General features: G+C 31.4%; 8 protein-coding genes and 4 pseudogenes across 8 annotated transcripts; 6 read left to right on the plus strand and 6 right to left on the minus strand.

Moving 5' to 3' along the window:
• Positions 1 to 8,384: 8,384 nt before the first annotated feature.
• On the plus strand, positions 8,385 to 18,440 carry LOC120132422 (annotated as a pseudogene).
• Positions 18,441 to 19,800: 1,360 nt separating this feature from the next.
• Positions 19,801 to 22,165, plus strand: LOC120132423 (pentatricopeptide repeat-containing protein At4g39620, chloroplastic-like). Its single transcript, XM_039149183.1, has 3 exons — positions 19,801 to 20,158; positions 20,436 to 21,679; positions 22,003 to 22,165. The coding sequence occupies exons 1-2, from the start codon at positions 19,811 to 19,813 to the stop codon at positions 21,561 to 21,563; spliced, it is 1,476 nt and encodes a 491-aa protein (XP_039005114.1). The 5' UTR covers positions 19,801 to 19,810; the 3' UTR covers positions 21,564 to 21,679; positions 22,003 to 22,165.
• A 3,483-nt stretch (positions 22,166 to 25,648) lies between these two features.
• On the minus strand, positions 25,649 to 28,954 carry LOC120132415 (transcription factor TGA1-like). The gene is made up of 7 exons (XM_039149178.1): positions 28,862 to 28,954; positions 27,950 to 28,009; positions 27,780 to 27,857; positions 27,611 to 27,674; positions 27,093 to 27,364; positions 26,118 to 26,345; positions 25,649 to 25,997 (listed from the first exon to the last, which is right to left on the minus strand). Exons 1-7 carry the CDS (start codon positions 28,913 to 28,915, stop codon positions 25,839 to 25,841), a joined length of 915 nt encoding a protein of 304 aa, XP_039005109.1. The 5' UTR covers positions 28,916 to 28,954; the 3' UTR covers positions 25,649 to 25,838.
• Positions 28,955 to 35,730: 6,776 nt separating this feature from the next.
• On the plus strand, positions 35,731 to 39,119 carry LOC120132382 (nucleolin-like). Its single transcript, XM_039149155.1, has 3 exons — positions 35,731 to 35,970; positions 36,404 to 36,558; positions 38,456 to 39,119. The coding sequence occupies exons 2-3, from the start codon at positions 36,460 to 36,462 to the stop codon at positions 38,888 to 38,890; spliced, it is 534 nt and encodes a 177-aa protein (XP_039005086.1). The 5' UTR covers positions 35,731 to 35,970; positions 36,404 to 36,459; the 3' UTR covers positions 38,891 to 39,119.
• Positions 39,120 to 40,640: 1,521 nt separating this feature from the next.
• On the minus strand, positions 40,641 to 41,488 carry LOC120132404. The gene has a single exon (XM_039149169.1). It carries the CDS (start codon positions 41,484 to 41,486, stop codon positions 40,641 to 40,643), a length of 846 nt encoding a protein of 281 aa, XP_039005100.1. The 5' UTR covers positions 41,487 to 41,488.
• Positions 41,489 to 47,331: 5,843 nt separating this feature from the next.
• LOC120132363 lies at positions 47,332 to 50,491 on the minus strand (annotated as a pseudogene).
• Positions 50,492 to 51,708: 1,217 nt separating this feature from the next.
• On the minus strand, positions 51,709 to 55,254 carry LOC120132405 (annotated as a pseudogene).
• A 1,603-nt stretch (positions 55,255 to 56,857) lies between these two features.
• Positions 56,858 to 59,617, minus strand: LOC120132413 (inactive TPR repeat-containing thioredoxin TTL3-like). Its single transcript, XM_039149176.1, has 5 exons — positions 58,597 to 59,617; positions 58,322 to 58,517; positions 58,056 to 58,228; positions 57,162 to 57,495; positions 56,858 to 57,061 (listed from the first exon to the last, which is right to left on the minus strand). Exons 1-5 carry the CDS (start codon positions 59,451 to 59,453, stop codon positions 56,930 to 56,932), a joined length of 1,692 nt encoding a protein of 563 aa, XP_039005107.1. The 5' UTR covers positions 59,454 to 59,617; the 3' UTR covers positions 56,858 to 56,929.
• Positions 59,618 to 68,708: 9,091 nt separating this feature from the next.
• Positions 68,709 to 70,276, plus strand: LOC120132412. Its single transcript, XM_039149175.1, has 2 exons — positions 68,709 to 70,114; positions 70,151 to 70,276. The coding sequence occupies exon 1, from the start codon at positions 68,800 to 68,802 to the stop codon at positions 70,054 to 70,056; it is 1,257 nt and encodes a 418-aa protein (XP_039005106.1). The 5' UTR covers positions 68,709 to 68,799; the 3' UTR covers positions 70,057 to 70,114; positions 70,151 to 70,276.
• Positions 70,277 to 92,602: 22,326 nt separating this feature from the next.
• On the plus strand, positions 92,603 to 95,387 carry LOC120132369 (annotated as a pseudogene).
• Positions 95,388 to 97,412: 2,025 nt separating this feature from the next.
• On the plus strand, positions 97,413 to 98,018 carry LOC120132406. Its single transcript, XM_039149170.1, has one exon. It carries the CDS (start codon positions 97,413 to 97,415, stop codon positions 98,016 to 98,018), a length of 606 nt encoding a protein of 201 aa, XP_039005101.1.
• A 2,378-nt stretch (positions 98,019 to 100,396) lies between these two features.
• Positions 100,397 to 104,315, minus strand: LOC120132428. Its single transcript, XM_039149188.1, has 7 exons — positions 104,195 to 104,315; positions 103,293 to 103,404; positions 103,131 to 103,201; positions 102,558 to 102,845; positions 102,310 to 102,352; positions 101,259 to 101,364; positions 100,397 to 100,616 (listed from the first exon to the last, which is right to left on the minus strand). Exons 1-7 carry the CDS (start codon positions 104,216 to 104,218, stop codon positions 100,556 to 100,558), a joined length of 705 nt encoding a protein of 234 aa, XP_039005119.1. The 5' UTR covers positions 104,219 to 104,315; the 3' UTR covers positions 100,397 to 100,555.
• Positions 104,316 to 107,841: the final 3,526 nt, after the last annotated feature.

Here is a 107,841-nt window from a genome sequence, read left to right on the forward strand (position 1 = left end):
CCGATTTTTTTTTTCATTTTCAAATTATTAATTTAAAAAATATACACAAATTTAAATGTTCGAAACTTCGAATTACATACTCCAACATCCGAACATAAAATTTAAAAGTTCAAAATACAAAATCTAATAATCCATAATATAAATAATCCATTATATTATATTATATATATATATATAAATAAAAAACTAACTGGGTACTCGAGTAACTAGCTACCCAGAAAAGCTCAATTTTGTGACCCGGAAAATGTCAGGCCGTGTACCCGACCCGGTCGGACAATTTTTTTAAAAAAATTACCCTTTTTTTAAGTTTGGGTCGGTGGATCGAATCAACCGGGTCGGGTATTTTTGCGCACTCCTATCCCTAATAATGTCTCCACCCATCTTCCATCATCGTTGCTCTTCTAGAAAATACACACACCATCTTTCGTCGCTCTCATCAATTTTCTCTCTACTTGTTCGTCGCTCTCACAGTCGTTTGATTTTCGCCGGTCATAACTTCCATTCATTTATCTAAAACCTGCTTCTCAAAATCAACACAATAACTTAAGAGGGGGTGCAACTAAGTCTAACAGTTGTAAGGCCTGAACAGCGTTATAAGGGTTTGACAAGGCCTGAATAACGAGCGGTGATGACGATCGGGTTTTGGGAGGGGGATTTTGAAATTTGTGTTGGACCAAATTGAAGGATTTTTAATTATTGGTAATTTTCTTTTTGAACTATTTCAAATTAAGATCAGATCGATAGAATATGTAAAATTTGAGGATTACAACTATTATTATACCATGTCGTATCACTAGTCAAAGGTTAAATTTATCGGAGTGACAAAAACAAAAACGAAACATAATTTTAATTTAAACATAAAAAAACAATTAAATGATCAAAATAGAAACATGATAATATGTGGGTAACTAAATAAGTAGATTACTCTAAATGTTGAAAAAAATGGGTGTATGTTCGGGTCGCAATGAGCTAGCCCATTCTGTGTTTTTTATAAATTAACTATAGTATTTAATAGGTTGATAAATTAGTTTAGATCAAATTTTACATATCTTATTATGAGGAGATTTTTCAACTCAATATGTTTAATTTGTAATTGTTATGATTCAAATTCCTAAATTTACTTAAAGAATTTAGTATTTCATCTTATTATATCAATTAATTATTGGTTAAAGATCCGAGCTTGAATCGATTCACTCATGGACAAGATAAATAAAAAACGGGTCAAGTTCAATAGATGGAACGCTGAATCGGGTTGGTTTAATTTTTTTAGGATAAATTATTTATTTGGTTATTTATCTATTCTTATGTCTTTGTTTTGGTCATTCAATTATTTTTTTCAAAATCATAAATAATATTATGTTTTGTTTATGTTTTGGTCACCCATACTTAAGTTTGACTTAACAAAAATGATGATTTGATATGGTATAATAACAATTTTAATCATCAAAACTTATACATTATATCATATTAATCACAAAAATAATCCAATAAATCCTCAATATTTTAAATTCTATCAATTTGGTCAAATGAGTTCCTTCAATGTAGAAGTTTCATGAGGCAAAAAACTTACTTTAAGATCACGTTTATAATCTTAGATTATATAATTTAATAAGTGATTTCAATGACCAAAATAATATTATTTTCTTCAAAGAATTGAATTCAAATAATTATATCTATAAAATATATATACATTATCAATTGATTAATGTTTTAGATAGATACTATTTCATAATTACCTCAGAAATAATAATTACATACGTGTATCAGAAGATAATTGTCTTTTGGTGTGATAATAACTGGTCACGTGCAATCCATGTCAACCTTTAAACGTGTAAAATCTCATCCAAATCATATGATTTTGCGTCCGCATATTTCTTCCAATGCACATGTTCAATTAGCAAAAAAACCTTTTTTTTTAAATATAAAATTAACAAATAAAAAAAAAACAAAGTTGATGGCGAGTCGGTGAGAAACAACTTAAGCTTAAAAATTTAACTAAAAACTTGAAAAAAATATAAATACAAATAAATCTTATCGTATCGATAAATAAATAATAAATGAGAATAAATTATCAAAAGACCACGGATAAAACACAAATTAAAGTCGAGCGACGTGAGAAAACTATTTATGAATACATATCAATATCCAAATTCAATCTAAAGGTCCAAAACAAGAAATACTAGCATAATAACAAATAAGTACTATCAATCGAGACAATGTTAAACTCAACCTTAAGAGAAAAAGACAAACAAAAATAATGACTAAACTATTGATAATATTAAGGTTTTTGGGCGAGAGAGAGCGTAGATGTTTTAGTTCGGGGTTTTTCATTTTGGGAATAATATTTAGCTTGGTTAACTTTTAAAGACGTTGACATAACAATCTTAGACAATAGCATGTACTTCATTGATAATGTGATACAATATCACGTTACAAATAATATATAATATAATATAATATAGGCATAGACCGAATGATTTCGACGGTTAAAAAATTGTTATTATTCTTTAAGGTTCTATGTTAGAACACCATGTATGTCAGGGGTACGCATATTAAATGTCAAATAGTTGAGTCTTTGAACATATGTTATCTTATATTCATCCCAATTTAATAAAAAAAAAAAAGATAGGATAAATTACATCATTTTATAAATTAAGATTATCGAGGATTGTTTTATCATTTTGAAATTATATTATCGTATTTGGATGAAAATGTTACTATAAAATATCATATATATAAAATATAAATAATCTCAATATTATATCCTCCTTAAATAATCTTAGATTAACTTGATAATATGAGGTTTTTGATCATTTTAATCTCATTTTTACGGCTTTGGTTCGTTTTACTTAAATCAAAATATACTGATAGAAAATAATAAACCAAATATTTTGGTTATAGGATTTATTCTCAAATAACATTTCAATTATATAATAAAAATATATGAAATTAACAAATAATTTAATAGATAATTCTTTCAAAAAAATATTATGATAATTTAATAAATAATGATTTTAAACAATATTATATTTCATCAAATAATTTTTTAACACGTCATATTGATTAATTAGTAAAATCAAATAAATAACACAAAAATGTAACTAGTGTTTTTTTATATAAATATAAGCAATTAGTTTGATTAAAAAAAGGAAATATACAATATTACAATGAATATATAATTAGAAAGCATTCATATAATTATTAATATAGATACAAAAAAGAAATTAGTCATTTGAGATTATACTAGAACCAAATAAGGAAAATGTTAAAAATTCATCCAAAAAACTCGAACAAAAGATAGATACGAACAGATCTGTATGCATCGACAAACGATCCACAAAATGAGATTAAACTATTGAAAGGCCACCAATAATTACAAATTAGAGTCGAACATTGTGAGCAAATTAACTCAAAACGTAAAACAAGTATTCAAATTCAATCTGAGAGTCCAAAGTAGATAAGATCAGTCGTGACGACGTTAAATCCAACATTAATAAAATTAAATGAAAAAAAGCAAACGACTAATAAAAATGTAATAAAGTTAAAAAAATGTGTCATGAAGACAAATGTATTAAAAATAAAAAATAAAGAAATAACATATATGTGATATAACAAAATAAAAAAAATAAAGAATATATATAGTTAGCGATTAACACTAAAAATAATGTCGTTGACTATGAAATAAATAAAAAACGAGCAGAGAAAATGTAAGAGTGTTTAGGGTTTATTTTTGCTTTTAATGTATGTAATTAGTGTGTTAAATCATCTTTTATTTTAATAAGTTATTATAAATAATAATATAATATGTTTTATGAATTAAACATATTCTCAATCTAAAGAGAGAAAGTGTACACACAACAAAAACAAAAAAGTAGGCTCACAAACAGTTTAGTAGTGGAAGGCTACGGTGTCGAATTTGTCGCTATGAACGGCATACAATCAACCCGCCTTTTTTCCTTCGAGTCTTTTATAAGTGCGCATCTTTCGTACTTCAAGTAGCAATATATTCTACTTTTACTAATATCTACAAGGGCAAATCACATAAAGAGTCGCCTCGCCTCAATGTGAGACGTTATTTTGTTAATTTTTAATTATTAAAATTTATAAAATGATGTTTTAATTATATGATATTATTTTTTTAAATAATCTGACTATTAAAAATTATAAAATGATCGTTTGACTAATTATATATAGACTAAGCTTAACGTTGGGCACCCTATTTTTTTAGTTTTCATGTTAATTCGATAATAGTTTGATTTAAATTGTTATCATTATCATTATTATTCATTAATACGAGATAATTGCAATATAATATTTGTTTAAAGATAACTCTTAATCATTTGACAATGAACGGTCACACCCCTAACATTTATAGTACTTGAACCTAAAACCTAAAGAATAACAATAATTCCTTTGTGACTGAGTTTGTTTGATTAAACATTATAAACTCAAATATATTTAAATATAATTACTTTAATGTTGATATCATAGGTGATTAAACATTATACTTTACAAAATAAAGTTTTAATTATAGTAATAAAGTTAAATTATTATCATATACGTATTTTATTATTAACTTTTTATTTTTTACACAAATCACTAACCATGAACTTTCTAATTCCCAAATCAATTTGTTACACAATTTTCACAAGTATTTTTACTGTGTCAGTAAGTTAATCTAATAGGATGAAATATTATATTTTTTTAAGTAATATCAAGGGTTCAAACTCTAACATATGCGAATAGAGGAAATTGGATTGAGAAAATCATTCCCATGATAAAACTCTATAAAACTTTATCTAAATTAAACGATCAATAGATCAGATACAATAGTTAATTAAATATATATTTTACTATTCGAATTTGCTGAAAATAATTCGGTATTCAAATTCGATTTTGCCTACTCTCGAAATTAATCATATGAATCAATAGAATGATTGACAAGGACAACCGATAACAATAATAGAAGAAATCAGATCAAATAATTTATATATTATTTATTAATATGTTTTTATTAGGGTTCAAACTCTAACATATGCGAATAGAGGAAATTGGATTGAGAAAATCATTCCCATGATAAAACTCTATAAAACTTGATCTAAATTAAACGATCAATAGATCAGATACAACTATTTAATTAAAATATATATTTTTTTACTATTCGAATTTGCTGAAAATAATTCGGTATTCAAATTCGATTTTGCCTACTCTCGAAATTAATCATATGATATCATATAGAATGATTGACAAGGACAACCGATAACAATAATAGAAGAAATCAGATCAAATAATTTATATATTTATTTATTAATATGTTTTTATTATTTTACCATATTATTACATATACGAGAAAATATTCCTTGCAACAAATATAAAAACATTTTTTAGTTCATATTCTATATACTTGATTAGTGATATGCATTATTATTCAAATGTTATTAAATTATTTTTAATATAGAATTATATGTTGTTAACAAATATTATAGTGAATAACAAATTCACATCGCAATTCAAAAATACAAGTAGTAGAAGTGATAGTTAATATTTTAAAGAATTTAATCGTATATAATATATAATTTTTTAATAATAAATTTGACCATAATTGAAGACTGATTCAATGGGCTTAATTATGAATGAAAATTAAACTTTTACAAATCAAAAGTATAAAATCAAACTTTAAAATTAATAATAATCATTAATTTTATTGAATAAAAAATACAACACAATTATAAGAAAGTCTATAAAAGTAGAATTGATTAATTATATTAATTGGAATTTTCTCTTACAATTATCAAATTGCACAAATTAATAACTAAATAATAAAATAAAAGCATACAAGAAAATAGTTAAAAACTTAAGATAGATACAAACAAACATCAATATTAACATGGAGAATAAACATCATTAACACTAGTATAAAGATACATATAACAAGGATAACACAATGAAGAACTGACTTTCTCATAACTTAATCGTGCCTTATTTTTTGTGACTGTAAGTGTAATATCCCAAATTTTGGACCGGTGATTGAAAAGTAAATTTCAAAAGTATGAGGATCAAAGTGTAAGTTTGTAAAAGTTTAGGGATTAAAAAAATAAATTTCAAAAAGTTATATTTTGGGTCTGTAATTGAGTAATTCAGCACAAGAATATAATTTTAGTGGGTTTTACACTATAAAAGTTTATTAAGCGATAGAATTCAAAAAAATATTCGGAGAATCGGATCGAATCGGAAACTTACAAAATTTGAAGGATGGAAGTTTGAGGTTAGAAAATTATATTGATATTTTTAATTAGTATAATTTGATATGAATTAGTGGAATTTGGAGGAATTTCAATATTATAGTGGAATAGTGAAATTTAGTGACTAAACTGAATTTTTAGAAAATTGAAAGGGTGAAGATGAAAATTGATAAATGAGATTTTTATATTTACTTAATGATAATAAAATAGAGATAAAATGATTGTAATTTTGACTTTTGGGTTAAAATTAATTTTTAAAGATAAATTAAGAGATATTTACATGGAAAACTCAAGAATTCTCCTCCCATCTTCTCCGTTATGCCGTGACTTCGTAGCCAAGATTACGATCGAAAGCAAGCTCAAAATGAATTAAAATAAAAGGATTAAACCCGAGACTAAATCGGTAGTAATATTAAAGCTAGTGAGGCAACATGTAAAGGGAAGTCTAACAGGGGAGTAAAGAGCTAGGCCAAACATCCCATATTTTGAAATTCCGTTTAGACAATCAAATCAACATGACATCTTTTTGATATTTTTGATATTTCTTGGTGGCATGTACATATTTATATTTTTGATGATATGTTTGAACTGATTTTTGATTTAAACTATATATGCTAGTTTATTAAATGAATATTATTATATATGAATAGTATTTTATTAAGTCATATTTTTATTTTAGTTTAAATGAATATTAAATTGATTATTTATTTTTATTATTTTTATTATATTAGTTGACTTTTAAAAGAAATGCTTTTTTTTTTCAATTTTTGAACAATATTTATTTTGTATGACTGATGTGGCATCTTTGACTCTTATACGAGTATGTATATGAATTAAGAGTATTACAGTAACTACCTATTAAAATAAGAGAATTAACTCGATGGTCTAAAACAACTATAAACCAACAAGATAATCAAATATATATCAATTAAAAATACAACATTAAATCCAACTTTTTTAAAAAGAAAAAAACAACATGCTACAAGAATATAAAAAACATATTATGAGAGCAGATAAAATGTGCTACAAGAGTGAAAAACATCAATTTTTTTATTAGAAGAAGGAAAAATTTATTAAAATAAAATAAAATAAATAAAAAAGGGAAAATGAAAAATAAAATAACAAGAGCTATGATAAAAACTAGATGGCAATTGCTTAATCAGAGACCGACGTCGTCATTATCCTAAACAACTAAAAGAAATTAAAATAAAAGAAACATAAAAGATTCCTAAAAATGTGTGGCATCTAAAAACCATCAAATTTGAGTACAATTAATTAGACATGATAATATAAATTTTTGATAAATAATAAAACTTTTATTTTATCTCGTGTATACAATGTGAACATAAAACTGTGCTGATATTTGGTTAAAGTATTACTTTATTATATGATATATACAATATAATTATTTAGGATTATTAAAATTTTGATAAACAATAAGGTAGGCCATTGTTTGTGAAATAAATATGAACTAAAACACGTGTTTATATTTGGTGCAAAATAATACATTATTATATATATATATACACGACGTGATGACAACGTATTGATATATACTTTTATAATTTGAGCACAAATCAGTTACTTTAGTGTCAAAAGAAATATTGTTATTCTTTTGAAATTTTGGATTTGAGTACCAGTAATACCAAGAGTACAAACGATCAATGTCAAATAATTGAAAATTATTATACTTACCCCAGATTAATCATTTTTTTAATAATTTGAGTAAGATATATATGAGGTAAATATAACTATTTTTAAAGCAGGTAATTAATTTAAAGATTTAAGGATAAATTATGATTAATTAAATAATAATTAAAGATTTAAGTAATGCAAAGAAATAAAATAAAGTAGTGATTCTAGGGTTTGTGGAGGAGTAAGCATAGGCAAGTTTGTCTCCAATCCGTTGACCCAAATACAGAGAGCCGGAAATGAAGTGAAAGAGGAGGGGCGGACAATAGCAGCAGCAGCCACGTCATGCAGCGCTAAGAATAATAAAAATTGTCGGCCAACCGAACCATGGGTAGGGTCGAGTCAGCTTTTGATGGCCCGCCTTGCGCAGCCCCTGGTTCGACCCGGTTCACTTCCCTCCGAATTCTTTGGGTAATAAGTAACCAAAAATTGTGATGGCCAAGGGAAAATAAAACGAAAAGTCCACACTCTCCGTTTCTTCTTCATTCCCTCTCATTGGAATACTATAAAATTAAATTAAATTAAAGGAACACAAAAACCGCTGTTTGATTTCCACTCTTCTCTCTCTCTCCCCCCTCTAATTATCAGATTATTATATTCCTCTCTGTTTTTTTTTACAATCTCTAAACGGCATGAAAAACCCTAGCTCCTGACAGACACCTCTGCAATTTCTAGTTGTGATTGAAACTTAATACGCGCGCATGTAAGTTCCTTTTGTTTTTAATTTTTGTTTTCATATTCCAATACATGGGGATGTTATTCTGTTCGGTTTCCAGCTAAAGGACATAGGGGAAATGAGGATTTTAGGAATTGAGAATTTATGTTTTTTTTAGGATGGGGGTGAGCTTAATTTAGTTTCGATTTCATTTTTTGTTCGTGTTGATTTTGTTAATTTGTTAATTTTCTCTTATTTTTCTTATTCGGGGTTTGTAGTGCGTTTATATTGGAATTTTGAGTTGCAAAATACGAAGCTCCTGGGTGGGAAATTATTGCAAGGCTCATGATATTTATGTGCGTTTGGAGTATATACTTGAATATTGGCTGGACAAGGACTTGGATGTTGAATTAAATTTGTGGCATATATTGTTTCTTGTTATTGGGAATGGCAGAAGATAGCCTCCGGATGGTTGGGCTTTCTTCTGGTTTGGCTGTTATCTTGAATAGTGGGGATGGGAAGAAAAATCCGTCGAAACCCCGCCTTGTATCATATTCTGATGAATTTGGTCAGCAATCTGTGGAGCGAGCTCTTGAATATGCGTTTGGTCTTCCGAATAAATCACTTGGTCCATTGAGTGGTCCTGTTGACAGCAGTCTAGTTCGTTCTATCATAAAGAACCACTTGTATTCAGGTTCTGTTTCTTCTGTTAGTAACAGGGATGGGATTTGTGTTTTAGATAATGGCTCTGGACCCGATGTTGTTGGTCTTGAAGAATTCAGTGTTTGTGGTGAAATTAGAATCCTTAAGCCACCGTTGCTTTTAGAAAGCTTAGCAGTGTTCAGTAGCGCCAGGGCTAATGCCTGTGTTTGGAAAGGGAAATGGATGTATGAAGTAATTTTGGAGACTTCTGGTATACAACAGCTTGGATGGGCTACTATTTCTTGTCCATTTACTGACCATAAGGGTGTAGGTGATGCTGATGATTCGTATGCATTTGATGGCAGAAGAGTTAGCAAATGGAACAAGGAAGCTGAGCCATACGGCCAGCCATGGGTGGCAGGTGATGTCATTGGATGCTGCATAGACTTGGCTCATGATGAGATTTCATTTTATAGGAATGGAGTTTCTCTTGGTCTAGCATTCTCTGGCATTCGGAAAATGGAACCAGGATTTGGATATTACCCTGCAGTTTCTCTTTCTCAGGGTGAACGGTGTGAATTGAATTTTGGTTCCCGCCCCTTTAAATACCCTATTGATGATTACTTTCCACTTCAAGCAACTCCTCCTTCTAGCCCTTTTGCGAAGAAATTGCTGGACTGCTTATCCAGGCTGTTGGATATGCAATCTGTGGAGCATGCTGAGCGTTCTTCAGTTGAAAAATTGAGTAGACTGAAGAGGTTTGTATCAATGGAAGAACTATTTTATCCCGTTTGTCGTGGGATATACGAAGAGTTCTTCTCTGTAGTCGAAGCGGATTGTCGAGGTGCTGAGTACATTGGTTGGGGTTCTCTTTTGTTGTTCTTTATGGGGATATTTGGAGTACGGGCACCACATGATTGGTTGAGTTTGGATAGAGTACTTGATGTGTTTCTAGAATTCCAAGGATCACATATTATGTTCAAGCACCTTATAAATGCTCTTTCATGTGCCTGCAAGACAGCGTCATTGGTTCTGACAGAATGCCCATATTCAGGATCATATTCTTTATCTTTCATTGGTATGCCATTTATTAAGAAGGGAACAATTGATGGTGTTGTGGTGGAAATCATCAGATTTTGATTTCTTAATTGAAGGATTTCTATCACGGAAGAGCCCAAATAGGCAGGACCTTCAGTGCATGATTCCTTCTGTTTGGTGGCCTGGTTCTTCTGAGGATGTGTCCACTGAAAGTAGCATGCTGTTGACAACCACAGCTCTATCAGACACAGTTAGTAAGGTTTTCCTCTCACTTAGAACTTTAACATACATGAATATTGGTTCTTCACCCCCTTTTACACATTTTTGTTGGGCATATTTATAAATCCATAAATGCCTTCATCTTAATTTAATGATTGTCTTTTTTTTTATTTTGTTCCCTCTTCCAGATCGAGGAAAAGCATAGGGACCTCTGTCTCTTAGTCGTACGGTTCATACCTCCTTTATCACCTCCCCAGTTTCGTGGTTCTGTATTTAGGACATTTGTGCAGAACCTTTATTGAAGAACCGAGGAGCTGATCCAGTATGCCACCTCCTGGGTTTTAAGCAATTCTGTTCTAGTTCTTTGTACACTGTTTCTCCATTTTCTATCAGAAGGCTTTGGAATGGGAATATTTGTGGTGGTTGAAGAGCTGTGATTCTAGTGGTCATGATATTGGTTTTCTTCATAGAGGTGGCAGCCAAAGTTTCCCAATAGGTTTGTTTCTTAAGAATGATCCACATCGAGCTGAAATTTCTAGGCTTGGTGGATCATTCTCTCACCTGCTGAAATCACATCCTATGTATGATCAGGAAGCAGAAGTTATTCGGTGGGAGGAAGGCTGTATTGATGACGAAGAAACAAAAGTAACCCATTTAACCAAACAGAAACCATGTTGCTGCTCATGCTATGACATGGAGTTCACAAAGTGCTCAAAGTATCCAATAAGAACTACAACCAAAAATTCCGGTCACCACTGCAGTGCTATTCCTGAAAGGTCTGCTCAGGTTGCTGCAGAATGTAGTACAGGAAGTTTGAATGATGAGATAGCGGATAAACCTAGCTCCAGTGATCGGTCGGAATCTGAGTTTGGTTATCGCCCTGTCCGGCACATGACTGTACCCAGAGATAGTGATCTGTCTTCATCCACTCTAAGAGAGGAAGAACTTTTGGATTCTTTGTTATTACTTTATCACATAGGCCTTGCACCAAACTTTAGGCAGGTGAGAGTTTATTATATCAGAGGTACATCAAAATAGTGCATGTAATTTTTTTCTTCATTATTTCATACCTTGTTAATATTTCAACTTCACATATTATAATTATCTGGACAGTAATCTTTAAAATGTCTAAGTGTTGGATATCACCAATAGCCTTCTCTTTGGGTCGGTAACATTAGGCTGGAGATCATGCCTCAAAATGTTTTCAGTTAATACCTGTGGGCTTTGGCAAACATGAAACTGTCTTGGCCAGACTCGAGGTTTTGTTGTGCAACTTCAGTGTTTGTTTAGTTATTTGTTTTTGTGTGCCTAAGACCCGATGGCTATGGCAGTTTACTGGTTTAACGTTGTAATTGTTTTAACTTTCTGAGTTAGTGTGACCAAATATTTAAACTTTAACTTAGAAATTCATGTTCTTCATGTCTTGTAATATAGAAAGGTTCCAAGTCCTAGCGGTATTCATTTTTCGAGTGTATTTGAAGGTCCTGTTGAATGACAATGCATTGATCTTAACATGGTGATGTATTCAAAAGGATTCTTTTGTTTTGGATGATTTTCCCCTTAATTATTTTGATGGAAATAAAATTGTTTTTATGCAATGAGGAATTGAGTATTTTTGTTTCCTTTAAATAGTGATTTTATGTTTGGAGCTTTATGGTTCTACCTATGAAATTGTTGTAGCAACTTTCCCCCCTTTACTGATGTGAAAAACTGAGAAATTTTTTCCTCTTATAGGCATCATATTACATGTCTCATCAGTCACAGTCAATATCCATCCTGGAAGAAACTGATAAACAAATACGGGAACGAGCTTGCAAGGAGCAATTAAAGCGTTTGAAGGAGACTCGAAATAACTATCGTGAAGAAGTTATTGATTGTGTCAGACATTGTGCATGGTAAGATGACTGAATAGCTTGTTTTCACATGGATCATCTGATAACGGCCTCATCTCTTCTCACTGATTTAATTTGTCCGTAGGTGTTCAATTTATTCATTGTATTTCACTTATGATGTTAAACGAAGTACTAGTATTCTTATAAAGTGTCGGAATCTTAGATTTAAGGGAACTTTTCTTTAGTTATTGCAGCCTTGCAGATTTTATATTTGCAATTATAATGACTGTGACTATGTGGCATCATAAATCTTGATTCTTATTACCATTTCAACCAACAAGTGGATGCTTCAATTGCTATGTTTTTACATATGGGCTTTTTTAGGTTCCATTTCTTGCTAGACTTGTTACTTTTATGTTTACCAAACCTGATTCATTCCTTGGAGTTTGACTTTTTTCCTTAAAGCATTGACCGAGAAATAAGTTGTTTTTTTTTCAAATGTTTGAACCACAATTATTTTGCGGACATTGGGAAATGCTATTTTATCTAATTGTGTCTGTCAAATTTGGTCTGTTAAGATTAATTAAAAGAATGGATGTCCCTATACTTTATGGATAACTTGTTAGCTTTAGGCAGAATAAACATCAACTGGACATGTTAGCTCTTTTTTTGTGTTCGTAAAGTTTGTGCTCTTTTCAGTCCTTTTGGTATTTCATTTCTGTCACTGTAATATTTATAAAGGATATATATATATATATCAGAACTAGAAGATACCTTATTCTTGTATTTGTTTGGATGAAAGTTCAAATTCTAAATTTTAAGAGGTGAAATTAGTTTTTAATTGAGTCCCTGTATCATTGTTGGCTCTTTTGTTTTGCTGTACAGGTACCGTGTGTCCTTTTTCTCTCGATGGAAGCAGAGAGGAATGTATGCCACGTGTATGTGGGTTGTGCAACTGCTATTGGTTCTTAGTAAACTGGATTCAGTGTTTATTTACATCCCTGAATTTTACCTTGAAGCTCTGGTAAGCTGGTCTTTCTTTAACTATGTTATATTTGTCGTTTTCAACTTAAATCAAGATAAGATCATAATCATCTCATTTAATCTAGGTAGACCTGCTACAAATTGTGTTTGTTGCATTGCACAAAAAAGTTGTTCTTCTTTCTTTGACCTTTGGAAATATATATTACTAACAAGTAATCACAGTTTACAAGTGAATCCCAACAATAAATAATTTATTTTCTTATGTATTTGGCAAGCTCCTTGAAGCTACAAAATGGAACTCAACTGAAGAGTTTTCTTCCTTTTTTAGAAATCAATGCGTGTGCATGCCAGCAACATATATGCTTCCACAATATATCTAATACTGCAATCTAAATATCTAATTGAGTTGGTGTCAAGTCATGCGATACCAACTAGGTGAAAGTACAAAAAAGCATCAAAATAAAATAACTAAATAGGGATATTTTTTTACAAAGAATTACTTATTTGCTTCTAAAAGCCTACTATTTTTTTAAAATTCCCACTTAAAGAACTACCCATTTTTTTAAAAAATTCTTATATATTTGAAACACCTTTTTTAAGTTGTTTTTCTCACATGGTGTGTGTAATGCTCTAGTGTTCTATAATATTCTAATGGAGGACATTTTGGTATGTTTGAATTGGAGTGTAGTCCTTACAAATTATTATTTGGTTCGTTTTACGTCTATTTTCCATTTTTATTACTTGATTGGTAGTAATTTTTCTGGTTATTGTTTCAGGTTGACTGTTTTCACGTCTTGCGTAAGAGTGATCCTCCATTTGTCCCACCTGCAATATTTATCAAGCAAGGACTTAATACATTTGTATGTTCTGCCAATTGATCTATATCGTTGTTTGCCATAAGTTTTGGAGTTCTGAAATTTGTTCTTCACCTCGTTATCAACTATTTATTCTTATGAGAGTTCGTTTTGATCAGTCTTTTGTTGGATCTTACCGTTTGGTATAAGTTGAATCATTCTTATACTCCTAATTATATCATTTTATAATAGAAAAAATAGTTTATGTTGATGAAAGTGTCATAAACATCGGAAAATAAGTGTCATCTTTTGAATCTTTGTCTGCTCTTATTTCATCTATCCATGTGCTGCACAAAGGAATAGCTCATGAAGTGTAATATATATGTTTTGCTTGTTTTGGACTTTCTTTTTGGCTAGTCTGTAATAATTTACTGACTTGAGTTTTTGTCTGTTTAAATATTCCCTGGATAAAGATCAGTAATATTGCATAAGCTATTAACCCCGTTAAAGATTCACTTTCTGCTAATTTCCGTTTCTTCATTTCAGTAATTGACACTTATCTTGTAACATAAACATGGATATTTCTGTACTGCCAGTTGGCATTGGCACTTGTGGAAATGTACCTTATTTCTCATATATGGTTGTGTTTGAAGTTGGATTACTTAAAATTTTTAGTCATTATCAACTCCATTTTCCCAGTATGAACATTGTTGATTAAACATTTAGAACATGTGGTGTAATATGCGTATTGAACTGTAATAATCTGTGCCTATTCTATTTGTTGTTTGTGGTTATTATGAAACTGACTTGTTCTGTTCAATCGCTTTGTTATCTCAGAGTTCCCTAAAGCACACAGCCCTATTGTTTCTGAAATCTGTAGCATATATTTTTTTTTTGATAGAAGTTGGAGGTCTCATTAAAAACTCCCTTCGTATTCGTTCACATACTAAAGGTATGTTAACGAACATTGGAAGGAAGAAAAGAGTACCTCAAATATTATTGATAAAATACCCGATACAAAAGATACCACGGAATATCTGTAGCATAAGCTCAAAGAAATGACTTTTTGGATTTTTCTCCTTAGTTCATTCTGAGATGTGATTTGAGTTTTCTTTTTCTTCTGTATTTATCAGGTGACATTTGTAGTTACCCATTTCAATGATCCGAGGATATCAAGTGCAGATTTAAAGGATCTTCTTCTCCAGTCAATATCAGTCTTGGTGCAGTACAGAGAGTATTTGGCAGCTTTTGAGAACAATAAAGTCGCAAAACATATAATGCCAAAGGCATTGTTGTCAGCATTTGACAACCGATCTTGGATTCCGGTTACAAACATTCTTCTACGCCTCTGCAAGGGTTTTGGGTTTGGGTCTTCAAAGCATGGAGAATCTTCATCATCCTCGGTTATTTTCCAGGTGAATAGTGTGAACCTTTACTAGTGCGTTTCGTCCATCTTCTTTTCATCTGAAATCTCCTCTTTCTAACTTTTTCCCCGCGGGGGCCTATATTTTTATAGAGACTGCTGCGTGAAGCTTGCATCTCTGATGAAGAGTTGTTCTCAGCTTTTTTGAATCGTCTATTTAACACTCTCAGCTGGACAATGACTGAATTCTCAGTTTCCATTAGGGAAATGCAAGAAAAATACCAGGTATGAATATGCTTTCATTCAAACAAATGTCTTCTTTTGTTAGCTCTTTTGGAGGTTGTGCATTCATGCTTCTCATATATATACTATTTTTATCACCAACTTGGAACCTAATTTAGTGGACTTGCATCTTTCCAGACTTGTAAATGCATTGTCGACCATTTTTCTACCACATTCAGAAAGTAGACAAGAAGGATAAAATAGAAAAAACAAAAATGGTTACACGAATGTTCCTGAAAAAAGGCTGGCAATGCATAGTTCCTAACCATGAAACTGAATTTCTGTTATAAATGCTACAACCTTTTCCAGATTGGATCCATAGACTGTAATACTTGTCATATTTTCTTGTTGCCTGAGTACGCTATGGTCTCTCAAACCCAAATGCTTAAACGGTTGAATTTATAAACATGCCTTCTTCTTCCTCTAATTTTATAAAGCAATCCTTTTCCAGATTGGATCCATAGACTGTAATACTTGTCATCTTTTCTTGTTGCCTTAGTACGCCATGGTCTCTCAAACCCAAATACTTAAACGGTTGAATTTATAAACATGTTTTCTTCTTCCTCTAATTTTATAAAGCAATCTAACATAGGGTCAGTGGTAGTTTAGTTCTACTTGAAAACATAGCTTGGATGTTTTTTTCTTTGTATTTTATGGATGGATTGAGATGTACGATATACAGATGAATGTGGAGAGAATGTACGATGATATTAAAGTACATTTTAGATAAAAGGTCTGAGACGACAATGACTGGGGCAGTCAAGGAACTTTATTTTAGGTGAATCATCTGGAAAATATTTCAAATAGATCTTTTTTCTTGAATTACTAGAAACACTGGTTATCATGAATTCTGGTTGTTCAAAGATGGCCGAATAGTATTAAGGTATAAAGGTTATCACACTGTTTCAAATCTTTGAACTTAAACATAGCCTATATTTTTGCTATCCAACATCTGCAAGATTGTAAGTGACTTGCATTACTTTGTCATAGAATTGAAGTTATACTGCTTTCATCACAGGAAAAATGACTTTATTCATATCCTGTATGAGTTAATGGATATATTATTTTGTCAGTTTGCAATATAACTGCCACATGTGGGGACCCCAACTTTTTCATTTGATTCGAACCCATCTTCCTCGGGATCTGTATTTGATGCCATAGACCTTTTGCAGGTATTGGAGTTTCAACAGAGGAAATGCTGTGTCATATTCGATCTCTCGTGTAATCTCGCAAGGGTATTGGAGTTTTGTACCCACGAGATCCCTCAAGCATTCCTCTCAGGGCCTGATACAAACCTTCGAAGACTGACTGAGTTGATTGTCTTCATTCTGAACTACGTAACTTCAGCAGCAGATGCCGAGTTTTTTGACTTGTAAGTCGTTACCTGGCTGATCTAAATTTTATGACTATCATTTTTCTTTTTATAAATTATAATGTCTAGTGTCCCGATTACTTTCCACATTAATGCTGTAATCCGTCATATAAGGAGAGGCAATGTGTTACTTGATTGCCTTTTACAAAGTTGCATGCTAGACATATGATGAACTTGATTTTTAGATTTTGTACCTCAATTTTCTTTTGTGATAAGTTACTTGGTCATATTCCTATACCCATATTCAAAAATATGTCGGACACAAGTGTTGGATATGGGTTCTTCTAGAAAATTAGTCGCAGAGCAACATGGGTTTTATAGTTGCCCTCTTTTTTCTTCCACTTAAATATTTTTGTGGACACGTTGAAGAGTTTCAAATTTCAGATTTTTCCCCCCAGCTGTTTGAACTGACTAGTCTTACAACTTGGCCTTGTTAATTAGTATATGAAAAACATGGTACTTCTAAATACTTGCTTTTGTTCTTTTTACTCACTCTATCAGCATTTTTTATTAACAGGTCACTTAGACGGCACGGTCAATCTTTAGAGAAAGTAAACAGAGGCATGATACTAGCCCCTTTAGTAGGGATCATTGTGAATTTGTTGGATGCTAGCACGGACTCCGAATTCAAAGATCAGAATGATGTTGTGGATGTGTTTGCAAACATGGATTGCCCCGAAACTATGCATTATGGTTTGCAGTACATGTTAGAGTATAATTGGGTTAGTAGTGTTAGCTCTAATATCTCCAACAGTTTATCATCTTTCTTTTTGCTCCACCGATATTTTTTCCTTTCTTCTCATTTCAAGGTTTCTATTCAGTCTTGATTCTTTTTACACCTTCATTTTGCAGGGTACATCTTTTAGAGGAGAAGCCTACGTGCCAAAACTTTGTTCACTAGAGAATTTCTTGGCCGTCCTGATCAGCCATAGTGATTCAAAGAAGATTGAGGGACTTGAATGTGGAGAAAGCGATGCCGATGATGGCATGTGTTGCATTTGTTATGCCTCGAAAGCCGATGCAGAGTTTGTACCGTGTTCCCACAGGTCTTGCTATGTGTGCATAAGTAGACATCTTTTAAATTGTCAAAGATGTTTCTTTTGCAATGCCACTGTGTTGGAAGTAGTCAGAACCATAGAAAATAGTAAAATACAGTTGAAAGATAAGTAAGAATCGTAAATTGTTAAAAGGAAAATGGGGAAGAAAGGAAGAGAAGTGAAAAAAAATAGGGTTTTGGGTTTTTTTTTGTTGTTCATATGCTTTTGTTGTTATTAACTGTATTGTTATTGTAAGGTGGGATGCAGCAAGTCCGGGGGGTTTGAATTTCAGCATTGCGCAATCAATGAATCGCTTTCATAAACCTCAGGCTGCAGTTTCATTACGAATTTTGTAGGTTGAGGCCAATTATTCTGTAAATATGAGACATGTAAATGGCAAGGAAATTTACATAAAGAAATGAGTGCTATTTTTGTCCGACTACAATCCCAAATAGCATAAGACCTCTGTTGGAAGTTCATTAACATTTGGTTCATGTATGGGCTCCTATCCTTTGTTCAAAAGTAACCTCGGATTCGTCCTTATCTCATTTTGATTATGGCCTTTTCCATCTTATCTCACAAACTTTTATTCTTCTTTCAACTTCATCTGTTTTAGCCTTCGAACTTTGGATTTTTCTAAAAGATTAATATTATATATATTTGGGGTGTAGAAAAAATAAAATAGTTGATGTAAGTATATTATTTAAGGTGATTATAAGATAATATTTATTTATTTCAATTATTGATAACATATTTATCTCGCTGATAGTATTGTTTGAATTTAAGATTATTAGAAAGAATAGTATTTAACTATTAAAATTATTTGATGGGTTCATTGATGTGAGTATCGAAATGAAAGAAAAAATAATAATTGATGCCATCTTTGTAATTATTGTTATATTCCGATCAACATTTAAAAGAAAATTAAAAGATTCAAAGACAAAAATAAGAGATATGATAATTGATGTCGTCTTTATAATTATTGTCATATTCCGATCAATATTTAAAAGAAAATATTCAGATCAATAATTAAAAGTTTCAAAAGACAAAGAAAAGACATATGATTAAATATATGATTAAAATTTAAGGATTAAAATAATTATAAAAGCTTCAAAAAAATATTTAAATTAGTAAATACTTAAAAACAAGGATAAAACATAAAACAATATATGATTATAGAATGTTATTTTGATGAGTCTCTAACTATTAAAATTTATAAAATGTCATTCAATTATTCATATGTATTAAACTCATTTTTTTTCTATTAAAAATTTGGCGGTCTTCTGAGTTAGACATTAATCTATTGATTGAGATATGATAAAATCGGATCATAAAATTGTTTGAACTATATTTTTTGGATTGAGTATATATTTACATGATTTTGTCGTGTTAGTACCTAAAATATTATACCATCAAACTAGTGCTTGAAAGCAACAACAATGTTAGTAGACATCATTAAAATATGATTTTATCATATTCTAATTAATAAATTAACGTTCAATATTGATAACCACTAATTTTTTAATAAAAAAATATAAATTTAAAATATATAAATAATTAAATGATTATTTTATAATTTTTATTAATTAATGGATAACACCTATATGTTTGGAAAGATCCCCTATTTCCAAACGAACGGAACGCAGAAAGAAGAAAAGATGGCCCTGATTTTATCGCCTCTTTCTCCTCAACTCTCCACATTTCCTTCTCCATTTAAACAAAATTCCTCACTAACTTACACACCCACCCTGACCCAACCGTGTAATCTTCTAACCCGACCCACTACACGAATTTCTTGCGCCACCCGACCCAGGAGGAAAACTGGTTCTTCAAGAGCTGAGGACAACGAAGCCAAGGAACTGGTTCGGGTGTTAATGCGAAGTATCAGCGATAAAGAGCCCTTGGTTAAGACATTGAGCAGATACGTTAGAGTTGTGAGATGCGAGCACTGTTTTCTTCTGTTTGAAGAGCTCGGCAAAACTGATAAATGGCTTCAATGCCTCGAGGTTCGCTCGTTCGTTTGGTTTTGGTCCATTTTAGGGTTTAGGTATTCCGAATTGTGGTTTTGGGGTCTTCTCTTGATATGGGTTTTGTTCAAAACATTGATTTTCGAAAAACTTAAAACTAAAATTCGAGTCTTTCGTATTCATATGTTTAGTGGAACTTAATGACGAAAGTGTTTGATATTCGCCTGAATTATGGCAAGTTCAAATTAGATACAGGACCGTTGCTGATGGATGAAATAAATTTGTTTTTGTTACTTATATATACTCTACCTTTCAGGTTTTCAGATGGATGCAGAAACAACGGTGGTACATTGCCGATAACGGGGTTTATTCGAAATTGATTACGGTTATGGGAAAGAAAGGCCAGACTAGAATGGCGATGTGGCTCTTCTCCGAGATGCGTAACAGTGGTTGTCGGCCTGATGCTTCGGTTTATAACGCCCTTATCACGGCCCACCTCCATTCCCGTGATAAGTCGAAAGCTTTGGACAAAGCTCTGGGGTACTTCAACAAGATGAAGGGAATGGAACGGTGTAAACCCAATGTTGTCACTTACAACATTCTTTTGAGAGCCTTTGCTCAAGCTCGGAATGTGGATCAAGTTAATACTTTGTTTAAGGATCTTGCTGAGAGCAGTATTGCACCTGATATATATACGTTTAATGGCGTGATGGATGCATATGGGAAGAACGGGATGATCAGAGAGATGGAGTCTGCTCTTTCTCGGATGAAAAGTAGTCAGTGTAAGCCGGATATTATTACGTTTAATGTGCTTATCGATTCTTATGGCAAGAAGCAAGAATTTGATAAGATGGAACAAGTGTTTAAGAGCTTGTTGCGGTCTAAGGAAAGCCCTACCCTCCCTACATTTAATTCAATGATCATAAACTATGGCAAGGCTCGGCTTAAAGAGAGAGCAGAAAGTGTTTTCAAAAAGATGACTGATATGAAATACACACCAAGCTTCATCACGTACGAGAGTCTTATAATGATGTATGGTTTCTGCGACTGTGTTTCTCGGGCGAGGGAAATATTTGATGGGATTGTCAACTCCGGAAAGGAAATAAAAGTTTCAACCCTCAATGCCATGCTTGAAGTTTACTGCATAAATGGGCTACCTATGGAAGCCAATAGGCTATTTGATAATGCAAATAACATTGGGGTGGTTCCCGACTCATCGACATACAAACTTTTATATAAGGCCTACACGAAGTCCAACATGAAAGACCTTGTGCAGAAGTTGGTGAAAGATATGGAAAGAGATGGAATAGTCCCTAATAAGAGGTTCTTCCTAGAGGCTCTTGAAACTTTTGGATCTTTACCAGCTAATCCAGGTTCTGTTCAAGCCACAAGGCGTGGCAGGCCTGAGTCTAATGCAAAAACTGCGGTTAAATTAATTAATTGATTGGTTTGTTTATTCTCCGGGTCTCCTTCCAACTAAGCCTGATGAGAGCAACAGATGGTTTTCGGTTTTGATTATATTGCAGCACCGATAGACTGTTCCCCCCCCCACAAAATGCGGTATATGTCTCCGATTTTTCCCGTATTTTCCATGCTTGTATTGTCAATCTGTGCTTGATTTTCCGTTTAGAATGTTCAATTCCATTCTGCAACTTGTCAATAAAGATAGCAGATTTAAGTATATATCATGCGTTGGATCTGCATCTCATTGCATCAGAAGTTAACAAGACATTTAGCATCCTTTCGATATAAGATCCATTGGGAATCTTGTATGCCTGTAAAATCGTGTTTCTTTCAATCAGTGTTGTGTGGTTCGTTGCGAAAATTTTTTTTGGGGACATTTTTTATGGAAATTAACCGGATTAGTTTGTTTCTTATTTTAGGGTAACAAACCAATTCTCCCTTCTGGTTTAATCCTAATTCAGTCCGTGTTCGAATGCAAGGCATTAAGGCGATAAATGTACAGCATTGCTCATATTGGAGGCTTCATCCATACCTCAGTTGTAGTAACCAAGAGTTCGGGCATTCTATTTTGAATTATAAAGCAGGTAATTATCAACTTTGTTATTTCGATTCTTCATTTTTCTTTAAGTATATTGTATCTGACACTCATATTTGGATTATGGATACGGGTGTTTGATTTTTCAAAATATATGATTTTTTTAAAAATACGAATACAATGTGTTTTAACTTATTAAAAGTTTTTCTAAATATAAAATAACTTCAATAATATTATAACGTGAAAAAATGTAATTATGATGTGAATATGCGAACTGTATGTAGTAAATCTGATGTTTTAGATAAAAATATTTGCGAAAAAGGGGAGATAGAGCAAATGCGACTATTTATGTCTAAATTGCTACATTTGTATTTACTTATAATTTCATAATTTTTAAGTGATTAAAAGAAAAAAAATTCTATTTTGGAGGCTTATATGTATAAATTGTAATTTTATAATTTTTAAATGGTGTGCTTTGTAACATTCTAAAATATGGGTTAGTGATCAAATTGTAAAATTTCAGAATATGGTGATTAAAGTAGAATAGTTGAATAGTTCAATGATTTATTTGAAAATAAATCATAAAAGTTGTTAGTAATTATTAAAGGAATTAAAGGGCAAAATGATCATTTGACTTAAAAATGAATAAAATAATGATATATATGGGGATAAAGTTGAGAGATTTCTCCAGAAATCTCTTCACTCTTCATTTTTCATTCTTCTTCTCCAACGTGAGACACTCAAAGCAAATGTGAGTTTTCTGATTTCTTGATTGTTTGTTGATTTTAAGAATAGGTTTTGATCATTAGATGATAATTAAGTTTAAGGAAAATTTAAGTTATCTTAAAATCAAAAGATAAAGGAGTTATGACAGATTAAAGAAAGTGAGGTTTTAAGTGAAATTTTGGATAAGAAGGTTTAAATGAATTTGGAGGATGAATTTGACTTTTCATCTATGAGAATAAAGAGTTAGAAGTGTTAGAATTAAGTTTGGATAACATAGAAAATTTAGGATAATTTTTAACCTTAAGAATTTGGATGGAATATGGGAGATTATAAAGTGTTGAAATGATAGGAATTGGTTAAAGTTGTTATAGATGAATTTATAGCATAATAAGGGTTTTATACATGAAAATTTGGATGAAGTGTTGATGATTTTCGAATGAAATAGCTAATTCTGGGCAGGTGCATCGATGCACTAAGACAAAATTTGAAGATGCATTAAGGGGTGCATCGATGCATGGTAATTTCAAACCTAATTTGGGTACCGATGCACCCATAGTGCATCGGTACACTCCTAAAGGAAATTAGGAATATGAGTTTATTAAATTCGTTTAAGTTAATAACATCGAAGTATAAGGTTTAGGCTCCTGATAATCATCTTGAAAATTATATTTATGTATATACAGAGCCTAAACGAATTATTCTGATTAAGATTTATTCAAAGCAAGCAAGGATAAGGTGAGTGTAAATTTTAATTGTACTTATGGTATTGAACGAACTTTGGCTTGCGATGAGCCAGTGATGGAGTTACTATAGTAAGAAGTGACTCCTAAAATGTTATTTGATTTGTGATTTTTATATGTGCATGAATACATGAAATGGGTATAGGTTATTATATATATGTTACATGATCTGCATAAACATAAGAGCATAAAACATAAGATATATGATATGGTATATATGATTATATGCATATGTGATATATGCTATGAGACATGATCAATGTGAAATGAGATAAAATATGTGACTATGTGAAAATGTTACATGAACTACATGCTTACATGAATATGTAATACGTATTATATGTTATATGAAATAACATAGATGTTTATACATACATGTGGTATGTGACAGAAGAAAAGGTGTATGTGATCACAAGAGAAATGACATGAATACATGAACATATGAAACACAAGAATAATGCCCATGATATATGATAAGAGAGCTATAGGTATAATTGGCATGTCAAGAGTTGAGGGTTTACCTATGCCTTTCGGGACATATTGACAGGATTACCTATGTTCTAAGGAACATATGGACAGTTTACCTAGATTCTTCGGGACCTATAGACAGTTGCCGATGTTTTTTATGACATCTGGATAGGTCTTTCGATACATTTATACGAGTTGTGGTGACAGCATAGTGGTGCACAATCTCAATGTACTCAAATACCTTAAGTTCTCAGTAAAGTACATGGGCTTACAAAAGGTATAAAAAGTGTTTGCATTATTATATGTTATCATGTTATTATTATTATTTACATGGAATCATATATGACATGATTAAATAAGTAGATGATACATTTGTATGTATACGAAATGCATTATTATTATTATATGATATGCCTAACTAAGTCTATGATTTAGCATGTAAGTGATTTACACGTAGGTACTGAAAAGCGAAGGGATCAAAGCTAAACAATAGAATAACATATATCCACTTGAAGATCATATCAGAAGTAAATTACACAGTATGTATTATTATGTGATAAATAGGTTGGCATGTAAACAAAGTCGGTAAATTATGTGTTTATGCTCTGATCGAGTTTTGTAATATTTTAAACGTATTTATATAAATATAAATGCAATGTAATGAACGGTTAAATTTTTAAGAGTTTTATGTTAGCAATGCAATGCATAGATGCATTGTAGCACTGTTTATTATTGTTCATGGTATTGTTTATACCGTATAGTATTATTTATAAATACATTTTTGCTTTAAATTTTTACAATGAAGCATAATTTAATAGTATATCATTGTATTTTTTTAATATGAGTTTAAATGTTTTGTTATTTTGTAAGAATATCGTTTTTAAAAGTTAATATGACATTTCGGATTCGTATCCGGGTCGAGTACGGGTTGAGGTGTTACAAGCTTTCTACTTTGGAGGTCAATGCCCCTACCCAGGTCCAAGTGGTTGAGCATTAGCGACAATCATCTTTTAACTTCTTGGTGTGCTCCTCTATCTTAGTTATTTTGTTATTAATAAAATATCTTAAATTTAATTTTCAAAAATAAATAATTCATGGTATGAGAAAGAAAAAAAATTATATAAACATATATATTTTGTAAAATTTATCAATAATGATACTCGGTGGAGTTACAAAGAGTTCATACATAAATTCTATTAAATACGAGTTTGATAAATAAAAGTGTAAATTTTAATAATTTTATATTATTATAATAATATTTAAAATAAAGATAGTTTAATAACTTCTAATTGAGTTACTCAATTAATTCGTAATGCTAAACTCATAATTTTCATATTACCATAAATAATAGTAAATTGATTATATCATACATATTAACAAAAAAAAAAATAAACATAGATAAATTAATTAACTGATGGTTTTTTCTCGGACTTTATTTTAATAATTTTAGGTATGCGACGATTATAAATTGCCTTTGCAACTATAAACTAGTTCTTTGATGATGGGCATTGAATTCATTTTAACTTGGATTATGTGTAATTTCAAATGTAGATCCTATATTTATATATTTCAAAAGTAGATATATTGCACAACACATTAGTGAAAATTGATTAAATAAACACCTTCCCCAATGTAAAATTAACTACTCATATGTACACCATCTCAGATCTCTCTGTTCTGCTTCAAAAAGTTAAAAAAAAAATGTAGGCAATTATGTTCACGATGACATTTACCTTTGTATGAACACAGGTGTTGCAGTGATCGTGTATGGAGGATCTTCAACTGTTTAAGGACATGCAGGTTCACGAGGACAAGAAGACGATAGTGTACTCAAAGCTCGAAGACGTTCAAAGTATTCGCCCAAAGCAAGTAAGCCTCGAGCTGTCTGGGGAGTCGTTAGGATTCGAGACATCTGCTGCAGTGTTTCCTGCCGAATGTGGTCTGCCTGCAAAACATAATACCAGATAACGGATATGTGACTGAACACGGACGGACACTACGACTTCAGTGGCTTACCTTCACAGAAATTACGAAGTCTGGAACATGGGATGAGGCAATTGTTTACCTGGTCCACAAAGCTGACTAGAGCTTCTACCTTCTCCATTGCGGTATTCACCTGAGAACTATAACTACCTTCCCCCAGTTGACGATCCACCACGGTCACCGACACGAGTTCTTGTAGTTTCTCCATGCCTTGTGAAAGTGCATCTTCGGCTTGCTGACATGATTGTTTCAAGTTACAAACATCAAAGAATTGTTGTTCCGTCAAGGAATCAAGCTGAGGCAACAGCACCTATAAATCAGCATAACAACCAAATGTTACTCCACATGTAACAACTTGGACCAGAATTCCAATGAAAGTTACAAGAAATCTATGATACAAATACTCAAGCACGAGTGTTAGATTTACATGTATATCGGATATAGATATGCCTCATCCCATGTTCCAGCAATTTGCTTATGAATATGTTAGGGTTTAACAACTTCAAATTTTATATATAAATTTATCTTTATTATTTATTTATTTCAAAAAATATAAATAATAACATCAAATATAATTATTAGTTCTATAAAAAATAAAAATTAGAAATAAAATTAAAGTAAATAATCAGAAAGTATGTTTATGACACTAGTGTATTCATTTTTTCTCAAATTTTTTCATGTATTCAGAGGATTTTAGAGAGTTATTATTACAACACCCATACGGGATAGATTACAGACATGGATGTCATGTCCGGGCACTCAAGAAAAAAAATTATAAGTCAGATCAAGACGAAAAGACCAAACAGAGCACATTTTAGGGTTACAATTGGCCACTTTCAGTGTTTGTGCAAGGAAACTAATATGTTTCTTGAACTCAAGTGTTTCAGATACAAATATATGTTAGATGATAGCATTTTCATTTTTTTCTCAAGTTTTTAATGTGTTTAGTAGATCTTTGGAGAGTTATATTATCCCATGCTAATTTTCGAATAGGTTTCATGCATGGGTGCCAAATACAGATGCTTAAAAAGGAAAAGTAAGGTCGGATATGAATCACCTGAAGAAGCTCTGACGGGCGAAACCCACCAATCCAAGAGAAAAATTGCTCAGCTGATGTTTTCCACATGCCAGACATGACATAGAAAACATCTGCCTTTGCAGCAGTTGATTTCATGCGAAAAAGTTTGGAATAATGATTCATGCCGGTTTCCACAAGCATTCCAAGATCTGCATCACTTATTTGGGCATTCAAAGCAGTCCTCAGAGCACATATTTGTTTACTTTGTTCCTCCATCCATTGTCCGTATTCTGTCTCAAATGCAGCAATCCCTGCAAAATCCCCAAAATGAAGTTATCCAAAACATCAAACACTAAAGATTCAAACTCATTAAATGGCCTCAGTGGTAAAAGGGGGTGTTGTTCTCCATAGAGGTCCCGGGTTCAAACAATGAGTTTGCGGTGTGTGTACGTTGTCAATGGCAGAATCATAGAGATCATAATATCAGCTGCTTTAAAATGACATATGTTATGATTCACAAGTAATAAAAATAACTGCCAGTGTATTTACAAACAAACCTGAGTTTGCTGGTGCAGAAAATCCAAGATTACCATCTACCAACCCACCACCCATATAAACACCCTGCAATATTGTTTAAAATGTTTTATCAAAAAAAAAATTATTTAAAATGGATTTAAACTTTTTTCAAACTGAAAAAAAGGAATTGGTATTAATCTCATTCAAAACCTGTTGCTTCAATTGTGCAAGCTCTTGCTCCAACTGAATCAGCTTGAAACGACTATTTTCTAACTGTTGAACATAAGCCTGAAATGCAATGTTATATGAAGTTAATTACAACGATTCACATGTGGTCTTGAACTCTATCTGTTGCTATTCATGACCATATCATATTCTACCTTTTTCCGCAATCGGCTTTTACGAGCAGCCTCACGGTTTTGCGCAAGCCGTCTTTGTATCTATAGATATTTACAGTAAAATGCACAAAGAGATTAGACCCGTTATATAAGGTAAACAGATGATCTGCAAACATAAAAAAGTTAGACAGCAGCTAAATCATACTGCTCTGGAAAAGAAATGAAAATGTTCAAATCAGAACTATCTCAGAAAGAGATTATATGGAAATAATAATGGTGTGCATGCATGTTTTCTCTTCCTTTCATTGAACCAATTAATTCTCACTGTTCCCAAATCAAATCTTCATTAATTTTCATGATTTTTAGCAGGAAAGATGAGACTAATGGCTCCAAAAGATGTTGATCATTCTGCAATTTGCAGAAGTGGAATTAGAGTATCTGGTGCTATATCTGTAGGAATTTAGTCATCTAGAAGACGATCCCTAATCTTGGCTTTGATCCGGTTATTTCATGTAGTTGACATTAAGAACATTTAAAATATCTAGAATTCTTTTTCCTTATTTTCGAACTATGACTTTGCCATAAATTTTGAACTTCAAAGGATCAAGGTAAAAGGAATGGAACTTAGAAGTCTACAACTGAAAGTAGTACCATCTGTTCAAATTCCAAGACAGAATCTCTCAACTATGTCACTTGAACTCGGGTGTAACTGTCAGAAATAGGTATATATCCAAGATGGATATATACGTTCAATCTATCCCATAGCTATGTTCAGATATGCGTCGGATACAGTACTTAAAAGAAAAATAAAGAGTCAGAGCAACATAGTTTCAGCAAACCAATAGATACAATATATTTAATACCATACAGCATGTGATCCAGGACAACATTTTATCCATTAAAATGAGAAAATAAATGGAAAAAAAAACAGCATCATGTACTACTCAAACTTACCTTCTCAATAGGTTTAGTTGCTTCTTGATCATACTTGTTAGAAGGTGCAAGCATCTCATGTGAAGCAGTTTCAGACTGGAAAAATTCAAAATAACAAAGTTACTGTGATTCCATGCTTCTTGAATCGAAACCGGAGGCAGCTTTTGCACAAGTTGAATTGAAAATGGAGTCTGAAAGGAACAATACATGGGCATGTATGAGCTTGACTCCACGAGTAAAAAGGACAAGTGTTATAGCAAACATGTGGTAAACAACAGAGAACATGGTTGTAAAATTTAATAGATAAGCCTTCCACAAAAATGAATAAACAAAAGGAACCTATGGAAAATTTTCATATCCTGATTTGTTAGGCAATTGAATCAGCCTCAGTGACCTCTAAAATCCTCCATGAAAGTTCACTAAAAGAATTAAAGAAATCAATAAGAGTGAACTCCTTCTGCTAACAGGCATGGAATTTGAAAGAAATTTGATCTGCTAATCACCAAAAAATGAAATCAAAACAACTGTTTCAATCTAAATTCGATCTTACAGTTTCAACTTCAAAAGAATCATTCAAAAGCTCCAACAATCGTCAACCTTGTTACTATTTACTGTCTGCAAAATATATATGTTTGCTTGTTCCTCTCTGTTTTCCCTCTTTGACTTGCTTTTGCTATTCAAAAGCTATAATACCTGGGTTTTGGAGATAATGCCGAATACGGGCATGCATCCAACATGGACTGGACTCAAGTAGTTTAGATAAAATGAAAAAGTGTGGGACTCTGAGAAACATAATTCAAAAGTAAAGTTGACATTACCTTAATCTATTTCATTTTTGCCACTAGTAGCTGCGGAAAAAGTAACTTGATAATAACCTTTCCAGTTACTTAATACTTTGAAACTGCAGTTAGACACTTCCATTCGAGCTTAGCAAATAAGGACGATAAATCTATGGTGACAACTGAATCGCCAATGAATGAACAGTGAATAAACCAACACTGATATTCTATCAAACTTGCCAAGTTCGTATTGTTTATTGTTCCATAGAAGAACAATAAATGAATCAAAATCAACTTAAATTTAGTGGTTTATAAGAAAACATGGTTTAATTGTATCCAAGTGAAAAGAAAAGATTGAAAACCCAATCATGATATCCCTATTTTCATATAATTATCGACTAGCCAGCCCACTCTTCCCATTGTTGGAGCACACTGTTAAACTTGTCCCTCATTTTCACGACAGATAAGGACTGACGTAGGATTTTATGCTAGAAGTATAAACTTATAAAATTTTAGAAAATACAAAGAAAATACCTAAACTATAGGAGAATTAGAAATTTTCATGGACCTATTTGCTATGCTGCTAGGACTTGGATACAAGTATCCTAAGTTTTCCATGAATTGGGAGAGCTGGAACACTAAGTCAAACAAAGATATTGGATACAAATAGTAAAAGAAAGAATCGGAGCAGCATAGCCTATTCGCACTATTATCGCGAGATATTCTTCCATAGGAACTTTCCTAATATGCACAAATCATTTAACAAAACTTCTGGGGAAAAAGAAAAGACTGCATCAGCTACAGATGAACTAAAAAACAAACCCAGAAAAAACTACGCAAATGAATCTGGATGAGAAGGATTTGAAAACATCGAATCGAGACATTAAATAGAAACAGGTAAAAGAACATCAAAGTCCGAAATAAATTAGATTATAATCATAATCAACGTTTGATCAGTCTGTTTTCACCTTAGAATTCCAAACAATCCAGAAGAAATCAAAGTAGCAGCCAACAGTAACAGATGAAAATCAATTCAAAAGACCAATTTTATTCAAAAAATAGTACAAACACATGTATGGAAAGGAAGAATCGTTGTTTTAATTCAAATAAGAATTTGAGTATTAATGTTTTTTAATGGTTTTCCTCCAGTTTTCGCGGCAACCGAACGCCTACCAAACCAGTAAAAAGAAACAAACCTTTAGTTTGAAGTGTGGTTATAACAAGTTTCCCGCTAAAAGTTGAGCTCCAAAAACAGCAAAAAAGGAATTCCCTGTTGAAAACAAAGGATCACTAGCTAGCTTCTTCTTCTTCGCCATACCTCACAGTCGCATAATGGCCAAACTCCAATACTCCAATCTCCCCTTCAAACTAATCGCATCTTTCTCATTTATTTTTTTTTAATTTTATTTTATTATTACAGTTTGAAGTGTGGTTATAACAAGTTTCCCGCTAAAAGTTGAGCTCCAAAAACAGCAAAAAAGAAATTCCCTGTTGAAAACAAAGGATCACTAGCTAGCTTCTTCTTCTTCGCCATACCTCACAGTCGCATAATGGCCAAACTCCAATACTCCAATCTCCCTTCAAACTAATCGCATCTTTCTCATTTATTTTTTTTTAATTTTATTTTATTATTACCGTAATGCGATCAACCCAAGTTCCAGTTTGACTTAAAATTTTAATATTGAATCGTTTGCAGAATTTCATTGGATTGCCCTATTCTGCATCCAAACCTTTCAGCAGTAATCAATAATTCAAAATCAAATCAAAATTTATAAAATGAAATTTGAATTATTATTATATAAATGTTTCCTTATCTTAATCTACAGTGAATTTATACAGTAGGTTATCCATTAACCATTTTTTAGAATAATATTTTTTGTCAATAAAAAAATAATTATTAATTGCCTTTTTTTCCACAAAAATAAATTTGTCATATTTCCACTACCGCACCTTTCCTCCTTTTAACCTACGCGCACCTTTCTTGCGTGTCCCTCACGTCAGTGATATATATTGACATAACATAACTATTTCATATATTTTTTTATTTATAAAAAAATACTTTTTAATTTGACCACAACATTGATGACTATTACAATAAAAAAAACAAAGGAAATGAGATAAATTGCTTGTACAACTAAAGGGTATTAATTAGTTAAAGAATATATGATATATAAAAATAAATTATGAGTATTAGTTTCATTTGATTTAATTAGGAGTTTGGTGAACCAAATTAAACATTAGTTGATTGTCCACCCCTTCACATCTTCTTAGAGACAAATCTCATCTCAACTCTCTCTTAGCTTAAAATATATTCATTAGTACTCCTTTATCTCCTTTTTTTTTTGAAAGACTTTATCTCCTATTTTTTTAATCTTATAGATCTGGCCGACTATGATATATGTCTTTGTTTCTCTATAATTATCTATTAATTTCTCTAAAATATAAATAAATATATATGATAAAATTACATCTTTTACCTCTTAAAATAATAAAATTTTCGTTTATTCCTTATAAAATTTGTAAAGTTATAATTTGTTTAATAATAAAATTATATTTTAACTCTCACATAAATTTATAATTTAATTTTAATATTTTAAAAAAACTTTTTTTATTAGTCTAAAGTAAATACAAGGCAATATCTATTCAAAAATTCTCAATTATATGACATTGAACACTCATACCATTATATATGAAGTGTTTGAATTTAAAACATTAAGAAATAACAATAATTTCTTAATTTCGTTTGGTTCGGATAAACAAGTCTTGAGGGATGGGGTAATTTAGGATGAATTAATTATTTTAAGTTGGGTAATAGGATCAGAATTTATACCGAGTTGGCTTAAAGCATAAACCCACATCATTTTATACAATAGAATACAGAAGTTTCTTTGGAATTTGAACTCACTTTAGCATTTATCCATATCTTTCTTTAATATAATAATATTTTAGAAAATATCAAGCACCCAATTTCAATTTCTTTGGTATATTTTTATAGAATCTATTGAGTTGTAATAGTAATAAAAGATAATATAATTTTTTAGAGGTATTGCATTCGAGTAAAATTGTACGATGTGTATATATTATTATTAGATTAAATTTTGTAACATATATCACATTATAATTATTTCACACTATTAAAAAATAATATTCTCTCATGACTATAGTTTAAATAAAATATTATTTTTAAAAAATTAATTGTTTAAATTCAGATTAACTCGAAATATGAATGTAATTATTTTTAAAATTTATTAAATTTCATTAAATATGGAAAAGTAACAAATTCTTTTTTTTTATAACGAAGAGTAACAAATTCAGTTTCCCGTTTTGGGGGACAATTACAGTCCATTTCTCATGGCAATAATGACATTCTATGCTAAATAATGATTCCATATGCACTGATTAGTAACACTGCATAAACGGTAGTATAAGACATCAAACGTTTCTTCACTTCGCCTCTTTTTTATTTTATATACAGATATATTATAAGATTGATCATTTCTGTTTAAAGTTTATATATTTTTTCTAATTGAATTTATAAAATATAATATTTAGTAATTTTTGTTTTTATTTAATTAAAATATAATTATTAAAGGTCAAATACTCTTAGACTTTTAACATATTATTAACGTGATATAATAAATCTATAAAATAAAAAAACAAATTACATAAAAAATCACTAATATTTTAGTAAAATTTTGTTTTATTCACTAAAATAATAACAAAAACAATGTAGAGAATATATGAGAAACACAGAACCACTGCAAACAATATTACTTAAATTCATCTGATCGTTGGAAGAAGACAAACTAATTAATGGACTAATGCACTAGTAATGACCCAAACAAAAAGAAAATGCAAATCTGAAGGGCACGTGATGTCCTTGAAAATCATATTCAAATCCTTCCCTCCTCTCCGTACGTAACTCATCATCTGTCATGGTTCCTCACATTAATTACTTCATTAAATGAAGCTCTTTCTTCCAACCACTATCCGCATCTACAACCTGCATTCATTCATTCACCTCAAGGTTAAGCAAAATCCTTTTATTTTATCAAAAACAAAGTAATAAAAAAAAACTAACATCAGAAACATATGCCCTCAAGCTCTAGGTGATCACAGCTACTCTTTGTTGTCATCACATATCTTTCAAAATTCTAGCTCAATGTCAAAATCTTCAGCACTTAGGGCATTAACCTCCCAATTTTTGCCAAGGATCCAATGACTCAAACCTCAACATCAGCCCGTTATCGATTTACATTGCACTCATTTAGATATTGATCATCATGGTTCAGAAACTTCTTCCAGTACACCTTGTATTTCAGATTTCCCAGTTCAAGCCAAGGTTTCATATTTCCATTATAGCGCAACACTGCAGCTTTCTTTCTACCTTGGATATCAAGTCCATAGTCATGACCAAGGTCCGATACAACCCACTTGCTGTCAAGAACATATATTTGATCTGGAAATGTAAGCAAGCTGCAAGCAAAACCGATCCCTCTTTCATGGTGACCTGCGGTTCACATATTAAATGAAATTAAAAGCAGCATAAGTTTTTAAAAGTTTAAGCTCCAGTGATTTCAAAATTATTAAGTGTTCATTAGTTGATTAATACCTAACTGTTGCTATATTAGTGATTTACGACCATTTTTTAATTTGTTACTTTTGAAACTTAATTGAAAAAAAAATGAAAATTTACTTGAATACTAGTGACTGTTTATGTAATTTACCTTTTTTAATTTTAACCGTTAAAATTTTAACATCAATTAACTCCCAGTGACTACATCTTAATTAAATAAAAATGAAAGTAACTAAATATTATGTTTATTGAATTTAATAAAGAAAAGTGTACAAAACTTAAACGAAAATTATCAATTCTATATTTTACCATTTATATATTTACACCTATGTGTTAATTAATTCAACATATTCATTTCAAGGTTGAATCATCTATTTGATTTTAATATGAAATAAATTGAGTACAAGACATCACATTTCGGAATGTATTTAAGGAGAGAATTAATTAATTAAGGTTATTATTTTATTTAAGAGTTAATTAGATCATGTATTCAAACTCTCATATTAGATTGATCCCTAATTTTTTAAATATTCCAATTTCATCCTTAAAAACTATGACTATCATTTTAAATTAGCCCTCAAACTTTTGCAAATTTCAATTTTATCCCCTAACTATGACATTCATTCTAAATCGATCCCTAAACTTTTTGAATGTTCCAATTTCATCTCAAACTATACGTATATACTAATCACATCCCTTGTTAATAAAATCTTTAGGCCAAATTATATTATTATATGTTTGAAAAAAAATTAGGTTAAATTATGATTGAAAGTAATTACCATTTGCATGAATTTGGGGATGGAATTGGAATATTCAAAAGTTTGTGGACCAATTTAGAAAGAGGTTCATAGTGTATGGATGAAATTAGAATGTTCAAAAGTTTAAGGACTATTTTAATTAGACTAAGTATGTTTTTCAAAACCAATTTTCTTTATAGCCCACGTATTACAAATACTAAATAGTCTCTTAATCATTTTGAAAAATTAAGATATTCAAAAATAAATATTAAAACTATATTACCTCTTTTATTTAAATAAATAAAGTATCTTTTATTAAAGTAAATACTCAAAGTAATATTTTTTCATTTAAATATATAAATTTTTTATTCAAAATAAATATCTTAAATATTTTATATTGTTTTATCTAAATACTTAAAATATGTTTTAATCAATATCACGTATTAATTTTTAAATACATAAATAAAATAATCATATATTTTAAGTATATATTTTGAAAAAAAATACTTAAATACTTAAATACAAAAAATGTTTATTTTAATTATTTAATTAAATAAAAAATAATTCAATTTCTTAAATAAAAACAATATACTTTTAAGTTTTAATTATCTACTTTTAAAATAAATCATAAAACTAAACAATTAAATTAATTAATCCTTAAACTTAGTTCCATTTCCGGGCAGCCCAAACTCAACTGTCTCTTTACACGATGAATTGGTGAGTAGGCTGCCCGTATTGCCCAACACCGAACTGGAAAAATAACGGGCAGTAACTCGCCATCCACAGTTCTCTCTCTTTCCCTTCTTCCATTTTTCTCTGCTATATCTTTTCTTCCCTCTCCATGTCTCCTTGATTCACGATCCGACGGTCCAAAATGAACGCTTATCCTTTCTCTTGTTTTCTTTGCTTTTAGTGCTGCAAAATCATCAGATCTACCGTCGCTTCCTACCAACGCTTATCCTTTTCGCTCGTTTCATTTGCTTTTAGCTCTGTAAATCCGCAGATCTACGCTCTCCGCCCTCTGATCTCCGTTTCTCGGTACGTTTCTTTCCTCGTGTCTTCTCCTTTCGAATTTAGAACGTTTTCGAATCTCTTTAATCTTTAATTAATTTTAGTTATGCTGCTTTTCTTTTATCAAAACAAAAAGCTTATTTTTACGAAAATCAACTTTCCGCCGACGAGTTTCGCTCGTAATTGAAGGTTCTTTGTTGTGTTTTTTTTTCGTTTTTTGGTTCGAATTTGTTGTGCTTTTCGTCTAAAGAGAACTTCGTTTTTAGTATAATTCCCGCTAATTTTTATTTTGATATTTTTGCACTGTGGGAGAAATATATATTTTTTTAAATTCATAATATTTTGAAATTTCGTTTTGCTTTTGCTAGTCCGTACTATATTCCGTAGGGATAAAGTACAGATCTAACGGCTGATACAGCTTCAGCGTAGATCTAACGGTGGAAATTCTTTTTCTGTGCAGGTTGCTTTTAGATTTATCGTTGGCTGTAGTGAAACAGAGAAGCTGACCTCAGTTCAATGGCGGTTTCGGTTAGTCACGTCACACTAACGTGCGCCGGTGAAACTCTAGCCACCACGTTGGTTTCGGCTCTCGCCAAAACCCACCTTTTAGCTCTGGTAACTTAGCTTTTCTTTTATTTTTTTATTTACAGTCTTCGCGTGACCATGGCCTTTAAATTTATGCTATTTTTTTGCTACGGGTTGCTCAGTTTTTTTGCTTATGAGCCATTGTAGGATTTCCAACTTTAGGAACCCTTTTTTTCTTCTATTTACTAAATACATAATTTTTATATTAAAAATCAAAATGTAATTTTGAGAAAATACAATATATATATTTTCTAAAATATATTCTTTGAACCTTTTCTTTGCTAAAAGTATTTGATTCCTCCATCGCCACCCAGAAGAATTTGCTTTTGTTTTGCATCAGATTCCTGCTAAGATGCGCCGCTGTTCGTTGGGGCCGATATTTCATTTTAATACGAGATAATCCGTCTTCACAATATTTTTAACGAAAAATAAAAAATGACTTATTATCTTTTATAAAATCACAGGCTTAATATTCAAAATAAAAAGAATTAAATATATCGTATAAATTATATTTTTATTTAAGATTAAAATATCCAAAATAAATCGACAGCTTAAAGGAATTTTGTTTTCTTTTTTTGGTTTGTAGAGGTGTCCAACATGCGCCGTTTCAGTATTGATAACTTGCGCTTGCAGATGGGGCAGATAGAGAAAATATTAAACAGTAGTTGTTCGGGGTTTGAGTTTTTTTCGCATGCAATGAAATTATTTCAGTTGACTTTCCTATAAAATATACTTTTTAATTAAAAATTATAATATATATTCAAGTTTTGTTTCATTTGAAATTTTATATATAATTAAATAAAATTTATCAACCAAAATTGAAATGAGATAATTTTATTGGCAAAAAATCTGTGTCTAAAGTCTCTGTCTTGGTTTCTAAAATACGAATAGTCAAATTTCTTTGTTATGGTCCTATGGAATCGAATATTCATCGGATAATTAATATCCTTGTCAAATCTAGGTACCACGTCACGCTTTTTGTTTGATTTTTTTTTAATTCACAACTGATTAAGTAACCCTACTTTTATGTCAAAATCTGGTTAATGATAATACTTATTAAATTATTATTATTATAAAAATATATAATTATATATATTTTACGAAACATCTTAACTGCTTTTAAGCTAAGAAAATCAGTTTAAGTTTTTCTTAAACAGCGAATTATTAATTTAGTTGTTGAACAAGAAATACTAATATAGTTTGGTAGATCGGTGTATCTGCACTATGGTTAAAATAGTGATTTATAGTTTGAATTTTAAATTTAGTTATAAAATATATAAATATTAATATAAAATAATTTTAGAATATGTTAATACTCTTTTCAAATTTTGAGACGTAATAGATTTATAAAAAATGTCACTTGCTATGAACACCTTTTAAATAATGTATATATATTTTTTGAAAAATAAAATGTATATATATTTTTTGAAAAATAAAATGTATATATATTTTTTGAAAAATAAAATGTATATATATATATATATATATATAGTTTGATTTGAGTCATTTATAGCCCGTAATGACTCGAGACTTGTTTACATGTCTGAATTTTTTTTTTCTTATTAAGTTTGATTTGGATCGACCCAGAAGATGGTATGGTTGATAAAATAATATTTTACATTAAAATTTATAAAATTCGTAATTAGATTTAAATATTTTTTAAGCACAGGTTTTCGTTAATCTTTAAATCAGTTTTTTTTTTGTAACTAAGAACCTTAGCTATGCTTTTATGTACTTTTTCTTTTTTATTAAATAATGAATTAAAAATTTTAAAAAAATATTAAGATTTAAACTTACAAAACAACATAAACATCTTTTATCATTCCACTTATTGGATCTCATTTTATGTGCACTTTGTTTTATAGCTAGGTTAAAAAACTATTCATAGTTGTAACTGCTTTAATTCGGCCTTTTGGATTGGTTCCAGAGCTCCTCTACGTTGCTGCTGGCTAACAAGCCCGGAATCAAGGGTGATCAGTCTCAAAACCAGCCTGAGCCGAATGACGCCGATGGGGAAGATGACAATGACGACAACAACAATGGGGGTGATGAGTTTGGAGATGGTGAAGAGGAGCTGTCCTCAGAAGGTGGGGAATACGGCAACAATGGTAACAGCAACAAAAACAACCCGAAGAAGGGACCGGAAGGTGGCACAGGCGGGGCAGAACAGAATGGAGAAGACGACGGGGACGATGAAGATGGTGAAGACTCGGAGGATGAGGACGACGATGAAGATGAAAATGATGATGACGACGATGATGATGATGGAGGTGAAGAGGATGTTGAAGGAGTGGAAAGTGAGGAGGAGGAGGAGGAAGAAGAGGAGGAAGCTCTTCAGCCACCAAAGAAAAGGAAGAAGTAAATTGGCAATAGATAAGTTGAAGCCTCCATTTAAAATACCCTTTGTTATAGGTAACATTATGATATTTTATTTAGGCATCAAGGAGGCTGTTTAGGGTTCATGTTTTTACGCATATATAGCACTTGCATTTCCGTTGCATAATTAGAGTATCGTCAGACCTGTATGAGCAGCGGTAGAAGATTCAGTTGAAAACAAATTGTACGATTCCAGCCGTTAGTTCTCATAAAAAGTCAAATAGATATATAGCTTTGCTAACATGATTTTGCAAAGATCACCGGAATATCTTTTGGTTAAAATAACTAGTTAGTGCATCGCTCCACATCTTCGTTAACATGTCAATTTGTGCTATCACGTTGTTGATGATTTACCAGTTCAATAGAAATATTAATTCAAAATATTTAGTGATAAAATTAAAGCTTTTTATAATTTAGTTACAAAACTAGACAAATCTTAAATTTCAATTAATAATGGTGTAGTTTACCCTATATTTCAATATACATGATTGTCCACTTAGCATATATTTTCCATTTGAAGTTCTTTTGTTTTTTAGATTCATTTCTATTATTTTTTTTAGAATTTTTTAATCATTAACAATATACATAAATGATAGACATAACTACTTAAATCCGAGATCTATAGAGAGAATAATACTTTCTTTAATCGCCCAAGTTGTTTAATGAGTTCAACTAATAGAATTTTAGGTACTGATAATTTAGATATTTGTTAAACTAAATTTTATTTTAAAATTTTAAATTTAAATACACACTAATACTATGATCTTTGCAAACCACAAAGAGCACACTAATACACACGATCATTTCCTTGGACCACACCACCATTGTTAAATTTTCAGCACTAGTATAAACTGAACCACCAGTATCCATTGAATCGCAACATGTAATCACAAGAAGAGAGAAAAAAAATACCGGTGATGAAGCAACCGATGGTAGACGGTTGCCAATAACGAATAGAACAAGAGACAGAAAAATAGAACAAGCTTTCGATCAAATTATGGAATAAAACTTCAACTAGATCGAGATCCATAACGAATGGAAGAAAATCGACGCTGAATCAATCGCAAAGAAAGCAATTATTGATGCAACAGCAGATGAAATCAATGAAGCGGAAAAGAGACGGCCGCAAGATTATCGACTAATGATACCATGTGAGAAAGCAACCATGGTGGCCGGGTATGAAAAATAGCCGGTGACCGAAGTGTGTATATAAGTGATGAGCACTTGAGTGTTTGTTAGGGATTTGTTAAGATGAATATTGAGAGAGAAAATATTAAACGAGTATTTTGAATTGAAGGAAGCTTCAATACATGGGTTGAAGCCTAATTACAATTATTGGGTTTATATAACCCAGATCCATAACCAACTATTAACAAATATAACTAATTACAATTGACAAAATCTTATACTTTAACATAGATTTGCAGGTTTCAAGTAGTGGTATGGTGCTCTTTGTGTTCCAAGGAAATGATTGTCTTTTAAATACACACCAATAGGAAATGATCGTGTTATAGATGAACTATTGTCTTAGAAGTAAAATAGTATTAATGGATATAATCATCGAATTAGATATTAGCCTTTAACATTAACACAATCTTTTTAAATTGTACATAGAAGTTTGAAGTGAAAACTAGTGATATTACTCTTCTTGGAATAAAAAAAAAAACTGACAAACACAGTATAAAGTTCAAAAGCTATTTAAATCAAGCATTTAGTACTAAGAGTTTATAAATAATTCAAGCTCGACTGAACAAGGATTCATCAGAATTCCTGACAGTAGAAAACCTGAGATGGCGATGCAGTTCGTAGTATTTCCTGCCTGTTGTTGCCGTTGGAGTTGAACCCTTTTTTAAAATTCCTTTCATATCTTTATTATCGAACACAAAAGCAGAACAAACTGGTAAATCAGTATCGTCACCGAGATTTTTAATCAACTCCGACGGCAGATCAAAGAAGAGATTCATGGCGGATTCTCCATTATCATCGTCGTTATCCGGTATAAAAGTTGACGAACCCCAAGATCCGTATTCGAATTTTTCCAGGGAAACTCTTGTCGATATCACATCATTCTCCATGCCAATGGTTTCTCTCATTCTTGGCCTCACTGCCTTCCCTTTACCGAAGCCTGGAAGGAACATGCAAAGGGCACCGCATTTGAAGTCGATGCTCTTTCGGAAACCATCGTCATCCTTAACGTCGTGATCGGAGATTAAACCGGCACCATCATGGTGCCAAAGATCATGAACGGACTCGTGATCAACCTGCCGAGGAGAGTCTTGACTTGCGATTTTTAAGTTCTTCCTCGACAGAATCGAGCGAAACCGAGGAGAAGAGGTTGAGACGGGGGAAGTTAAAAACTTGTGCTTCATGGGGGGCAAAGGGGGCGGCTGAATAAGCGGATGAGGTACGGCGGAATCGGGTTGAGGAGCTTCTACCGGAGGTAACATCATGTTGAAACTTGTTTCTCCCATGGATGAGGAGATTGATTCTCTCAATGATATTGGATCAACGGATATCTGGTTTTCCTTTTGCAGGCTCAGTTTTTGTTCCATGATTTTCTGTTTCGAAATCGAAAGTGCCATGGAATTTGAAAAAGAAACTTGTTGAGGATGAAACCAGAGTTGATTCCAACTGGTTTAATATCAGAAACATGAATGAGGGGATTAGATATGGATGTTAGTGGATCGCATGCATTACACCATCTTAGTAGTGATTTGCATGTCTTTTCACTTTGGTATGCATTAAGTAGTAATATTTAGGAATTAATATATTTTAATTTTTCTTAGTTTTTTAGTATTTAGTTGTGAACAAAATAAATTAGATTAGAAGAATTGTTCTCAATCTATAATATACAACCCAAACTAATAAATCAATAAATTAAGGGTTAATATAAAAATAAATGCTAAAACTATACAGTTTTTCTCATTTAGGTATTTAAGTTATTTTCGGTCAATTCATGTGCTTAATATTACAAACGTTACCATTTTAGTATCTCGATCGTAACGACATTAAAAAATTCTGTTAAGGGACACGTGTCACATTATGATAAATTAGAAAAATTTTATTTAAATAAAAAAACTTTAAAAATATATTTTCTTTTTAGGAAAAAAAATCAAACTTTTCGGAAATCTAAAAAAATCCCCAAAATTTTGAAAATCTTTATTTTAATTCCTATACCCATGCTAGCCACTGCCATTTGTCGTCGACCAAACCTCTATCCAACCGAAGACACAACACCCGACGACACAACCACCGCTACTAGCCTTTGGAATCATTCCGACCGTCATTACCAAATGTTAATATTGGGTAAAGGGGGACTGTTGGGATAGTGAGTGACAGTGAAAGGGAGAGGGAGGAGGGGAATTTTTTTTTTTAAAAAAAACTATTTTTTAAATATAATGATTTATGTCACTTAACGAGTTTTTTAACGGCTGTTACGATTAGACACTTAAAATTGTAACGTTAAGCGCTTGATTTGACCGAAAAATAGTTTAGACACATTGTCGGAACCGTCTTTCGAGTGGGCCCCGGTATTGGGCTTCGACGTGAATAATTGGGTTAGAGTCGCCACCGACCATTTTAAAATGAATTTAGGTGGGCCGGACACCATCTTACCTGATCTGCGTTGTACCAGAAACTTGTCGGGTTCGGGAGTCGGTTACGATCAAGGAAGGATTAGCACCCTTGAACCGTCCTTTCGGTACCAATTAATTCGACGGTTATCTTTATTTGCGAAAATTGGAATTTAAATTAAAAATTTAAATTATTCGATCCGAATTACTTACCCTTTGATCAGTTGGAGTTTCTCTAAAAAAAATCAAAAACATTAGATACAAAAAAACATAAAAAAAATAATAATAAAATTAACTAAAATAATAAATCAAAGGAGAGAAGAAAAAAATAAACAAAATAAAAAGATAAATTGAAAAATGAATAAAAAAGGAAAACAATATTAAATAAGTAAAAAACAAAATAAACAAAAGTAATAAAAAAAGGCAATAATAATAATAAAATTAATTTAAGGCAAATAAGATAAAAAAATAAAAAAAATACTAATAAATATGAAATAAAATAAAAAACAACATGAAGAGAAAAAAATTGAAAAATAAAAAAAATGTTAAAATAGAAAAACTAAAAAGGAAAAACGGGAATGAAATAAAAAGTTTATAAAAAATAATAATAATAAAATAAGGGTTGGGGACAAAATAATAATTAAACCTAAACGAGACAGTGACTAAAATGAAATACTAGAAAATGTAATATCCAAAGTCAAACTCTAATGAAAATAACAAAGCATATAAGAGTCAGACTAAAATAAAAGAATTAAAACATTGAAGCTCAAAATAGAAGAAATTAAAAGTTTAATCCATGGCTAGAAAATAATGTTACAAAGAATGAGGGACCCGTTCGGTGATTAACCCATACGCCGAACCGAGAGATGCCCTAAGTCCCCTAAACGGCATCGTTTTGGGGGCTTTAAATACCTCTCTAATTGTAATCTCGGCAGAAACCCTCTCCCATCTCTAACCTCAGCCGTCTTCTCCTCCTTTTCTCTCCTCTCAGATTCAAACACAAAAAAAAAAAAAACCAAACACAAAAACCTCACAAACCCTCACCCGGAAAACGTTACCTTTGGTGGCCTTTCACTTTTTCGGTGGTTTCTTCGACGAGGTGCACACCGAGCCTTCGCCCCGAAACAAAGTTTGGAACTTTGTTTGTTTTACTTTCGGATTAGAAAGTTTTCGTCTTTTGCTTGTTTTTGTAGTTATGTTGTGTTGATGTTCACCGTTTGGTTTTGTTGTTGGCTTACTGTGATGACTGTTGATGTTTGGTTTCTTGCGTTGATGGCTTTTATTTGTGTACTGTTTTGATTTTGGTTTGGTTTCTATCTTTCTCGATGATGCTCTGCGTTTCGGTGATGATGGGATTTTTGTGTCGGTTGGTCGATGTTGGTTTCTGGTCTGTGATGGTTCTCGGTTTGCTGTGTGGTTAGTTTCCGTTGATACTTGGTGTACTATTGTGTGGCTCGATGGTGTTTACTCCTTGCCGTGGGTACTCTCCCCCTGATAGTGTTCTGGTTGGTATTTATAGGCCTCCATCGGCCGTTGTGGTCCCGAAATAGGGGCGCTCGTGACCGGTCACCCCCGGGATGGGTCAGTCCCGGGGATCTCGGCCGTCGTTGGCACTGTTGCCCGTCTGTTTCGCGTGGCTTTTGGTTGCCCGGGTCGTGCGGCGCCTTGGTTGAAACTGGATATGAAACCTAACATGCTGCTGGGCTGGTTCAGGCCCAATCTTCGTTTTTGGACCCCGTTTGTACCCTGACAAAAAAAATAATAATAATAAATTAAATTAAGTTAATAAAATGAAATGAAATGAAATGAAAGAAAATAAATATTAATAATAATATAGATTATATAATATATATGTTTCAAAAAAAATATTTTTTTAAATTATATATTATATATAAAAACATTTTCAAAACTATATATTATATAGTTTTCAAAAATGATTTAAAAAATATTATATAAGTTTTCCAAAATGTTTTGTTAAAACTATATATTATATAAATTTTCCCAAAATGTTTTTAAAAAATATATATTATATTTTCAAAATGATTTCAAAACTATATACTACATAATTTCCAAAATGTTTTAAAACTTATATATTGTATATAAGTTTTCAAAAACGTTTTAAAAAACTATATAATACATATTTCAAAAATATATTTTTCAAAAGCATTTTAAAAAATTATACTATATTACTATAATAAAAATAAATAAATAAAACGCCCAAATTCGGACGAAAATGAGTGTCTACACACATAAATGAAAAAACAACATAATTTGAATACTTATTTTTGTATTAAGTCATGAATTAAATACCCATAATTATATAATTAAATTTTGTATTTGGAACTAAAGATAGACACCAACTGTTTTAAAGAAAATGAAAAGTGGGTGTAGCACAACCAACTTTGTTGGTTAAATTAAAAAATTATAATAAGAAAAATGACTCTTTGTGCTTGCACGTTCAATATCTCTTGTGTCAACAGTTGATTAGGGTAGTGAACTAAAAATCAAGTTATGAATCCGAGCAGATTGAGTAGAAGTATTTAAATAAAAAACAAGTTAAATATTAAATATTTACTTTGATTTTAAGTAATACAAGATGTTTTGCTCCTTAAAAGAATCCAATTAATGAATTAACATCGCCACCATAATCGGACAAAATAATCGACAATGTTTTGAAAGTTCTTTTTCTCTTAAGAATAATGGAATAGAAGTGTATCATCACGTGTGTAAAGTTTAACATTCAAATGTTGTTGTTTATAGGTTAATATATTGGGGTTCGTGCTGAGGAGCATTGTTATCAGAGGGGTTCTAACATCTTCATGCCATAATATTATATACGATCACTTTAGAGGACATGTGTGTTCATATGAACTTTGTTTGTATTTGAGTTTGGAACTTTGTTATTATTTTGATTTGTACCAAATTATCGCGGAACTTTAATTTTGTATAAATGTTTATATAATATGACTTATTTGATCATGTTGATGTGAAATTGTCAAATGTGTATGATTTTAAAAGTTTTAAATTTGATGGTCGCTTGATGTCCCAATATGATATTATAGATTTATTGTTAATAAGGAGTCAAGTTTAGAACGTTACATTCTATATTTATTTGATTGTTGTATTTATTAGTATCGTTAATCATCTCTTCACTTTTCTCCGTTTTCATTTCAAGTGATTACTAGTAGAATGCGTTCATGGATACAAAAAATAATACTTAACAAGTGATTGATATTTTTGTTGACGTCTTTCCCTAATACATTTTCCGAATTATAAATTGTGAATGTATTCAACAAAAGAGAAACTACACAATCTATTTGGGCTTATGTTTATGGGCTTTTTCTTTGGCATGAAACAACAAACCTTTTCTTTCTTTTCCCCCCCCCCTCTCCGTTAATGCTTTTGAAGGTAGATTTAGACGTAAGAGATCTTAGAGCTTTGAGAGAAGAAATGACAAAAATTCTATTTATTGCTGTTTTTATTTATTTTGTTACTACTATTACGTGAGATTGATGAATGTGTGATTCTTTAAAATATAAAATAAATTTTACAAATAAATAAATATTTAATATTATTGAACAATTATCTTGTTATACTATAATAGAATATTCTTTTTTAATAATATATAATAAATTAATATAATTTATTATATTCATACAAATATTATTTTATAATTAAAAAACTACTATTATTCATTAATAAATAAAATTTATAATATTTTAAAATTTAAAAAATGAAAAATAATATTCTAATAATTATTTTGTTGACATAAATGATATCTATTAATTATTATAATACTTTAAAAATAATATTATTGATTTTTTAATAATGAGTATACCATGTTATGGGTTTAATATAATATTTTTTTTTGGATAATTAAAATTATTTTACTACCCAATGAAGCAGAGTCTGCTACAAATAAAAAAATTGTGATCAGATCCAATCCGATCCAAAGAATAACTGAAAAACCAACCCAAAAAAACGAATACCGATAAAACCTTAAGAGATATAACTGAATTGGGCTGATAGATGGCGTGTCCACGCCTTAACTGAAGACTTCTTATGCGATAGCTCAGTATGAATAAGTCGTGCCCACGCCTTAACTGAAGACTTTTTCTGCAGCAGCTCAGGATGAATAAGCCGTGCCCACACCTTAACTAAAGACTTCTTCTGTGATAGGTCGGGATAAATAAGTCTTGCCCACATCTTATACGGGAGCCTCTTCTGGTATTGCCCATGAATTACAAAGAGTAAAATTAACACTTTCTAGTCTATTGATATTTTTTTTCATTTTAATATAATATTATGTTCTAATATTAATGATCAAAATAGTTAAAAACATTTTTAATGATTTTATAATATAACATTTTATTTCAATAAGTAACTAATATGACTTATAATATTTATTATTTTAGTAAAATATACTAGCCCTAATATTTTTATTTATAAAAATGTAAACTAATATTTAAAAAATTAATAATATTAATTTTTAATAAACAATATTATTTATTATATTTGAAATTTATAATGAAAATTTTGCCAAACAATATAAAATGTTTTGAATAGAGCCATACAAACATTAAAAAAATCACATTCTTGATCATATAACTTCTCGAAATTATGTTTATTTAAACAAAATAAACCTTGAATTCAACTTTAAAACCTAATACCAAAGATCAAAGAAAATGAAATATATTAAATCACAACAACCGGAGTTTATTCAAGCTTTTTTCCCCCCTCAAGAGTCGGAACATTCTTATTATCATGTCTTGTTAAGCATATTTATATGTAAAGTTTGATTATAAAATCCAAGCGACATAGATAAAAAGAAAGCACACCTTTCTAACTTATTAGATATGTTTTTTATTTAGATGGAAAAAGAGGCCATTGCTCCGCCAATGCTTAGGAACACCCTTCCTCCAATTTTGGGCACAAAGTTGGCCAATTTCAACTTGTCAATAACTTGCCACCTAGGGTTTGCAATAGCCAGCTGCAATATAAGTATATAACACATTTCATACTAAAACATTAACCCTAAACTCTAAAATAACGTAGAATTGTATATACCTTGATGCCATTCGAATCGAGATTCTTTTGCAGTTCATCCATAGAAGCGATCCCCGATGTATCAATGTCCATCAAATCTATATCATAAGGAGAATGGGAAAAATAAAACCAGAAATATTCAATAATGTCTTCAAAACAAATCTGCTACTTGTCAAACTCTTACTGGAAATGTCAAGAATTACTATTTGAATAGTCTTTTCTGCATTTCCCACCTTGCTGCCCTTTTCCTCCTCGATAACCCATTTCATAATCCTAAAAAAGAAAGAAAGAAATCATGGTTTCTCTTGCTTATCTTCAAGCGTTTAAGTGTTAAGTACCTTTTTCTGACAAAATTAGCGTTTGCAAAACACAGTAGTGCAGATTTGAGACGCATTATTAAGACTCCTGGAGTCTTGACAGCCATTGGATATTGATTGACATCACCAAACATATCACTTCCGGGTATCCTTCCAAGTGTTTCGGTGCCTGGTCGAATCGACACCAGAATTATCTTTGCAAATGAAATTGTTACCTGCAAAGGACATGTTATTCTCATTCTTTTAATATGATCATGTAGAGCTATAGTGCATGGATGAACATTGAAAATGACAAAGCTAAGTGGAGTGCATGCCATTTTCAAAGGCTTCAACAACATTCATGTCAACTATCTCATGAACCTAAACCTTCTGGTTGATTTGAGATAACGAATGTTCGGATTTGAATATCTAGACACAACGTACGTTGACTCCACTTATCCCTTGTTAAATATGAGCCTCTGTTTGTGTTGATCTGTTTTGGTGAACTATGTGCTTCGTGTATGATTATATCGTGTTTGAGTGGGGATTAGAGTTAGTAGATGTTACAGCTACAAGAAGGCCAATCTCCACAGTTGCGAACATTACTCCCAGGAATGCTCCAATGGAAGCGAGGAAGTCTAGCTTATCAACCTTCCAAATGTTGTAAGCTTCGTTGACGTCGATAAGCCCTGGAAGTGCCGACAGAATGATCGAAGCAAGAATCGCCACCGGAGTGTAGTACAACAACTTTGTAAACAATTCCAATGATATAAACATCGTGATTGCCATCACGACGTTTGATATCACGGTTTCACAACCGGCACTGAAATTCAATGCCGTCCGGGAGAACGAACCTGCGATAATTTTACTTGAACTCGAATTAATTAAGTTATTTGAAGGGCCATATGTATCACTATCATCTTTCAATGTTCGGAACATAAATAAGCTTAGATGAATTACCGGTTGCGACATAGCAAGAAGTGAAAGAACCGATAATGTTCATGAACCCCATGGCGACCATTTCTTTGTTTCCGTCAAGGTGGTAGCCTTTTACGGCTGCGAAAGACCGACCAACTGCAATTGCTTCCTGAGATTGACAAAAAAAACAGAAAGTAAGTTAGTAAAGATTGACGATGTAAGATGTTCTGAATTCGGGCAAGTCACCAACTGTGAGTGCAATTATGGCTACAATCAGACCAATCTTAGCCACTTCCCCAACATGTGGTCCGTTGAACTGCAACTGATGAACTGAACTTGGATTTAAGCCTCCTTTGATGTGTTTCACGATCTTAACTCCGTGTTCATCGGCTTTGGTAAGGAAGACGATAAGAGTTGCTAACACGACAGATACTAAAGGAGCAATGGCTGGCAACCAGAAGAGTTTTCTGTTCTTTTTACCCTGATATATAAAATCACAAAGTTTAAAACCATTTAAATATAGATTTCGATCTTAAATAAATCCAAGATTTGTGGACAAATTTTTTTTTTCTTACCAAAAATCTTGTGATTAAGATGAATATGAGGAAAGAACATCCGAGTATGAAGTTATAGGGATTCCACTGCAGAAAAAAAAGCGAAAGGATTTTAACTGGAAGTTGATTTTAACAAATTCAAGAACTCGTATGAATGTTGTAGCATGTAAAGTGATTTTTAACAGTACAGGATGGTGGAAGGAACTCCAAAGGGCTTTCAGGACAGAGATAACATCGGTATTGTTTGTAAAGTGAGTGATTCCAAGTAATCCTGTAAGTTGTTGGAGACCGATTACAATGGCGGTACCCGCCATGAATCCCACAATAGCAGCATGCGAAAGAAAATCGACAAGGAAACCCGACCTGTAAAAATCACGACAGATATTATATATATATCTGATACGCAAGAAATCCGACAAGAAAAATAAGGGCAGCTTGAAATTGAAACAAACCTGAAGAGTCCAAAGGCAGCTTGGAAAGTACCAGCAAAGAAAGTTACAGTGAGCACAAGTTTTGTGTAAACAACGGTATTAGCCATGGGATCCTGAAGCTTCAGAACCATTGATGATAACAGCAAGGAAACCACGGCCACCGGCTATCTCTCTCGAAGTTCCCATCACGGCGTAAATGAGAGGCGGGACGACACTTGTGTCTGATACATGAAATGGATATAATCATGATATTTCAGACACAGAACACACAGTAAAAAATATTTCAAGTAGCAGCTTACAGAGGCCATATTGAGGATCAAGTTTCGCTAAAGTTGCATATCCAATACTCTGTATGAAAAATATACAATGATGTCAGTAACAGAAAGGTTAAAGGAAGCCGAAATTCTATCGAATCCGATCAAACCTGAGGAATGCAGAGGCTTGCAAGAGTTAGAGCAGCGAGCAAATCGTTCTTGAATTGATTTGCTTTGTAGTTTTGACACCAAGAAAGGATGGGGAACGTTGCTTTCAACATGGAAAAGAGTCCATTTTTCAACCCGGACTGCTTGTTGAGAAATGGAACCTTTTTCCTCCAGGAAACGGCGGTGCCGATGAGCTCTTGGCTAAGTCCCGGTGGCTTGGGGGTATTGAGCACCCACTGGAGCCTTTCGACACAGTCATGTTTCCCAAGCTCTGCCATTTCTTCACCTGTTGTTGATGTATGGTTCAGTGGGGAAGCCATGGCTTTTCTTTGAAGTGTTTGGGGTAACCCAAAAAGCCTATCTGTTCTCAGGAGTTGTGACAGATTAGCTTTTAGCCTATACAGCTTGATTAGGCATTTATTTATGGATGGCAAATGAAGGATGATGAATCACTTGCCTTTGGCATTAGTGGACAAAATATGAGAGCCATTTCTAGATTAAAATCGCATATATATAAATTCACACAAGTGCAGGCTATACTGTTCAGACCCGGATTAAGAAGAATAAAATTTTCTTAGTATAGGTTAAATTTTGTATAGTGTTTGAACTTAATTTGAATTCGTTCTTTCCAACGGTTATTATAATTTAACCGCACCAATATGTATATATATGATTGGAGGGTTTTGAGCATTATATTTGTAGGGGGGGGCTGAAAAAAGCAGGCAAATAATTGTGGTTGCAAAAGATGCAAATGCAATGGACAATATTGATGACTACACCCAAAAAGCTCACTGAAAGATACCCTTTTCAAAGGTATTTCTTAAGACAGAATATGTTCTTTCCGACCCTTTATTAAGTTGTAAATTTTATTTCTTTTGTTTAGCTTTTGGTTTAGATAATCAAATTTATTATTTAAAATTCCTGTATTTTTGTAATAAAAAATTGAATTAACATATGTCAATGTTTGGAGTAAAGCCTACATGCCATCCACGTTAACTTCGAACCACTCCACTTCTGGTGCACACCATGATATTAGCCTACATTGCTTCTCCTTCTTTACTTGTACCCCGACCGTTGTCCATTCAACGCCTTACAATAATTTAAAGTAAAATAGTTGCAAAATGTTGGTAATTATAACATAAAACTTTGGTTTCTATTTTATTGTACTATCACTATACTTCTCATCATCTTTTAACAATTTTGTATCAAAGTATTCATATTATTTTTCTCGATCATGATAATGATATCCTTAAATTATACAATTTTACTATTGGAACGCATGACCAAATTCATCTTGTGACATGTGAAGATACATGTAATTATAACGTAGATGAATTTAGAAGATGTTACACTACGTTAGATATGATGCATTCAGTATTGATGCTAAAAGAAAAGCATCATTAGGATCAGAAGGTCCTGTCACAGTTACATTTGCATTTATTAAACAAAATTCAACGGGACCTATAAAAAAAATATTGTCATTGTGTTATTGAAAAAGTTAGATAAACGTGCATGATGAAACCCTTAACTAGTAAGTTTCATATAGAGCATCGACTTTATTCTCATCATTTGGCAAAAAGTATGTCACTGTTAGATTTCTTAATTATCTTCAAAAAAAAAATGTTTCAAATTTAGAGATCATGAAGGTTAAGTATGATAAAAAATGATTTAGGATTAATTTAACTTAGTTCATTACTCTCTTCTTATTTGACCTTTAGATATACAATTTTATATAGTCATGAATCTACAACAATTGATGAAACTTATGATTATTTGACCTCATATGATAAGATAAATATCTCATGATTGAATTCGATTCTTAGAGAGAATTCAAGAAAATGGGCTTGGTGGCAACACCAAAACTATTGAAATCCAGGAATACAGAAAATATATATATTAGAGTTGTTATCCAATTTCTTCTTGGATCAGACCATGAAGTTCCAATCAAAACAATGGTAAAAGTGTGTAGTCTTTATGTTAATAAAGGGGGAATCACAATAACAAGTTGATCTAGTGGGATGAGACATTAGATTCCTTGAACTAAGTCATAGGTTCGAACTCTGACGTTTGTGAATGTAGCAAACTGGGTTGGGAGGGTCGCCCTCACTCTGTATGACCCGATCTAAATTATTTGGTCAATAGATCGGATACCAGTATTAATTCAAAATAAAGGGAAAAATTTTAGTTAGAGTAGGGTTTCTTCCTGTGTAAGTTTTCTTTATTTCTTCTCTTTTTTCTGTGATTTTTCTCTTTGAAATTTTTCATGTAAATGTTGGTGTTATTTATTTTTTCGATAATTTTTTATTTTCCGTTAATTATTCTAATAACTACAACAATATTAAGGTCGAATTCTATAAGTTACAAAACAAAAGAAATACTTAAAAGTGAAAAAGAAAACAACTAGAGAAATCTCGGAAAGATAACTTAGTGGAAGACTACGATGATAGTGAACTTCTAATTCCTTTCGATAAAGGCTTTTTAACAAGTGAAGAGTGAATTTTTGAATATGATATCAATTTTCATACGAAATGGCCATCTAGCTCAGTTGGTAGAGTACAAAGTTTTGAACTTTGAGGTCGTGGGATCAAGTTCCACGGAGGGCATTTCATAATTCGGAGGTTTTTTACGAAAGTTGCTCTCAACTTGGTGTTGGGACAACCTACTATATTACCTCCCCCTTACCCCATTACATATGGGAATAAGGAACAGTCATTTTATATCAATTTTCATACGAGTTTCAATACAGACTAACTTACAACGCATAAAGACGTGTTTACAAATGTTTTTTTTGGGGGGGATAATGTAATATTCCAAATTTTGGACTTGTGATTGAAAAGTAGTTTCAAAAGTCTAGGGATCAAAGTGTAAATTTATAAAAATTTAGGACTAAAAATATAAATTTTCAAAAATTATATTTTAGTATGTAATTAATTATTTCAGACCAATAATATAATTAAGTGGGCTTTAGAATTTTGATTTGAAATTGGTATAAAAGTTTATTAAGTGATATAGTCCGATAAAATATTTGGATAATCGGATCGAATCAGAAGCTTACAAAATTTTGAAGGAAGTAAGTTTGAGGTTAGCAAAATTATATTGATATTTTTAATTAGTGTAATTTGATGTGAATTATTAGAATTTAGAGGAATTTTCATGTTAAAATGGAATAGTGAAATTTAGTGACTAAATTGAATTTTTGAAAAATTAGAAGGGTCAAGATGGACATTGATAAATTATATTTTTATATTTATTTAATGATATTAAAATGGAGATAAAAGGATGACATGATGGTAAAAATTAAGATTCATTAAGGGTAATTTTGACTTTTGGGCTAAAATGATTTTTTAATTGCCTTTTTAATATAAATTAAGAGATATTTGTGCTGCTGCGATTGATAATCGAGAATGCTGACTTCAGGCTGTTCTGCAGGACCGAATTGCAGGCATAGTAACGAGTACCGAACCGCAATAGTGACCGAAACCTTGAGGAAACCAACTGAAGAATATGCAAGGCCAACCCTCCCACCTACAAGCTCACATAGCATAGCAGCGAAACGTTTGTTACTTGTATATTTTCCATCTCGAGAAACATCACCGATCGGTTAAGAAGATTATCTCGGGGGATTCTAACTGAACGGAATCGCGGTGCACCATTATCGACCCCATTCAAGCCGATTTTGTGGCCGTAATCTTGGATCTCGATTCCAGTAAGTGTCTGGTGAGTTTCTAAATACCGTATCGGAACAATGAAGGCATGGACTCCCATGTCGGAAACCTTTTTAGAGTCCTGAGTTTGTAATATGAGCCTAGCAAAAACCGTCCAAACTTGCCGTGAACCGCAGCATTGCCGATCCACCATTTGATTGCTCCATCATTCGGCGTGTTGATGATGAACTCATCTGTAATTGGATCAAACGTTGTAGTTGTTTGAAGACTTTGAACATTTGATCCTTTTAAAAATCCAAAAATTGTCAGTTCAGTGTTCATATAGTATCGACATCATATATATCCGTTGAACTCCGATCCACCCGAAATATAATCATCTTTAAATGATATATAATAAGAAATATAATAATGTTTCTTACGTAAGCAAAAGTGTTCCTTTAAAGATAAATAAAATACGACAGCACCATTGACAATGATTTTGGACTTTTGTTCGATAGGTATCGCAATTTGACACTGATTATATTCATTACTATCTTATTTGCAACCGACAATCAAAATAAACACGCGGTTTGAAAGCAGACATGTCTACGTTCGTTCAAGTCCCGGAAACAGAGAACTTACCATGATGCAGTTCTGTCATGGAGAGACACCCAGGAATCCACATTGTCGATTCCATCAAAAATACTTATCCCTATGCTTTTTAGTTCCTTAGTTCAGCACTGAACCTCCCCAAAAACCGCATAATTTAACCATTCAAAGTCAACTTACTAACATCATGTTATTGTTCATACATAAACCCAGTTTCCAAAACTTAAAATTCAACCAAAAGAGCTTGAAATTACTTAAAATGGACACCAAATTTGATCCCCAAAAGCTTTACTACCCAAATTCCAAAACTTTAAAATTCAACAAAAAGCAACCAAGATTGAATCTTTAATACCAAAAGAGGTTGAAAAGAGAGTAATAATTTACCTAAACTGGACGCCGAGTTTGATCCCAAGAGATACATCAATACTCCCAACAGCTTCAGTAATGGCAAAATACTTAGCGGGATCGTCAACAACGTATCTAAAAGGTTTGATCTTTGCTTCTCTAACCAAAGCAACAAGCTGTCTCATACAAAGCTCCCGGTGTTCCTTCATCGAAATCCCCGCCGGGGTTTGCAAATCGGGCCTTGAATCAAAAAACTCAATGATTTTCTCTTGTATTTCCCTGTTTTCCCCTCTCATGTAGCTCTTCAGAGAGGCTTTGTCAACCTCGAGTTTATTGGCCGACTTGGCGCATGTTAGCATGTTGAGTTGGGGTGAAGGTTGGAAAGGTGGAAGTGGGGTCAGGTGAAGGGATAGCCGCTGTATACGGCGGTTCACGGCGGTGATGGATGGGTGTGGTTCAGCCTCTGCTGCCTGATTTGGGTCTATTTTCTTTTAAAAAAACAATGGGTGAGGGGGATTTTGAACGGTGGTTTGTCTTCTTTACTTGGAGTACGGATACGATAGTGAAGAAGAGGAGGGGAGTGAATAACTTAAACATAAAAACTATGGTGACGTGTCGTGTTTTGATTGGATGGAATAAAAACTGTTTTTTGTCGCGGGTACTTGGGGTGAATGGATAAAGTCATGATGTGGGAGGTTTTGTGACTGGTGGGTGTTTAGTTAATTCCTGATATTAAATTAAATCATAACTTGATATTAGTATGATATCAACAATTATAAAATTTAATTATAATTAATAAAAAATATTTAAAAACCTTCTTCAAACAACATTAATATATTTTTTAAAAGAAATAATAATATTATACTTCCATTGATTTGATGTGGTTCAACTTGTAACATAAAAATTAGTAATTTTTTTCAAAGAAAAACTAGTCAAACTTTTATACTAATATTATCGATAGATGTTAAAATAAATTAACTTAATATAAAAAATTACATAAATGTTAACTCTTTTTTCATCTAAATAAATACTTTTTTAGTCAATATATATTTAATATTGTTTCTGTTATTATTTTAAGTGTTTTTTTAAATAAAATTCCAAAAAGTATAAACACAATACATATCAAATAACATCTTTTTAATAGTTGTGATAGATCAAACACTTTAAATTATTATTTTGAAAAAAAAAATCTTATTTTTTAAAATCTAAAATACTCAAATTCTTAAAACCCTTATTTACTTCTCTCGACAATCACCTTTGGTCATCTATTCGTCGTCGTCCATGTAACGATCGATCATCACTCTTGTCGTTGTTGGCAGCCCCTTAAATGATAAATTCAACGATGAACTTTTGGGTGGAAACAACAACCATGTTTCCTCCATGTTCATTTGCACTGTTGGTAGTGGCTGGTCGACGATGGTAGGCCACAATAATAAGGAATTGAAATTAGAAATTTTAAGGATTTGATTTTTTTAGATTTTAACGAAATTTATATTTTTTTTAAGTAATAGTATATGTGAGATTTTTAAAAAGATCAAAGAAAATATAAATGCGACATGTATTAGATAACATATTTTTTATTGGTCGTGATGGGCCAAACACAAAAATGATTATGTTAAAAGTGTTAAACTCTTATATTGATAAAAAAAATTAAGTACCTAAATGAAAATATATATATAATTTAAATATTTTTACATTAAGCTAAATAATTTTATTTGTTGTTGTAGAATGTGCTGAGATTGAAAGAGGATTGCACATTGTAAAAAAAATGACATCAAGCACATTGTAATTTTATCTTGGGTATTAAGTAAACCACTGGATTTGTTAATGTTATCTATTCGCAATACTCACACTTAAGCTTTTTATAAAAAAAAATCTTGGGCATTTATTCGTAATGCTAATTGTAATCCTTCAAATAAAAAAAATATAGAACAAGTAAATTATATGATTATAGAGAAACAGAACGAAGAAAAAAATTTGGAGAGAAAATGAATAACCACCATGATGACTATGAGATCTTAATTCTTCTACTTTCAATTTTTTATTGTCACGCTGAAAAGTGAAATCCACAATAACCTTTTTTAACCTTAACATTAGCTCGCTTTGTCCCTTTGTTTATATGCCTTTAAGCTTTCTTTTTCTCCATGTCTTTGATGTTCCTCTCTCCTCGTACTCGACATTCTTGTCTTCATACAAGTTCACCATGTTGTTTCTTGAGCTGCATTTGAGCTTCCAACAATCCCCTTTTCACCTCCTCGTTGTCCGGTGTTTCTTTCAGCAAGATATTGTAGTCTTGTATTGAAGCCTCCCATTTCTTCAACTGTTACATATTTTATAAGCAACAAGTATTTCGATACTGCATGAATTACGTAAACGATTAATCATAGAAAAAATGTGTTGCGAGATGTTAAGAGTCTGACCTTGGTATTACAATCCGCTCGTCGTAGTCTAGCCTTGGTGTAGCCAGCGCGCAGGTTGAGGGCATGAGTGCAGTCGTCTACTGCCTTTTCGAAATGACCGAGCTTCGACCAACAAGCGGCTCGATTGCACAACAAGATCGAGTTGTGGGGGTCATGCTCCAGCCCTTCCACGTATGCAGCGCATGCTTCCGAGAATTTCGATGCCTTGAAATGCTCGTTGCCGCTGGATCGAGCCGCCACCACTGCCCTCGCCTTTCTCATTACCGAACTCGCTTCTTTGTTGTTTGGGTCAAGCTTGACGGCTTGTTGAATCGCATCCAATGCTTCATCAAATCTTCAAACCATCATAAAAAAAACATTATTATTTGCTTAATAATATTATTTGAAGGTCCATTTTATGTACCCAAAGCAAAAACAAGGACAAAGTTCAACTCAAAGAAAAAGAACAAAGAATTATTTTAAAAGAGAGAAGTGGGGAAGTTGGTGCCTTGTCATAGCATGCAGAACAATTAACCCAAAACCAAATCATTTTTCGTGCAAATTTAGCTCCGTTGAGTAGGTATAGATTAAATTTTGCCACCTCTAATGTCCTTTACCCCTCTTTCTGTTTCCACTTTTTCAAACAAAAGTTATACTTTTGAGTTGTATTTCAACATTAATTAAGCTTAGGATCACAAACTCCCACTTTTCCTTATCATTTTATCTCGTATGAAAGAGAATATTATTCTCTATGAAGTAAATGTGATCAAACAATTATATCTATAAAATGTATGTATTATAAATTAATTAAGAAAATTTAAATATATATTATCTTATAATTATTTATATCGATACCAAAATATCTTTTACTATCTTTTATTAAAAAAAAATGCTAAATTCAAGAAAAACACCAACCTGCCAGCGGCCATATCCACCTGAGCTCGGACAACCAGCAAATTGGCGTTACCAACAGGACCATAGTATTTATTCAAGTCATCGACGTCAAAATTCGGACCTCCCAATAATGTTTCATCGGCATCTTGGTGTCTATGCAGCTTCAACAGGGACTCAGCTTTCAATGCAAATATCTTAACCAAACAAAGAAAACCCAAAGATTTTTTTTTTTAATGTTTTTATACAGCAGATCATAATATTACTAAATTCTGATGAAATTTACGTACCTGTGGAGCTGAATCTGCACCACCATTAATGGCTGAATCTGTTTCTTTTAGCAGACTATTCCAATCCCTTCTCCTTTTAGCTTCAGTACATTTGTTCAAATGTGTCTGAACATTTCTAGCTTTAGCAATGTCGTCTTTATCAGCTTCAAGACCTGCATGCTGGTAGTGATATATAGACTTCTCCACATCCCCTAACCTATACAATTCCATATAATCATATATATATAATATTGATTTGAATATTGATGAAAACTGAGTTGAATATTGATGAAAACCTGAGATATAAGTTAGCTAAACGATGGTGAGCTCTGTGATAATGAGGATCGGTACTAATGGCTTCGCTGCACTCGAAAACTGCCTCCACGAGCCTTCCTAAAGCTGCTAAAGCTGCACTTTTGTTGCTTCGATATGCAGCTTTGTTGGGATCAATGGCAATGGCTGCATCGTACAAAGCTAAAGCCTCTGCAAAATTCCCGTTCTTGTAATCTTCATTGCCCATGAATTTCAACGTCTCGGGATCCATTCTCGTCGAAAGAGCTCGACATAGTGAAGCCGATTTCTTATCTTCAACCGGCTTCTTCACCACGTTTCCCATCACGGTGTTGGGGTATTTCCCATTAGGTTTCCAAACATCGTCTTTTGCATTGGTACTGTTCCCTCCTGCTCCACCAGGTTGTCTCAAATTGCCAAAATTTCCATAAATCATTCCTCTTGTTTTTTGATGATCGGCGATCATGCTCTCGAGCTCGCCGGATAAACTAATGGATTCTTTAGGCACTTTTCGATTGATGTTACCATTGACGATGCCGTGTCCTTGGGTAGCTGTGGTCGTTGTTCTTGTCGGTTTTTCCACAGGCTTCCGGACCTGGTACACCGCCGTGGCCACCTTCGGAGTCAGTTTTGTGATGGGTTTTTGTGGCTGATTTTCGGGTCCGAAGAACGCCGCCTCATTGGATCCGCTTCGCCGGCGCTCTGTGTATGTGTTCGATGTGTCGACGTTGTTTTTGTTGTCTTCCTTTATAATATGTAATGAACCTGTTGAAGTTGATCTTCTAGGCCACAAACCATGCTTCCCAAACACTGCACTGAATATCCCACAACCGGATCTCTTCACCGGCGAATACTCCGCCATTTTTTTTTCCTCCTTTACAAACAAAAATGGTGGATTTTTCAAGCAATTAAGTAACCAAAACGTGGGTGTTTGTCAACATGAAATGTAAACAAAATACACGGGAGAGAAATCATGTTGATTTTCCCTAACTTTTGGTTAAAAAAATGGTACGAAGCAAAGTGATAAAGATTAGGAAAAAGAAAGAACAGAGAATAATGATTCACAGTTGTTTTGAATGAAAATTCCAATTTTTATCAAAAAAAATTAAATTTTGGTTTTTGTTATTAGTTTCTTGTACGTTGAAGTTTATATGAAAGCTTGAGACACGGTCCATGATTAAACGAGGATCTCTAAAATTTTAGAAAAAAAATTGAAATTTTTGCTGGAGGTTTACCCTTCACTATTTGGGATTTTTTCAATTAAGATGTCGTAAAAGCCAGCATAGATAGACTAATTCATGAACAAAATATTAGAGAAATCAAAGAGACGAAGGCACGTCTTTAGCCTCACATTCACAGTCAAGGGTTGGTTGGGTTTTTTATTTATATAAAAAAATGAAAATCATATTTTTTTTTGTGGGCGAAATTTTTTAGTTTATAAATCTAATATAAAAGATAATCACATTTTCTATTTATATATCCACTTTATTAAGAAATATATTCACGTTTTTACACATTATTGTTTTGGGATTATTCTCTTTAAAGGAATAAAATGAATTTTTTATTTTTAGAGTAAAGTACACAAATGATCCTCCAATTATAATTATAGGTATTGTTTTGTTGAGTCATCCGACTATTAAAGTTATAAAGTAGTCCCCGACAATAGGACTTTACTTTTTTTAGTCTCTCGACTATTAAAAGTTACAAAATGATCACCCGACTATTGATATGTTTTAAACTCGTCCTTTTTTGTTAAAAATTTGACAGGAACATGAGTTGAACGTTAACCTGTTGGTTGTGATATGACAAAATCTGATCTTAAAATTTCAAATAACTATACAATTCAAATGGTTCTAGAATTAGATTTTATTATATATCAGTCAATAAGTTAATGTCCAGCTCATATGACCATCAATTTTTTAATGAAAAATAATGAGTTTGGAAAATATGAATAGTCGGGTGACCATTTTGTTATTTTTAATAGTTGAGGAACTCAACAAATCAATTCCCTATATTTAGAGGATCATTTTGTAACTTTTAGAAGATGGGGACTTAACAAAACAATACTTTATAGTTAGGGGACCATTTGTGTATTTTTACCCTTATTTTTATTAGGTTAAAAATATACATCTTTGATCAATGATAAAGAAGGAAAATAGACTAATGTGTTTAAAGATATCAAATTCAAAAGGAATCCCGGAAGGTGATAAATTGATTCCCTTGTATTCTTTTTAAGAGTTTTCTTATTATTTTTTTACTTGAATGCACTTATATATAAGACATTTATATTGTTTCTTTTAATAAAAAAATAATTAAAAGGAACTTGCCAATTAGGTATCATCTTAGTTGTATAAAACAACTAAATTAGATTCCGAATTCAATCACATATGAAGTAACTGATTTGTTATATATAGAGACATTTTTTGACATTATACCTATTTGAAAATCAAACACAATATTAATAGATTCAGGGATTTTTTTTATCACTATACTAATAATTACTAGATTATTATCTCATACACTAACGATGAAAAAATATTTCACAATCAAAGTTGTGTTGGTGTTATTTATCTTATTTATGGTTTAAAGTTTAGAGTTTATGGTCATCTAAATATAGTAGATGATATTCAAATAAGTATATTTGTGGAGTCTAAATTTTACACAATTGATTATCATATATATAATCATTACCTACAATCAATTTGTGTAGTGGGACGAGACAATAGATCCTTTAATCAATACCAGAGGTTTAAATTCATTTGTTTACGAATAAAGTAAATTAGGTTGAGAGAATCATCCTTATATTGTGCGTCTGCATTACCTGATTCAGATTAATCAATTTATAGATCAAATATGAATGGCTATACCAAATATTAATATATAATCATTTTTTTAAATAATTCTAATAAATATATGTTTATAAACAAATGTTTTTATTTGTGTAAATGGTAAATGTGAGAAAATTTAGTTATTGATAATTTTATTAGTAATGGCTTAAATGGGTTAATTTATGTAACAAGACCCACACATCCACTCGTTCAAAGCCCATCTATGGGCCATAAAAGCAAAGCTTAAGCTTAGGTCATTTCATAAGCAATTCTCCTCGCAGTCGGTTCCATCAATTAACGGGCTTTTGCTGTGGATACCTCGGCTTCCACTTAGCTTATGTGTTTTATATTAAAAGTCTATTGCTTTTGGGCTTTTACCATGAATTTCAGCTCACTTCAACTAAGAGACACCAACTTAGCCATCGTGTTCGTGTGTCTTGTTCAATTACATTCTCGGTAAATATTCGGATGAATGGACATAAATATTTTTATTAGAAGATAAATTTATAAAATTTTAAGATAAAATGAATTTATAAAATTTTAGAGAAAACGAAAATAAATTACCAATAAATATGGTGTTTCTTATAACCATTGCAGTTCTTAAATTTATTAGGGCGTTTGTCATAATTATACCACTGTTTGATATTTTTTTCTTTTACAATGCATCAAATTATTCTTCATTTTAAAAATTAAAAATTAAAAGAAAAAATTGAAAACATACTTTTACACTTTTAAAGGCTTTTACAAAAAAAAATTTGAGTTTAACATATATAATATTCCATGCGATATTCTAGATGTATTTCTAATATATCACATAATATTTTTTTTAATAAAAATATAAAAATATATTTTATGTAAAGAAAACTCAAGAACCAAACAAAAAAAATAGCAAAATTGAAACTTGGCCAGAGAAGGTCAAATTGGACGGACTGCTCAATTGTTTCAGAATCTTGGATCTGTTGCACAATCACTTCTTAATTAATCAAACCCCCATGATTCAAACATTTCATATCGTTTCCGAATGTTCTATTTTATATGTAAAATAATTTATTTTAAATATATCTTAACAAATTAATGACTTATATTTTATTAATTTTAATATAATCGTATCTTTCAAATTTATTTTTATACTGTAAGTATTTTATTTTATATTTTTATATTATGTTTTAGTCTTTCTATAAAGTATCCATAAAATACAATTATTAGGACCGCTTAGACAACTTTCTTGTTAGACTTGGATATTGTTTGACTTTGTTGAATTTTTATATTTGAATTTCTGATTGCACACACTTATGTCTTCATATTACATCCTTGAATAATCGTGTTTTATAAAAATATGATGTGGTTATTGTTTTATTTGTTTTTCAGATTCATGATATAAGTGAATATTGTTTTTCTTAATTTTGAGTTTAAGTAATTATATCGTAATATATATATATATATATTAATAATAATAAAAAATTAAAAAAATGTTATTTTATAGTCATCTCCGACTATTTAAAATAAAATTTAAATATTATTTATTTTTTTGCAAAGGAAGAAAAAAATAAGTGTTCAAATATGATAGGGATCTTTGGGATGTTAGGTGAAATTTGGGATTTTGGGAATTGGAACTGTCTAACAAAACCGAATGGACATTAAAAAAAAATCAAATCTAAAGAGAAACTGGAAAATATGAATGTTGAAACATATTGCAATTGATGTCAAATTTGATAAAGTAACAAATTGGAGCAAGAGGAGTTTATGGTAAATAGGTTTGGGATTCCAATGCTTGGTTGTTGGCCATTTCCGTATCAAATCCAATGATCAATCTGCCAGCTCATAGCCAACAAATACATTTTCAAATTTGAGTGGTCTTGCCTCTTTGGTCCCAACAATAATAATAAGATAAAACATATATTATTTTTAAAATGCATATTTTAATTTATCAACGGAACTTTAATTTTATTAGTATTATTGTTTCTGTAATATTTTAAAAGTTTATAAGCTCAGTTATATTTAAAGATAATTTCTTTTAATTTAAATATTCAAAAATCATAAATATTATTATTTTTATTTAAGATATATAGAGTTGTTAGGGTGATAAGTTAGCATTGGAATAGTTTATTTTAACAATGGCGACTATATTTTATTAATAAAAATAATAGAATAAATCAAAATTATAATGCTTCCAAGCGTAGAGAGAAATATAAGGGCAATAATCACAAAAAAGCACATACAAAAATAAAAAATATTAAACCTATAGACACAATGAAAAATAAAATATTTCATTGAGAATTATAACAAATATAAAAAGAATTAAGTAACTTTCATAAAAAAACTCTTTGTATCTGTCAAATGAGGCACTTTACGAAGTGATAAAAGAGTGGTGAGCGAACCAAGCTGACAAGTTGTTTCACCACACAATTTTAATTTTATCGACAAATAACCTTTTACTAAAGTGGAGATATGATTATACATGTCTATAGACAAACCAATTAGAAAACAAATATCGTGAGTCTTTGTGCGAGTAACGAAACGTTCGCAAAAATATGTGAAAAACTTACAAAAGTCATAAGGATATGCCACTAGAGCATAGAAAACGAATGTAACAAAAGCAAAGAAAAACATGTCAAATGAACAAATATTCTTATTCAGAATTGAAAAAAAAGAAACTCAATAAAGAAAGAAAGAAAAAAAACAAAGAACATGATATAAAAAAACAAGAAAACTAATAATCATTTGTGGTCAACAATGAATATTAAGATTGTTGTCGTTGTCGATTAAACAAATATCAAAGAGAAAAAGGAAGACAACAAAAAAAATTAAGAGAAAACCTAGGTTAAAAAAAGAGAATTGTCACAAATGCATTGGACTAGCTTTTTAAATAATGTCATTATAGAAATATTTGGGTGATAAACAGGGGTGTTAATCGAGTTGAACAATTTGTGAGTAGCTTGAGTTCGATTTGAGTTTATTTGACCTGAGTTCAAATTTGATTTGATATCTTAACGAGTTTAGTAGAGTAAGGTCTGACTCGACTCGATAAGTTCGCGAGTAGCTCGCTAATTTTTTCAATATTTTTTTAGGACGTCGATTGTCTTATTTTTAGGATCGATTGATTATGTATTGTTAATTTTTTTTTCTTTCAAGAATGGTTATAATATGTCACTTTGATTGTAATATGTTAATTTTGTATACTTGTGGGTTGTTATTTTAGAATTTAGACTTTGAATTGCTTCACACGCTATTTTTTATTTTTTTAAATTTATTAATTTATATTTATATTAAGCTCTATGTAGTATTATTAGATTTTAATATATTAGAAAAATAAGGAAAAAATTTTGGTGAGTTTAACGAGCAACGAGTCAAGTTGATGAACTAATCTTTTTAACGAGCAACGAGTCAAGTTGATGAACTAATTTTTTTAACGAGCACGAGTCGAGCAAAACCTTATCAAACTTAATGAACAACGAATTAAGTTGCCTACTACTTAACTTGTGATCGATTAGCTCAATAATTATTCTTAAATTAATGAAGAAGAAAAAACATAGAGGAAGCACCCAAGAAAAGGAAGAAAACAAAAACAATAATTATTTTTAGCAGTGAAATAAATTCTGATATGGGGAATATATTTTGGAGAATCACTGCTGTTCGTAGTTGCTTGGAAAATAATTGTACGTATACTTTTCATGTGTGCACTTTTAAAAATACATTGTATAAAATTTGCCAATAATTCCCAAATTTTATTTTTAATGAGATTCCATTTTTTCCATGCAAAATTTATTTTATTTTATTTTAGAAAAATAACTTAAGGCAAGATAAATTTGAATCAACAAATAGTAATCTGATTTTATTCCAGAAAATTATATAGACATTATTTAAAAGTTGAAACAAAGCAAAATAATATCAATTATTTAAATATTAGGAATGATCCACTTCTTGAAGTAAAGAAAAAATTTGATGATTTCCTACGTACAAAGATCCATCCTTCAAAGACAGAAGCTAAAAAGAAGAAGAAAATATTGATTTTTAAGCAAGACCAAAAAATATAGAAATACAAAGAGTTTTTTTTTTAAAAAAATATGTTTATTTAACTAAAATATTAATAAAATCAATTATAATTAGGTGTCAAATGCAAATCGTTGAAGATCTAATATTATAGAATTAAGTTTATCAAGTTAAGGATTTGATTAAGTGTTATACATATTGATAAGATACATTATACTCTTAAAAAGAAAACGTGTATTCGAATTTTAAAGGTGATAAACATATAAAGTTTAACATTAAATAAAAATATTCATTATTTTTTTCTAATAACTTTAGAAGGATCTATTATTGAAATTTTCATTTTAACTTTTCAAAATGGTTCTAAGCATTTCTTGAATTAAATTTATTCTATTAAATTAATTAAAAATTTTGCTCATAAAAATTAAGAACATTATTAAATAGTAAGTAAAAACTTATTAGTCTTAACCCAAATCATATGGACCACCATATATCCGGGTTGGACCTATAGCAAGAAATATAGCCCAACCTCTTTTCTTTTCCTTTTTTTCTCCTTTTTAATTACTATAGGTAACCATTTACTTATATTTCACATTTGAATATCTATTAGATAATCATGCATGCATATATTATGAAAAAATATATAAATTTAAGATTTGAAATTTATTTTAACTTATTTATATCTATAATATATACGTGTGTGTACTAAATAAAAGAAAATTTTTAATAAACTAAAATAATATTTATTTCTAATATATTACTAATTTGACATTTTAAAAATAAAAAAAATTAACTAAATCATAAGATTATTATTTAGATAAAAAATTCATTTTAAAATAACTTTTAATAACATCTATATTAAGAATTTATTTAAGACTTTAATAATGATTACATGTTTATATTAATATCTTTTTCTTTTAATTATTTCTAAAGCTTCAAAGTCTTGAGACTTAGTAATTAATATTTTAGGGGCTTCAAGTCCATTTATTAAGTGATTTTAGTCATTTTATAAATTTTAAAATTTACGAGTTTTTACTATTTTATCACTTAATAATTTAAACTAGGCCTAAAAAGACATTCTAGGAGGATTAGATAACTTAATCTGGGTTAGGATGATTTCGAGACTCGAGCTATGGTTTCAAAAATTAAGACTAAATTATGGGATATTGAAGTCTCGGTTTTGAAACTGAGGTTTAAAAACACAAAACTTGAGTTTGAAAATGCCTTTAAGACATCTCAACCCCTAACCCTAAGCCTTCTTACACATCAAAAACACAACAGTAACTTCAAATGATTTTAAATAAATGTTTTCACCTTTAGTCATTAACAAGCATCACAAAGCATACTAAGCCACCGTGAACAAACCAAACTAAACATTTAAGAAACTAAATTACACACATATATGAAGTAAAATCAAGTTAGATGTGTATCACCTTGGTTTCCTTCACTAAGATGAAACTTTTTTACACCTTCAATACCTTTTTCATTTACCCTTGATTTTGAGAGGGCTCTCCCTCCTCTTTAGCTTCTCAAATCAAACAAAAAGTATTCAAAATGCTAGATTTAATGTTAATATGCAAGAAATGAACACACATGAGGGTTTGTGATATTCATCTTTTCAAAACGCTACCAAAACCCCTACACTTCAAGCATACCATCAGCATGCTTGCTAATTTTGTTACCCAGGGAACTCACACCTGTTTATCTTTGCATCATAAGACCTCACTGAATTTTATAGTTCACTCCATTCAATTATCTACCTATTTTAGGTATTGCATATCACGAGGAAATGAACTCGGCATTTAGAGAATATGAATCTCCAAATGGTTTTCAGTAATCATAAAACCTATTTTCCTCACTTTACTAAATAATTGTGTCATGAGACATTATATTCTTTTTTTCATCATGTATGTTATTCCTTCCCCTTTTAAAAATTGAGATGGTATCAAACCCAATGAAATAATTTCTGTTAAGCTACACATTCTGCTAATTTTTTAAAACCTTTTTCACTTAAAGTATATTTATAAGTTATGTATTTCATCTATTCACTTCTGTTTTTAAAAATTAATTAGGGGCACCTAACCATTTCTTCAAATTCCAATAGATACTCTTCAAAAAAGATAATATAATATTGTTTTTTTATGGTTACAGCAAACAAAAGGTGTGTTGTTCACCTGATCTATCCATCTTTCTTCATATTTTAGTTTCCATATTTTATGGTTACAATACAACATTTTATATAAAAATTTAATATATAATTAATTTGTAATATATAAAATTTTACACATGATAATTTTTAATGCCTTATTTGAATCCATTTACTAACCTAATATTATGGTTACTTATTTATTTATTTTCCTTTGAAAATTAATCCCTGACCTAGTCAAATACTGTGGCTAAGAAACTTTTAATATTTTTCATGTTTTATTTAGTAGTTGGTTATACCAAATATTAAGTAAAGAAATAGATAGAAACACTATTCTTACTTTTCCCCTATCATTAAATCCAAGTTACCTAACCGTTTAAGCATTATAAAAATTTAATCAATTTATAATAATTTCATGGATTTTGAAAACTAACTCATACTTTACGTATATGCTAGATTATTAGAAACTCACTATGTGGATGGTTAAAAAAATATGGGTACAAATTTAACTTTTTTAATATGAAAATATAAATTAAATATATATTTAAAATAATTCATTGTCCTCTTTAATGTCTCAAATTTAAGTCGGACCATAAAACTTATTTTTAAAAACTATTAAACATAAAACTTTAAAAATACAAAATAATTTATTAAAAAGCAGTAATAATTGAAAATATATATAATTCTTATTTTGTTTTAAGAAACAGGATAATAATCAAAACCACAACACAGATATACTTTGACCAGTTGCTATCATTTTATCACTGTCTATATCTCACACACAAATGTCATTCCCACGCCATCATCCTTTTTTTTAGTGAATCCAGAAGCAGCAGATTAGCTGAACCAAACATCTCTTTAATGTAACACAAAATATTTCTTTAAAAAAGAGTACTCTTCCTTAACCCTCAAGCCTAAAATCCAAAAGATTAAACTTTGATTTTACATTTCTTCTTCAGCCATTGATAAATCCCTGAGCTTTTTTTATCATCTTTTGAAGATTACAGCTTTAAAGACATCATTTTTATGGCTACTTTCTGCTGAATTTTGAGAGAGCGTTTCTTCCGGAAGATCTCTCTTTTTTCCCGCTTTCCATCGTTTTATTAATACCTCATGCTTGGCTTTGTGTTCTGTGTTTTTTTCTTTCTTTCTTTCTTAAATGAGTCTTTGAGTACGGTGAAGTAAGCAGAATAATCTCTTGTCCGAAACAATCTTTGTTCTTTTTCTTTTACGTCCTTTTTCTTTTCATGGATTCCGGTAATAGTGGTAGTTTGCAATCTTCAAGTGGTGGCAGTGAAGAGTTTGATTCACGAGTTGAGTCAATCTCAGCTTTTTTGAGCCATATCGGTCCTGGACATGGTCATTTGGGTGACCAACCACCGCCTCCGCCGCCATTACCGGTGCTACACCACCACCAGGGCCATTCTCCATCGACCATGTTCGACCCTTTATCACTCTTGGATCATCGATCACTGCAACTTCCGACAACAGCAACAACAACAACGGCGAATCCGAATTCGGTACTTGATTTGATTTGGTCCAAAAATCTAAGATCTGAGCCCAATTGGACAGGTCTCAGTGGGTTCATGGCTTCCTCATCGGCGGCACTGGCGACTCAACAGCTGTTTACCAACCAACAACCACAAAGTGGAGCCACTTTTCCATCGTTGCAGCAGGTTCAACAGGGGCCAGAGAGTTCGGCTTCCGCCACAAACGGCGGCCAAACCAACAACAAGAGCAACATGGCGCGTAATCCAAAGAAGAGATCCAGAGCTTCCAGGCGTGCACCGACGACTGTTCTGACCACAGATACCACCAATTTCCGAGCCATGGTTCAAGAGTTCACCGGAATCCCCGCACCACCGTTCCCCTCCTCACCTTTTCCGAGAGCTAGACTCGATCTCTTCGGTCCACTGTCTTCCGCTTTGAGATCAAACCATTTAGACCCTTCACCAGCTCCTCATTATCTTTTAAGACCATTTGCTCAAAAAATCAACCCTCCACCTTTTCTTAGCTCATCAATGGCTGACGCTATAGTTTCTAATCCTAGTACTAACAACAATAGTTCTTGTTCAACTCCCATTAACTACCAACTACCGACCGAGTTAGGCCATTTAAAGCAGCCTCAGAATCCACTCAACATCAACATGCAAAACCCAATTCTTAACTTTCAATCTCTCCTTCAAACCCCTACAAAATACCCGTTTTCCGGTTCAAACATGGATATTCCACCGACTGAGTCGACTCTCAAAATGGGTGGTTTAAATGAGTTCGGTTTGAGCCAGGAGCGGTTTCAAAACATGGTATCTTCACAAGAACGTGATCAGAATCTACTAAGGACCATCAATGGCGGCTACGACGGTGACGACCGGAGAGTCTCGAATGGGAAAGCGAGCAACTTGTCGTCGTCGTCTTCGCCGGATTTTCGTGCTGATAAAGAGCTGGAACATGTGGGTTCCAGAAGTGAAGGTATGGTGGAATCATGGATATGTTCTTCAGATTAGGAGTATCTAATCTCATTAAAAAGAAGAAGCTTTCATAACTGAAAAATCTGAACAAAAAATATCAAGGACATGAGGGTGAATATTTTTCACAATGATGCGTGAAAGAGATGGAATCTTTCTTGTTTTCTGTCATATTATTAACAATGAAATAGTTAAAGTTCAACCCTATTTTGTTATTTTTTTATCTCTAAGGTTTAACCCTCTCCTTTTAATTTAATTATATGGATGTGTAAATAATAGTCTCTCGGTTTCACGTTAATTTTCTCAAAGGTATTATTGTTTTCATCATGCTATTTTATTTTTAATTGCTGTTTTGTTTTAGGAATTTTTATGTTTAATACATTTTTTTGAATTAATAAATTAATTATAAGTAATCGTTTTAGTAATTAGCATTATGTTTTTTATCACTCTTTTCGTTTTATTTTAAAATAAATGAAAAATAAAAATTAAGAGTGAAAAGTGTCTAAAAATAGAAAATTTTGAGCTACACTAAAAAGGTGAAACCTTGAAATGAGACAAAAAGAATATATATTTATTTTGAATTTGGGGTTTGGAATTGATGGATATTTTAAGGATCAGAATGTGAATGTAAATTGAATAACGAAACCATGAAAATCTGTGCTCCTTCTCTTCGTAAAATCATTTAGGTTTTATTTTATGTTATCTGAAACAAGAACTTGCAGAGAGCGAAAATAAATTAAGCCCTAGGGGTAAGAAATCTGATGAAATGGTTCTGTCTGCATGAACTCTTGAATTTAATAAAAAGAGAGAATATTCTAAAAATTATTTTATTTTTATTTAAAATACTAATTTATATTATGCCTATGAGTGACCAGCGGCGAGATTTGGGGAATTCTTTATATTCGCCGCAACATCAGTTTCAATTTCACATTATCTCCTTCCGTTTCAGTTTGTGTTTCATTAATATCTTTGAAATTTAACATTTTTTATCACACCAACAGTAACATAAATAATTACTACTATTAAAGTTATTTTCGTTGTCATTACTGTTTTTCGAGATTTTTCTTAATTAATTCGAATCGATTTGTATTGTGCATCTATTTTAATTTTAATATACGAGTCTCCTAACATAATTTTTTTGTCTATACAATAACTCAAACTCGATGTTTATTTAAGCGATATCAAGTTATTGACCACTTAAACTAATCTAGTTGATTATTATTAAGTTTTTTTAAATAGTATAAAGTGATTATAAGATAGTATTTATTTAATTTTTTAATTAACAATTGATATCCGATCTATTGACCAATTAATCAAAATCAGATATTGCAAAAACAAAAAATAAACTCTCTCAACCTATTTTACTCTATTCGTACTCCCATCGATAAATCAAGATACATTCCATATATATTTAAAAAAAGAAATAGCACATTAGACGGTTTTAAATAGAATACAATTACGTAAAAAAATAAAGATATAATGAAGAATTTGAAATGACGCAAATAAAAAGACATAGTTTCCCGCCAAGGGATTACAATATTTTGGAGACATGCAAATCCCCAAATAAAAGAGAGCAAGTAAATGAGAAAACTGTTCATCATTGTCACAAAGTGTTGGGAAAATATGATTGCGTGAAAGGGTATTATATCTAAAAAGTTGGTAATCTTTTTCATGTTATTGATTGATATATGATTTTTTTTAAACTTTCAATAATACTAACTTTCACACTAATTGTTTAAATTTTGAAGGATGACAAGTGCCTGTTGAATTCAAATTTCTTTTTGAATCTTTTAGAAACATATGATTAACATCATAATCGTCATCAATTGATTGATTGATTAATTGATTGTTTTTATTAATTTGATATTTAGAGTGTGTTTAGATAGCAAAAATAATGATATGAAAACATAATTCTTGTCTAATAATTATACTTTTATGGAATTATAATTAAAAATGTTAATTATTATAAAAAATTAATGCACTGATTTTTATTGACAAAACATAAATTGTTAGTCAGTGTTGAGAAATATATTAAGTTTATTTTATTTGAAATTTAAAAGTTTGCAATGATTAATGAACATTAAACAATTGAATATGTGAAAATGATTGGAATTATTATCAATCGTTAGTAAAATACGTGTATATTAGTTATGGGATATTTTTTAGTTGTTTGATCGTTATGTTAGTTTATTTTTCTTCTCAGAGTTGGATTTGACATCGTCGCAACTGATCAAAATGATACTTATTTGTTATCATGTTGATCTTTCATACTCTGGACCATCGAATTAGATTTGGATACGCGATTTATGTTCGTGGATAGTTTTTTCACGTCGCTTGACTCTGATTTATGGTTTGTCTGTGGTATTTTAGTAGCTTTGTCTCTTTTTGTGATTCGTTTGTTGATTTGATCATATATATTCATATCTATATGTTGTTCGAGTTTTTTTGTTAGGTTTTTAACATTTTTCTTGTATGATCCTTGTGTGGTCTTAAGTTGCAAGTTTTCATGTTAATAGTTATAAGAAAATGTCATAATTATATGTTTATTTTACGTTTATAGTTATAAATCTTCATTATAATTTTAGATTTTGTTCTTTTAATAAAATTAGTGACTTTTAAAAAATATTAAATTTATACCTAGTTTAAGATTTTTTTACCAATAACAAACTATTTTAACATTTTTATACTCACAAAATTTGAAATTAACATGTATATTGATAAAATTATATATGTGTACAATATTCATAACAGCTATTTCAATCATATACTAGTTAAAATTGTGACAAGTAATATTATTCATGATTTTGACACAAGTAATAAATGATGATTATTGTCCAAGATGGATTTAGAGGGGTTAAAGATTTTAAATTCCTATATATTAAAGATATTTTTGTATTGAAAATATGTTTTTGTCTCAATAAATTTTATAAATTTATCCCTCCTAACACAAAATCATGATTTCATTACTGATTATTGTTGAAATTATTTGGCAGTGGTTCAAATGTGAAGTCTTTGAATAGTTTGTCACATTGTTAAAAACGTTATTGATCATTTGGACCAAGTACGACTGACTATGAATATTTTGCTCTACGCTTATATCAGGATCATAGTTAAATTCAAAAATCGATTACGTATATGAAAAGTTGATACACTCCAACTTCTTACACTCTTAACATTTTCTAATCTTTTACGGAAAATCTAAGTCCCCGTACAAATAATTTTTAAAATTGTTTAAAATTTAAATTTAGCATTTACAAGTTTTTATATATTAAAATAAAGATGATGTTGCTTCGTTTATAAAGCTGATATGAACACCGTTAATGATTAGTCCTATTAAATTATAAATTACTAAACTTATAATTATAAATTAATTAAAAATCTGAATGCAATTTAATTAAAATACAATATTCATAAACATTAGTTTATAAGATAAATTATATCATTGACCACCTAACTATTTAACATTTTACTTTAACCATCGATTTTTTAATTTTTCAATCGAGTCACCTAACTATTAATATTGTCAAACAAACCACGTGTCATTAAATATTAAAAGAGGGGATGATGTGGCGGTTAATAAAATTTGAATGTGGTAGTTAATAATTTTGTATAGTTACACATTTAGTCCTTATTACTTACATATTCTATTAATTTGATCCTAGCTTTTAGTTAATTCAATAAATTTAATCATCAATCCGATGGTGACATGTGTCATGTGTGATAAGATTTTTTAAATTTTTTTATTTAATAAAATTTTCATCCAATCTAATGGTTCCACGTGTTAACGATTGAATGAATGAAAAATAATTTAAATCAATAACCACTGTTGGTAGGGTTTGAACCTCGGACGCAAGCCAAAAACTAATCGCCCTAACCACTAAGCTATACCACTAAACTTGTCTAGTATACAGAACATAATCTATATAATTTATAATATAGTTAATGGTAATAAACGATCTTATAAGGACTCAAACATGAAATAATTGAATAGTATGAAAATATAAATATATATAAACAAATATTATAATTGATTAATATATGAATATTTTTATTTTGATTTTAAATTACATTTAATGAAAAAATTAAAATAAAAGTGAATTTAATATACTATAATTGAAGTGTATCATTTTACATATTTTAAGTTAATAAATTATCTTCATTGTTCTAATTTTATTGAACTGAAGTGTATTCTATCTTATATTTTAGAATATTATAACGTCAGATTCTAATCTTATTTAACAAATATATATTAAAATAGACTAATTCAATAAAATCAAGTTTCCCCTAAAATTTTCTTCAAATATATAATGAATAACTAATAAAATATAAAATTCTTACTCTAATCAGGATATAAACAAGTTAATGCATAAATTAAAATGCTTACTATGATAAGTCCGCAACTATCAGAAAAATTCTAAGTTAACGAAGCTCTTCATTATATTTCAAATATAATATATTAAAATTATTTTTATTTTTTATTAAAATAATTTAAAATATAAATAATATATATTCACATATTAATCAATTATAATATTTGTATGTATATATATATCATATTATCGTATTATTCAATTATTCAATGTTGGAGTTCTTATTAGGTCATTTTCCTTCTTTTTATAACCATTAACTATATATATTATGATGTGAGAAGTTTGTCATTTGAATGGTGCAGCTCAGTGGTTGAGGTGTTTGCTTCCACTCTTCATGTCTTGGGTTCAAACTCCACTGGTAACATTTATTGATTCAATTTATTTTATATTCATTCTATTGGTGACACGTGAAACCATTTGATTGGATGGAAAAATTATTAAATTAAATAAAAATAATAAGAACAAAAATCCAATCACATAGTGGCACATACTGTCATCGGATTAATGATTAAATTTATTGAATTAATTAAAACTTAGGACCAAATTAATAGAATGTGTAAGTAATGAGCACTAAATGTGTAATTAAAAAATTTTATTAGATGCTACGTCATCCTTTCCATTAATATTTAATAGAAGGTGGCTTGATTGACAAGATTTAAATAGTTAGGAGACATGATTAACAAAACTGAAAAATCGATGGTTAAAGTAAAAAGCGTAAATAGTTAGGTGGTCAATGATAGAATTTACCCTAAAAACTAATGTTTCATAAAGATTATATTTTAGTTAAATTACACTTAGATTTTTAATTAATTTATAATTATATATTTAATACTTTATAATTTAACTTTTTATAAATTAATTTAATTATGTTTATCATTAATAATGCTCGTCCACGCTCGACGAATGTTTAAAATTTTTCTTAAAATAATTAATTATTTTATGTCAAATAAGAATAATAATACAAGCAGAGGATTTCGGGTGAACTTTTAAAAAGGAGCCCATTGTAATACATTAAAATCATCTTTTGTTTGTCTTGTTTTTTTAAATATTTTTCTCATAATATATATAAGAATAAAAGTCAAATGATTAGACATGGGATTGTGGGGGAGAAGAGGGACAGCAGGCTACGGCTGGGAAAAGTTTCTTCAAAATAGAAAATCAAATTAAATTAAAGTACTTGAATGGTTTATAGAATAAATTTTAAAATTGTATTTGTTTAAATTGAATTAAATTTTTATTTAATTTATAATATATTTCTATTTTTATAATGAAAAAAATAAATGTTACTTATTTTAAATAATAAAACTAATTTATAAATATTATATAATTTTTAATCATTTTTACAAATATTATGTAAAAAATTAAATTTATTAAATAAATATCAAAAGAGATAGACAGCTTTATTTTATTAAAGCAATGTCAAAAAATTATGTTAAAATTTTAATATTTTTTGATTAATCGGGATGCTTAGTATCTATTTGAAAGTTTTTTAATCATTTGTCACTCAACGCTCTTACACCCATGGAGATGTTATATTTAAATTTAAAACTTCTAAGAATAATAATTTTTTAACCATTTAGTTCGTTTAATTCATATTGAAACTCTAATAATTTAATAGATTGAAATTGAATTAAGATGAAGTATTTTAAATTGTAATAAAAATCTTAATGGAACCCTTGAGATAGAAGAGATGGGGGTTCTGTTGTGAGCAATAACCAGTTTCTTTAGTGGCCCATCTCTAGTGATTATCTTTGGTAGCTTTTGTTCTTTCGTAATGATGGCTCTTTCTTCCCCCACACCCCTATGTCAAAGGCTTGTAGGCGTTAATACACATTTTAATAATTGAATTTAACTCCAACATTTAATTTTAAAATTATTTTTTCATTTAATTAAATATTTGGATTTTACGTCAATGTCTAATTTAATAATTAAGTTTTTTTTCTTTTATCTCATAAGATATATGAGCTTAGCTTCAAGGTTCAATTTATTACTTTAATTGTTTAGTTCAATTAGATGCTTAAACTTAATTATTGTTCAAATTAATATCTAGACTTGGCTTTTTGGTTCATTGTGTTACATATCACAAGTACCAAATTGAACAAAAAACGAGTTCATGTACCAATTTAAATCAAAAAGTAAGTCCAAGTACTTAATTAGATGTAAGGCTATGAGAGAACATAGTGTCTTATCAACTACTTCTGAATTTTCGTATATTGTTTGTTTATTAAGCTAAATAAATAATATAAAAATAATAGGTCATATAATTACATATAAATTGTATTTATTCTCCTATATTTTAAAGTCCTAATTTATCTACATGTCCATATTTCATTAAGAACTTATGTGTCACATGTATTTGGACGTGTTAGATATAATCTTTTACCTTGAACAAATTTTTTGATAGAATTAGAATACTTGAAGAGAAAATAAACTCAAGGCAAAGACCACATAAATAAGAACTCCTACTTCGATTTAAATAATAATATTTTTTTCGTAATATGATTAGGATAAAACTTAAGAGGGATACATTTTAAATATATTTCTTCTTCTACTTAATGTGAATGATCACTATTATAAATAAGATCATTAAGAGAAGAGAAATCATCAAGTTCATATCTCATTCACTTTTTATTTTTTTTTAGATCTTCTATTTCTTAATGAGTTGTTATGGTTTAAGTGGTAAGCAGCTTGATATCGCTTAAGCAAAGTATTGAGTTTGAGTCATTGTGTATGCAAAAAATCCTTGCTGAGAGACTCACACACCAAAGTCAGGTGTGTGACGTGGGTCGGTCCAAATTAGTCAATGCAAAGCCTTGAGAAAAAAACTCATAGTCAAGGATATTTTAAAGTTTTTAATTCAAAGATTTGTAAGATTTTTTAATATTCATCTTCTTTATTATTCTTATTCCGTTAAAAAGTTTTTACGACAAAAACAAATATATCTTCTTGAAATATTACTATCATTTTTTAAACGATCCATTTAGTATGATGATGAGTTTTAAAAATTAAGTCTTTACATCCAAACTATTAACACGTTCACTAGATGTTTCAACATCTTCTACGACTTTTTCTATAAGAATTGAAGGTCTAGAGACTAGAAATAAACAATAGACAAAATGGTTCAACTCTTCTAATTTTAGTTCATTCGATGAATACATAAATAATGTTTATGTAATTTTAGTTTAGATGACATCATTATTATTATATATAAAAATACTAATTTTAATGTATTAAATTTATAATATTTTGAGAAAATGAATACACAGATAGTGAAATTCAAAAAAAATAGTGGAGATTCCTTTGGAGGTCGGGGAATGCCAGCAGAGCTAATTACTGTACGATGTCGTATTTCACATGTGAAGATACCATCTAGAGCATTAGGATACAAAATAAACGTTGGAAAACAAAAGCAATTGTCATTGCCAATGTCAACTCTTTTTCCCGACAACAATAAAGTTCAAATCAAATAGAAAAACGAGAATTACTTTCCTTCAAAAAAATGTCCTGTAAATGTTTCAATGATAAAGATATTATCAGACATGTTAAGCCGAATTAAATTATTATAAATGAATTAAAATTTTAAAATGTAATTAAATAGATTTCAACTATAAAATTTATATATTTATCGGATTGTAGTTAGGGACGGAACTAACACCAAATATTGAGAGGGACAAAGTACCCAAGTTCAGAATAATAAGGACTTAATGTGCAATAAAATCTAAAAATAGAAAGTCTAATTTTATTTAATTTTAAATTGATAAGAATCTAAAATATTATTAAACTAAAAATTTAGGAAAAGGCAAAAATCCCTCTCATTCTCCATATAGATTGATCCCTGATTATAAACATATATTAGTGTTAATTTTTCGTGCATTATCAAATGTTAAACAAGATGTATTTAACAATAAAGTCCTTTTATGTGTACGTTTTTCACATTATTACTCATTGCCCTATAGTGGGTCAGAGGTGATTTTCACGAAGGCCTCACTTGTCTGCCACTACTTGTTTTTCAACTGTGAGAAAACAGTTGCAGAGAAAGCAAGAATCTTGCCCTTTTTTCACGCTTTTCATTGCCTTAAATCCCTTTTTATACTCACACGAGAGAACAAAATTAGTATTTGATTTCTATTTAATAGTGGATTCGATAAGTTAACGACGGTTGATATAATGATTATCAACGATAAATTTGATGTTTTAGATTTAAATTATCATTAGTACGCATTACACGTAAGTTTTCAATTTGAATTTAATTTTATATTTTAGGTTTAAATTTACTTGTTTAATAAATATGATACATGTTGTTATCTATATATTGATATGTTAAATGCTTATATGTTATGAGATGATCAAAGAAATGCATAGTTTGTTGTCATCCTTTAATATATATGTCAATATTATCTCATCAAGCTATCTGAATCTACTTTATTGCCTTATATGTTTTTCACAAAACTTTGAACTCACATATGTGTTCGAGATTGCATTTTGTGGATTATAAGTCAATTTAAACTACTAAAATGATGACTATGTACATATGTTTTGCCATATGTGTTGTTTTATTTTAAGTTATATTTTGTGTCAGTGTAACGGTTGCATAACTAAGACATGTATGTCATGTTTTGATACGTTTTCACGATGTTTAAAGCCATCATGATAATATTAGAAGGTAAGCATGTTAATCTATGAAAAATAGGGTACGTGATTAGATATGATTCGCATATAATGATAAAATAAGATGAATCAAATAGTAAAGAGTAAATATTGTAAAACAAGCAAGCTTTAGAGATCTTTTGTACTTTGATGAATTCACAGTGAATTTGGTGTTCTGATACATGTTTGAACTTTTATTTATTATGCTATATGTTGCATATAGATTAGGTGAAGTTTGATAGGATATTAAGCATATTTAAACTACCATTTTGTTTATTTCGTGCATTTAGTATTGATATTGTAGTTGTTGAATTGATACTAAATTAATAGATGGTATCAATACTACCAATGAAAGTATCGAGACCATAAGAAAATTTCAGGTTATAACGTGTTATTTTGGTATCGATACTAAAATTTAGTATTGATGTTATCCCATTAATAGTGATACTCAAATACATGTATGATACCAATCGATTGAATTGGGGACACAATATACCAATCGAGTATCAATATTATCTAAAAGTATCAACCTTGTTCATACGGAAACTGAAATTTTAGGTGTTGTAGACATTAAATTTATGAGATTTGAGATTTTTTATCTCGTTTTTCATTAAAAATATATTTCATGTATTTTAACTTTAAATTTTTTCTAAACACAAATGATGACTTCATTATTGACATACGTTACAATTTTGTATCGTCACGTAATTGAAAGTTAACATTATTAGTAAAAAGAATAAAATTATTGAATAAAAGTTGATGTACCAACTTTAGGGTAAAATTTTCTTAAGTAGCGATTTGAGAGAAGACATCTTATTCATATATTAACTTGAAAATGAAAATTAAGTATCAATTTGAAAAAAATATTTAATTCATATATCAATTATATATTCAATTCTATTAATAGAAAGCTCATTCATTATTCTATATTAAATAGATCACAAAGTTCAATCAAAATGCAGTCGTTAATCTCTTTAAATATTATCAACTCTCTTCTTCTTCTTTCATATTATTAAGATTTTGATGCTTTTATTTTAACATATTCGGATATTATGTTATTGTTTTTCTCCTTTACCCACTTTCATTTAAATCCTCTTCCTTTTTTCCCAAAAAAAAAAATAACTGACTCTATTCACATATACAATGGGGTAAGGCGAGGTAGGATAGTAGGTTGCCCCCAACGCTAGGTTGAGACAACTTCCGTGGAAGACCTCCAACAATTATGAATTATCCATCGTGAGACTCGATCGACCACAAGATTAAAATCTTTTTTTTCCAGAAAAGTTTTCCACTATGTTTTTCCTTTTTGTTGCTGTATTAAATATGTGTAAAGTTTAAAGTTGACTTTTGTGTTTGGAGATTAAATGTTAAGATTTGTTTTTAGTAAAATATTAACCACTCCATATCAATAAAAAATCCCTAAAGAAACAGAAAAAGCACTCACAAAAATGGAAAGCAGCAAGCAAGTGAGCTGTGAAGCTCAAACACACACAAAAACGAAAACACAATTTGTCTTGAAAAACGTGTGAAAATGGATTGCATTGTCTCCTCACAACAAAAGCTCTCATTTGACATTTGATAAAAGATTAAAAGTGCAAGAACAAGAGACAAGGAGGGTGAGTGTGATTAGTAGGGGTTGCTCAGATAAGGGTGGATTGAAGGGACGTAGGTAAGAGTAATCATCTCTTAAAATTTTAAAATTATTATATATATTTTTATCCTCTTAAAATTTTATATATTTGTCTATTCTTAAAATTTTAAAAATTCATCTTTAATATAAAATTTTATTTACGTTACTAATTATTCTAAAAAGGATCAACTATCAAAAGTATATATATATATATATTATCCTTTCATCATGGTTGCACCTTTCTTGTGCTGTAATGGTGTGCAATCACCCTGACCCCATATTAATGAAATCATGGCCACTGACTCAGATGGGGAACCCAGATGATCTTTTGGCCCACTATAACCCATTTTCTTTAAGTAAATAAATTAGGTAACATCATATTCACATCAAATGATGGAATAAACAAGTAAATGTATCCCCTAGGTAACATTTTTGGCTATAATCCTATAAAAATAACACTCATATTTTTATCACTTGTGTTCTTGAGATTTTAGCAGTATGGGCAAACATATAAATTAGGCATTTAATAATAAGTATTGAAAAAAATTAAATCATAACAACATATAAAACTAAATAAATTTACTTGTAAATTATTTTTTATTACATTTAATAAATTACTATATAATAAATACATTAAATTTTAAAAGAAAAATATCAAGAAATTTTATTAAACACTCAACTGCTCATAAAAAACAAACATGATCCTCTTTTAAGACGATACATGTTAGATTTTAATATTCTCCATCTTATCAAAAAAATAATAAAAGAATAATTAAATGGAAAGTGAAAAGAATAATTAAGTGGAAAGTGAAAAATAATTTTAAAATGCCACATCAACATCCCCACTAATTTGGTAATGATGAGTAACAAAATGTAATGTTAACTATGATTTTGAAGAAAATAATAATAATTGGATGATTAAAACATAAATAAAATAATATGTAGATGATTGAATAAATAATTAATTCTTTTTTAATTATATGTGAATTTATAATTTTAGGCCTTAGATAAAAGGAGCCCTGAATAAGTGTCCATTTTGTTGGTATTCAGAAACGGGCCTGATATTTATTATTGATCAAAACAATATATTTTAAAAATATATATGAATAGTTAAATGTGTTTTCGCATACATGACACTCAACTCCAAATAGATGTAAATGACTAAATACAATGTTACTTACATGGCAAAGCATGCCTTTCATGAGTTCTAAATTATCGAGGATCAAAATGAAAAATATATATATATATATAAACTTTATCCAAGAAGGAATATATATATATATATATATAGTACTCAAGTGTTAACACAGGTCCAGCAGGACAAAAGTAACAATGTGCATGTATAGACTTTGCCTTCAACCCCTCCATAAAAATATGTTTAAAATATTATATTTAAACACATAAAAATAAATAATATTTTTTTATATTTTAAAATGGGGTATATTTAAACGCTTCAAATCCGAATCAGCGATTTTAAATTTTAATAGAGTTGAGTAAACATAAAATGATTTGAAATCAAATAAAACCATATATACTCTTAGACTCTTAGTAAAGGCTTCTTAGATTATTTCTTAGATTGATATTTTTAGTGCTGTGTAAATCAAAGATGTATTTTTGTAGGAAATGTTTTTTTTAGGAAGCATCTTTTGTTGACGTGACAGAAATATTTATAATTCTTAAAGTTAGACTGAAATGAAAAAATAAAAAATAAGGGTAAAAAGATAAAAAAAATATGAATTTTATTCAAAAATAACAAAACACACGCAATACATATTTTACGTGTAATTACACAAGCATAAGCACGAGGACAAGTCGGGTAACGATAATGGCAATGGTGCACGTGTGTTAGCTTTAGGTTCATTCATTAAGTAAATGCATATTTAAAGTGATTTATTTAAACACTTAAAAATCTACATATTTAAACAATGTGAGGATTTAAGAAGCTCATGAGAGTTTCTCAAATTCCCACATTGTTTAGATATGTGAGTTTTTAAGTTTTTAAATATAATATTTTAAATTTATATTATTGAGTGATTGAAAAATAGGCTAATACACTAATGCTATTGTTGATGCTCAACTTGTGCCTCTACAATTATGTCTTGGACATTCATTTGTCTGTGTTTATTTTTTATTTTATTTTTTCATTTCAATTCAACATGTACCTGTATTATCTCATGTAGACATAAACATATACTTTCAAAGACGTTTTTCATATAACGCGCTTTTATCTTGCGTAACAGAAATATGGGTTAATCCATAAAATAATTTAGGATTGATATTAAATTTAAAAGTTATTTTTAAATATGATATATTTGGGTAAAAAAATGCTAGGAAGACTAACGAAGACGTGATGCTGACATAAAAAGGAAAAACGGAAGGGAAATAAAGAAAAAAAGACGTGATGATGAGATAAGGATGAGATGTGCAAGAGGTGATGCTGGATGGTGGGTGGGGGCTGACCTGAGCTGTGCCGCCCCTCCAACTGTACGGAAGCCGATGTCCCCATCCCATCAATTTATTACATTTCATTTTGACGTGTTTCTTTCTAATTCCTTCTCCCCTTTCCATAGGACCATTTATTCAACCCCCAAAATATTGTTATTTTCTTATATAGTTATATAACATCATATATTCCAATTACTAAATCATCATAAACAAAGTATTAACAAAACCGATCTTTAGATTATTTGGTTAACAAAATATTATTATATTTATATAGCATTTTTTAAGAAAAATGTGAATTCAATACTTATTAGAACAAAATTTACTTTTTCCTCACTTTAGGTAGAAATTAGTAAAAAAAAATATTAAAAAAACCCAATTTGGAATCAATCACATTATGCCCGAATAAAAAGGCTTTATTGTGAGGTAATGAATGCTATTGTAATTAATTGATCAGATACCGGAGAGTGTATATATAGTAGTAGGTTGCAGGGCGCTGTTGAATGGTGTATGTTTAGGTCCTCCAAATCCAATAGTTGAGATTTGGGCTCAACATTTTTATGGTTATAAACCTATACACAAACCATAATAAATCTACAATGTAGGTCCAGACCCACAGACGGAATTAATGCCTGCATCACTTGCTTAAGGCATTTTACCAATACTTTTGTGAATGAGCCCAAATCATTTTGGAGCAAGTTTTTCACAGCTTCTAACTTGTATTATTTGCTGGCTATAAGGTTGCAACTTTAAATATAACCACTCCCCTACTTGAAGTTCACAATCAGTCCTTTTCTTTTCCAAATGTTGTTGGGCTATCTGTAAATGAAATTTCATCATTTTGACGGCAGTTTCTCTCTACAGTAAACCATATTTCTGCCACCCTAGTCAATACACACTAATAACATCATTGACTGCCACGTTCTGACAACTTGATAATACGAGTTTCTGTGAAATCACATTGACCATCGTGTTATAAATATCCTTCCTAAAACTCGCTTCATAAGCATCATCTTCGCCACCCATTTCTATTGTACAGGAGTAATCGCTCGCTTGATTTTCAGCAAGAAAATTCAGACTTTGGTGAACAATTTTTATCTTGAAATGTCTCACTAAGTATAAGAACCTTTTATTCACTACCATTAGCACTGGCAAAGGTTTTTTTTTTGTGTAAATTGACAACCCATTATGTCTGATCTTTAATTATTTACTAAAATATGCCAAAGGTGTTCCCTTTTTTTGACCAACATTGTTCTTACTCCACCATTAAAAGCGTCAGTTTCACCACAAACTCTGCTTCGCAATCGAAATTGATATTCTGAGCGGTCAATGGTATCCGACTTAATGCGGCACATCAACATTTGAGTGATCAATCGTTATAAAAGTTAACTACACAACCTCAAGAAAATGCTAACACTATTCCAAATGGTCATCTCTAAGCATCCAAACAACAAGATCTTTAAATCAGTCCAATGAATGTGTCAAAACATCAACTTTTTTTAATTAAAACTAGAACTAGACCATAAATAAAAATCTAAATTCAAAAGAATGAAAGAAAAAGAGAAATCTAATGAGTTTCGTTACAAATGACATTAAGATAATAACATAATATTGATGTGATGTGTTAGTTCAGTTACCTTGATATTATTTGACTACGTCGGGCATCAATTTTGACCGACTTTAACTTCTCTTTAAAGAGGATTCTAATTTCATGAAAACCCATAACCTCTGTGCGAGTGTTTTGTCCCCCATTATCAAGTACCTTAGGTTTTAATAGAAACCACTAGAAGCATTAGAAATAGTAAAAGCTAAATACACAATTCTTCCTCCATTGATACTCAACCACCACATCCCAAGCGGATTTATTGTTAATAAGTTAAGTTTGTTATTTCAGTTTTGCAGTTATAACTAATTATTTGTTAGTTAGTTAGATTAGAAATGTATATATATTTGTAACATTTATATTCAATAAACATGATGAGGTATTACACAGTATACCATTTGGAAATTTAACATGGTATCAGTCTCCAGGCCGTCCTTTCCTGTTTGGCCCATCTCTCGCTGAATTTTCTGTGGCCAATTTCTCGCTGAGTTTTCTGAGGCTTGTCTCTTGCAGCAGTTCCAGATTACATTCTTTCCCCAAATCGCCTTCTCTTAGGGCTAATGGCTCTCTCAATTGATTCGAACCATCCTCTCTTTCTGCATCCTTCGGATACGCCGGGGGTTCAGCTAGTCTCGCTACAACTCACTGGAGTCGAGAACTACAGCCTCTGGAGCAGGACAATGCGCATCGCGCTTCTGGCCAAGAACAAACTTGGTTTCGTATATGGGAGCTGTCGAAGGGATGACTTTCCCGATGCCTTGCAGTCTCAATGGGAGCACTGCAATGCTCTCGTTCTCTCATGGATTCTGAACTCGGTAAGTCCAAATCTCTCTGCTGGAATAGTCTTTACTTCAAATGTCGAAGCCGTTTGGAAAGACCTCAAGGAGCGATTTGATAAAATCGATGGCTCTAGGGTTTTTTTTCTACATCGCTCGATTGCAACACTTGTTCAGGGCGAATCCTCTGTTTCTGTCTATTTCACTCGTCTCAAACTGTTGTGGGACGAATATACTGCGCTGGTTCCGTTCTCTTTTTTTGACTGCGAAGCTGCCCAGCAGAACTCGGTTCATGTGGCTCAACAACGCTTGTTCTAATTTCTGATGGGCCTTAACGAAACATATTCTGCACTCCGTAGTCAAATTCTCATCATGAAGCCCCTCCCTACGGTCAATCAAGCCTACTCTATGATCATTCAGGAGGAGCTGCATCGTGCTCAACTTTCTGCCTCGCCCATTGAAACCTCTGTGATGTTCACAACTGCTTCTAAAGGTAATGAAAGAAGACGCTTTAGTGGAACATGTGATTACTGTAACATCAAGGGCCACAGCCGCGATCGTTGTTACAGACTCATTGGTTTTTCACCGGACTTTAAATTCAACAAGAAGAAGATTCCTCCAGATGCCACGATGGTTAATTCTGTGCACGCTGCTGATAATGATACTGCGAATGGCTTGGTGGTTTCCTCCACTGTTTCAGTAGTACCTTCTTGCACCTCTGAACAATACCATCAAATATTGAAGTTACTGAGCAAAGGTCCACCCTCAGATTCCAGTGTGAATCTTGCAGGTACCGTTGCTAGTAATTTACCTACTTCCAGCAATTCATGTGTTCGTTGGATTATTGATACTGGTGCAACTGATCACATTTTATCTGTTTTCAAGGGCTTGCAATTTCATGTTTTATGTTCTGCTCATCGTTTTTTTCATCTTCCTAATGGTCATACTGAAATTGTAACTCATGTAGGGTCTCATAGGTTAAATTCTGAACTTGTTCTCTCCAACGTATTGTTTGTTCCAAGCTTTTCTCATAATTTGATCTCTGTTTCTCGGCTTGCTAAAGATCATGCATGTATCATTTCCTTTTATCCTGACATTTATATCTTGCAGGATCTTTGCAATGGCATGATCAAGGGGATTGGTAGAAGGTTTAATGGCCTTTACATTTTTGAGTCTAAAGGAGCTACTGGTTTGATTTCTAATTCTTTAGCTAGTACTGGGTAAACTTCTTCTGCTCACTATGTACATGATTTTTCTGTTAATAATAAAACAAGTCTTTGGCATGCTAGGTTTGGGCATGCTTCTGCTTTGAAAAAGCTTTCTTCTTATATTTCTGATAAGTTTGATGAAAATTTTGTTCATTCTTGCAATGTTTGTCCTTTAGCAAAACAAACTAGGTTACCATTTCCTCTTAGTTCTACTAGATCCTCATTATCTTTTGAACTAATTCATATCGATTTATGGGGTCCTTATAGAATATCTACTCATAGTGGCCATAGGTATTTCTTGACTGTGGTTGATGATTGCACAAGAATGACTTGGGTTTATCTCTTGAGGGCCAAAAATGATGCTATTTTGTTTCTTAAACAGTTTCTTTCATTTACCTCCACTCAGTTTTCTTCTGTCACTAAAATTATCAGAAGTGACAATGGTACAGAATTTTTTAATTCTCATTGCTCTCTATTTTTTTCTTCTCTTGGAATTTTGCACCAAAGTTCATGTGTTCAAACTCCACAGCAAAATGCAGTTGTAGAAAGAAAACATAGACATCTCTTAGAAGTAGCTAGGGCTTTACGTTTTCAGTCAAAAGTACCTATTAAATTCTGGGGTGAATGTGTATCAACAGCATGCTTCATCATAAACAGACTCCCTTCCTCTGTTTTACAATGAAAGACCCCTTATGAACTTCTTTATCACAAAGTCCCTGACATGTCCATTCTAAAAGTGTTTGGCTGTTTATGCTATGCTACTGTTCCTAAACCAGTTGATAAATTTGCTCCTCGAGCCTTCCCTTCTGTTTTCATGGGTTATTCAAACACTCAAAAATGTTATCTCTTATTTGATCTTACTTCTAAGAAGTTCTTTGTCAATAGAGATGTTATTTTTCATGAACAAGTGTTTCCTTTTCACTTTCCTGTCCAAACAATTTTTTTTCCTTCTACTCCTTTTATCCCTGATTCTGAGTTTTTAGATATTTCTTTTGGTCAGCAACCTGTTACTACTACACCACCTGTTTCTACTTCCAGTACTGAACTTGGGCAATCATCACAACAGTTAGAAAGTCCTGTGGTTCCAGTAGCTCCAGTCCCGGTTTGAAAATCTACTAGAATTCCTAAGAAAACTCATTGGTTATATGATTTTATTTGCAATTCTGTTTCCACCTCTTCTTATCCCATTTCAGATTTTATTTCTTATAATCATCTTCCTTGTGGTACTCAATCCTTTGTTTCTTTTATTTCGAATTCCGTTGAACCTAAGTCTTATCATGAGGCCATTCAACACCCTGAATGGGCACAGGCCATGAAGGATGAAATTCTTTCTCTTGAAACAAATAAAACATGATCAGTTGTTTCCTTACCTTCTGGCAAAATTCCCATTGGTTGTAAATGGGTTTATCGGATTAAATACACTGCTGCTTGTACTATAGAAAGATATAAAGCTCGCTTGGTGGCCAAGGGATATAGTCAGAAAGAGGGTGTGGATTATATGGATACTTTCTCACCAGTGGTTAAATTGGTTACTGTTCGTCTTCTCCTTGCCATTGCTTCTGTTTTTGATTGGCCTCTGTTCCAGCTTGATGTTTATAATGCTTTTTTACAAGGTGATTTGTTTGAGGAGATGTATATGGAACTCCCTCCTGGTTTTTGCAGTCAGGGGGAGAATATGGTATGTAGACTGCAAAAATCTCTTTATGGCTTGAAACAAACATCTAGACAATGGAATTTAAAGTTGACTGAGGCCCTTTTAGGGGCTGGTTATGAACAAAGTAAATTTGACTATTCTTTGTTCACGATGAGAAAAGATAAGAAGATTGTAGTATTGTTGATGACTTGTTGATCACTGGCAATGACGATTGTTTGATTAATTACTTGAAGAGTTTTTTGAATAAAAAGTTTAAGATGAAAGATCTTGGTGAGTTGAAGTATTTTTTGGGGCTTGAAGTTATGAGGTTAAAAGAAGGAATCTTAGTCAACCAGCGCAAATATGCTCTTGAATTAATTGAGGAATCAGGAATGAGTGGTTCAAAACCTGCAAGAACTCCTCTTGAACAAAATGTTAAGCTCACTACAACAGAGTATGATGAGCTGTGCATGAAAGGGAGTAATGAAAATGATGAGTTGTTAGTTGATAAAAGTGTCTTTCAAAGACTCATTGGAAGACTCATTTACCTCATACATACCAGGCCTGATATAACCTTTGCTGTACATTACTTGAGCCAATTTATGCAACAACCTAAGGAGTCTCATTTACGTTCTGTGTTGAGGATAGTGAGGTACATAAAAAAGAGTCATGGTCAAGGGATTTTGATGGACTCAAACAGTAGTTGTGAACTTAACGCATATTGTGACTCAGATTGGGCTGCATGTCTTATTTCAAGAAGATCTATTTCTGGTTTTTGCATTAAGCTTGGAAATTCATTGGTTTCATGGAAATCTAAGAAGCAGAATGTTATAGCCAGATCATCTGCTGAAGCAGAATACAGAAGCATGGCGACTACAACAGCAGAGTTGACATGGTTAAATGGTTTAGCGAATGAGCTTGGACTAGAAAGAAAATACCCAGTCAGGTTACACTGTGATAACAAGGCTGCCCTTCAAATTGCTGCAAATCCAGTTTATCATGAGCGCACGAAGCACATTGAGATTGATTGTCACTTTGTAAGGGAGAAAATACAAAAAGGGCTCATCAAGACAGATTTTGTGTCTTCTTCAGAACAATTAGCAGACATTTTTACTAAAGCTTTAGGAGTGCAACAACATGAATATCTTGTATCCAAGTTGGGGGTAAAGGATGTTTCTACCCACCAACTTGAGGGGGAGTGTTAAGAAGTTAAGTTTGTTATTTCAGTTTTGCAGTTATAACTAATTATTTGTTAGTTAGTTAGATTAGAAATGTATATATTTGTAACATTTCTATTCAATAAACATGATGAGGTATTACATAGTATACCATTTGGAAATTTAACATTTATCAAGCTTGAAATAATGTCTTTTTTTCTTCTTCTGCATTGAATGATTCTCATTAAGAAATAAAAGACAACATTTTTTTGTTGTTATGAAATTATGATTCAACCCCCTATATGCAGCTACGGAGATAGATATCTAAATGCAAGTAATAGAGAGTTATACCCTCCAAATGAAGCTAATCTTCCATCTGATAATCCTGATCTGCTACTATTAGATTGCAAATCTCCATGCCAGCTTCTCCAATTTGCATTTATAGAGATTTTTAAAACATCCAACATTTTACTTGATTGCTTCATTTTAAAACATCCAATTTGCAGTTATATTTACCGCTTATGAACTGTATTTTGATTGCTTCTCCATTGGATTGTTTATCGCAGGACAGTTGACATCTAAGAGTGGAGTCTACAGCTTCGATGTTGTATTACTTGAGGTTTTGACGGGCCAAATATAAATGGACAAGAAGCCGCCCAGTGGCGAGCAGAATCTTGTCACTTGGGCTCAACCATATTTAGCTGACGGGAAAAAAATTTATTGGCTGCTGGATCCCTTTTTTGTTGTTTCATACGCTTCTGCTGGTTTCGATTGAATGCATGACCCAAGTACCTGATAATGAGAGACAAAACGCTCACAGAGAGGACCCTGCTTTAATTTTAGGGGTTTCCATGGGATTGTTATTTTTTTAAGAGAAATCAAATCGGACTAAAATTGATGTTTCGCATGGTCAAATGATTTTAAATTGACCGATTTAATCTGAAATATTAATATTTTATTATTTTAGTAACAATTGTTCACGGTCGAGTAATTAATTTATGAAAAAACAATAATATCTATAACTAAATGCATGGGTCCCGACCTGAAAAAATATACACGAACCGACCTGATTTTTGAGAGAAAATTCGAACCCGACCTTATCCAACCTGAAATAATAAAAAATTATTTTTATTCAATAAAATAGTGATTAAATTGAAAAAATAATTTATAGAGGGATATTATTATAATTATTCCTAAATATATAAGGTAAAATTATATTTTTTTGGGTAGAGTTAAGTATTTTTACCTTAAACTCGAATCCGACCCGACCATCACATTTTAAAAAATTCGACCCGGCACAAACCCAATTTTTTTATAAAAATATGACCCGATTAAATCAGATCAGATCAAAATCCATCCATAAATAGGATCGAATCAAAACTCATTGGATTCAGATCTTATATCCATCCCTATAACTAAATTATTACTATGAAATATCAAACATCAATAAAAATAAAATTTACTCAAACTTTACTGATAAAGAGTTTACCCTTCAAATAAATACATTCCATATAATTTCTCCACGCGCTAGTCTCCAACACAAAGCACCACCCAATCAAACCACCTCATAGATGCCGCTTCTAAGTGGGACCCGTACAGTGTGAGTTAACACATTCGCCTAAGCAATTGAATTTATATATTTTTAGTAGAAAAACGTTAAACTACATTTTTAATCCCTAAACTATCACTTATATTCCGTTTTCGTTATCAAACTATTAATTTTTCAAAATCATACCTAGCATTTTATTTTGATTTCATTTTGTCAACAACTTTCAATAAATTAATAGACCCATTGATGTGATAGTTTTAAAAAATATTAATGATTACATGATATTACCTTATGATGATACGTCGATATCACTATTAATTTTTTAACGATGGTAATCCAAATTAAACCAAAATGCAACATTACGCATGATTTTGAAATATAAAATAGTTAGGTGGCTAAAACAGAACAGGAATGATAGTTAAGACACTAAATTTTGAGTTTACCCATAAAAATATGAATTAGGACACTACTAATACTAATCGCTTTCTTTCCTATTGTATTAAAACCGTATTTTCTCCCTATCATTTTTTCAAATTTTGATATAAATTTTAGAAAAAGTTTTGATTACCGTAGTTGTAAGATCTTCACTTTGCTGTCAGAATCCTTACCCAGAGTCAGACATAAGAGATAGAAGACAAACAAAAGCACCTCCATAGTTTCGGCTCTCTCGTAACTTCTTCAAACTCACATTTTCAGCAAAGATCTGAAAGCTATATCACTGAAAATTGAAAACATAAAAAGAAAAGTTTTTTTTCGTGCCTTTCGAGATTCTTCCAAGGTATCATCTTGCTCTCTTCGTGTGTGTGTGGATTCTTATTTCTGGGTATTTTTTTCTAGGCTATTTTTCAAGTAGTTCAGTGTTCCATTGTTCTGTTATACTGTTCATACATATAAGCCACGAAGGTTTGGTCTTCTACTGATATATTTTTTGATTCAATAAATTTTGGGCTTTGTTTCTTTAGCTGGATTTTTCGGTTACCTGAGTGCTTTTTGTTTGTTTAGTGTGAACTTGGGATCTTAATTAATGACTTTTACTTCAGATCCAGTTGAGTGCAAAATGTGCTGGCTGAGTTCAAAATCATGCCCTTTGTTTGTTCATGCCATGATCTTCATTTCGTGCCTTGTATTTCTTACCTTATGCATTAGAGAAGTAATGGAATCATTTTGACTTTATTCAATTCTTTTTGGCCTTCTTTTAGTTGATATTGGAGCTGAATACAAATGCTTACTTAAGGGAAACGAGTGGAAAGAAAATAAAATATTTTCCACGGAACGAATGTTCAATCAACTAACCAATAAGCTATTTTACTTGGATTCGGGTGTGAGTGGTAGACACAAGTATGTTCAAACTCTTGAAGGTTTTACCATGTATTTGGATTGTCCTTGGAAGGTTATGTCCCTATACTCAGATATTCCATGTATTTAAAAGTTCTTTTAAATGTTCAATTTTTAAGATTTCTTCCTTTGCAATCTAGATGCTAATTATATTTATCATTGTCATACAGTGTTAAGGCTTTTTTTTATGATTCTCGTGTCGTGAGGGTTCTTGGTGCCATAGGACTCTTATGCTGATAACAATCTAAACATGGATAAGGCATCTCCGAATTGTCCATACCCGGGTGCTTTTTCTGTGTTATGAAAGAAGGAAATCCTAATAAGCGCAGAGCCAGTATTCTGAAATTCTTTAGAGATCTTCCTTCACAGGATGATGATGGCCAGGTTCTTCCCATCAGTGGCCTTTGGAATACTGCCATGGCACATCCTAATGATCCCGAATTCATCGAGTTGGGGATTTTCGAGTGCATGGCTGCACTTATCTGGAAAGGTTTCAAGAACCGTCGCTGGCTTTCTCATGACCAAAATATATACATTCCTTATTACGCGGCACATATTATTGGATCCTACACCATGAACATGGAAGAGTTTGCAGAAACTGCTGTGCATGCTGGTATAATTCCTCCCTTAGTTGAGCTTCTGAGAGGGAGGTTGACTTGGGTTGAACAAAGAGTGGCAGTTCGAGCCCTAGGACACTTGGCTACATATTCAAGCACTTTTCCTGCTGTAGCAAGTCATGGAGAAATTCTCGAGCTCTCCATTCAGCTTGCAATGAGTTCACTGGAAATAGTTTACTCTCACTTTTATCAGAATGTTGATAGAAGGCTAAGTTATCATTGTGATCTGCTTACTCGTGGTATGGGTGGTGTTGAAATGGAGTCGAGGAAAGCTGAAGAATGGGCTAGTCAGCTGCAATGCTGGTCCCTTCAACTCATTAATTGCTTCGCTTTCAAGCCTGAGTTTCTTCCCACCATTTGCAAACCCGAATTTCTTGTAAAACTACCGGGAATGTGGGGTGGACTTGTTAATGAAAACTCACCAGCTGGTATTGGTTTGTTAAGAACCATCTGTCACCATAAGCTTGGCAGGGGACCTGTTGCTAGCTGTCCAGGTATTATCGAGGATTTGTGTAATATTGCGCACTCATCTGATGATTGGCAGTATATGGCTATTGATTGTCTTCTTTGGTTGCTTCAAGATCCAAGTACATGCATAAGGTATATTCCTCTCGTGTCTGGGTGAGAAACTTATACCTATTTTAAGATGGAAAGTTAAAGCTCTACGCTCAAATTTTAATATGTTGGTACAATGATCTTTTGAATAGCTTACCTCCACGAGAAATTTCACTATGTACTTGTTTGGATTTTATTTCTGAAGTTATGATATTATCCATAAAACGCATAATATATGTTATACAGGTGATAGATAAGGCAGTACCTGCCCTTGTAGACCTAGCGGATATTACGACTCTGGGTGATCACAAGAAGCTTGGGGATTCCATTGTTAATGTTCTTCAGGAATGCATTCAGTCACAAGGGACAAGATATGGCTCTCTTAGTTTACGTACGAAAGAACTGATTGAAGAACTATTGAGTTCGAGGCAGAGATTGAAGTTGGAAAAGAACATGCCAAAGGAGGATCTCCATATTAAACAGGCTGCTGCTTTAGTGGTCAAGCTTGAAGGGAACTCGCTTTTCTCTTCGGGAAATATATCCGGAGCAGCGTCAAAATACTCAGAAGCAATATTGTTGTGCCCAATGAGATCCAAGAAGGAGAGAGTTGTTCTGTACAGTAATCGTGCTCAGTGTCATCTCCTATTGCAGCAACCCTTGGCTGCCATAAGTGATGCTACACGTGCATTGTGTCTCCACAATCCAGTGAACCGTCATGCCAAAAGCCTATGGAGAAGAGCTCAGGCCTATGACATGATTGGGTTAGCTAAAGAGAGCTTGCTCGATGCCATTCTATTCATAAATGAATGCTCTCAGTCAAACGACCCAGATCTCACGCTGAGGCAAAATAAGGTTCCTGACTATGCTGAACGATTAGTCAAGAAGCAAATGCGTGCAGCTTGGTTATTTAGAGAGTCGGCTATTAAACTTGGGGGTGTTCATTGTGACGGTCAATCAGGTGACATGTTCGGACCGGATACAGATGACTCGGAGTGGGAGACAGCTAGTGAAAGTGATGAAGGAAATGACGGAAGGGCTGAAATGGATGACGATGACGAGAGTGATAGTGAATGGAAGAATGAAGATGAGGGGGAAGATAAATATGACAAACCCACAATGAAAGGTAAAATTGAACATTTTAATGCATTTCTACATGTTTGGTGTTATTACATCTGTTGCCGATTAAAAGGTAATAATTAGTAATTTTCTTTGATATGTGTTGTTTCAACTCTTTCTTTTTCTTGAAGTACTTGACCCCGACATCTGTCTGACATATATCTAGACATTTTGAGGATATGAACCTGTAAGCAGTGAACCCCCAAAACATCTAGATGTGTCATGAGTTTATAGCACATGTAGTTTCATCCCATCACATATCTTCCAATCACAGGTTGAGGTACAGAAGAGTTGTATGCAATCAAACTAATACCATATCAGGCAACTAATGGGCTCTGGTAATAATCAATTTTTATTTGTTTAGGAGATTATATGTTCTAAATCGTGTCACCTTGAGCTATGACGAGTTCAGTTTACATTTTGAACTTGATTAGCTTGCGAGGCATATGTTTCTTTTAGCTTTTAATCCGGAACACTGTATTAGTTCCTTGAATTTTACTGACAAAAATCACTGATTCAACATGCAGCTCGCTGAAGATGGACTCATAAATGTTTGAACCAACATGTGGAATGCAAAACATGAACAAAAGCTACCATTATCTGGCATTTGGCTGTTCATGTTCCAGAGCTATTAGCTTAATTTCTTTTAGAGTTGCTCTCCTGGCTGGCTGAATAAAGAATCTAAGTTAAAAGGGAAGCTTGTCTTTGGTCATTGCATTTTAGAGGTAAAACTTGTTTTACAAGCATTCATTTCTTCAAGTTATTTTCACTTGTAGAAAGTTTTACAGATTTTGAGTGTAGAAAGCTTTTATGTTATGTTATCTGGACTTAGAGATGAATGAATGTTGGATGCGGGTATGTATTCGATACGCATACGCGTAATTTTTTAAATTATTGATATATTTGGACCCTCTATGTACAAATATTTGTCGTACAAAATGATTTCCGAAAAATGAATACTAGTGTCTGGATCACATAGCTTTTAGCCTTTTATGAGTGATCTTAAAATCCATGTGTATTTAAACCCTAAGGCCCGCTTGGTTCACATAATATCCTATTACCGGGGGAATGGAATCTACATTCTCCCGTTTGGTTGGACGGTAATCTTATTCTCGGTAATCTTTTATTACCAACAGTAATTTTTTGAGATATATTATCGGAAATGTGATTACCTCTATTCCCTTAGGTATTGTTGGATTACTGGCGTTTTGGATTAAAATGCCCTTAAAAAAATTATTTTTTTTCAAAATTATCATTTTTCTGTCGTTGAATAACAAAAATTTTATGAAGGTTAAATTACAAATTTATTCTTAAACTATTTTAGATTTTTTAAAAAAAAATCATAATTATAATTTTATATGAAGTTCAGGGGTTAAAATAAAATTTTATCATTTCATTAAACCTATTTATTTTTTTTCAATTTTGTAAAAAAAATTATATAAATTTTTTGAATTTAAAATTTTTAATGAAAATATATAAATTAATTATAGTAATATTGAATTCATTAAAAAACAAATATTATATAATAAGGATAATTTGATAAAATATACATTCTAATAATCTTTTATTTTTTTAACCAAACACGATAATCTTACATTCTTACTAAACCAACTAAACACAAAATACAATATTTTCAGTAATTATATTCTCTAATAATCTTTTATTTCCACTGATAATCTTATATTCCGTGAACCAAACGTACCCTAAGAGTTTTTTACACTGAACTACATATTTGAATTACAACAGTGATTTCTTTGGGAGGGCTTTCTAGACTCTGAAACGGTATTGTTTTTATGTTTTAGGCCGACGACCTACACCCGCGTTTTAACCTGCATGTGACCCGACCAATTAGGATTTGGTATTCTCTCTATTTTGGGGAAATTTCACCTAATTCCCTCCTCTTTTTAGGTCATTATAATTAGATCCAATTTGCATGTTTCTTTGCTGTTTTAACATGTTTAACTTCTATGTTTTTACATATTGATCCCAATAATAAATGTATTATAATTTTTATTTGTTTAAAATTATAAATTACATTCATTATTATTAATGTTATTTTTACTGACATATTATTATTATTATTATTCTTTTCATAGTTTCATTTTTAAAGGTTGTGTATTCCCATCAATATATTTATTATTATTGTTTTTTATTGATATATATATATATATTCTTTTATAATGTCATTTAAATTTTCTTTTAAAAAACATGATAATTTATTATTTTGAGTGTACTAATTTTAAGCGGCGTGAAGTATTTTAATATTTCTCACACGTAACTAACTATTGAATTCGACTATGATTTTAATGTAGACGCAGACCAAACTTATGAGTATTCGGTCGTATTTAACTAAAACGATTGATGACGATTCTAATCATGTGACGAACTTTTTAAATACGTAACGCATTCGAACCATAAAAAATATAACTTTACGGAAGGGATGAAATGGGTAAGGATAATCAACTTTTTTGGCGACTGAGTGGCTGATGGAAGTCAATTCTTCAAACTTAGGATTTGTTGGATTGTAATTTAGAAAGTGCAAGGGTCGAATTAAGATTTTCTGGCCATTCATGATCAATAAGAGCCTTTTTTTACCAGGAAATTATGGTGGCTGATGCACTTTCTTCCACTATGCCACTTCTTTTCCACTTTCTTTAGCCCTATAAATATAAAACCTATCAGTCTCAGATAAACACAATCACAGCAAAACCAAGGCTTTTTCTGCAATCAAATATTAAGCATTTTTCTTCGTCTTCAATGGGAGCTTCAGCTCATTTGATTTGTGAACTGAGAATCTTGGAAGCTAAAAACATAGAGCTGAAATCCCATGGAAACATTTTTATCAGATACTATCTCCCTGCAGGAAACAACAACAAAATCCAACTAAACACCAAACAAATCTCCACAAACTCATCTCAATTCATCATGTGGAACCAGTCCTTCTCGTTGGAATGCTCAGCATCTGAAGAATCAATTAACCACCTCAAGCAACAGACTCTAGTTTTTGAGCTCCGGAGGAGGAGGAAACTCGGGAAGTCGGTGGTTTTGGGCCGAGCCGAAATGCCATGGAAGGCTGTTTTTGAATCACCAAACATGGAGGTTGACGAGTGTTGGCTTACGTTGGTCACAATGAATGGTGGGGATGTTGAAACTGGTGTCAAGCCTCCTTCAATACGTGTATCAATAAAATTGATTCAAGGTCCGGCGATGGCGGAAATCGAGAAGCAGATGAAGAAGAAGAAGAAGAAACAAAGGATGAAGAACAATTATGATGGCTGTGGATGCCAAGGCATTGATGTAGGGTGCAACTGTGCTGCAGATTATGAAATATTTGCAATTGCAGCTGCCATGGAAGGACTATAAAACAGTGGACAAACCACTAGGGATATGGGCTATATATATTGAGCGAAAGGAGTTTTGTGTATGTTATGTTCGATGAATTATTAATGTTTATATAAAAGGTTAATATATTCTACTTTTTAGGATAAATTATACTATTTTTAATTAACTATTAGTATTCAATTTATTAATTGATTAATTTAGATTAGATTTTGTAAGTCTCTTTATGAAGCAACTTCCAAATCTAATTTACTCCATTCGCCATCATCAATATTTGAACCTTTAACATTATTTAAAAAATTTAGTGTTATATCATACTATATCAATTGATTGTTAATATTATCTCTTCTATTTTGATATTGAAATAAATTTTTATCTATTTAACCATTAATTTTATGTTTTCTTTATTATCAATCTTTAATTTTGATTTAAATTTTAATAAAGATAGGGAAAAGTTATGATATAATAATTATTTTAGTTTTAATCTAAATGTGAGCCTTGTAGGAATACGTGTCGAAAGCCCAAATATTTTGTCAAATCTAGAGTTTGTACCCTTGCTTGTGCTTCGACCACGAAACTTGCATGTATTTTCTTATTTTGTCTCACACAAGTTCTTATAGTTTCTCTTGAGCATGACTTCCTTGATTAAATATTAATTTTTTTATGTATCTATTCACATTTTAATTGATAATTAAAATAAAATTGGTTATAATTCTAGTGTTTAAAAACTATTTGGTGATTAAAATTATTTAAATAAGAATTCTTGTATAATAAAATTCTTTTGTAACCAAATATTTTACTCTATAAATATGAAGTAAGTTTTAACTTTTTGAATTATGAGAGAGAGTTATTAAAGAAAAGTAATCCTTCTGAAATCTATGTTTGAGAGAGATTTTGTTGGGATATTGGTACATTATGTTTGTGAAATATATCAGGTTTTTAGTAAGTAGGGAATTCCATATATTTGAACTCTTTGTTATCTCTATGTTTACAGTGAATTTTTTCTTCTCTCATCCATGACCCGAAATTGCTTCTAATGTGTAATTTATGTAATGACCCGAAATTTTCGAGTCAACGTTCGCGGGTTGACCCGGATAGAGAAATATAGATTAAGCTGTTTTGTGTTGTTAGTTAAGGGTTGACCTTGATAGAGAATTTGGAACACAGTTAGCGGGTCTAAGGGGCGTTTTTGGGTAAGGGAGAAAAGAGAGAGGACCAAAGGAGCCATTTTACTTTTTCAAGGAAACAAATTAGATTTTTTTGGTTTATAGCCTTATTTCAGACATGGGTTTGGTTATATAAGGGTCAAGTGACCTCATTTGATTACCTTTTGTCTACTTAATCATTCTTCTCTTTCTCTTGGTTTTTTTCATCATCTTTGATTCTTGGTGTTGCTAGAACCTATTTTTAAGGTAAACACCTTCTTCTTCATACCATAAACTTCATTTTGAGATACAAATTCCATAAAGAAGGTTGAGGGTTGAGTTAGGATTTTAGAAGGGTTTAACTTAAGAAGAGACTCCTGGAGATATTTTTTTTTTGGAGTTATGAGCTTTCATTCTATGCGTCTTTCACCCTTTAGATGTGTTATAACCCTTTCCATCACATGTTTATCTAGCGAAAGAAGTGAGATAACCATTTCAAGCTAGAGGCAAAGAAAAAGCTTGAAGAAGTGATCATTGAGCCTCCTTTTTGGTATTTTTGACTTAAGATAATATATTTCTGTTCTTGGCATATTCATATGAACCAGATTTATAAGTTGGAATGCATATTTAGTGTGTAAGATGTCAAGTCGCATGAATTGACTCATATGCGATGATTTTTACGATGGAAATTATTCTAAATGTTGTTAAATGATGCAAGTAAAACATTATTGGCTTTGGGGATTGATTTGGGGGTTATGGGTTGAATTGAGCCATATTAGGATGATTTTCTGGACCTTAGGAGATTATTTTTGCTATTTGATATAAATATTGTTTTTGCAGTATTAATATCTTTTGAATATTACTAAGAAATATAGACATTGTAAGCTTAAAATATCAGTATTTGTTCATGTGATATCCGTATAGTTTATAAGTATCAATACTGGGCAACTTCTAGTAAATTTTTTGTATCCGTACCGCAGCTAGCGGTTAATATTTAATTGAAAAGTAAAATTTGAGTGTTGTGATCTCTAATAACTCGGTTAAATGTGTAGAAACACGTTTATTCTACTTTCTGTTTTTTAGAGTATGTATTTAAAATGTGTCCTTCAAAATTACCGTATATAGTTCTAAGCACAACTCTTCAACCTCCAGAATTGTAAAACTCTCATTTGGCAAATGATAAAAGTACAACTTTATACTAAAGCTTCATATTTACATTGAAAAATATGATGGAAAACTTGTTGACATTTGAACTTAAAGCACCTGTTCTCAAAACACACAAGTTCTCAAGAAATTTCAAGAAAAAAATGCTCAAAAGCATAAAGTAGAAGGCGGCAGACATGAGTAGAGGATATAAATCTATGAAAAATATGAACATAACCGTATCCGGTGCTCACATCCAAAAACCCGAACCTGTTAATAGCTTGCCTTAACTCTCAACGTCAGATAAATCAATATCAATGTCCCCAAACTTGACCTGAACCAAAGAAAGAAAGTAATGTCATTGGTTGAAAGGGACTGTTCTGATTACTGTTAGGACTAGAAAACCTTATGGTAGAACTTGAATACAATCTGCTGTCACTGCCCAAAAGCCAATAACAATTGCAGCAAACCTAATTTCACTGTTCCCGTCAGGTTAGGAGTAAGGGTGTAACCAAGTTAGCAGAGTACGTGCTGTAAGAAATTCAAGCTCAATTCAAAATTCAGGACACGAAAATTGAATTGCTCAAACTTGATCAGTTAAGTTCAATGAAAGCTCGTTTAACTAGTGAAAATGAGCTCCACTCTCATGCTCGGCTTCAACTCAATTACTTATAATTGAGTAGTAGGGTTTGTGTTCGATCACACTAACATCCCAAACCTACAAGTTCTAAGCAAAATCTTTCCTTCGTAGTGGTCAACTAGCTCTCAAATATTTTCATTTTTGAGTATCTGTTCCAATTAGTTTTTAGTAATATATTATTCACTGCTCAATCACGGTAGAACCATGGAATTTGTTACTAATTGGGTTATTTTCGAAGATGCTTATATTGAACAAAAGATTACTAAATGGAACCACTTATGAAAAATATGTAGTTCAAAAACAAACTCTTTGTTTGCTAAGAATTCAAGGGCTTACAAGATTGAGAATAGGACTATTTTCCTTGAATCAAATGATGCAGCTCGTCTATATCTTCTCCATCTGTTCATTGGTGCATCTTGAACCCTCTCGGCCGATGATTTTTCTGTTCAAATCAAGCTTGGGGTTTATGTTCCAAAGGTGGTACCAAAGGAATTAAAAATAAAACATGCAAGATGCATAACCAAAAGACCTGGACAGTTCCTACTTGTGAAACTCAAAAATACTGCAGATAAAAGGTAGCATATGATTCCAAAAATACTCGTGTAGCTAAAACAAGTTCACTGATTAGAAGAAATGAATAAATAAAGTTCAATCTTCGAATTCTTCAAAACCCTTTGAAGTAATAGTTAAACAAATGGAATCATCACTAGGACCAATTCACTATAGAGATCTAGATCATAAATTCACTACAAGAAGATTTGCATGTTTTCGACTCTAATAGCAATCACCGTGAATCACCATGGGAACCTCTTTTTTCTGCTAGCATATGATTCCAAAAACACTCGTGTAGCTAAAAAAGTTCACTGATCAGGAGAAATGACTAAATAAAGTTCAATCTTCGAATTCTTCAAAACCCTTTGAAGTAATAGTTAAACAAATGGAATCATCACTAGGGCCAATTCACTATAGAGATCTAGCTTATAAATTCACTACAAGAAGATTCACATGTTTTCGACTCTAATAGCAATCATCATGAATCACCATGGGAACCTCTTTTTTCTGCTAGCTGCTGGAATTCCCATTGAAAAATGGAAGTTTAATTGATAAACCACCACATTGAATGATGGGCATGAAACATTAGAAACCTGAACTGTTTTATAACAGCTTGGTTAACTCAATATTCAGTACTTTTGGATGGTTTATTGTTTAAAAGAAACTAGCAACTCTTATGCAAAATAAAGCAATCACCAACCACATCAAGGAAATGGAAAATTATTCCATTGATTATGAGGAAGATGGGAACACTATCGTTCCAAATAGGTATTAGAATATGTTTACAGACCTGCAAATTAACACATTAACAGTTCAGAGCTGTGTGAATTCTCACCTATATTTAAGCTTGACTGTCTCTGCAGCACCTTCTGCAAATGCTGTTTCATTGAGATCTAACATTAGTAAGAGTGAAAAAGAAAAAGTCCAACACCCAAGGAAAACTATCAGGGCTTTGATGACTAAATAATTGAATTTTGTATATTCCATTCTAAGTGTATGATCTGTGCTTCACTGAATATGCCCTCTAAAAAGGAGAAATTTGCTTTAAAACTCATGCTATAAAGATAGGAATATCAAACTTACCTTTAGTACACCTTCACTTTTTGAATTTCCAACAATTTCATCACTGGATGCAAGTATGTCAGGAATCTCCTTCTTGATGTTTATGTCCAGAATGCATGATGAATAAGCATCTTCACTATCCACTTTCAAGTCGATGCAGTTGTGACAACTCAATTGAGCATCCAAACGCATCTGTTTTTTAGACGAAAAAGGAACTTCTAAGAGGCTCAAAAAGGTTAACTGCGGTGTACATTTCGGATTCGTTTTTCCTTCCTCCGGCAACACAGAAATGCTATAGACATCTTGGCCCTGCACAAAGAGATTGAAAATAAATAGAAGCATAGAAACAATGAGAAAACAAGTCAATCGATTACTGAAGTTTTGTTTTAAGATAATTTATCAGTAAGAAAAAACAAAAGTTAGAACTAGCTTTTAAACAGAGATTAATGGGACCAAAAATACTGTTTAGAAAATAACAAGAATAGAACTCAAAAAGGAAACTACAATAAAATAAGGAAGGAATTCAAACTGAAGCATCAAATCTCATTCGGAATGAATTTGAAGTACTCAACACATGGTCTAACATGGACTTACACGTGCAGTGTTTAAGCTGCATTTTTCTCTCATTGGAAATGAAGTCTTCTCTATTACAATAGGCAAGACATCTGAAATTTCAAGAAAAGGAATTCATTGCACATGCTTAATATCAGACTGAGGTCAGGCAATTAATATCATATCTATCACGAATATCCTTACCGAGAGAACAATGGCGGTTGGTCTCGTCAAAGCTTGGCTTAATCAACTCAAAACATGAAATGTTAACGGGTACATTGGTGCTTCCAACCATCCCTGATAAGAATGGTTTTCCCTGGAAGTAACTGTGTTAAAATTAAAGCGTTTGCAAAATAAACTTCGATAAAGATGGCATAACAAATAAGAAAAACACTTTTAATTTCATTCTCAAGGCAGATTTTCTATTTTCATTTCCAGAATCATGGTGATGGAAGATTTCCATTAGAACGTAAAAGGGAAATCTATATACAATTTGCCAATCTTCAGAGATAATGAATTTCTATTGCATCAATTGAAGAAAATAAATCAAAATAATTAGAATCGTAAATAGGAATTCAGCAATGGAAAAAATAAAAATCTAGGTTTCCGTTGCCATAGAAAAATATCTCGGAAAAAAAATTACAGCAATCCCATTTAACAAGAAACTAAAGAAAATACTTATACCATTCTAAGTTCCCACTCCCAACCCAAAAAAGGAGAACGCAAGAATTGAAGGCAAACTATCTTCCTTTTCCTACATTTTCGCAGCCACCAAACAAGAATTTATGTTTCACTTATGGAGAAAGCAATGAGAGAAAAAACTAGATCATAACAGCCATGAAATTTCAACCAACCATATGCAGTTACAAGGGAATTCCTAAGAAACGGGAAACAGATTATTAGTGTAAAATATCTCCATTATTTTTTCCTCACATTTATTGTAGCTAAGCATTCTAGCAAAGATTCTTTCTGCTCAAGAAGAAGCAAAGGAACTTTCTTTATATTTAACCCAAACTCAGAAGCGAAATTTCCCAAAAACAGCTTCAGTTTCGTAAAAGAAACAGAAGAGAATCTAAGAGCCACGTAATCCAAAAAGAATAACTCACCTCCTCGATCGATTTAGCGGCCATTGCAGAAAAAGGAAATGAGCAACAAAGAATCTTATTGACAGGAAAAAAAATCAATTGATTTATTGATTGATTTAGAATGCAACTGCGAGTTTATAAATCTAAATATTTACAGAGCATAAAGGAGAGGAAAAAGGAAAAGTAAAGATGCTCCATGGCTGAGAAGACAAGGTGGCGCTATTGCCGTATTGCGCAGAAAACGGCTCCTTGTTACTACTTCCCGAGTCCCGACACCTACAAATCTGCATCTTACTCCTATATATTAATAAAATTATCCATTACAAATAATTATATAAAAAGCATAAACCCTACAAAAAAAAAATATATTAATACCTCTTATCTTTTATAATCAATATATTAATATATAAATTAAAATATGAATATCACCTCAATAAAAAATTAGATGTGACGACCGACAAAACACATTTTATAATTTTGAATAATCTGTGTAAGTGCACCGTATTAGGTTGCGGAAGACGGCTATCAGATATAATAAAATCGTAATTGATAATTTGAGAAAATAAAAATGAATATAAAAGAAACACAAAATTTACGTGGAAAACCCCTAAATAATATATTATAAAAACTACGGCAACGGTAGAAGAATTTCACTATGATAAAATAAAATTACAACTTCTTTCGATCCACCAAGGAGAAAACAATGATAATTCTCTCTTGATAAAAAGGAGAAAACAACTTTCAAGAAACTCTCTAAATTATCTCTAATATTGAAAGAAAGCTAGAATGTTTTGGGATTTCTTGGGAGTTGTACATCACGTACACAATACTTCTAAATACATGGAGGTTTGAATAATCAGCTGGTTTATCAGTCCACATCTCCATCGGTGTCTTCAGCTCTATTGCAGTTGATGGAGCTCGATTCACCAAATAACAGGCGGTATTGATTGCTTCTGCCCAGAATGATTTTTCTAGGCCTGCATCCCTCAACATTGCTCTTGTTCTTTCTAACAAGGTTCTGTTCATCCGCTCTGCCACTCCATTTTGTTGAGGAGTGTTCGCCACTGTGAACTGTCTTTTGATGCATTCTTTCCTGCAAAAATCATCAATTTCTTCACTTGTGTATTATCCTCAATTATCTGTTCTGAAACACTTGATCTTATTTCCAGAATCAAGTTCCACCCGTGCTTTGAAGTTTTTGAAAGTTGAAAACACATCTGACTTCTTCATAATAGGGTACACCCAACATCTCCTGGAGTAGTCATCAATAAATGAGACAAAGTATTTTGCTCCGCCTAAGGATATAACTGGTGCTTGCCATACGTCAGAGTGAACCAATTCTAGAACACTTTTGCCTCTAGAATTTGATGTGTTGAATTTTAACCGGTGTTGCTTACTTGTTATACAATGCTCACACAAAGGAAGTGATACATTTGTTAAGCTTGGAAGTAGCTTTTGCTCCACAAGGACTTTCATTCATTGTTCTGACATATGTCCAAGTTTCTGATGCCATAACATTGCAGAATCTAAACTACATGAGACAACAGAGGCTTCTTCTTCTACCAAAGTCTCTCCCTTCAGCATGTACAAGTTTGCAACTATCTTTTCGCCTTTTAGTACCACAAGCGCTCCTCGGAAAACCTTCATGATTCCTTTTTGTGTTTCAATCCTGCTTGCATTATTATCCAATAATCCGTAGGATAATAAATTTTTCTTCAGGCCTTATACGTGCCGCACATCTCAAATAACTTTAATTGTTCCATCATACATCTTCAATTTGATGATTCCCACGCCAACGATCTCTAAGGCATGATCATTGCAACTATATACAGATTCTCCTGAGACAGGTTCATAATGATGAAACCATTCTCTTCTTGAGGTCATGTGATATGTTGCTATTGAATCAATGAGCCATATATCTGCAAATCTTTTTATGCATTCTACGGTGGTTGACGCTTCACAACATAGAGCATTTCCATCATCTGAAATGTTTGCGGTATTGCCTTGTGGATTGGAGTTTTTATTTAGACTCCAACAATCCTTCTTCAAGTGACCCTTCTTTCCACAGTTGTAGCACTTTAAATTCGTATTGCTCCTCGACTTCGATCTACCATGTTTATGACTGTTGCTTTGGCCATGTTCTGTTGATCTCCCTCTCGTCGTTGTCAACGCTTCTGCTTGTTACAGATTTACTTGTCTGTATACCTTGTTCTTGCGCTGATTTTCTTCTTGTAGAACAACAGCTGCAACATCATCGAAGATTAGACTGGTGACATTACTGTTTGTCAAGTTGATCATACGAATCTGGTAGACTTTGAAGTAGAAGTTCAGCACGTTCTTGTTCTCCTATTGTACATCTTAAAGATGTAAGCTGAGAAAATAAAGTGTTCAATGTGTTTAAGTGCTCCGTCACTGAAGTAGATTATGTCATACGGAGAGTGTACAATTTCCTCTTAAGGAAATTCTTATTGTGCAGTGATGTGGCCTCGTACAGTTTGGTGAGATGATCTCATATCTCCTTAGCTGTATTCTTCTCCTTGATGCTTGACAATACTTCATCTGCTAATGCTAGATGAAAGTTTGTCATAACATTTCCGTCCATTTCGATCCATTTGTTGTCATCTGTGAAATCCATTGGCCTTTCACTGATAGCTGCTAGACAACCGTTTTTCCTCAGGATAACCTTCATCTTCAATTTCCATAATGAGAAATTTCTCTCATTGAATTTTTCAATATCAAATTTCGTTGCCATAGCGTCTTTTACAGATAGCTCTCACTATTTCACTATCGTGAATAGTTCTCTGGAACCTTCAAAGAATGTGTAATACCCTTCTTACTTTCTTATGTTGGATAATCCACCTTTTGGTGGAGCATTATAGCTTTCTTCCAATACTAGAGAGAATTTAGAGAGTTTCTTGAGAGTTGTTTTTTTCTTTTTATCAAGAGAGAATTATCATTGTTTTCTCCTTGGTAGATCAAGAGAAGTTGTAATTCATATTTTCTCATTGTGAAATTCTTCTACCGTTGCCCGTGGTTTTTACCCTATATTATTTAGGGGTTTTCTACGTAAATTTTATATCTCTTTTATCTTCATTTTTATTTTCTCAAATTATCATTTACGATTTTACTCTATCCGATAGCCATCTTCCGAAACAAATTAGTCGCACCTTCTGTTTTTAATCAATAAATTTTCGTTTTGAGACAATATATCATGTAAAAAAAACACTTCCTATTAAACAAGTCATTTTAAATGCAACTTATAAGGAGCTCATTTTCCCTGCGTGTACTACTCTATGTCAAAAGCGAGTATCATTTTTATAATTAATTTTTTAAATGTTATTTATTTAAATAATTAAAATAATAGGATTATTTAGAGAAATTTACTCAGTATATTACTATTTAAATATTAAATTTGTCGGTCCAACACATATGAAGAAAGCCTTGAATTACTGTTGCAACAACCATGCAAATTGCAAATGGTACATTTTTGTTTGGATCCATATTTCATAAGTCGACAGTCGACATCAGGGTCGTATTTGAGTCTGGAGGAGTACCAGCTCAAGGCATAATTATGAAATTTAAATATATTTAAAAAATAATTTTATAAGTTTATAAATAATTTATTTAATATTTTTATTTACATTTAATATATTTATTCTATAATTTAT

This window comes from Hibiscus syriacus, unplaced genomic scaffold, assembly GCF_006381635.1.
Source record: "Hibiscus syriacus cultivar Baekdansim isolate YM2019G1 unplaced genomic scaffold, ASM638163v2 tig00110562_pilon, whole genome shotgun sequence".
Classification (NCBI taxonomy): Eukaryota; Viridiplantae; Streptophyta; class Magnoliopsida; order Malvales; family Malvaceae; genus Hibiscus; species Hibiscus syriacus.

Bases quoted from the DNA above. Each gene is read 5' to 3' on its own strand.
- LOC120132406 (XM_039149170.1), top strand. From the start codon at position 97,413: ATGGGAGCTTCAGCTCATTTGATTTGTGAACTGAGAATCTTGGAAGCT.
- LOC120132412 (XM_039149175.1), top strand. From the start codon at position 68,800: ATGGATTCCGGTAATAGTGGTAGTTTGCAATCTTCAAGTGGTGGCAGT.
- LOC120132413 (XM_039149176.1), bottom strand. From the start codon at position 59,453: ATGGCGGAGTATTCGCCGGTGAAGAGATCCGGTTGTGGGATATTCAGT. The intron at 58,229-58,321 runs GTACGTAAATTT...TGTTTGGTTAAG, and splicing joins GTGCAGATTCAGCTCCACAG to ATATTTGCATTGAAAGCTGA. The intron at 57,062-57,161 runs GTCAGACTCTTA...AATATGTAACAG, and splicing joins GAGCGGATTGTAATACCAAG to TTGAAGAAATGGGAGGCTTC.
- LOC120132423 (XM_039149183.1), top strand. From the start codon at position 19,811: ATGGCCCTGATTTTATCGCCTCTTTCTCCTCAACTCTCCACATTTCCT. The intron at 20,159-20,435 runs GTTCGCTCGTTC...TCTACCTTTCAG, and splicing joins AATGGCTTCAATGCCTCGAG to GTTTTCAGATGGATGCAGAA.
- LOC120132382 (XM_039149155.1), top strand. From the start codon at position 36,460: ATGGCGGTTTCGGTTAGTCACGTCACACTAACGTGCGCCGGTGAAACT. The intron at 36,559-38,455 runs GTAACTTAGCTT...GATTGGTTCCAG, and splicing joins AAACCCACCTTTTAGCTCTG to AGCTCCTCTACGTTGCTGCT.
- LOC120132415 (XM_039149178.1), bottom strand. From the start codon at position 28,915: ATGCTTGCACCTTCTAACAAGTATGATCAAGAAGCAACTAAACCTATT. The intron at 27,858-27,949 runs GTAGAATATGAT...ATTGCATTTCAG, and splicing joins AAAGCCGATTGCGGAAAAAG to GCTTATGTTCAACAGTTAGA. The intron at 27,365-27,610 runs GTTTGTTTGTAA...GGGATTTTGCAG, and splicing joins TTCTGCACCAGCAAACTCAG to GGATTGCTGCATTTGAGACA.
- LOC120132428 (XM_039149188.1), bottom strand. From the start codon at position 104,218: ATGGCCGCTAAATCGATCGAGGAG. The intron at 103,202-103,292 runs GTAAGGATATTC...TTGAAATTTCAG, and splicing joins CAACCGCCATTGTTCTCTCG to ATGTCTTGCCTATTGTAATA. The intron at 100,617-101,258 runs GTAAGCCCTTGA...TCTTTGGTTCAG, and splicing joins ATAGTCCTATTCTCAATCTT to GTCAAGTTTGGGGACATTGA.
- LOC120132404 (XM_039149169.1), bottom strand. From the start codon at position 41,486: ATGGCACTTTCGATTTCGAAACAGAAAATCATGGAACAAAAACTGAGC.